This window comes from Oenanthe melanoleuca, chromosome 9 (assembly GCF_029582105.1).
Source record: "Oenanthe melanoleuca isolate GR-GAL-2019-014 chromosome 9, OMel1.0, whole genome shotgun sequence".
Taxonomy (NCBI): Eukaryota; Metazoa; Chordata; class Aves; order Passeriformes; family Muscicapidae; genus Oenanthe; species Oenanthe melanoleuca.
Genome location: NC_079343.1, coordinates 10,000,242 through 10,131,993, shown reverse-complemented (window position 1 = coordinate 10,131,993; position 131,752 = coordinate 10,000,242). Strand labels below are relative to the sequence as shown.

The 131,752-nt window shown below is 36.8% G+C and overlaps 1 protein-coding gene across 1 annotated transcript; it reads left to right on the top strand.

Moving 5' to 3' along the window:
• The first annotated feature begins 11,953 nt into the window (after nt 1-11,953).
• Nucleotides 11,954-125,505, top strand: DNER (delta/notch like EGF repeat containing). Its single transcript, XM_056498954.1, has 13 exons — nt 11,954-12,338; nt 60,018-60,314; nt 69,857-69,951; nt 72,358-72,524; nt 86,357-86,502; nt 93,234-93,387; nt 96,021-96,134; nt 104,022-104,246; nt 110,127-110,249; nt 112,641-112,754; nt 113,793-113,924; nt 119,039-119,285; nt 124,420-125,505. Exons 1-13 carry the CDS (start codon nt 12,096-12,098, stop codon nt 124,529-124,531), a joined length of 2,169 nt encoding a protein of 722 aa, XP_056354929.1. The 5' UTR covers nt 11,954-12,095; the 3' UTR covers nt 124,532-125,505.
• The last annotated feature ends 6,247 nt before the right edge of the window (nt 125,506-131,752 follow it).

The following is a 131,752-nucleotide window of genomic DNA, read 5'->3' as shown; positions in this document are numbered from 1 at the left end:
TAACCTTCCACGCTAAAAGCCAGGGTAGGTTCAGGCTGTGAAGATAGATGTACTGCAGTTTTCCCAACAGCTATTTCCCAAGTTATTTTACTTTTTAGCTGCTATCCAAGGTGTTCTAGGCTAAATATAGGCCTGATGTGACTGCAGCTCGGCTGTTCTTGAGAGTTCCTGCATACAGAAACCTCTTTGGCAGGCAGGGCAATACAAGAACTGATCTAGAAATAGCCAATCTAAGAGGTGGCGTTTTATTTCGCAGTCTCAGCTTCTAGCCCTTTCTGCAGATTATTGCTTCAATGTATCAAAACTGTCAAGACATTGGCTAAACAGTGAAAATTTGCTATCTGATTACTTTTTTCCCATACTCTCTGCTATGCTTCTCAGGGAAAAAAAAACCACCATCAAAAATATTAATCTTTGTCTTCACTTTGTAGCTTGGCGTGTGTAATTTACTGGAAGTACTGATGTTACTAACCATTCAGAAGGACTTCCCACAGAATGCAAAGGACCAGCTCTTGTTCTGAGGCACTAAAACTATAAATGCTATTTGAATGGGGGGGAAGTAGTTTTCCAACTTAATCAAACAGAAAAATTATTCTATCTTTAGTAACACTGGGTTCTGAGAGTGGTAGTTGCCAATATATGGCCAGCAGTACTGGCTACTTCTGCTGAGCCAGAAGTGGGAGGGAAAGGGAGGAACTGGCTGGAGAGCAGCTCTGCTGGAAAGGCTGAGCCCTGCTCAGTGTTGTCCCCTGGCAGCCAGAAGGCAGCATTACCACACACTGCACTGATGGGAGCACAGCTGGTGAATCAAGGGAAGGGATTATTTCCTTTGCTGCATATCCCCAGAGGAGAGATTGTACAGTCCCTGTGGGTTTTTAAAGACCCAATTGGATATATGTTTGTTTTACTAAAACACACCACAGTTCTAAAATGAGCTCTCTTTAGAATTTAAACTCAGAACTGTATGACAGCATCAAAGTAAATTGATATGCATCTTACCCTTGCACTGTTTGTGCTACATCAATCCCATCAATTTAAATAAATTCAATGGGAGAAATTTATATGCAGAGAGACAGGTTTTCTAAATTTTCTGATAAAATATGTGGAAAAAACAAGGGTCTTCGTTTCAGCTGCAGATTATGGATAATCTCCACTTCAGAGCACACCTTTTCAACTGGCTAAAAACTACAGGCCTTATTTACTCCTACTTTTTGAAATAGTTTCAATTCTCAAAAGTTTTTCTGGCTTCCTCTTCTATTTTTTAATATTGAATGAATTGGCACTTATCTGTGATGAGAAATTGTTATGACTCCGTGTTCATCTCTGACCCAGCAAGCATCTGGTCATTTCCAATTTTTTCTGCAGTAAGTAGTTAACATTATTTGACAGCAGTTATGGAGAGATGTCATAATTGCCTATAGAGGCAGTTTTCACAGGTGTTAGCAAAATATGGCATCCTGGACATGGAGAGATAGGAATTAGGAATGTGAAATGGACAAGATAGGAAAAAGTTCTACTTCTGTCCCATATGTGGAGTTTGAAAAATAAGTATGACTAGGTGAGTGACCCGCAGTGCTGTGGATGTCTATGGAAATGCTCGACATTTATGGTCATGTTACATCACTCGCTTCCTGCTTTGCTGTGTTAGTGTAAAGGTTTAGTGATACAGACCTGCAAAATAAATTTTCTACCAAAAGCTCACTGTGCAGTTTACAGATTAATTAAGCCTTGATCCTAAGAAATGTACGGACAAAGGAACAGAGTAAGATGGTGTTTAGCCCAGTGCTAAGACTCTCATGCATTCCAGCTGTCAGTAACATTTGATATTGTTGAAAGCTGTTAACAGAATTCAACAGGAGGCTTGATTTTGAACTGTTAGAGATCCTGCATGCCTTTGACAGGATAAACAGAAAAAGATACATCAAGAAACTACCAATTAGTTCAAATCAAGTAGGGTTTAATTTTGTGTGTCAGTTATTTGGTGAGAGGCATTTATGGATCCACCAAGCAATCTTTGTTAATGAATTTTCATAGAAAAACGTTTGTCTGAAGAACAACAGTGAAAAAGCAGAGATGGGAGTTAAAGCTGTACAGACACCATGTCACAGGAGCAACACGGTGTTTCGTGCCCTGCCAAAGGTGACCCTGTAACTCTGCTCTGCCCTAGCTGCACTCCAGCACATCTCTAACATGCCTCTTCCAAAAGTAAGAGCAGAAGTCATGTACAAATTGTGTTGGGTAGGCAGTGGAAGCTTTACAGGTCCTGAATTGTGGAAGCACTGTTAGAACAGGGCTGGAGACTGTACAATGCCAGCTGTATATTATACAGCTGTATGTCACTTTTATCTTCTCATATCCTTGTTATTTTTGCCACATACATTATATGTTCCAATTACCATCCCCACTCTTGATTTCCTTGTTTTCTTCTCTCATAGTTTATTTTGCAGTAGTCTTACATTACTGAACACATTCAAGTGTTTTCCTTCATACTAAAAATCCAAGCCTTTTGTCCTTCTGTGCTGAAGCAGACTATTTCTAACCAAATTGCAGTTCTGATTTTTTTTTTTTTTTTTTTTTTTTTTTAAATGCACCCATCCTCCCTGTCACCCTGGCTTCAAAAATAGATTCTTGCATCCAAACTGGATCTGAATGTGCTGGTGCTTTGTGCAGGTCCTCTCCTATCCACATACATCATTCAGTGGTTGTATTGGATCCATTATGTAACTGGCATTTTTGTTTAAGTTTTCTTTTTATTTTGCTAGTAAAGACAACAATGCTTGTTGCCATTCAGGGGACAGATACACAGACTGCAGCTTTGCCTGGATTAATTGTTTCTTTTCTCTATGTACATTTCTTAGCTCCCTTTCCTCCACCACATTAAAGTTCTTGTCTTCCAGTGCTCCGAGAAGGAACAGTTCTTCCCTCTCCTTTTCTTCACCTTGGATTTGGATGTATTCTCAAGTTGCCTCAGGCAATTTAAAAATCTCTAAAAAGCTTCTTTGTCATAATATTTGCCCCAAAAATGATCATGATAAATGACAATTGCTGTGGATGCTTGTGGCTTGTTGTGATGGTTGATATTGTCTCATTATTCCCTTCATGATGGGTTGTTTTCCTGTAGTGCCTGACTTTGCCTCCTCTTGTTCTTTAACGGTAAGAAAAGGTGGGGAGGTCTTCTTGACCTTTCTATGCACAGCATCAAGTAGAACGTGGTTACAAGAAGTCTGTCTCAGAACTGTTACCCAGTCTGGAAATGGAAGCAAAAAATTACCAGCTGAGAAAATAATTTAAAATATTAAATTGAATCACAATAATTGTAACTTTTAAATAATTCTCAAATGGAATTAGGCAATTCCAGCTAGTTAGTTATCAAAATAGTACTTATCAAAGATATGGCTTTCTCTGTTATTTCTTTTAGGAGGTCTGAGTATTTGATTTTTAATAATGAAAATGCTTCTCTTTCACACCTGAATTAATGTGAAGATCAGAACAATATATGATATTATATAATAATGTCTTTTACACTTCATGCTATCATCATAGAGTTTTAGAAGGTGTTAAAAAATCTAGACTATATTTTCTTTGTATTATACCATATCAGCGATCAGCTTTCCAAAGGGTGAATCTGCACCTCTCAATCAATTTTTTTAGTAAAACTAATCTCACTTCAATGTAATCTTCCTACTTGGCCAGGGCCATTTATGAAATTTACTGAAAAGTTTAAGTTAAGCACTCCTCCACAGAGCTTGCCTCATTTTTCATTTGTTGGAGCTTTGTTTAAGTGCCTGCATTTCCCCTGCAGAGGCTCAGGGATTAGGTACTCTCCATTTGCTGACAGACTGCATGCAGCCTGGGGATGTGCTGTGCTTCACTGCTGCTTTTCTTGTTCTTTCCCAGAGAGACTGAGCTACAGCACCTCTGCAGGGAGCTATATCAGTAACTCAGTTCCTTTGGATTTTATACGTGTACTTTTTTTCAGACTTGATGATTGCTGAGGAATGGAGCAATTTTAAAATGATCCCGATACTGTGTTCAGCAAAACCAACCAGCCATCCTCCCAAAAGCCAAAGCCTCAACTCTAGAGCTACCACCTAGTGCAGAATTGCCTGATAGAGATCACCTGTAATTCTTGCATACACCAGATGTTGACAGAATCTGATATGTATCTTTGAGATAGCAAAGTTTCTATGACTTAGATTTCTCATTACTTGAGCAAAAATAGGGACTTCAATCTGTGTACCTCTGCAGTGGAGAATCCTGTGAGCATATTCTTTGAGGTTAACAGACACACAAACACTTTCAATCAAAAAAAGCAAGAAGTGGTAAAGTTGAATGTGGAATGTAGATGAATGATTCTGCATTTGATTATTGACTTGCTAAACTGTGTAAGAGCACCCACTCTATAGCCACTTACAAACTAAGCAAGAAGATATTAAGAAAAAATAAACAATGTGCTGTTGCTCTGGTTTTGTAGTAGACAGTGGGATCAGATTAATAGTTGTCACTGCTGTATTAATATGAAAATGTCTGGGCTATAGCCATAGACATGGAAGTGAGCTATTTATTGCTTTTAGTATTGCAGATTTCTATAATTTTGTAGTAATTTCAGAAACATAAAATATTCATATGCAATTTATTAACCCAGAATTAAAATGAAAGGAAGTCATTCCGCTCATTAGTGTGTTATGTAATATCTTCTAGCCTGAAAAACAAACCAGGTTGGCATATTAGTCACTCTCTAAGGTTTTTGATTTGAGGTTTGATTAGTCCTCCATCGCTTTCTGTCTGATGATGTCAAAGGCTGGATGATTTTATTAATAAGGCATGGATTAAGAATCTTTATGTTTTGTGTTTCCGAGTCCCAAGAGCCAGCCTGGGCCCAAGTCATTCAGCCATGTTTGCATAACACCACTGGTGATCCAGTGAACATCTCCCAGATAGTCCCTATGCTCTCCCTATGCTCCTACCATTACCCAAAGCAATTGAAAAGCTTTATATTGATTTGGTAATACATTTTACATCAGATATTTGCCTGTTTATTGTAACTTACATGCATATGACTTTGCACACTCTCTGGCATTTCTTTCTGAAGATTTTTACAGTGTAAGGAAAAGCCCATGTAATTTTTGGCCTATTCCCTATAAAATCTTTACAGGGCTACTAAGCTAAACATACAACCTGTTTCCTCAGAAACCAGTAACTCTTAGTAGGAGATACATTTTCTTCTTGCAGTTATGTGCAGTGGTTGCACAAGGAGAAATGATGAAGGTTCAACTTTTACTGCCATGATATGTCCATGGGAGCTGTAGCACATTAGTCTTAATAAATAGTGACCACAAAATGTTTAGCTCATCTAAAAGTATGTTTAAAAAGGCTAATCTTAATGTCGAATCACCTACACAGTAAAAATGCTATGTTACTTATTTTATTAGCTTGTAGCTCCTTAATCTGTGAGGAAAACCAGTAAAATTAGATCTGGTGACTGAAAACTAGAATAATTCAGATTAAAATTATGATTCTTGAGAAAAATATACCTCAAGTCTTCATCACTTGTGGTCTTCAAATAAAGACTGGATACTGTAATTTATGCATATTTCTAGTTTGAATATAAAGTAAATGAGAGGCCCTTTATGTGTGGGAGGCCTCATGAAACATGGCCCAGAACTGTCTTACAACATTACCATTTTGTTTTGAAAAGGTTTTAAGAAACAGTAGATAGAGTTTCTAACAGGCTGTCATTAACTCTAACTGTGGACTGCTAGCACACATCCACTGCCTCTGCAAACACCACTGATACCATGAATCTGTCAAGTCTACTTTTCCCTAAATTTGGGTTGATGCTAAGACCATGTCATGACAATGAAGTCATACTGGCTTCATTGTTTTCCCATAAACATATAATATTTATTATTAATTTTTATTAAAAAAAAAAAAAATAGCCTGATTGTTTACTCTAGCAAGGTTCAGCATTGTATTAACCAGTTGTTCAGAGGTTTAGGATGAGTTTTGTACTTACCACAGCCTCTCTGTAGCTGTTAGTCAAGAATCCACCTTGTCCGTGAAGTCTTTAAGTTGTTTAGGATCTGAAGCTTGAGCTGTAAAATTGGGGTAAACCACTTCCTCACCTCAGGAGAGGGATGAGGGGTGGTGAGTCACAATCAGCACTCAATTAACTGGGACCCTGAACATCCAGCCTTTAAAGGAGTCAAGATATTTTGTGGATCCACATTTATTAAAACAGATGCAAACACCACTTAATAAGAGCAAGTTCCAGGTGCTGCACCTCGGCCAGGGCAAATCCCAGTATCAGTCCAGGCTGAGGAATTGAGAGCAGCCCTGCTGGGAAGGACTTGGGGATGCTGGTGTGTGAGAGAGAGGCTGGACATGACCCAGCCACGAGCACTAGCAGCCCAGAGAGCCAAGCATGTCCTGGGCTGCATCTAGAGCTCCGTGGGCAGCAGGAGAGGGAGGGGGTTCTGCCATGGACCTGATGGAGCAAGTCCACAGTAGGCCATCAGCTTCTGTTACAAGAAAAGACTGAGAGAATTTGGTTTGTTGAGTATGAAAAGAGAAAGCTTTGGTGTGACCTAATTGTGGCATTCCTGAAGGGAGCCCACAAGAAACGTGGCAAAGGATTTCTTGACATGGACATGTTTGCACAGGACAAGGGCCAATGGATTCAAACTGCAAGAGAGTAGGCTTAGGTAAGATACTAGGCAGAAAGTCTTCTCTCTGAGGGTGGTGAGGTGCAGAACAGGCTGTCCAAAGAAGCTGTGGCTGCCCCACTTCACTGGAAGTGTTCAAGGCTAGGCTGGATGGAGCTCTGGTCTAGTGAAAGGTGTCCCTGCCCATGGCAGAGGTTGGGACTAAAGGATCTTGAAGGTTCCTTCCCACCCAAACCATTTTGTGATTCTATGATCTCTTTTTGAAATAAATGCTAAAGGAGAGAACGAAACTGAAAAGACGAGCCCGGACAGAGCCATAGTCTACTAATTATAAAGACATGTAAAAAAAAACAGATAGCAAAAAAGTGATATTTTATTGTGAATTTCAGCTCTACTGAGGTTGATACTATGGAACACTAATAAATTGAAAAACTTTAAATGAATACCTGAAAAAGGTTTGAAGGATAATTTCATGGAAGAAAAATTGCAACATATAAATTCAGTTTTGTATTTTCTGTGAAATTTTGGGCTAAAATTAAAGCAATAAAAGCAGTTCTTTATTTGGGGTATTTTTTACTGCTGGTGGCCCCTTGTGGTTGGTGTCTACCAACCACACTATAGCATCACCTTTTTGTTTACTGCTCAGAAAGAATAACAAAAGAAGCATTAAGCCTTAAAATTAGTCAGTAAATTATCTTATGATTTTTTTTTTTATTTTTTTTTTTTAGGAGGGAACAAAGAGGTAGGGTCAGGTGTCTATTGGCATTTTATTTTTTTGTTTTGTTTGTACAGCTTGTAATGTGTAAGGTTTCCAGTCAACCAGAACACTGATATCACATCCTCTGCCATACACTCCTTGAAATTCATAGAAATAAAAAGTCATTTAATTGCTGGATATAAATATAGCTCTTCTTCAGATATCTTGCTTCCTTGAGGTTCTTATGCTCAAATATTTCTGATTGCTGCCATATTAAGCACAATTAAATTACTTGAATAACTTGAATTACTGAAACATCTCTATAAATTCTAGGATGAAGATTTAAGGTAATTCTGACATTAATTAATTTTGATCCTGTGCTTTGCACTTGCTCTGTTTCTTTAACTACAAACTACTGTCTGTATGAATGATACCTTATGAATTATTTTCTTTATCTCTACTGAAATTGTAGTTACATCAGATCATTATTTGAAAGTCTAAGTCACAGCTTAAGAATAGAGCAGAAGATTGGAAATGGCAAAGCCATTCTTAATTACTTTGTTGTATCTACATCATAGGATTTAAAGACCTTAAGCTGTACCTGTGTTAGTTGAAACATCTGTTTTGTGAGAGACTTTTGGAAGAAGTTAATTCCAACCTGGTATAAATATGCAGAATTCTACCCAATGCAGTTTGCTTAGAGATAGGTCCAGATCAGTTTTTTCAATGGTAAATTTCTCATTTTATGAAGTACAGTAATATTTGCTGTGGTGTCACACAAAATGATGATGAAAAACACTCTAAGAGTATAACAAACATATCTTGGTTGATGAGTGTCTATCTATGTTCAAAGGATGTGTACTGCTTTTTGGTGAAAGGTGAGATAGCCATTGAGAAAACTTTGTTAACCTTTACAGAAAGATCTTTCTTAGGTTTATGAGAGTTTGTGAAATATTTATACCGTGTATATTTTATGTCATTGCTCTAAAAATATATAAAACCCACACAGGCTGATAAAAGTTGCTATGAACCAAGCAAACAGGTAAAGGTGTGGGAAAAGCTGCCACTCCTTAACTGATAAACACATGTCATGAATTTTCACAGCATGGTGGCTTTGTGCTCCCTGATAGAAGAGCTTAAGTTCTGCTCTATGGATTTTGACTTAAAGTTCAATTTGTGACTCCCAAGAATTTATGATTCCCACAATAAGTATTTGTTGTATTAACACCTCCCTACTTGTACTGCAGCTCCTCTACCCAGCAGACATTAAATAACAACACACAGAGTGGCACACAAATCAGCAGGCTTATCACCATTTCTTATTGCAAAGTCAGCAAACAAAAAGAAAAAACATGCAAGCTTCACACAGCTTAATAAAGGGGAGCAAATTAAAATAAATGTAAATGCAAATGCTAGGTAGAAAAGCAGATAAATCCCTACCCATTGTCAGGGAGCAAGGTGTGTGCCAGCCTGTGCCTAAAGCACTATTTCCCCCTCACCCATCTACAGCAGTAAATTATGTACTTAAAAAATTCTGTCTCTGTTGAGAGCCTTAAACTACCTATGGTTAAAAACTAACCTCACAAACCCAGGAAGGGGAGACAAAAAAAGTTTCAATGTGAAACACCTGAGCATATTCCTTCCAAGGTGAGTATTCTTATTGAATTCTGTGGGTTACTTCTGCATTTAAGTGTGTACTTCAATGCTTTGATAAATTGAAATGTGGGTCATTCACAGTTAAATTAATAGTTTCTATTCCAGTAAACTCTATGTGGTTGGAAAAAGAAAGTTAAAAACATGCAGCAAACATTTTAAATAAATGCATTTAAAGCTTATGGAACACAACATTAAGCAGCAATAATTTCCAGCAATGTGATTCCAGCAATGATTTTCAAGGAGACATAGCTTTAATTTTGCCTGCTATTAAGAATGGGATAGGGAGGACAATGGGCATTTTTTTTGAGATTTGACTTCAGTTGCATGAGTGGGGCACTTCTGAAATTTCCCAAGTGACGTTAAGATCCCAGTCCTTGTGTAATTTGGAACTGGAACTCCTGAGATGTTGTGAAGCAGGCACAAGCTGAGGGAGGCATGAGGAAAATGGCAGTTCATCAATTTCAGCTTGACCCAAAACAAGCAACAAAAGAATCACAGTCCAGACACACTTCAGAAAAGGCTCAACACTGTAACTTTCTTAGCCAAATTAACTTCTATGCTAGTAAAGAAAAATGCAAGCAATAGTCAGTAGTTTTAAAGAAATTAATCAATATTTAGAAAAGAGATCATTGTTGTCATATGAGACATTTAAAGCATGTGGTTTCAGTTTAGCAAATATGAGAGGGTTTGGTTTTTACTAAATATTTAATTAGAACATATAAAATCTCTGCAAAATCTCCTTCAAGCCACTAGAGGATGAGTACTTCTCCATCAAAATAAATAGTTAAGCTGTAATGTAGCTTATCTAAGCCACACTAATAAGCTATTAGACTGGTAATACAATTCAAGTCCTAGCAAGTGTAAATGAAGTAGGCAGCTTGAATCCTTATTGGATACTAAGATCAATAATTTGTTTATAGAAACCTGACTATAAAATTATTTAAACTATGCACATTGGAACATTAATGTGCATAAAAAGAGATAGTATTTCAAAAAATCCCTAGCTAATTAGGTAAGGAAAATATTTTCTGTTGTAAGGTTAAATATTTCCATATGAAAATAATGCAAATATTGCTTTTATATTCTGTTAAAAGCTAAGGAAACGATGATTAACATATGTACAACCTGATTCAGAGCACTGTGTTAAGTCCTGCTTGGTCGGCTGCATTGGTTGACCAGCTTATTTTTAAAGTTGCTCTTTTCTGCAAATACCAGGCTACTCCACCAACAGAATTCATTGTCTAATGTAGCTGTCAATCCTGAAACCATATTTTCCAATGCTTATCTAAAATGTCTTACCCCTAAAAATCTCAGATATAGACCAGAATTATCAAACCCTTTGGGGTTACAGGAGCAACTGGAAAATAGGGTTACTACATAAGTGACTGTTCAGCCGTCTTCTTTGTTAGGAAGATCAGTCAGCGGCTCAACACAATTAGCATGAGCCAGGAGCAGTGCTTGAGCAGAAAGAAAGATGGGTCAGATTCGAGACGAGAACATTTTTTTCAGATTGTCTGTTTTTGATGATTTGTTCTATAAAATTTTTAGAGAACTGACCAAAGCTTTTATTAAAAAATGTCTTCGACAGCCTGTGTGGAAGGGTGAAGTCCTATGAGACTGCAAAAGGACAAACCTCAGTGAGAAGGACAGAGAGAATTACAGCCCAGCTGCTTTAAGAGCAAATCCCAGAGCAACCTGGGATATATTCAAGTTATTTCAGAGCACTTGGAAGATAACAGGGAGACAAGCAGCAACCTCTGTGGACTTATCAAGAACAAATCCTGTCAAATGTAAATGGAGTCGGTTCGAGCGAAGCAGTCACCGCAGCGCCCGGGCCGCAGCCGGCGCGGAGGCAGCAGAGGGAGCCGGAGCGGCACCGAAAGCACTGCGAGGAGGGGATGGAGGAGCAGAGACATTCTGAGCAACGGGGCTGGGGGATGGAGGAGCAGAGACATCCTGAGCAACGGGGCTGGGGGATGGAGGAGCAGAGACATCCTGAGCAACGGGGCTGGGGGATGGAGGAGCAGAGACATCCTGAGCAACGGGGCTGGGGGATGGAGGAGCAGAGACATCCTGAGCAACGGGGCTGGGGGATGGAGGAGCAGAGGCAGGATACGGGGACAGAATATCCAGGTAAAGAGAGCCTGGCGAATTTTCAGTTCAATTAGCAGCATCAGTTACTTCTCTTCGTGGTAGAGCTTTCGGCCATATGTGCAGTGTGAAAGTTTACGAAAAATGTAGCCAGGAATCCTCCTGTAACCTACGATAGGGATGTGAGAAGTCTTTAGTTATGAGAAATTCAAATACTTCGCTTTTGCAGAAGCAAATGAATAGAAGGCCAAAGGGGTATCTTTCTCTCTTATTTACAGATCTCGTACCCTAGTTCTAGTAAGAGGTAGCAAAAAAATCCCCAGAAGACTGGCAAAATATAAATCGATTTTTAAAAATCAGGAGTAGATAACCTCACTTGAGAAAACACACAGGTTCTTTGCACAGGATTAATGTTTATGCTTTTCATCTGACCCTGCTTCGGTCTCAATAGAACTTTAATCATCAGCGAATTACACTTGTGAAACAGTAAATAAGCAACAAACGGTGAGCTGATCTCACGGAGCGTCCCTTCCCGGCTGTGCCTCAGGCAGGGCAGCGCTCGGTCCGGCCGGGCTCCTCCGCATCGGGCACTTCAGCAACGCGCTGCTCCCGCTGTGCGCCAGCGGGCCGGGGCGCCGCCGCCCTGCCCGGGAGATGGGGCTGGTGCGGAGCCCGGGCTCAGCCGGGCCCGGCGGGTCGGTGCGGTCCCGGTCCCGGTCCCGGTCCGGGCCCGGCCGCGCCCGCGGCCCTCAGCCCGTCCCGGAGGGCCCGCGCGCTGCGGGCGGGCGGCGCCCCCTGGCGGTAGCGCGGCGAGGCGGCAGCGGCTCCGCCCCGGCCCGGCCCCGCCCGCCCGTTGCCCGGGGAACGCGGGCCGGGAGCAGCAGGGCGGCCGCTGCCTCCATCCCTCCATCCCTCCATCCCTCCTTCCTTCCCTCCCTGCCGGCGCCAGCAGCGGAGCGGCGCCCGCACCCGCACGCCCCGCCGCCATGCCCCGAGCCGCCCCGCTCCTGCTGCTGCTGCTGCTCGCCCTGGCCCAGCGCCGCGCCTGCCTTCCCGCGCCGGCCAGCGCCGCGCCCCCCGGCCGGGACCCCTGCCTCAGCCAGCCCTGCCGCAACAACGGCACCTGCTCGCCGCTGCCTCCGCCCCGCCGCCTCCAGCTGATCCTGCCCCAGCCCCCGGCCGGCTACAGCTGCACCTGCCCCCCGGGGGTCACCGGCGACTCCTGCCAGGTAAGGGATGCGCCTCAGCGCCGCCCGCCCGCCGCGCGTCCTTGTGCCCGTCCCTGCCCTTGGATGTCCCCGCGCTCTGCGGGGACAGAGCGAATGTTCTCCTCCCGCCTGGCCCCTGCCCCGTCTGCGGGCGGCTCTGCCCGCCCTGCCCCGCTCCGCATGCCGCCCTTCCCGCTGTCCTGCGCCGCCCCGGCCGGTCCCGGTCCCTGGCGGGCGCTGTCGCGTCTCCCCCGCCCCGTGCGGCCGCTCCTCCGCCGGCTCCGATCCCGATCCCCGCGGGCACCCGGGGCTGCGGTGGCCCCGGCTCTGCCCGAGGGGCTGCCAGCCCTGCGGGCTGCGAGCGTCAGAGGAGCGGCTTCGGGCTGCGGGCTCGGCCGGGGTGAGGGAGGATGGGGCTGCGCTCAGCCGGTGCCTCCCGGGTTAATGCCAGTACTTCAGCATCCCCCGCCGCCCAGACCCGCAGGTTATTTAACACTGACTTACTGGAAGGTGACAAGGATGGCCCTTGGAAGCGGATGCTCCATTGCATTGAATACTAATCCTTAAATCGTGTATTCAGTGGTCATTTTCATAGGCTAGGAGTGCTCGCTCCCACGTTTCGGGTGCCTTTTGAATTGATTTTGAATTCTGAAAGATCGGAACGCTCAGAGTAGGGATCATGATCTAAAATGCAGAGAAGCAGTAACAATATCTTTGTATTGTGCTTGGTCATATCGGGACCTAATGTAATAACGCATTTGAATTACATTATTGTAACGTGAAATAGTATTTTTTTCCCCTCTCTTTTCTCTAGCACTAAGGGTCTTTGTTGTCACGTTAAGAAATTCACAAACACTCAGTTTTGTCTATCTCCAGGTAAGGAAAAGCAGGTGCAGATACACAGAGGTTTGTTTCCTGCATGTGCATATGCCGGGGTACTTTGTGTCACAGTGGTGTGAATTGACGACCATTGCTTTTTCAGTGCTCTCGCTTATAAGTGCGTTTGACACAGAAGTAAACGACTTCAAGTAATTTTAGTCAGCTTTTTAGTCTTTAATTTCTCATTCTTTTGTCGTGTAGTGTCTGAACTCTACTGCTGAATAGATGAAAGGGATAATACGTTTACTGAAGACTTAATGTGTAGTCGAGTGTAAGAGTCATTGTAAAGTAGGAGTGCTATTCACAGAGTTCTCTGCTTGCCTTGGAATGCCTCAGCTGGTTCAATGTAACAATGAAAATGAAGATATTTACACTAATGAGATTCTGTAAAATCGGAGAGATGAAAGTGGATTAAATAGATTTCTCTTTGGCTATTTTAGATCTTGTCTTAGGAGTTTACTATGTTTCTATCTCTACAAAGAGAGAAAGAGAGCACTGTGTGTTTGCTTCTGCACGTTGCTATTAGACTTTAGTGTCTGAGATCGATGACTGAAAGATTAATGACCCTTCTGAAGACCTAGTAAAATGTAACACTTGCTGCCATCACACCTCCTGTGAAGTGTTGTGCCTGGGGATCTGGGTTTAATTGTTTTCCTAATAAAAGACATAGCTAATGTTTTCATAGCAGTTATGCATTCTATCAACTAATAACAGGAGCCTTATGGTGTTATACATTTTGTTTCTTTTTATAAAATAGTGACTAATGACCCCTGCAAGGAATACTGCTAAAGAAATGAGTGCCACTTCTGCTATCACATCGGCAGTTAAAGTGTGGATACCAGGTAGTTCTGGAAAGTTAATAGGGTTTTGAAACGAAACTTCGACTGGAGACCAGGCAGGGTTTTTTAGAGGTGTGATATAAGCACACTACACCCATCTTTGAGGTTTTGCTCACTTTATCAAAATAGGGAATAAATAAACATTGTACAAATGCGTTGCTTGTCATTCAGATACCTCAGAGCTTAACAGATGCCTAATGGCTTAAACTGCTACAACGAAAGGTAATGTTTTCTAATCCAGTGACAGTGAATTACCATAATGATTTAAAAACAACTGTAAGGATTTTTTTCATGTACCATTACAGGTTATGAGAAAACTATTGGCTGAATCAGGGTATTACTGAGATGTATCTAGATATGTTATTACTGAACAGTTGGACTCATAGTGGGAAATTACAGGAAGGGACGAAAGGATAGGAATTACTGTATTTAAATACTCAGATTTTGGAAAGTAAATTTGGATTTTTGGAATTTATGGTGGAGCTGGATTTCCCTGGGGACTCCCCGTTCCCTAAAAAGATAGAATTACTCTCATGTTGCTTCTTGTAGTGAAGGCAACATTTCAATGATTCTGCTCAGATGTGTTGAGATTTCAGAATGAAGACAAAATGTTCTCAATGTGCCTGTGAGTCAGCTGGGCATGGTGAAGTTGATAATGCAGAAAGATTGCTGAGAGTCAAACTTGGAGATTGAACATCAGTTTTACCCCTGAAGATTTTACCATAACTGATTTTGATGCATCTGTGGATGCTGGTGCTGGCATGGGAAAAGAATAAAACTGACATCATGTACACATGAGATACTTCTAGAAGTCCAGAACTTTCCTATCACCATGTTTTTTTACTGGGGCAAGCCAATTGCATGATTTCATGTTATAATTGCTTTAGTAACTCATTATTTATTTAACAACAGAAATTACAGGTCCTTCTAGTACATCCATTCCATGAATTATGCATTTGTATATATCTCACATTATTTATGGTTTGAAGATACTTTGGTTTGCAAACTTCAGGCTATTTTTTTGGTCATGGATTGCCTGCTCCTTCTTTCTGGAGCATTGCTCTAATTTACCTCCATTTATTTTCATGGTTCTGAATTTTTTTTTACTGCTCTTTACAATACTTCTTATCTGTAAGTCAGACATAGAATTACTGTGTTGAAGTATCTCAAACTTTGGTCTCAGAAAAAAAATATCTTGTACTCCCAAGGAAATTGTACAAAACTTATGTGAATTCAACTGCCTTTTTTGTAGAATTGGATTGTAGAGTCCAATAAAATAGTTTTTCTTGACCAGGAAAGTTGTATATAAAAATTAATTTGTGTTAGTGCCTCATGAAATAATTCTAGAGATGTAAGGTACAAAGTAAGTAGTTAGGAAATGAAAAACCTTAATGGATCAACTTGGTAATTTGCTTAAAAATACAGAATTGGAACTTAGCTAATTGTATTGAATGGCATGATGTTTATTTGATCCCATGCTAGTGCTAATTTCTTAAAAGGCTATCACATGAAGAAATATTAAATTATTAATGTATTTTCAAATACTGTCCTACATGCTTTATTTCAGTTGCTTGTCCTGTTTTTTTTAATTTATTTTTTTTCTTCTCTCTTTTGGTTGATAATTTTCTGTAATTCTTTTATTTTGCTGCTTTTTTCATATATTTCTAGTTATTTTATAGATTGTCAGTAATCAAAACTAGAAAACAAATAGAGTCCAAGCATACTGAAGTAGCACTCTGACTTTGTAGCAGTTCTCTTCTATCCAGTCTGATTAGTGATGACTGAATGTTCCTCTTCTGAATGTGATGTGGTAGCCACTGATGCAGTGCATTTTTGAATTAGTGTTCAAGTTATTCTTTTAATAGCAAAGAGATCTCTATTGGTTGTATTTCCACACCTAGAACAGAAAACAGTTTTTAGACTTAATTGTGGACATTTTATTTAAAATGGAATTCTAGAAGGATGCAGCCTGAGTTTAAAAAATCAAGGAAGGAACCGATATAATAAAAACTGGGCAATAGATTGTATTTTAAATTTTGTTCTTATAATTATTTTTATAATTTTTGAAGTTATTTTTTATTTCCCCTCCTGAATTTCTGCCTGATTTTTCTTCTTCATTCCCTCCCTTTTGTTATGTATCTTTGAATGCCAGATGAATTTACTCTTGTCTTTGATCACAGTATTTGAATGTTTGTAGACTTCAGTGCAGTGATTTCAGGTTTTTTTGCCCTTTGACTCCTGCTTTTGTATTTTTTTCTGGAGTTCTTTTTTCTTAGTATTTTTTTAATCTCAATAGATTTCTAGTAATGTGTTTAGTGCTGAATGCAGAAATTCAAGCTTAGCAAACTGCTGCAGGAAGGATTGTTGTTTCTTGGCTCAGTCTAATACTTCAGCGTGAGTGGTATGAATTTCATTGGCCAGGTTATTTCAGGTTGCACAGGGCAGTGCTGTGTAAAAGGACATCTTTTAATCTAACTGCTAAATCACCTTGGTGTCAGTATCCTGATTAATTCCTCACATGATCCTGTTTTCTGTTAAGCACTGATATCCCTTCTGAAAGGTCTCTAATCCTAAAATTCATAATGAATTCTCTAATATACTAAAAATGCTGTTTTTCCATTCTGTACTCATTAATGAAGAGTATATACTTAGATCATGTGGTTATTGTGATTCAAATGTTTTGTGATGTGTTTGCTCTTTTGCTTTTAATAACAATAACATGTAGAGCTAGCAGATGCCCTTGAATTTTCCTCTTTCATCTGGATGTCCTTTAGCCTGAATTTTGAGATACCATGTTGTTTCATGCTGACTAGCTCTTCTCACTCTTGCAGTACTTTAAGATGCAGAATTTAAATATTTGCATTGATGAATATACTATGCATGAGAAGAAGCTGTGAGAGCTTGGTTTGTTTTTCTTGGAGGCAACAAAGGGGGATCCAAGTGCCCTTCTCAGCCACCTAATGGGTGGTCATAGAGAACAGGAACAAGATTTTTCCCAGATGTGATCAGTGAAAGGACGAGAGGGGACACACATTTACTGTAGGGAAAATTCTACTTAAATCTAAGGAAAAAATTCCTTGTAATGATGGTGGCCAAACGCTGGAACAGGCATTTAGAACAGTTGTAGGACCTTTGTCCTTGGAGATTCTGGGCTTGAGTGGCCAAAACCCCAAGCACCTTGACCTGAGCATGGCTTAGAGCAGACAACTCCCTCAGGCTCCTTCCAGTCTAAACCATTCTGTATATGCACACCCCTGTATTTTTTTTGCATTTTCCTGTCACTCTTGTCCTGTTCCTCCCTCCCCTTTGCTGGACATCTGAATTATTTCCTTGTTGTTATATATGTCTGTTTTACATCAAGTTTAGACTGTACCCGGATGCTGACAAACCTCCTGCCATGATAGCAAGACTCCTAAGATGGCAATGTAATGTTAGATCTGAGAAATGAATTTCAGGACATTTAGTTTACGTCTCCTTTAGTCACAAATTACTATATTCACATTTCACAGTCATTGTTGAGGTTTTTTCAATTAACAATTGTGTGCCAATGGAACTTATGGGTGTAATTTCTTTCCTGTGAGTTCTTGTGGCCTGCAAGTGCAGTGTTGTTCATGTCCATTGTGAACTCTAATCTCCAGGGCTGCAGTGGAGCTGGTGCAGTTCTGCAATGTGGCAAGGTGTGGTTTCAAACAGCACATAATAAATGAATGTAAAAAGTAGGTTCTCCACTCAATTTATTTTACCTGTTATAACATCTGGTTTCTCTAAGTGTAGTAGAAATGTATTTCCAGTCAGAATTTTAAGTTTTTCAAATTAGCATCTTACCTTGAGGCATATAATGTGAAAATATGTGAGTAAAGAGACTACTCAGCAGTTTCCTAAGCAGTCAGTAAAGAACTGTGTAGTGATTTTTGCCATGGGATCTAAACAAATTTTTTGTAAATATCTGTAGAATAAAACTGGAATAATGTAATAACCCAAACTGTCTCAGTCATATAAGAGGTTATTATTTAGGTATCATCTACACATTGACCTTTGGAATCTTTGTATCATCTTTTCCAGTACCTCAAAATGCTCTCTTTGAATGTGTTGAAAATAGTCCTTTTTAAAGGCTAGTGAGGTCATTACATATAGTGCAAACTATTTGGTTCTGAAAAATTTTGTCATATAAATTTAAGTTTTATGTGTTTACTTTCAATACAATAATTTGTTATGACTAAAAATTACAAAAAGCTCTATGAAGTGTAAAGTAATTGAATAATAGAAGATATGCTATGCTAAGATGCTTCAGCTTTTCATATGTTGTATTTTATTGCAGTTATGGTCTTTGATCTAAGAGAATCAATCCTATCTGCTTAAAAACTGTCATTGTTTTACTTTCCTTTGAAATAATATAACTTGATGTTGTTATGTGTATATTGTGTGGCTCTGGAACTCATCTTCAGTGGAGCAAATTCCCAGTAGAAGTTAAGTTGCCTTGATTTAGTGTTACAGGAGGTAGGATTGCTCCCTTCCTTTTGAGGGCTCTCAGAGTCTTGTACATATTGCTCTTCTGAGAAGTATTTATTTGAGATCAGTAATTTCAGAAGTGGCATTTAGCAGGACCTCACTTGATCACAGGGTCATGAATCTAGAAATTCTAGACAATGATTAATTAAAATTAAAATTCTGTTTTAATAGGCAAATATGGGTCTGCTGAAAACAGTAACCACTTGACCACAAACATAGGTTGATTGGTTTTTGGTTTTGCAGTTGCTTTTGGTGCTCTCAGAGCTCATTCTTCTCTTGTTAAATATCAAACTCTTTGATATTTTGTGTTACATTTGTGTTCTAGTTAATCCCAGATCTTAATGGTGTAGAAAAAAATAATTTTGCTAGTTTTCATTTTCTGTCTTTCTATTTAATTGCATTCCCCTGTTGTATTTTTTCCTTTAAAAATTGAATTATTCCACTCTTCCCTCCATGTGCATAGAGTGAATATTTTTCTTTTTCTAATGCTCTTTCTGAACTGAAGAAATCAGTTAATGGTATTCCTGTTGTTTGTTGGTTAATCTAAAAAGGGGTTTTGTCCAATGCTAAATCCCACTTTTAGGTATGCTTTTTTATGTAAGAGATTACCTGTTCTCTTGACAACTGCACTAGAGGGAAAGCTTCAAAAATATTAATTTTTTTAATGTATACTTTCAGTTGATGTGGTAAGCTGAGCTCAGCTCTCCCTAGTGGTATGAAGATCCCCAAGTGAAAGGATCCAAATTCCCGGTGCACCCACATCAGTTGAAAGCACGTTTTTTTTAGCAAAAGTAGTGCTAATTGCATTGAAATTTCTTAGTGGCATTTAAGTCAAAATCTGAAGGTAAAAGCTGTTTATTATGTGCATTTGATACTGTAGAGCACTGTTTACTGAAAGCCTTGAGTTGGTTTTTAAGGAAAAGAAAAGTAGTTTTATTCAGCTTTTTGTTTCTGTAGAGTTTTTCCAATTTATATGTTACTGGAATAAAGTAACTCCCAAAATAAATGCTCTCTGGAGTGAAAATTTTCATTTGTCAATATGAATTCATAAAAAATACATTTTAATTGTATTATTAGAAAAGAGATCTTAAACTCTGATTCAATTGTAATTCTCCAACAATTTCATAACAACAGAAAGGCACATCAAAATAAACATTGAGGAAGTATTGTTTGTTTGATCAGAAAACTCTTTAATTTTTCCATTGGCTGAGTGTAATCTCTTGCAAAGAAGCACTCAGGCACTCAAAAGCTGGTCTGTGTGCTACATATGGAGCCTGTTTGAGTTCAGCAATACATATCACTGCCCTATATTATTTTTCAAGTTGACCTTGGTTTGCTTTACAATAATACAGGCTGTAAAAATTATTATATATTTTTAGTATTATATTCTGATGTAAACCCTGAAAAACTAGCTGTAAATTCTATAAGAAAGGTCTGGAATTGATGCGTAATGACTAGGAATGGGAATATCAGGATTTGGTGCTTGCAATCCTCACTGCCTTGCTGAGTCACACTGGGTGAAAACTCATAGAACCTTCTTACTTACATTTCTCCTCTATAAATTCAGTTAATCCTGGGTGTTTGAAAGGTTAATTTGTGAATACATATAAAGAATACATATAAAGAATGCTGAGTGAGAAGCACTTTATAAGGAAGCATAGTATTGAAATGCCAGATTCTGAATTACACATCAGTGATCCTATCAGGATATATTTAAATTCTAATGAAAAAAGCCTTCTTAGTAAAGAGAAAAATCAACCACTTGGGCTATTTTTATATCTGGCAAATATTCAGTCTAGCAGTTTACAGATTAATTTAGTTTCATAATGTTCTTTCCCACTGGAAACAGGGCAATATATCAATGACCAGTTTTTCAAAGACTTCAGTAGCAAAAGGTGTTTGTGAACACGGTGCTCTTGAATAAGGTAAGAACAGAATTTAAATTGACAGTGAAAGTAGGGTTGTTTTACTGAGATAAGGTCACTGAATGTTAATGATTTTGAGAACTTTGTTGTACTTCATGTATTAGTTCCAACAGCAACTGTATTGTCAGTTTGAGAAGACTTTGGGGTAGCTGTAGGAACAATAGCTGTATAGAAAGTAACAAGATATGGTTCCTTTCCTTTCCAACAAGCCTGCCTTTCAGCCTAGGTAGCCCTTATCTGGTTCTTTGTGCTGGATCTAATAAAGCTGAAGCTTGTTGATGACAAGTGTACAAGAGGAGGAATAACTTCAGTCAACTTCAACCATGCCTATTCTTAATAAATAAATAGACTCTGATTCTTTGGAAGGAATATCCATAAATTTTGATGGGTATACGTGATATAATCTTCAGTGAGCCTGTGTGTTCAGCATGCCATATAAAGATGTGCAGATAATGTCACAAGAGAACAGAAGCTGTTCTAGAATGTTGTTCTCTTCTATGAGCAAATAATACTTGGTTCTCTGAAATCATCTTGAGGTAACTTTATTTACAAGATAGAGAAGGCAGAAATAGATAGCACCCTCAGAAAGATTAGTAGATGTGGAAAGATTTGAATAATGTGGGATGGACTACTTGTTTGCTTTTGTACAGAGACAAACAGGAAGAGTCTGAAGGTAATCTTGTGACAAGGACAATCCTTTAAAAAACCAACATCAGTGAGACAGTTGAATTCTTCTGGGCATCAGCTATTAATGAAATCATGTGGCTAAAGAAAATAAATGGACAAATTGCATAATTTTCCAGACTTGATTAATTCCTGTGATCTCCCTTTGAAAAATGTATTAGCTCTGTTTGTCCATAAGGACAGTAACTATCACAAAGAACCACATGACAATTCTTAGGTTTCTTATTCAGCCTTAATGACTTGTGCATTCAATTCAGCAAAAAAAAAACATGCAAATTTTATTTTTGTCTTTGCTTTAAAGGTGACGTATGATTTCTTCTGCTGAAGAAATTAGGCGAATTGTTAAATACCTTTACCAAAATCAAATTAGTGCACAAATTTCTGTAATGGCTAACCAAAACAAACTTTTTAGATTTCACACGCACCTAGCAGTCTATTAATAACTTGTTATTGACTATATACTTGTACTTCTATTGTCATCTAATTTTCAGGCAAATTTAACCGTTTTCAGACAAACTGAACATTAAACAGAGGAAGAAGGCTGCGTAAAAGTCTAATAATAGCTTATGAGCTAAATGCCTTTTGTGTTGAGATTTCTAATTCTGCCATCCAGTTGCAAGAGAGTTTTCTGGCATTTATTGTGACTATGGAACACCAAAGTTGTGCTCTTAAATGTGGGGATCTGAGAAACTTCCTCATTTGAGAATGTCTTTGAATTCCGGGGAGTTGGGTTACATGAGGTTTACTGTAGGCAGGGTCTGTAAGATCAGATACCTGATTAATTCTTTTTAAGGCTACTGTGTGATGATGGCATATGTGACAACTGAAGAAAATGGTGTTGAGTCCCCTGGGAAATTAACATGTTTAATTGAAGGAAGGACAATTTACATAACTGTAATAGACTCTAATGTTAAAATTTCTCTAACTATTGCCTTTTAAAAGTAATGGAAAGGTACTGAGTTGATGCTATAGAAATTCTTGATAATCTTTCTGAGGGTTTGTAGGGACCTGACTTGTACAGAGGATTCTATGTGGAACATTTTTAGAAGGCTACTTGGGACTTGACTGATATCACTTAAAGCTGGTGTAAACTCACACTCATTTCTTTGTCTATGAAAACATAAAATATAAGTTTAGAAATTGTTATATCAGTTTGTTATTTCAGTAAATCATTTGAGCTTTGGTTTCTTGGGATGTACCAAAGAAATCCTCTAAGGTGAAAGAATGCAGGAACAAGTCAGCTCTGCCACTTGATTCCAAAACTCCTTTCTCCCCAGTTAAACATCTTCCCCTACAATCATCAAATTTCATAATTTTCTCTTCTGCAGGTGCTTGAGAAAGGATGGATCAATACCTACAGTGGTTCTGCCTTTTCACAAAGGCCTGCTTAAGAACAGCAGGATAGATCTATCAGTTACAGTTTTCTCTCTGATTATCAAGTCCTGATGGTAGCAGTGTGTAGCAAACCAGGGTATGGCCCAAACTTTGCTGGTTTTCATTTAGGAACATGGAGTCTTTTCTGTTGATGTAACATATTTGTGAGTGATTACATGAGATATAATGTAAATCATACTAATCGAATGAAGGATACTCTGGAATGACAGCTGTGCTAAGAAACCTTAGAATGTGACATACAGCAAACAAACAAGAAGTGTAGCATCTTGGTTATTTTTGCATGATGTATGTGCTTTTCACTTTGTAATGAGTACTGCAGCATCTTCCAACTTCAGATTTCTAGTTCTAAGGACATTTTTCTTTATCAAGATACATTTGCATCTAGCTCTATTCTGTATTCTCATATTTTCTAAGCTCCTTGCCTGTGGTGTGGAAGGTCACCCCCCTTGGAGGTGGGGCCTTACCTGCCAGCAGCTGTTCTGGGAGCTGCTGGCTGGCAGAGGCTCTTCCAGGCTTCTTGGCACTGAGCAGGGCAGTTCTGTGAAGTCTTGAGAACTTCAAGTTACCCTTGGCAGTCTTATGGCTTTGAAATTCTCTTCTCTGACTTTGAGAGTGGGGCCGCAGCTGAGGGCTTAAGGGGCAGCATTCCCTGATCTTGGAGCAGAGCATTAGTGCTGCAGGAGGGAGGCAAAGTGTGTGTCAGAAACACAGCTGTGATTTGGCCTCCTTGGATCAGAGGTGCCAGCACAAAACTCATTTTAATCAACGAATTGTCATTTTCTGATAACCCCCATGTTCAGCTAGAAGTTTCTATCACTTGTGGTATCTGGAGAGAAGAGTTCCTGAGTATTTAATGGTGTATTGATTTAGATGTTAACTTTGCCATTACTTAATCTAATTTTGTAGATAACTGTAAAACTATTGAGTACCGGTTGTTGATCTGCACACTTTATTTTTCTCAGTCTTTTTAAAATAACAGAGACGAGGTTTTCTGTTTTTCAAGGGGATTGTAAAGGTGTTAGGTTGATTGCTGATCAGGCTGAGCTGATAAAACTTGTATCCCTCGTTTTAGAAGAATTTACTTTCTTCCTAAAGACAAGCATGTCAAACCCAGAGGAAACCAAAGTGTACGTGGGGATGTTTTAGTGCAGAAACTAATTTGCAGTCATTTTACTGCAGTTATGGATGAGTAGAATAATAAGTCATTCATAGTTACTTTAAACCTCATGAAGTAAGTGGGATGAAGATGAGTATGGAATACATTGTTGTGTGTTTGCATTTCTTTAGTTAAGACATGAAATGCAGGCAGCACTGGGGAAAAGAGAAAGACGAAAATTAAACTTTATGAATGATGACTTTTAAACCTGTGTACCAGATAAGCTGAAATATTTCCCATAGATATTCTTCATAGAATGAGGAAATCAATACATTTAGGCTTAATCACAAAGCACTTGTGTCTGTGCTCTGGAGCTGGACACTTACAGAAGCTTTGATTTCATGTACAAAGTGTGCTCTGAGCAAAGGAAGTTTGCATTGCTGCGTTGGCTGGTTTGGAAAGGGAGAAATGGGCTGGGGCCCTGGCCAGACATCCACATCCACAGCACACTGCTCCTGAACCACAAAGCTTGCCTTTGACCTTCACAAGGTTTAGAATACTTTTGAGGATACTAGATAGATGAATAAATATATACTTCAAATGGCCATTGGAATGCAATCTATTTGAAATATTTTCTAGGTATGTTTTTCTGGTTTTCCTCTACCTTTATCAGAATAACATCTGTTCGATTCCCAGTTTGTTTGATGCTTAGGCATCTGTTCACTGCAGTTGCAGGAATATAATTTCTGTAGCTTCTGGTGTTGTCTTTTAACTGTGAGTTGCATAAATAAAGTTGGCTGCCAAAAATAGTTTTTATTTGCTTCTTAGACAAAGAGGATTTAGATGCTGAAAAAGTCTGATAGCTTATTTTCTTGCTTGACTTGTATTTCAATGGCATTGTGGGATTTTCCTTTCAGTACTGACAGTTCTTTAGGTATAACTAAAAGGATAGCTGGTTTGAATTTTCTGTGTCTCAGCTAGGTGAATTCACATAATATATCAGAGAATTTGACTGTTGGCCTTTCCTTTGGCACCTGCCTATATTCCAGGTCTGAATAAATGCATTAATGATGCTGAATAGTGTTCCAGGTGTCCTTAGCACTCTCACAAGTATGAAAGGATTATGAATTTCTCTGGTCCCATTATAATGTTATATACCATTGTTCATGTGGATACAGCAACCCACATTATTTTTAGCCATCTGTATGGATTTTTGAATTTTGCATCTTCTAAGGCCTGCATTGTTCTTTAGTACAGCAGCAGACATAGTTAGACATCTGCCATAGATTTCACATGAATAGAAATATTAAGAACTAATTTTTGGCATTAAGGTACGAATCAGGATATATGAGAAGCAGATAATTTAGAGAAAAAATAGTCAGTTTTCATTGCTCATGAGTTTCCAAATATATAATATAGTCATATTTATTCTCCTTTCCTCTTTTTTTTTTTTTTTTTCCGCAGCAAATCTGATTTGGATTTCCACAGTGAAGGCTAGAGAATTAACTAGAGTGATTCCAGTTAGTTTTCATTTACTCCTATTAGGCAAATTATGGGCTTACAGGTAAAATAATTTTGCTCAGCAGAAGTAACCTCAGCAGTGACTTACCAGCTAGAAATATTGCCTACCTTTTAGTTCTGAAAAATTGAGTAAAACTTGCTGAAAAACTTGCTACAAATTTAGTAGATTTCCCTGTTTTTGACTATCTTTTTAACCATGACTTTTACTTTTATGACTTTCACTTTTATGACTTTCACTTATGACTGTTAAGGGAATGTATTTAAATCTTTAGCTTTTTTAGGTCTCATTTCCTCTTTGGCCAGTAACTAATGTGGAGGTAACGTGCCTTTTTGCTGAGATAATATTGTATGGTCATTTACATCAACTTGGAAGTATGAATGGATTGCATCTGTTCTTATTCCAGATCGAGTGAGAAGATTCTGCTAAAAAAGAAGTTTGCCTAAAATTCTCTTTTCTGAAATATGTTGAGTCAGTCTTAGTAATTCTTCACTGTCAATAATTTTCAGTTTTATTTATAAGATTGAATTTCTGAGGGACTAAGTAGTTCAATGAGTTTTCCAGTTGTAATTATTTTACTGTTTCTGTTTATTCTAGAAAGGTGTGCCTGGAGCAAGTAGATGGCTCCTATCACCAAAATGGCTGAGAATGGGAATTGTACTTGAAAATCCTATGAAGCACAGAGGCATCATTCTAAACAAATTTGTTTTCAATATTTTACTATAAAATTAAAAATGCTTTGTGGAAAATCAGATGACAAAAGAACTCTTACTAGTGCTACAATTCATCTTCTTGTTTTTTTCAACTAACTAGACTAGGTAGCAAGTTTCTTATTTTTCAACACTTGTGGTAAGTCAGTGCACCTTAAGTAAAATCTGAGATTCCAATTTTTGTATGGGTTTTGGAATAGATTTAGAATAATCTATTGTTGAAGCTGTGTAACAATAACTTCTTTCTAGCAACACTTAAAATAATTATCTACAATTTCATTTTTGAGCTGAACAGTTGAATTGGACTCCTATCATTTATATATATGCACATACACTCAATGGTGTGGCAAATGTGGTTTAATTTTTTCACAGTGCATTGTGGTGCTGCTGACAGTCTTCAAGAAGCTCATTTCCCCAGGTACTCTGAAATGGCTTGAATAGAGCAGTGCAGCTCAGAGGCCTTGCCCTGAAACCTTGAATCATTTGGTGTCCTGTATAGATGTGGTAAGCACAGTTTGTTCTAGGTGCCCTTGGGTTTTATGCTTTTTTTAATTTTTTTTTAATGTTTTTGTTGTGTATTGCTATTGGGTGAGGTCTTTGTTGGATTCTGTGTAAAGATAAAAGATTTTATATGATTCAAGATGAGATGAACGAAGAAATAAAGAAATAAGAATCTGTTTTGCAGACATATTTAAATTTCTAATTAAAGGCTGTTTCCATTGCACTCAGCTGATGGTGGATTAGATCAATAGACTGCAATACTGATTGATATCTGCAAGATCACAATGTTGGTCAATTCAGATAAAATAATTAATAGATGTAAGGAAAAAATCCTGTTCTCACCCTGCTTGTTCTTCCTTGTCTCCGGCCTGATCTGTTAACGTTTTTTGATCTAAAGGTTTAGAAACTTGGTATTGCAAGGCTTGAATTATAATCTGCTCCTAGAAATTTTCTCACAATTTTCTCCAACATCAAAAGTTTCTGTATCTCTATAATAATGGAAAAAGATATGCTCACACTTCACTTTGGAAATCTCTTGATCTTATAAGAAAAATATAGACCTTCAGACCACAAAATGGACTCTGTATTTTTCACTGCAAATATTGCAAACTTTCTTGTACAATTTAACAATATGGTGACCTTTTAGAGCTTATAGAGGTCTCCTTCGGAGCTGATAGGTACTGTAGACTTTTACCTGCTGATACTAATTTACTTACCTTATTGTCCCTATCAGATTTATTCCAGAAGTGTTTTGGTAAATTCTCCAGCAATCTGGTGGATTTTGATGCTATGTTTAGTTGTGCCAAAGTCTTAAATTTGTCTCCCTTTGTATTTAGGTCTTCATTTTGTTCCCCTTTTATGTTTGCTTTTACCAGTTTGCCTTCTCACAGGATGTTGTTCTGCTAAATTGTTTTTTTAGTTTGTCTTAATTTCTGTAGAATGGTTCCGAATCCCTGAAAGTGTTCCTTTGTGTGGACTATAACCTTACAGAATTATCAGTAACGGTTAAAACTCATCTCATTATGATAAAACATTTTCACTCTCTAGTAATATGCACATCAAATGCAAATTCTGTTTTTCACTTTATTGCAGGTTTTTGCGCATCTGTGACAATGCAAAGGTCTGGCTTCTTCTACTAACTTGCTGCTTTCCCTGTACATTTTTGGGAAGTTTTTTACAGGAAGGCTGAAACTGGAGCGGAACAGCTCTGGACAAAATCTTTCTCCTGCTAGAAGTCACTTTCCATTATCTGTTATTGGGGAAATAGCATACTCCACATGGAAGAAAGCTCCAGGGTACTGATGAGGATCATGTGGAGTCACCTACATTTGTCTGCGTAGAGCTGAGCTTTATTTAGAATGGTTAATGCTGATCAGGAGCTAACAAAGCTCCTGACTCCCTGCCAGCTCCATGCACAATTACCCCAGTCCCTGGAGTGTGGTGCTGAGGCACTGCAGCTGACTGGTAATGCAGCATCATGCCAGAATTAACCCTGCTGAGCCAGCTCCAGTTTTCCCCATCTGTAGTCTGCTTATTTTCCACCCTAAAAAATCTGCTAACAAATGAAAGCTGAATGTAGTCATCAAATTGTCCACATGAAATTCTCTTATTTTATATGAATAAAATGAGCCAGTTCTGATTTTGTGTCTTAGGAAATTTCACAGAATGCTCTTTACTAATTACAGTAACCAACAGATGCAGAAATCTTTTTCTGCTCGTTTTCCCTGGCTGCCAGGTCAGCTCTCTATAGAGGCTGATGCACATCCTGCTTTCTCCCAGTTGTTTGCCTACAAATTGCAAGTCAATATTTGATTGTCAGCCAATTGCCTTTTCTGAACTTGGTTGAAGTAAAGAAATTTTTCTTTTAAAAATAACATATTTATAAATTATTATTTATTTACAAATAATAAATGGAATTTCTTGGAAGTAAGAAATTCCATTTATTATTTGTAATAATAATGGCTTTCTCCTTGCCACTCTATCTCCTGTGCCAACACAGACTTCTGTAACTTGGTCTGATGCAGCCTTCTCCAGGAGAATCTCCTTACACAAGTGTGCATTGTCTGAAAGAAGCCAGGCTTGGTGCATGGTGGCTCTAACGGCTTCATAGTTTCTACATCAGAGACACAGTGTCTGTGGAAAAGGTAGATCTTGCTCATTTCTCCATTCCTCTCCAATTTAATTTCAGGTCTGGGTTACTGAAGGAAAAAATCAAACAGTTAATTTAAAAAAAAAGGAGCTATCATATAGATTCACAAAGTTTATCCTAGCATCTGTTTTTTAATTAACAGTGAGAAATGCCTCATAACTTATAAACAAAATATGTGAAATTTAGGAACCAGAATGTATATGTAAGATGCCACTATTTAAAGAAATTTGTATAAGGGGTTGGCATTTGTAACAAAAGGTTTTAAACTTGATGGAAAAGCTGAAGTAATAAAAAAATATTCCAATAGTTATCAGAATGTCATCTAAATGTCACCTCTTCTTTAGGAAAGCATATGAAAACTAGAAGTTAAAGTACATTTTTAAAATCAGGGTTTTCGAAACTGTAGAGTTTTGCAATGGATGTGTTTTGATTTATACACCAGTCACTGTCAGGTTCTTTAGCAGGAACTCCTGTTTGCCTTTTCCTGTCAGCTCAGGTCAGCTGGTAAGACCAGTAAAAGCCTTCAGTGATACCAGTTTTGAGGGTGGTGCCTGAGAGTGTCTTAGATGTTTATCTAGCAAAATTGCCCTCACATTTCAGTAACTTTAAGTGCCTATGGGATTGTGCTGAAATATGCCCTAATTCAAGGTCTTTGTCTCCTTAGAATTAACATTAAAAGATCATGCTTCATTCTGAATATGAGTAACTAATTTTATTTGGCTTCTAAATTTTTTTTCATATTATATATAATTTATATAATAATACTGTTGTAATACAGTGAAAATGACTGAATGATAAGCATTGTTCTGTTTATCTTGAACCATAATTCAACTCTGTTTTTTAGAAATTCAGAACTATCTTACTCCTGTAAAAAGCATTATGTTTTATCTATATTTGTATTTTGAGTGTGTGTGTAATTCTGAAAGTAAAAGTATTTTTTTGGTTGTTAGAAATAGATCCATGTGATGATAAAAAGTGACAAAACCAATTTGACTTCTCAAAAGAAATGCTTCTTCACTAGACACATAAATGGACACTGTACATTCTTATCTAAGTTTATTTGGGGAAATTAGTGGTGCTGTCTTAACTGAATGGTTGAATGCTTAGTTGATTATTTAAAGAATGAAATAAACTTTCTCAGTTGTTATCTGTCATTTGGAAGAATTGCCTGTAAATGCTCTGGTTCTATAGACATCCACAAAGTAATTGTTGTTACTTTGCTGTTTTAAAATATGCTTGAAAAAGCATTAATGTCATATTGACAGTCCAAAAGTATAAAAGTGATACCTGTTGAACCCTAGTATCATAGGCATGTTTTACCATGCTTTCCTTTTTCAGAAGACATATTGGATGGTTTCAGACTGCATGAGTCCAGTTGAGAATCATTGCTTTATTTCACTAGATTTTCCTGGGTTCTAAAAGGATGGAAACTAAGCAGCACCTCTGGCTCTTAATTGCTCAAATCATTCGTGCATTAAACAATGCAGATGCAAAGCAATTAAATGCTATCAGTGTGAAGTCTGTTTATACAGTTTTGTTGTAAGACCTAAAGAAGAACTTAAAATAACAATATCTAATAATAGAGAGTGTATAATAGAAAGACTTAATAGTGTGGAACAATTCTTTCTGCAGAGGGTTTTGCAGAAGGCACAGGGACTGTCTCCAAGTGCCCAAGATACTCATGTTGCCAAACACCAGTATTGACTGGCTGCCGTCACTTTTTGTAGCCACACCTTTATTCCAGGCTTAGCCAGGCTTGGTCCTTGCTGCTCCAGGAGCACCTGAGATCTCTGAAGTGCAGCTGTTCCCAGCTGTGGCCATGTACTGCTCCAACAAGGATGTGATGCCCAGGGCAGAGGGCAGGTGCCAGGTGAGCTCCCAGCCAAGCTGCCCTCCAGCCCAGGCAGGGCTGGACAGTGCTTGGTGACACCAGGACTGTCCCTGGGCTTGGCCCTTGGTGACACCAGGGCTGTCCTTGTGTTTGACCATTAGATACATCAGGGCTGTCCCTGAGCTTGGGCCACTGCTGATGCTCGGCTGCTGTCCCAGGGGAGCCTGGGGATGAAAACACCGTGCTCAGGGGCACAATTCAGTGATTAACAAAAGCTTTCAGTCTGGGAAATGCTTCCATCTCTAGCAAAAATTCTCACTGCAATGCCATCTGCATCCTTTGTTTCTTACTCCTGCAGAATCCTCACCTCATTGCTTGTGTTTTATATCTGTTTGACACGTGCACAGTCAGTAAAGCAAATTTATTGTCACCTCTTATGTTAAAATTACACTGAAAAAGGTTTATAAAATTAGGAAATACAGAGTTAGGCCTGGAGGTTTTCTAACTTGTTTATGAGTTAGGAGGAAACAAGTGTATTTTGCCAAGTGTCTTTAATTGTAAAAATGCGAACAGTAGGTCATTCTGATATTGTATGCAAGGAAAGAATGAAGGTATTATTTTCCTGTTACAAATGGGTTAAACATTGGGATTTAAAATGTTTAACCACTTAATTTTCAATCTGCTGATTTTAACAACAGAAATTTTTGCCATATGCTTGACTCTGTGCAGAGATAGCTTATTTCAGTCTTCTATTTACATGATGATCTCTTGCAGTAAAGAAAGGGAGGGGAAATGAAAAAGGAGAAAGGAGGATGGAAGTTCATTTAGAGAAAGGACTTGCTTTGCTTACTGTGTTACTGCAAGGATGGTAGCACTCAGGTTAGATGAGGAAGAAATTTTAGTTTAAGAAATTACATTGTCAGCTAGAACTCAAATAATTGATTAATTTCTGCAACATAGCTTGCACATGTCTGCATCTGTGTTCAAAATGAGTAAAAAATATTTATGACTTTATATTCAGGCTTACTTTGAAATACAAAATTTCTGCTTTGGGCTGGAATGCTGACCAGCCTCCTTGTCACACTATCTGAATTCTGTGCTGCCACTAAGGGTGAGATTTTTTGCTGGATTGAACAATTTCAGGTAATAGTGATAGTTTCTCTTCAAAACCATCAACCATTTCAGATTATAGTGTCCATTATCAGGAAAATAAGCTTTCTAGCTTTCACTTCTTTCATGAATGCTTAGTCTTGTCCAGACGCAGGAATGTCAGTGAACTGGTTCTTTGATGCAAAAAAACAGGCATATATTCCTAGACACTTCTAAAAATATGAAATCTTTTGAAGTTTTGTGACAGTTGTAAGCAAAAGTTTTTGGCCTGAAAGCTGCAGTGCTTAATGACTTGTGTGCTTGAAATTAGAGTATTGTAAGGTAAAAAAAGAATAACTGATATTACCAGCAGCATACGCAGTATATTCTTAATACAGGAATGCAATATGCATTCCTATTCCATTGCATTTCATATGAGAAAGATTTATATATAAGAAATAAAATCTAAAGAATTTACATCTTTTATGTTACAGGATTATGATAAAAACAACAAACAGGATTTCTTTTTTCCTAAATTACAGGAAGGCAAAGTTTCTGACTTTGAAACCTTGTGTCAGGGTTTTTCTAATTCTGAAATGTGTTCTTTTATTTTGATGTCTCTTTTGTGCCAGTGGGGTAGCATAGTATAATGTCACTTCTAATTTCTTCTAATTTGAATGATTTTTGAGATTTTTTTTCTTCCATATCAACGATGGTGTTTGGTGGCAATTCTTCATTAGTCTCAGTTTAAGGGTTTGCTTATCCCCTTTAATAATACTTCTCAATCTTGCTCCATGTTATATAGAAATTAAAATATAATAAGATCCATTCTTTGCTTAGTATTAGAGAAATAATATTTCTAATAACTCTAGAAGTATATTATTTTACTCATCTCTTTCTGTCCCCAAAAGTATCTGACTCTTTGTATAACATGCCTCAATGTTCTTGAGGTGGTAAAATTTGCTATCACTATCACTGCCTTGATTGCTTCGGGCTTTTAGTAATAATGTGTTGTTCTTTCATTTCTCTCTTTTCTTTCTGCTTTTTAATAGGTAGACATAAGATTAAATTTTAACATTCTCTAATGGACATGTTTGACAAGCACAGAAGTTAATGAGGTAGTAACGAATAATTTTAATAACTTTTTACCAAAGTATTTACTTAGGGTTTTAGATCTAACAAGTTACATTAGACCTGACATTAATATAATATTTTTAATTAAAAAAGGAGGTTTAATGAAGGTATGTTTTTAAGCTAGGGAACTTTTTCTGCTATGCTGTTTTGGTTTGGTTTCATTAAAAACTAAATGGTCCTACACATAAGATTCAATAGATAATGAGTTCTCAGTTGTGGCTTGTAATTTGAATAGAAATGGGGAAGCCTGGGATTATGGAGAAATTGGATCCAAAGGTATGACAGTCAGGACTAGTCTGTACTTGGTTCAGTAAAATGTAAGTAGATACCCTTAATTATTTTGTAGTTAACAGAAAAATCCCCACAACCAACCAACAAACCAAACAAAAAACCTACTTTTGCATCATAATCTACTTGGGAACTTATTATTGAACAAAACCTTTCTGCTGATAAAAATACTGTGTTTTAGATGTGAGCATTGTTTCACATCAAAATAGGGAGAATTTCAATGGCATACTTTTTTCATACTCTTAAGAAAGCAATGAACATTTGCTTTGAATAAAATAGCAACAGCTAGATAGACAAAACTCTATGATATAGTGAAAGGAGAAATAATTTTATAATCAGGTTGCAAATAATAAAATTTATATTTATTTTTTGTTCTTTGATTTGACCATTATCATACAGATGATGCATGGGTTGTACTGGTGGGAGAATTCAACTTTAGGTCTATTGGAGAATTTGTAAGAAAAATGCATTAACACAATTTTTATAGTTTTTTAGAATGTTTAGTGTTGAGTCTTTTTATTTCTAGGAGAAACTCATGGAAGGGATGCTGATTTTAATAAAGTATTCAAAAAAGTTACCTTCAAACTTGGTTTGTTTAATAGAAAATCTGTTTGACAGAGAGTGTAAACAAATGCATATATTTCTCTAACATTTTTATTCTGTAAGGCTTTTCCTTCCAACAAGAAAGTAACCCCACTTTTTACTCAGTGATTTTTATGTTGCTGTTACGCTTTTTGCTCCTAGTTCCACAATTGCTAAACCAATTTTTAAAGTCAATTTTGTTACTGTCCTTTACCACAGCCTTTTTTTTCGGTTGAATATTAAGTAGTGTCCTGGTCTCAATTAAAACAAAAGTCACTGAAAAGACTTATTTGGTTTAATGGATAAACCTTGTAAACCAGCAAACAGCTTATAAATAATGTACTAATATTGGGCTGGTGAAAATTTAATTGCAGAAATTAGTCTAATCAGCATTGCTCTGTCTAAAAATGTGGAATGTTTCATAAACAGTCCAGCATAGTATTGATATTGCAGAAGATTATATGGGACAGGACTGAAGAAGTTGCCAGAAATTATTAGAAAAACCTTCAGAAGAAACTGTTTACCAGAATCTTGTTATGTGCTGTCATAACCAATAATTTTTATTGTTTAAGGTGCATGCAAATTTTAATTGTTTTGAAATTGAATGGAGAAGGGACTTGTCAGTGTATTTTCTGAAAAACTAAGTTCTACCACAGGGAAAAAGTAAATGGGAAGCTTCTGAAGCTGGTAAGCTCATGACCAGAGGCTGTTAAATGCAGTTTTGCCTTGTTCTTGCTCCTGGAGCATGCAGATTCTATCAGGAAAAGTGTGTCTTCAGTTACCCCTTCTATCAGACTATCAGGATTTGATTTCTCCTACATATATGGGTTCACGTATCAGGATCAATTAACTGAATGATCAAATAGTGGTAAACCTCCCCCCAGAATTCACCACCATTGCCTAATGTTGACTAGAGCTGTGGTGGTTACCACATATTAGTTAAAAAGCAGTAAAAAGGGAATTATTTTGTCAATTTTCAGCCCACAAAATGAAGGAATATGTTTTTATATGTAAGAATGTTATGCTACAGCAAAGCTTTTGGACTTTTTTTTCCCCAACATGCATTAATATTCATCTCTGTCACTTTCTGACAGCTGGCTGTTCATTGTGAATATCCATTTAAGAGTGAAACAATGCTAAATGACAATGAACCCCCAACTTAATTAGGTAAACTACTGGCTGTGATGAAATGTGCTTCAAAATCCTTGTTTACTTCTACATTTTCATATAGGCTGCAGATTTAAAAAGAGGATTTATTTTTATTTTTCCTGCTAGAGCCACTGACCCCCCAATAGATTTTTTTAATGGGTTACCTGAGGTAATTCTTGAGACATTCAAGCTCCAAATATAGAATGGCCACAATAGAATTCCAAATGAAAGCTTTGAGTGTGTTCCTATATGTTTAATTTAACAGCTTCTCAATTTAGAGTCACATGTTTTGGATTCCAGCTAGTTAAATTTTTAGCAGTCTTAAAGGATGTAATATAACATACAAAGCTCTTGCATTTAGGCATTCTCATGGTAGATATTCTCCAATATGATAACTGAAAAGCAAAATGTGTTTTTTCCTAAGCTACCTTCAGATAGAACTTCTGAGTTATAAGCCTGTTTCCCTTGGATGCAGACTCCCTTCCAGATAACAATGATCAGTGAGGTGTATCCTTCCTGGGTCAGATAGTTTTAGGCAGACAGTGTAAAACACACTTGAGAGCTCTTATACTCCTGTTGAGAGCTGTTCACATTGATTTAGCTTGGGAAGGGCTGCAGCTTGCATAGCCTGTCAAATTTGGGTCATTAGAGCTGACTGCTATAACCTTCCATGTAAGATTCTGACCTTGCAGTTGTGGAAATCAACCAAGACCATTATTTTCCTGTAACTTTGCATATAACAGTTCATGTATGTTTGTAGTATCTATACAATTACCAGTGAATGAGAATCCTGCTGTACTTTCATAAACAGAGGGAAGGAATAATTCCAATATGAAAGAGCTTCCAGTTTGTCACAAGGAGAATGTGTGGTGGGACATGGAGACCTAGCAGTGTTTGCTCCATGGTTGGTTTGTTGTGATAGTGAAGAAAGAGTAAAAGAAATATTTGTGGCTTTCTTTGGAAGTAAATGGGAAAGCTGCCTGTTTCCAGTTTAATAATCCTTCTGCCCTATCTACCCTCTCCATGTCTGCCTGCAGCAATGGAAGTGTACAAGTTTGAAGGAAGAGTTCTCTTTAGCAGGATTATATGAAATTCTGCTAAAATGAGAACTACACAGTTTCACAGACACAATCTAAGTTGAAATAACTATTTGAAAACCTATTACAGAAGAGTCCCTGAACAAAGAATGTATCAGTTTAACAAAACCTATTTCAGTTAACCTGGCTTGACTTCAGTAACCAGATTCCATGGGAATTGCCTACATTGTACTAACCCTGTATCAGTGGTTCTTGGTTGCTGTATAAACCTATAATTTTCTAGATATAGAAGATTTTATATAAATGTAATTCTTGGAATTACCATCCAGTTTTGACTAACACATGTTTTGCAAAGTGCAAAGTAGCTACTGTGAATGGGCATCCTCTTCCATTATTTATATATTCAAATCATTGCTTCCTCCAGTGTGTACCTTAAACGAAGCCTCATGAAAGTATCTGATGAAAAACTCCAGCTAAAATACCTGTTTTATTTAAAAATACCCATACTTTTTCTTTCTTTGCTTTTATGAAGTTTTGAGGTGTGACTTCTTTGGTGAGTTAAGGCAATTCAGAGATATCTAAAGTGTTATGTGGCATAAGATGAAGAACCAAAAGACATTGTAATATGACATGGCAGACTTTTTTCTACTGTAATAAGGTAGATTTTAAAAATAAAATCTCCCAGAACACAATAATTTTGTTCTTACCCAAGAGAGATTGTATTATTAACTTTTTTGTTTGTGTTTTTTTTTTTTTTTACTTAAAAGTTTAGTAAACAGCCTGAGCTTTCGTATGGTACTGAAAATTGGCTGCTTGATGAAGAGGTCAGCTGTAGTTTGTGAGTTTTTCCTAGAGCATGCTTTTTTAACTTGAGTGCTTTTATCTCCTCTTCCTTACTTGCACACATATATAGTGAAAATTATCCCCATTTTTGGATCATGATGGCATCTTTGTTTTGGCCACTGTTCTGGACCTGATGTAGGTCTTTTTTGGGAAGTCTGACACGGCTCTCTCCATGTGAAATACACTTCTGCTGCTTTGGAGACATGACAGAGTTCAATCAAGATTGCTAATGATTTCTGTTCCAGTGCTACATGAGAGTATGTTGAGACAAGAGATCTCCAAAATGTGCCATGAATGCAAAGAAACTAGAGGAAAAAAAGATAAATAAAAAAATTTCTGAAATATGGTAGAGAAAATAAACTTTATTCAAATCCACATACCTCTAAAGGAATAGAGGAGCAATCAATCTTCATAGTGTCAGGAAGGCAGGGATATAATGCAGAGCTGATAGTAGTGAACTGAACTCACAGCATCTGTCTTCTCATATCCATTTCCCACTGCAGTTAAAAGATGAGAAGCCCTAAAATAACTAATTTAAAACCACAGTTTTTAATTCTGAGCTGTGGTTTTTTTTTGCTTTTCATATGAGAACCTAATGAACCACAGCATGCAGATCACAGTTTTGCTCATTAAATTTTAGGAATGTTCATTTCTTATATGTATTTATAATAAGTAGTTCCTGCTCATAATAAGATACAGCACGATGCTCAATATAATTTTATAAGGCAAGATGGAAATGAAGTTGTTTATATATTGAAAATACAAAAATATGTTTGAATGTCTTCTAAGGATGCAACAGCCTTGTTAGGAAAATGTACTTCTGTTGAATCAGTGGAATTGGAGCACGAACCAAAAAGGTCTGCATACTTTTAATTTAAAAGAAAAGAAAAAGGTGGTGTTAGTGGTCCAAGCTTCAGTCCTGAAAAATTCTTTCTACATTACACTGAAGTATTGTCCTCTTATGTCTGTGGATGTATTTGGAGGCATTGGCATATAAATATACTGGTTAATATCTTTCTTTCAGAAGGGATGTACTTCTGAGGATTATACATCTGCAGGAAGATTGCAGCTGTAACTACATTTATTTATAAAATATGTGTATTATTCCTTATAATTACCTTTGATAGTGTATAAATGCACTTATTTGAAGGAACAAGGAAAAACTTCTTTCCCATGTGTTTTTTTCTTTTTATTTACTTCAACTTACAAGAATTATGAAGGGTGCTTTGGTGGTGATTGGAGCAAAAGTAAGGAACAACAGATACTTGGATCAAATTAGTGGGTTAGCTGAGATTAATTGCTGAAATCTAAATGCTGACAAAGTGGATTCTGGTAGGGCTTTTCAAAATATTTATGGCAATTATAAATGTCAGTGTGAGGTGCAGAAAGGCCACTGTCTTATTTAAGCCTTCTTTTATACAAAGGAACTTTGAAATTGTCGTAGTCCACATTTTTTGAGAGTTTTCATACTTCTTAGAATATTATTAGGGAAAAATTACTTCTTGGTCACAGAGAGGAATAATTTAGTTGTTTTAGTTGTTTAGTTGTTTAAAATAAAAGTTTTGAAAGGCCATTTATCTGACAATGTTTTTATACCTGTCAGTTATAAGCAGTAGCCATATCTAAAACAATCAGTCTATGACTATTTCTATAACAAAATTCACTATAGAACATGTTATAAAACCTTTGCTTCTGTATGACACATTCAATTTGAACTGAATTATGTTTTTTTAGTCCCACTTAATAAGCAAAATAACTTGTATGTGGAAAAATATGAAATAAAGCTGATTAAATTGATCTAATTTGATATCATTTTGAGGCACAAAAGTTTGGTTTTCTATGTTTTATGACAGCACACATGCAGATGATATTTGTATTACATGGTATAAGGCTATGAAGCAAAATCCACATTGTGCCTGTTTTGGCTGGAGTTGGATGCTTTTAGGTTGTTGCTGTCAGTACTGTTTTGTTCTGAAACAATGAACATATTAAAATATCCTTAAATAATTTTTTATTCTTTTAATCACAGTTATGATCCTTAAGCATAGATTATAGAAAGAGCTAAGAGTTCTATCTAAGTCAATATTAGAAGACAAAAATATTGCTATTTTACTTTATTTACTGAAAACCCCAAGTGTTTTGACATGGGTGAACTTTGTGATGGCTTCTGAATGGAAGGGAATCTAACTGGAGATTTTATTGTCAGGTGTAGCCAAGATACATTCATGCACAAATAAGCTCAAGCTCAAGTTTATAGACACTTAAATGTTGGAGGAAATCTAAGAAATTCTGACAAATTGTTTGCTGCTGTCAAAACCCTGGAGATCCATTAGAATTGCAAGTACTGAGAGTTCATAAAAATTGAAACAGTAATACTTAATTCTAAGCCTAAAGAACAAACCTCTTATAGCTAAAACAAAAGTATTTTTAAATCAGAACTGAAAGAGTTTGGAGAGGTTTTATCGGAAGTTTCCTTCACTTAGAGGAAGTTTCTTTCACACAGGGAGGAAAGTCATCTTTGGAGTGGCTGATAATAGAGCTCCTCATATTAAAGTTCAGTCACGATGGAGAGAAAGGGTAGGCAGCAAGACTGGATGGCTTTGGCATTGTAAACACTTGGAGATCAGCATGGTTGATGCATCTAAGAAAGTAATTCATGCACAATGCAGGTCCCAGGAGTACTCCAGATTTCAAGAGAATTAGGTAGGATGATGGAACTGTTGTCTTCCCACTTTGCTTTCAGTTAATAAGATGAAAGTAATGCTCACAGTAATTTTATGTGCTCTCAAAGACTCAAAATGTTCTGTGGTGTGCTCTGCTTGTTCAGCTGAACTATGCTGGCTCACTTGTTAGAGGACAGGTGAAGTGGTAATTTAAGATAACTCATGAGCTATTTTTTGGATGATTTTTCTAGAGTTCTAGGAATTCCATGCCTTTTCCATGACTAGACTTACTCATTAATTTTTATGTGGGTATGTGAAGTGTCCCCTTCTGTACTCACAATGTCAACAGAAGTTATGTTTGTCTTTTCTTCCTTTGTAAGCACATGGAGTCTGTGAGGGATGGTGCTCCTGAATGGCTGCCTGGATGGACAGAAAGAGATTAGGAGGATAAAAGTGTCAAGATTTTTTTTCCCCTAAATTTTCCTCATTTTTATATAATAGAACTTCACATTTTTACCAACCCCAGTTTTCAAAGCTCTGGTGAGAACAGCCCATTTCTGTCTTATTTCAAAGGAACACCTTCCTGCCTGACTTTAAATCTACAGGCTCTTGCTCCAGCTGTGGCTTCAGTTCAGCAATTACAGTCAGTTCTGGGTGCTGCAGAATTCTGATAATGAGACTTTGTCAATTTATATAGGTCACCACAAGGACCCAAGGATAGAAATCAGATAAGAGGAAGCAATTGGAAAGGAAATGTGAAAATTCAGTGACCATATCTTTTAATAGGGAGCTAATTGGGTAAAACTTTTAATCCAGAAGTTTGATTAGCAAAGCCTCCGTAAGGGTTTAAGACATGATACTTTATGGCCTTTCCTTTCTGGGTGGAAGACTTTTTGTGATGTCCATGGATTCAGATGCTTTAAAATGCAGAGGCTTACTGTGTCTGCCAGGTTTTTCCATAGGATCCAGGTAGAACAAGTGTTAATGAATATTTAAACATTTTGCAGGTTTAACACTGTGCAGAGGACTGAATATTAGAAAGGTTCTCTTCTCCTCTCCCTCATTTTAAGAACTTTCTTGTTGGCTTAGAGATGTAGTATTTAGAAGCCAAGATATCTTGGAGCGTATGAAAAAAATCTCTGTAGAACTAAGGGGATTTTGCCCAGCAAGTGGATTAACAGTATAATTAATTTGTACGTTTTTCTTTGATCTTTGAGAGATTCCAAAATTATGATGATCCATGTAGCAGAGGATCCAAATAAAATTCAACAGATCATTAGTAAAATAAGTATTGATGGTAGCACTCAAAGGCCAAGTCAGGCTTGGGTTAAACTATTATTTAGCATTATATGAATCAAATAAAAGATTTTAAACAGTCCAGAAACTTAGTCTTTTGTAATTATAAGCATCTGATACACCAAAAATAAGAGATGAATTCTGATACGTGTGTGCTTGTGTTACTAAAACTCACAATTAAATGTTGGTCTTCATTCACTGAAGAAAGTGCAAGATTTCAACAAAGGAAATTATGGGGATGTTTGCCAATGAATATAAGTTTTGGATATAAATGTTGGATGCAGAGTCCACTATCAAGGCTTTATTTTACTTTGTTTTAACCCATAATTTAAGATTATGTTGTAGCCTACAACACTTATGTATGACTTGTGGCTTATCCTCAAAAATTTACTGTATCTTCAAATAAGTAGAACAAAATATAAATCCCTTTCTGTTTATAAAGAGGTAAATATAAAAAGTCTTCCATAATTTTCCGTGTCGTGTAAGATTCAAGGGCTCTGAGTAAAAAAAAATATAGGAATTGAAATTATTTTAAGCTGGAATACTTTTGGGACAGATACAAAGAGGTGTACTTTTTTTTTATTTCCTTATGTATAAAACTCTCTTAACCAGCATGGAATTTGCTATCGTTGCATCTTATCTATAGGAAATGCTTAGAGAAGTTAGGCTGCATTTTCTTTAAAGGAAAATTAATAAATGTAAGCTTTTACATTTCAAGGAAAAAATTAAAATTGTGCCTAAATATTGCAATACACAATCAAAGTTTGTCGATATGTAATTGTACAGTATAGCAAGTGTTTAGAAAGGGAGTATTTCCAAAAATATGTACTTTAAGAGCTTGGCTTTGAGTAATAGAGGAGTGGGGAGAGGAGAGATTTTTTGTCTTTGGCTAAAATAGGACAAAATCTGTGACCTGCAGCGGACACAGTCTGAAATTTGTGAACTCAAGAAACTCAAGAATGGGTTTGAGAGTAACACATCTCCTAATAACCAAGACTCACTGTAATGTATTCTCTGGATCTGGGATGATTGTGAAAAGAGTAAATTCCTACTTATTTCAACAAGCACTGCAGTGAAATGAAATATTCTTTCATTTTGTCAATGTGGGAAAGGAGGGTGAATGCAACAAGGTAAGAAAGGGAACAATGGATGGAGCTGATACAGTAAAGGTCAATTGTAAGATAGAAATATCTTATCCTGAAGATAAGTCTCAATCACTCTTGCATATTTCACATGTGTGTAATTTTTCCTTCCTTCTCTTGCATAAAGCCACATTTCTAAAACAGTTAAACAGATTTCCACTGTAAGACTACAAGAGCCTTTATAGGATGGACCAACAATAAATCACAGAAATGTGGCCCATTTCTAGCCATCTCAGGCTGAGGTGATCTTTTTTGAATGCCAAAGAGAAGAAATTTTATTTTGTATTAAGTAAAAGTAGATGGGCTACTGCTCCATGAATCTTACATGGGATATTTTTCTCTACACCAGCCTCTACCTCCCAACTTGCAATGTACTGTGTCATTATTTTGGAAATTATCACTGATAAGAAACAGCATAACCAGGAAAATTTGTGATGCATTTTTGAAAACACAATTTTTAAGGCAGATGACATTAATACACACTGAACTAAGTAATCTATGGGACATATTTTTGGTTCTAAATAGGCCGTTCATGTGTTTGGTATATATTAAATAATTTATATTTTAACTGTTTCTTCTTCAAATTTTGCTTTCCCTCTCAAATAGTTTTTGACAACAACCTTAGTTGTTGTCTTTCAGTTTATTTACTCCTAGCCCTTCCATCCCTAATGCAATTTCATGATGCCAATGAACACTATCTGGTGCTTGGCGTTTGACCTGTGGGTAAATATTGATTGTAAGAAAAATTAAGGTCGATGTCCTGTTTGGTTCAGTTTTTTTGCTGCAGAAATCAGAGAGTCTGTAGTATTAAGGAGTGTGCAAACATATATTTAAAATTCCTGTGTTTTGACTTTATCATATCAATTTTGGGAGACTATATTTAAAGAATGTGAGATGTATTTTTACCAGTATTTCTTTCCCCAGCCTCAGGGGTGTTGTTTGCATTGTTAGGTCATTTCTTACTGCTGGCTGCTGTGGGGTGTAACTTGTCATATTTTGACAGGCTATAGAGAAAAGACTTGATGGTAAATCAAGAGAATTTCTCTCATCTAGCAGTGCAAGTACTTGAATATTAACAATGTAGGTGTCATGCACTGCTTCAGTTGTAGGGTTTCAGTATTTCTTATTGAATATAAACTGCTGTCTTGTCATGTCACTAAGTATCTTACTACTTGCTTTGTCAATAAGTAGCTTGTTCTGTCTCAGGGCTTGATTGTTTTTATAGTAACTACCAACTTAAGCTCAATTTTCCTTCAGTATAAACATATTTTACACTAGTTGGGTGGGGTTTGTAAATAGAACTGACACATTTTAGTAGGTGAGTTTGATATAGTTGTAATATGCTGACAAGTTAATAATTGTGTCTATTAGGAATTCAAAGGAAAAATTGCATAGTTTATGGGTGTAGTCATATGTAATATAGTCAGATGCATTTTTTCATAAGAGCTCTTTATGGGAAATAAAAATTACAAGGGGAAAAGGTTGAAGTATTCTCTGAAAGCAGAAAATGAGTTAGTTAAGATTAGTGTAAAAAAAAAATGTTGAGTGTGTTTTTTTGTGTTGGGTAATAACTCCTGGCCACAGAAAGGCTGATACAGGATGTGTCTACTGGGATGGAGATAAAAAGGTAGTTTTAATTTTGGAAATATTTCAATATTTCTATAATAAGCAGAGCAGGTAAATAGGTGAAATAGAAATGTTGGCTTTTATCTATAAAAAAAAAAAAAAAAAGAGGGAGAGAAAAAGAAAGAATGCATGATAGTGCTTTGTTTTGCAAGATCATTGCAATTTGAAATCTAATAAGGATTGGTGATGAAGGACCATATTAAAATGCAGACATAATTTTCTACTTAAAGAATAAGTACAGTTGCAGTAGGGTATATCCCAGACTGTGAATGTAAGTCCAATTTCTGCACTCTAGAGCACATTTTTTACAGCTCCAAGCTGATTATATTGTGGGACAAGAAAATATGACTAGTTAACAACATATGGAAAGTTATTGTAAAGGAAACAGAGTAATTATTGTAGGCATTTTACCAGATGGTTTGTTATCTAAGAACAGCATTGCTTTGCTTTGCTTTTATTTTTCTGTCTTTGCAATCAAAGAGTGAGCAGAAGGAACATACCCTAAAGAAATTTAGGATGGGATGGTGCCATGCTTCAATCTGCTTGTAATACCAGCCTTTCAGATTCCAAATATTTACCTGGCAGATCTCTACATGTTTGTGATGGAAAATGGCTTTATTTTTTATGTGCTAGGTACCACAGCATGGGGTTACAGGCACACCAACAGAGCTACTTGCTGCCAATCTACTGGCTTATGGGGGAGCGGTTTCTGTGGTTGGCTGTTCAGTTAGTGTAGCCAATTTTTTAAAGTTGCATTTCAGACATAAATAACATTGACTGTGTTCCACAGAAGACTAAAATTGCAATGCAAGGAAGTAATATTTCAAGTGTTCCTTCGCTTTTTATCAAGATTCAAGTTCTATTTGAGATCATAAATTAAAATGAAATTGCTCATTATTTTGTTCTTGACATTTTTGTGTGCAAGAAAATTATTCCTGAACGTCTTCATCAAGTATGCAGTCTGTTTGAGTAATGGATAATAGAAAGGTAACAGAAGTGTGACAAACCAAGCTGGAAATATATTGGCAAAGCAATGTCACAAAGCTTGCGCATGAGCCACCTGCTTTTATCTTACCTTTCAATCTGTTTCCAAATGCAATACTAATTCACAAGACCAAGAAGACCCCTTAAAACTTTTCTGGCTTGCAGGCTTCACTTCACTCTCTTAATCTATTGAGGGCCAGAGCATGACTGCTGGATCTGGACTGACATTTAACCTGAATGTACCTAGTCACTAAATTACAGTAAAATTGTCTCGGAAATAATTCATTCCTGATAAGCTGTTTTTTGAACTTAAAATAAATAGAAGTGAAGCCATTGGCAAAAGGACAGCTTTGTATATAATTATGTTTATAATTTGTTTATATTTTGTCTCTACTTATGTTTTAAATGCATGTGTTCTGGCTAATTAATTGTGCAGAAATTGACACTAGGACTATGGAAATTCCATTTTACTGCATGTGTTGTGGTTTTCTAGAGGTCTGTCTCTTTGTTCCACTTGATGTGGCAAAAGCCAATAGTGAAATAGAATTCAGTCTTGCTGAAAGCCTTAGTGAGCAAAATTTTAATCTCATTATCTGATTTAAATGGGAATTTAATGTTTCATTTACTCTTCTTTCTTTTTGGTGTCACAGGAAGTCAGTGATTTGGCAGAGGAGACCAGAAGAATAGAAGTCACTTTTTATGTACTGTATCTCTCTGCCCTTTAGGCTTCAAACGTAATTTCAGTAGTGTTTCACAAATCTGGACTTATTTCTTTCAGGGATTAAGACCATGAGGATTTAGTATGTATCTGATTGTAGAAGTTTTTTTCTTTTGAGACCACAAATGTATTGTGCTTCTGTCTCTTTTATTTTTTTTCCCCCAGTGTGTATTTGGCCCTGGAATTGAAGGAGGTATTGATAGAGGGTGCATATGGAGACTGATTATCAAAAATTGACTGGAGTTTCTCTGAATCAAATGCAGGAATGTTAGGGTAATGAGTTGTTTACTGCCAAGCGGTATTGATTCTTCCACATGAGGAGCAACAGATCATTTGAGCAGGGAGGGGAAGTTGTATGGATTTGGTAAACTAGCAAAGCAGACTCCAAGGTTGTAAAGAGGAGTCCTTTTTTTTTTAGTGATTTTTGGAAAGGAGAGTGGATTTTGCAAGCCTGAGTGTAAGAAAGCTTTTGGACTGACTTGTAACCCAAGTATCCTAGTGTAGCCAGCACAATGGAAAAGGGATTTGTTCACATGCTATTGACTTTCCACCCGCTGTACTCCTTTTCTCTCCTTTTCACCCATTAAAGTGGGTTCATGTCTGAAATCTCGGTGTCTGAGTGTTGGTTGACTTCATTGTCAGAGGTAAGTGATGAGTTAACATAGTCCCCAATGAAATCCCCTTTGAGGACACATCACAGACCATTCTGAGCTGGAAGAGACCCACTATGAGAGGGTTTCCCCTGAAGCAAGTGCACAGATGTTTGCATAATGATGTCCTTCAAACAGGAGATTATAGAGATGTTGGGGTGTCTGTGAAAGGACTTGAACCCAGAGAGACCAGAGTAAAATTGGAGTGAGCAAATGAAATGCTACAGAAACCCCGACTTGGTAAGAAGTTCAGTCTGTTTATGAGTATCCATCACAGAACTCACAGAAGGTATTAAGAGTTGTTCACATCTTAATTCCTAACACCTGTTAGGCAGGGTAATGGTATTTTCTAGGATATTTATTGATTCTCTAATTCTGAATCGTATTTTGAATTTGCAACTTATACCTCTTTACTCAAGAATGCAACTATGCATGAATGTCCATTGCTCATCAGAAGCTGATTTCCAACATATGTTTGATCATCAAGACCAGTCTCTGAGGGAACAGTTACAGTAGATTTCCTGTGATGGTACTTAAATTATATTATATTTTAGCATTTACAGAGAACTTACAGAAAATTTGATCAAGAAGCAGTAGCATTGAGATGAAGAATTTCACAAGAATGTTTTTTTTAAAGGTGAGCAGCAGCCTGGTTTTTCCTGAAGAACAGAGAAATGGGACTATATCATTTTCAGAGTGTTTCTGTTCCAAAATGTAGGTCTCAGTAGTTTTAAAAATTCTTTCTGCTGTTCCCTGCAATAGATTAATTGTTGTATTCCTCCTACATATTTACTTTTTAACTAAAAGCAATAATGGAATATATGTGCATAAATAACATTTTTGTCTTTAACACTTCAGAATTTAATTTTTTATATCTCTTTCTCCTTAGACTATAATTTCAGAAAGTTGTGCTTTAGTATTCTAAGTATTTTGCAGCTAAATGCTTCAAGAATGCATCTGCAGGGGGAGATTTCAGCTTAAAGATACAGTACCAAATCTAGCAAGTATAGCTGACTTGTTTTTTAAATGTTTGCATATTGACATGTAAAATACTTGTGTTCTTCTGTCCTTGCAAGACAAATCTATTTTTGGGGACAAAAAACTGTAGCACTAGCCATATGTCTCCCTTTATTTCATCTTAACTCTGCATCTTGTTGCAATTGAGAAAATGATGTTGAGCCCATGATTCACCATCTTATAATATTAGAAAATCAAGCTGATTCTGTGACTAGACTTTTTGATTAATTAATGCTTCTTTCTCTTGTATTGGCAAAATAAGTTTATGTCTGTCCTGGTCAACTTCTCTTAGCTTTTTTTGCTCTTGCTCTAGACTCTTTGCCAGTATTTATTTCCTAATGTATTTCAGAGTTGGCTCCTTTCTATATTAAGCAAGAAATTACTCAATAAAAGAACTTTTTATTTTCATTTAGAAAACCCACTCCTTTTTCCCAGAAAAATATTTTTATTGGGTCTTTAAATAAAAAATAATTTTTGTAATGCAAAAAGTAAGTCAGTGGGAAGAGATTTGCCAGGTTTGATATTTAATCATGTCATGGTTTATCTCCTGTCTATAAAGAAACAAACCAGAAAAAAGGTGAATAAAGAGAAACTAAATTTTTTTTTTTTTTTACTTTTCTTTTTGTTCTCCTTACCTTTGTTACCCTTGTAACTACTTATGTAAAACAAGTTTTGAATCAACAAACAGTGAAAAACAAGGACTAATGACAAAATTTTTACCTCAGTGAGATTGTGTTCTTCCATTTTGCAAGTACAGCATTAAGAATCTACTCCATTGCACTTTCTATCCTCAGAGGGAAAGGCAGTGGTGTAGTGCCTTAAAATATCATGTAACCTGACAGAAAAAGATGTGTAGAATATGGTGCAGCAGGGATTTAGTGAGCCATTTTTTTGTCCATCACCAGAAGCTTCCTGCAAGGCATGCCCATAGGAATGGTTTAAAATTGTTACTATTATTTTTTTTCCTATTTTTACTAACTTTTAAAAGAAGTTTGTTGTAGTATAAATGTGTTTGCTGAAGGTCAAGGACTAAATGTTGATGCAAGATGTGTGTGTGTAATTTTCTATCATTTATAAAAAGCCTGGCATTTGTCAAAATATTCCATCTCATCCCATGACGTAAATACATGGAATGGACAACTTGAATTCTGTGTTGGGCTGGGTGCACCCCCAGTGACAGAGATACTGTGCAAAAGGTATTTGACTGTTTTGCTATTTGTAGACTTGCTGTTTGGCTGCCTGTTCAAATGTTTCCTGAATCACCATCTTTCAGTGTAGTTACAATAGGAGAAGTGGCATTTTTAATATCGTGACTAACACTTGTATCAGAACTAAGCATTCTGAGCGACAGTGTCCAAGTGCTCACTAATGCATGATGTGGAGGCAATATGCTGGGTGATAGCCCCAGAAATAACCTAGAATTATTTTACACTGCCAGGAAATACTCACTTGAATTCTTGTAGCTGTTTCAAAAAGAGATAAGTGCTTTGACCCCTAAAAACCTGATAATCTGGGGGAAAATAACATCAATAAACACTTCTTTCCTCTGGAGTGCTCTCAGACACTCTTATGTGTCTTGCTATCTATTATATCATGAATCGATATAGAAGAGTGCCTTTCAAAAGCCCTGATATTTGCCACCAAAAATGAATGTTTTGTTATAGGAACTAATGGAAACTTGAAAAAAAAAAGTACACAGAAAACTATTAATAATGTAAGCATACATGTAGGACTCTAACTGATGAAAGGCTGCTGGGGTGATCTGCAGGAAACACAATTCTGCTGCTGTTGCCTTTGTGTTCCATCCAAAGCTTGCCAGCATGGCTGTGATCACAGCTGAAGTCTTTGCCCTTACAGTTCCTGTGGGTCATCACTGTGGGTATTGTACAGGTGTGCAGGGCAATGGGGACATGCAGAACCTCAGAGGGGCTGTGTCCAAACCAGCCAGGACAACCTGGGCCTGAATGGACTAAGTAGAGGGCCATGGGTCGTACATATAGGAAATGATATATAGTGTCAAAACAAATGAGAATTGGTCTAAAAATTGCTTTTAATATTTTGATTACTGTGATGAAAGGGGCAGAGAGAAGAGCTGAAGAATATTGCAATTCCAGTGTATAAATCCAAGATGTACCCACATGTCTGGTACTCTCTTTCCACACCCTAAAATGATACTGAAGGAAAACAAGGTGTGTGAAACAACTTGTAAATATCTCTCTATATCTCTGTTCATCTCTTTCTCAAACACAGTTGTGATAGAAGTCTCTTAAAACCATAAGTGATTTGAAGAAGAGCAATGCATTTGCTAGGTATCACAAGATAAGGCATAGGGACATATAATAATATATATTAATCAGACAGAAGATGTACATTAGTTATTACCTTTAAGATTTTTTAGATGCTATGAAATATTGCATTGGAAAACTATAAGTAATTCATAGCATCAAATCATGAAGGGATAAATTAATATTGGTATTACTAGCTAAAACGGAAGATTTGAAGTCATTCAAATGGAGTAATAATGGATTTGGAGAAGAAAATAATATGGGCAATGACATGAGACATAAGTTTCAACTTGTCTGAATACAGATTAACTCATGAAGGTAGACCATCAAAAGAGAAATTTAAGTGACATAAGTTGTGGAATGGTATTGTTTAAAACCCACTCTTGTTTCTAGAGCTTCTGGTAGACAGCAAAATGACAGGGTACACACAATGTAGTTTGATGATAGACATAGAGTCTTTTGATATATGACCTCAAAACAAAATTCATGGGAGAGCTTATTTGGGTCATGCCCTGCTTTCTACTGTGCTAGAAAAACGGACTGTACAGTATTGTGTCTGATTTCATAGACTCCAGTGTTTAGACCAACTAAAGAGAGATTTGTGCAGCAGCAGCCCTATAAGGATTTATGCCCTATAGGGACAGGCCCCCTTCATTTGTGCCCTTTTATCTAGAAGGGTCCCAAATCCTGTCCTTCCTTTCAGGAACTGTTCATTAATATTGTAATGCATTTAGTAAAAGCTGGGGTTTTAAGCATAGGTTTAAAATGATGGCTGATGAGTTTGCTGCTGGGCTGAATTTTTGACTCAATTTACTATTTCTGCCACGTGTCTTTCATCATGTTGAACAATGAGTATGCATGGCCTCTTGGAGACACCAGTAAGAACATCTTATAACAAACAAGTTTCCTCTTGACATCTCTGATGTGACAGTGAGCACACTGAGAGTCAGATCCCCTATTTATAATGACAAGCTCCCTGCAACTTGCTTCAGGAGTCCTGAGATTGCACACAACTATCCCAGAGCGGGAGGCTATGCACCACATTTTTACTTCCCTAGACCTACAGATTTTTTAATTCTTCTATTAGGAAGCACATTCCTCTGTACTAAAGAAAAGTCAGAAGGCCTGAGAGTGGTTGAGTAGTTGAAATTAAAAGAAAATTGTCAAAACCTATCATGAGAATTGTGCTGGCATAGACTAGCAAGACAAAACCCTGAGCAACTGTTACTGGATGGCATGGGAAAAATGGTAATCCATTTTATTTGAATACAATTTTGGAAGGTCTTTTGGACTTCAAGATAAATTTGTTTAAAAAAAAAAAAACTCCAGAAAGGATGTTCTACTGAATGTGCAAAACTATTGTTTCAGGTGAGGTTAAAAGAAGGACTGCTTCTCGCCACTGAATATAAAGACCTATTTTATGGATCTGCAGACTGGCTTATTCTCAAGGTTCAGGCATATGCTGCTGTTTTCATACCTTAACAAGTTAATGTGTGTTAGGTGCTGTGAAGTAACTGAGTTCACCCAGGCTGTCATAAAATGTGAGATGCAACAACGTTGTAGTTGAAAGTGCTTTCACAGAGAGGGATGGTGACAATGGCAGTGAGTGCCAACATGAGTGAGTGATGGTATTTAGCAAACAGGATCAGAAAAATTTGGGGTTTATCTCCATCCCAACATTGTTCAAATATTTAATCCAATTCCTTTTTGCAGTAAAATGGTAAGTTGTTCAGGGATGAAGAAGTGGATGTTGATTTGAAACTCTTTGGACATCACTCTTTATCTGTGGGCAGGTGCTTTGTTACAAGATAAAGATGCCTTCAGCCCTGTCTTAAAATTAAAAATCACTTTTGACCAGAAAACTGTTAGGTTCCTACTCCAGAAAGGAAGGCTTTGAATCCTTGTGTGCTGTAACAACGAGAGGACTGAAGTCAGCTTCTTCACACTGGCATCTCTTTTCACCTGCTCTCTGTTGATATCAGATCTGACATTCCTGCAAATGTCAGATGCACAGTGGTGTTCAGGTGTATTAAGTATATTAATTAAATGTATTTAGTAGTTGATTTAGGCCCCAATAACCATATAAAAATGTAGCTGGGTCATGGAATTCTAATCATGAGTCCAGAGGATTCAAATCATGGATATATTATATAAAGGAAAGAGTTTTTGAAATAGAAATTATGGGGAGTAATATAACCCAACACAGAAAACCACAAGTGTGTACTGAAAGTGTGTACTGAGAGAATGCATTCATGGGTTTGCAATTTTTTAAATCTTTCTTTCAGTATTTCTCCAACTAGACTATTTTAACTTTGGATCTGATAGGATGTTTAAGTATGAGAAATAAGGAAAAAAAAACAGTAGACCACATAGCTGTGATTTACTGTGCTGTCAGTAGTACTGGATTCAGTGCAGGAATGTTGGTTGTTTGAAAGTGCTGGAATCTCATACTCTTCTATTTGACTCAGTGCATAAGCATTTGCTGTTTTATCGATTGCCAGTGCCTCAGCTGCCAAAATGCCTTCTTTTTGATGTGTTGTGGCTTGAAACAATAGCAACTGCTTCATTTCAAACTCCCCAAATTTTAATTGTCTTTTTCATACTTGATTTGGAAAGTGTGACATCAATGAACCTCTGGTGATGTCACATCTCCTAGGTACCTTATGGATGTGTTTATTATCTTTTCCTGTTTTCAGACCCTTTTGTGGGCAAAAAGCTATGAGAGTAGCCAATTGTCACATCTGCTCAGTTTTTCAGGATTTCAGGATGGTTCAACTGCAGTTTTATGCACAACTCACTGTGTTATTTAGTCCTTCTCTTGTTTTTACAAGAACTGCATGTCTATTTTGCTGTATCTCACCTAGAAAAGTGTGAATCCTCAGACTTGGAAATTGAGAAATACCCTGAGTACTTGAACTAATGAAGTCTCTTTTGTATAAATTTGTGTCTTGAGGTTGATTGATGCTGATGGTAAAGAAAATGAGAACATGGTTGCTGTTCTGCTGCTGAACTTTGGAAGGGTGCTGTGTTCTGTAGATAATTAAGTGTGAGCTTACACTGTGCACCTTTTGTCACTTACAGCACCTACATAGGCTTCATGCTTTACCTGGGTGCTCGTTCAGGCAATGAAAGTAAAATTTTAAACTATTTTTTACATTTCTAGAAAATTCTCTAATCTGTTTTGTTCAATATTTTTAAGGGCGGACAAACATGTAAAACTCAGTATTCCTGTAGAGACATTATAGCATGCTACTGGTTTTAAAACAGCTAAAATTTTAGGAATTTAAGATCATCTTACATTGAATAGGATAAGTAATTTTCTTAGGCAGTTTTGAAAATTCAAGTTGCAGATCGTTTGGGATTTCTTTTTAAAAAAAGATAGTTAGACTGTATTTCTCCCTGTGCTAATCCTGGTCTCATTATAACTCAAAATATTCATGGAAGAACTTTAGGATTTTGAAATTATATTAGTAACATTATATTAGCCTGTGACCCATATGGTTCATCCCAAACTTTTATTTATTTGAATTAATAAATCTTTTCTTCAAAAATTTTAAAAAAGTCTTTTGCATGTAAGCTGAAAACTTGCTTGTGTGTTTTTTTATAGAATTCTACTCATCCTTGTTTTAGGTCAATTAAAGTATTTTAGAATAATATTATATGGGAGCATAATTATTTAATTTCAGCTTTGCACTAGTCCAGTGTAGGAATAAAAAATCTTATGAATTCTCATATCATTGCATATTTTAATGTCCTATCATAAAAATATTTTGTGTACCCTACTGTTGCTCAAGACAGATTTCTTCTATAAAGGGAAAACAATATTGAGAATAAAGTTACAATTGAGAATTCTTTCACTTTCATATTTTAAAAATGAAATAATATCATAAGATCTAAACAAACTAGTGTATTGTGCCACCATGACAAATGTAATGTTTTGCCTTCACAATTGCCCCCTAGTTTTGCCACCAGTAATGAGAGAACCACTGGGGTCCCAACTAACAATAGAACAGTGTGCCAGCTCTTACTGAGCGTAAAAACCACCAATGCTGATCTTCAGAGACCTATTGGTACTTCCTAGATCCTTTGTCTTAAGTAGTCAACCTATCTTTGTGATAGATATCCTGACTTCATTTTGGTTTTTATGAAAAAGTGTCTTTGCTGAGTATGGGCATTGCGAAAAAAATCAGGAAACTTGATTAGCTTGTCTGCTTGGAATCTAACATTAAATCTGCTGTATTTATAAAAATCTCAAACAACTTGAATGTCCTTTCACTACAGAAGAAAGGCAAATATATATTTTTAAAAAAGGATTGAAAGTAATCCAATGAGAAGCAGAGAAAAAAAACTAAAGTTCTTGTCAATAATTGTTTATGTACATGCTGACATCTTACAATTCTCAGTGGTTAGTGTGAAGCAGGTATTTTCCTTTCACTAAGGGAGAGGGAAAGTGATCTCAATTTACTTTGCAGTTATTTCAGGATACCTTGAGGTAAGAATGTGCCTGAGGATAGGTAGAGCAAAGCAGTTTGTGTCTGGTAACTTATTACACAAGGGTAAACCAGACATTTGCTGGAGCTCTGTTTTTAAAATCTATCATGCTGTTCAAATTCTGCTGTGCTATGTTTGCTGGTTTTCAAATAGATTTGGGCACCCATGCTTTGGTTTGCAATTAAACAGACAATTTCTTTAGGCATTTTTTTTCTGCTTCACTGAAGTAAAAAAAAAATGTTTTATATCCATTTATTACATTCACTGGCAGTTTCATTACTCTGAATATTCAAAACTCATGGAATGAGAATTGCAGCTTGGAAGAAATCCAAAGTTCTCATTGTTAATGGTGTTTCAAAGAATCATATTCTGAATTATCTGATAAAGGTTACACTTTATTAGATTTATTGATAGCTTTCCTCACGGGTTGGACATGGAGTTGAATTGCTAAATGAAAAGAGTAAATGTTTACTTCTAGAAAGAAGTTGCTTATATTCTATTTTCAGTATGATACAGCTTTTAGCTTTGGCCTTCTAAACCTTGATTAATCCCAATTTTGTCACATGGCTTGTAGTTAGTTCATAATGATGGTAGCTGACATAACTGCCAAAGTCTTGTTTTATGTAATAGAGAAATGTGTCGTTCTGCTTACACTTTTTAAGGGGTGGGGAAGAAAACCCTGATTGCTCTGGCTTCCAGGACCTCTGTAAAAAGCACTTTTTATTACTTTGTTGCTGCCCATTCTCTTAAATCCCTGATGCTCAGGTCCCAGACTGGTGTAATTCATTGCCATGGGCAGCTCGTTGTGTGAAACACCATGATGGCACCTCCTTCCTCCTACAGCCTGTGACATTCCAATTGCTGTAGGGACTGGCTGTGTCAGAGTGCCCTGCCAGGCAGTGTGTCACTGTGGCTGCTGCATGGGGGAGAAGGATTATGAGGAGCATCCGTAAATTCACACATCACAGGCAGCTTTTAGGGACCAGCCATTTAAGGTGGTGGTACCTGTGTGATCATGGTGCTGATTGTGTTCTTCTATTTTTACATCCTTTTGTGACAAAAAGCTCTCATTCATCCTCACTTTCCTAATCAGCGTGTTTTAGCCCCTTTTATTTCTGTTGTGCTCGGTCACAGCTGGAAAATGAATGTATTCTTCAGTGCATCTGTTTTGAAGCAAATTTTGTTTTGAAGAAGAATAGTGTCTAATGATGCAATATTAAGATGGTTATCCTGTCTATTATGGGTTAATTAGAAGAGTTAATATAACTTATGATTTTTTCTTAACTTTAAAGTTTGCTGAATAATCCTGTAAACACTTCTTTCCATTGGAGCAAAGAAGTGTTCAGAAGAAACCAGAATCACCACTGAAAGTAGCAAAAGAGAAAGACTATGAAACAAACCTGAATAACCACAGGTTACAGATTTAGCCTTGCTCAACAGGGATGTATTTCTTGATTGTATTTGTTTGTATTTCAGTGCTGCTTGAAAGTTCCTATTGCCTCTGTCTCTGTGGTTCCCATCCTCAAAAGAATTGCTTTCTAACCAGCCAACACAGGCAGTGGGAGAAAGGAAGAGAAGAGAGAAGGGATGTATAATCCTCATTTTACAGTTGGAAAGAGGAAGAAATGGAGTCTGACTGTTCTCAGCTCACACAGGATGTCTCTGGGAGAGCCAGAAATTGAACCTAGATATGTTGCTTGAGTCCTACTGAGTTTCAAGACAGTCTTTTCTCAAAAGAGAAGAAAATGCATTTATTTGATATACTCATCTCAATGCTTTCCCTGTGGATACTATTTGGAACATTAGAGGTTTTTAAAATTTAAATTAATCTTTTTTTCTTGCTTTTTATTTCATAGTTAGCACTAATATTTAATGTGAGATGGAATGAAATTTACAGCTTCACTGTGTGAATGATTGAATTAGAATAAATTTTAATAATAGTTTGAACATAATTAAACAACTTTTTTCAAAGAGATTACATTTTTAGATAATCTTTATTGTCATTGCTATGTGAAAGATTTAAATCTGTTTCCATCTCTTTTTCATAAATTGATGCATATGCAAAAATAGATGATATTTCAGATGTGCTTAAAAGGAAAAATATTTTTCCTGCCTATTTTATTAAAAGTATATAATGGCTTAGACTGTAGGTTATAATTATTTTCTTTCTAATGTATTCTGAAGTTGATAATTTTTAATGTACCATGCAAATCTTGAAAATGATGTGTCTGATCCTGGGGATATGTGGTGGATCTTCCCATGATCTCATCTGGGATAGAAGCTGTTTGCTTTTGTATTGGAGAATCTCTTCAGCAATGTAGGTGCAAAACCAGTTTTACTTTTATTGATTTAGACTTCTCCTAAGATCCCTTTTTACCAGAGCACATGAAGAAGCTACCTGTCTAAGTCCCAGCCACTTGAATAACTCTTTATCCACAACAATTTACATTGTAACTGGAAAAATTGTCTCAGGGAGCCATGGAAAGTTGAAAACTTTGGACATGCTAGTTTTCAATGTCTGCAGGCTGTTTCAGAGGCAGTGAATGCTCCTGGACATATGCAAAGTATCAGCCTTTGACATCATTGTGGCAGCTTGGCTTTGTTAACAGGTTAACATCCACTATGTAGGATGGATTTAAACTGTCTGCTGAATTCTTAATGTGAGGACTGCATTTACTGGGGAGTTTTTCCCCATATTTTAGTGAAGTTGCAAGCTGGTGCTATATTGTCTGTGGCTGTAGGCAACAGCAATAAAAACTGATCCAAACGTTAATTTTGTGCTAACACATCTAAGAGGGGAGTTGCAGGTGGAAGACAGGTTTGGCACAGTGTTCAGGAGTTCATCTGTAGCCTTGGCTTTAGACTTACCATTCTATTTTTTGAAGCTCTCTGGAGGATCTACCTGGACTGTCTCCAGGTGGAACAAGCAGAACCACTTTGAAGAGAAGGTGAATGAGCATCGACTGACAAATTGGTGTCATCACAAGTAGTACTGGCAGAAAGATCTTGCAGATTTACATCCTGCAGTGTTTTATCTTGAACTGAAACCTTAGGAAACAATTGGACTGGCTGGCAAACCATCCATGTTTGTGAGTGTGATTCTTAAACAAGCCCAGTTTATATTATACCATATTCAGTCTGCCTTTGGAAAATTAACTGTGATATGAAGGGCACCTTGGAATATATCTGTCTTAGGATTCTATTGGAAAAATGTTTCAGGCATTACAATTGTCCAGGCATATGGAATAGTAATTGCTTGCAAATACATTTTATGCTTTTTAGCTTGGCTCTGTCAGCTGCAACGGCTGGCTGTGCCTGTTTGGGCAAGGGATGTATTATAGAAACAGACAGACTTTTAAATGAAAAAATGGGGATGAAAACAAGAGGCCTAAATACAAAATATACATTTTTAATAGTGACTATGGAAATGCCTAAAACCACCCTGGATTTTTTAGTAGTGATCATGCTGATTTAGTATTTATTCATGTGCTATATGGATTCGTGTTATTTTCTGCCTTCTTTTCTCTGTGCAACAGTCTCTGAATATACAGTGAACTGCACAAGGAGTGGCTAAAAAGGGAGCTTGTAATTGTGTACTTGCAGTATACTGACATTCATCTCCTACTTTTGAGACCAAGGTTTTCGTTTTTCCTTTTGTTTTGGTTTTGTTTTGTTTTCGTTGGGTTTTGTTTGTTTGTTTATTCATTTGTTTGTTTGTTTGTTTTTTGTGAGCTTCAATAGATTGTTGAAGGTTAAGCCTCGAAATTTTGCTAGCTTTAGTTCTGATGTAGCCGTGCTGTTCACTGTGTCAAATCACAGATCACTTGGCTAACCATTGCTGCCACCTTGGTGAGGACCAGAGAAACCACAGAAAGTCACAACCAACACAAATTAATCAATTTTATTTGCTTATCTCTTTTTATCTGATAATTAAAATGGACTCTTTAGTTCAACAGAAAACCTAAGCACAAAGGATATTGATTTGTTTTGATAGGCTTATTGAAAAACAAATGAGCTTTTGAATTACTAGTAACTAAGTAATGAGAATGATGATAAAATACTGTGAAGTGCTTCATAAAACTAAGTTCTAAGTCCATGACTGAAGTTCAACATCTATTCATCTTTTTAAAATTTTTCATCTAATCTAAACAATTTTAATTTTCACTTCCACTATACTTGAAAGGGTAGGGGTGGTTCCTAAAGCATAAGGTGTTCTTCAGTGCATGGCATGGACAACACTGAGAAGGACTTAATAATTAATCAAACACATCTGTTTCAAGTCAAACAAACTCAAATCAGTTTGCAGCATTTTTTGTTATTGTGCTTGTAAAGTTAATGGATGCATTCAATAATGGGGGAAGTGCCCTTTGTGGTTGAAAACGTGATTTTTTCTTTCTTGTTGCTAGGTTTGCAGATAATAACCTTAGGTGTGGCAAGAACAATTGAATTACTAACACAAAATAGACTTATTTTGAATTTGGATTGATTGTGAAAGCATGAGTAAAGAGCTTATCCAACAGTAGGAAATCTGCAGTTCTTTGAAACACAGATCTACGCCAAGAAACTAGAATATGAAAAAACAGTTGCACGCAATTTTTGAACTGGGCTTTGTTCACATGTCAACACATTTTATCTTCAATACTCTTAAAGGAAAACTTCTATGAATATCTCTGGCACTCGGCAGTGGAGCAAGCTTAAAATGTAACTGACAAGCCATAGAACAGAACTAGTTCCTTCCTGAAAATTGTTGTTTTCTGTCACTTAAATATTATCTCGTGGAGAAGAAATGTAGAAATTGTTCTCTGATAACTTAGGTATTCTTTTGATTTGCAGGGGAAAGAGACTTTAAGGAGATAAGCCCTTCTGAACATAAAAATCCATACTTTCTTGATATGTAAAGTATATATATAAACTTGCCATATAGTTGAGTATTAAAAATTAAGAAGAGTCAGAGCTTGATGCCTGATATATAATGTGCCACCTTATATGTATTAGATGTGTCCTCAAGCAAAGTAAATAACATCCTGAACTGTGACCAAACTAGGAGATAAATTAATAGACCCTGTATTTTGAACTGTCCTCTGTGGTCTCTAAGACTTCTAGAACAAAATCTGACATTGACCATTGACTAACTCCAAAATTAATTTTATGGTAATCTTTTCCTCTGTTTTCTGTCCAGAAATGCTATAAAGCCTGGGGTATATAAAAATTTGAGCCAAAAAAAGAATCCCAGCTGAAGTCAATAATAGTATTTTTTTGTATAAGGAGTTTTCATATTAAAATTTGGTGTCCCTGACACCAGACCTTTGGATTAATGGGAAGATAAAATTCCTAGTGCTGACCCAATACTTGTTTTTTACATTAATGATAGTAAAGTTTTTTGTAATTCTTGAGATAATTATAAAAAAAAAAATATTTAATAAAAAATAACCGTGCTGCTTTACTGAGAAATATAATACAAAGCATTGCTTATTCAGAGATGAGCAGAAATATTGTACAGGAAAGAATGGAGTAACCTTTAGAACTGGAGCACTTGGGTGAAATTTGCATTTAAAGATGAGGAAATGCCTGATTTCAGTGGTGTGTTTTCCCTTTGATGTGAAGACAAGTGAAGGGAGAGGCCTGATGGTCTTGTCGATGACAGTGAGCCAGCATCATGATTTAGCTCTCCTTGAGGCAAGCACTTATTCTGTATTATATAGGAAGCTGTTTCCAGGACAAGCAAAAGTATTGATGCTCTTGCAAAAGGCAGTGCTAAACTTTGGAGTCCCAGGTGCAAAAATAAACATCTGTCTGGAGGGAAGGGCCTGTCCTTTCCAAGGAAATGGGGGAAGTACAGCTAATTTTTCCAGGAGATGAAACTTGAAGAGTTTATAGATATGTTCTGTAAATGCATTATGGATGTAAAATTCAACATAGAAAAGCGAAGACGTTTAAGCTTAAAGTTAGTGATAACATAAGAAACTACAAAATAGTTGTAGGTAAATTCAAGATAGAAATTAAAGGTGTGAAAGCTCCCGGCAGCATTTTTTGCCGAGCTTAGTCTTGTCCTATTGTATTACAAATTCTGTTTTAAAAACAGACATGGTTTTCCCCCTGCTTTCTAACTCCTGTTAGAAAGCTTCCAGCACCCAAATGAATTGGACTGTGAAACTGCTGTCCACAAAATGAAGTGTAGGTAAAAGACCCAACTCTTTTACAAAGGAAGTTGTGTTCACAAATAGGATTGTGTGATGTGGTTAGCTCTGACCACACAGAGCTGCTTTGTAACCTGCTGATCTGTATGAGTACTATGCCCTTTCCTATTCCTGTCACTCCAATATATCTGATGTTTTCCCTGAATAGGTTACTCTTTTAAGTCTGTTTTTGAAAATTCTTGATAATGAATTGTGGCCACATTCCTTTTTTGTGTTTATCTCTTTGCTTGAATGTGACAACAGTGAATTAGCATAAATGGTCTGAGGAAAGTAGTTAATATAGATTAATTTGTATTCTTCTTTAATCCTTTGAATTTACCTCCTTGAAGATACATCAAAGATGAGTTTGGTTCATAAATATGTTCAGAAGATAAATACAGTAGGGGGAAAGAATCCTGTTTTATGGTATTTTTAAAACCAGAAATAAATCCTTTATAATCAGTAATTGACCTATATGATATGTTTTTTCCAGTTTGTTTCAGATCCTTGTGCCAGCAACCCCTGTCACCATGGTAACTGCAGCAGCAGCGGGGATGGCTACCTCTGTCTGTGCAGCCAGGGCTTCGAGGGACCAAACTGTGAGCGCTCCCTGCCCAGCCTCGCTGCCCCACAAGGGACAGAGGCCACCCCAGCCCGGCACAGCAGCCCAGCCTCGCCCACCCTGGAGCCTGACATTGCTCTGCCCCGCTCCAGAGCCACGGTGACGTTACCCACGTGGCAGCCAAAGGCGGGACAGAGGGTTGTGGATCTCAAATGGGATGAAATAGAGGTGAGAGTATTCTGGCAAAGTGAAAATTCACTGACAAAAAATCTTTAAAGCCTTACTTTCAGGTTGTCATTTTTGCATGGTTTTATGTTGTCCTCGTGAGAAGACTGAAGATATGATCTCTGCCCTGAGTTAATATCCTGGTAAAATTAAAACAAAACTCCATTTGATCTATGTTACGAGTAATGGACATAAGTTGGCTCATGTGTTGTATTAGATACTTCTTTGAAATGGGATAATATTGTTTCTTCCAGTCAATTGTGTGACACCATGTCTCTAAAAATCAAATACATTTAGGAAATTCTAAAAGTTAAAGCAATATCTTTAATATATTTTTTGGTATTTTCCATTATAATCACATTTTATTACATGTTCCTGCATTATTAAGAAAACATAGTTACTTAAGGATTAAAAGTGGTTGTTAATACATTACACAGGGCACAACTCTAGGGATGCAATGACAGTGCTGGAAACTTTTAGATGTTTAAATTTTAAACATTTGTTGTAACTCTTACGAACAAATCTCTGTCAAAACAATATCTAGTAAAACTACAGCTGGTAAGCACACAACATATGATCCTTAAGAAATGTGATCTTTGCTTTCCACTGTGTTATACTACACCCTATTTGTAATGCCAAGTTTTTTTAGATGGACTCAAGTATCTGCAAAAATTAAAAAAAAAAAACCTATCAAACTTAACCCAGTTATTGTTAAAGTAATAATCAGCTTAGTACCAAGTGCTAGAATAATGAAAATTGTTGCTGAAAAAATATTTTAATTTCTAACCTTAGGAGAAGAATTATAGTTTTTGTGACATCTTTTTCTTATGAGACAGGCCTTGTAATTTTATTTCAGTTTATTCAGGAATAAATATGTAAAATGTCAGTTGTAGCTTTTTTTTTAAATGTTTCAATGAGTTTGATTCTCCTGAGATGTTTTAACATACTACATAATGAGAAAGTGAGCAGGCAGGAGTTTAATCCTGGAACAAATTATTTTTCATCACTCTTTGCTAGCCCAAACAAATTTGTTGATGTTTCCACTGTAAAATTTATTTAATCAATTATCTGAAAGTAGAATCAGCCTATGTAAAATATATGTTTGGTATGTTATGACCCTCTGATTTTAACTGAGGTGTAAATATTTATAGGGCTGTAATCCATTTCAGTGGGAATACTGGTGGGCAGTGTCTGGAGCATAAAGCTTTATTTCCTGGAATTCCATCATCCCTATCTATTTATTTACAGTAGAACATATGCCAGGCACCAAGGATGGAGTTTGGAGAGAGCATTGAAGCAGAAACAAACAATGATCTTCTCTTATTACTTAGTTTAAATGCAGTCTCATCTCTGCATGAGTGGTCCATGTGTCCTGATCAATTAAGGGCATACTCTTCCCTGTACCAGATTTCCCTGGTGTGTCTTCTTCAATCTGTGGTATGGTACTGTATAAGGAACATTTCTGCCTGGTTTGCATTTTAGGAAGATTCAGTAAGAATTTCAGTCAAACAGATAATTGACAAGTGGGTATTTCAGTAGCTGAAATTCACCCTTCTGCATGTCGTCTGTTACCTGAGAAATACAGATAGAAATATCAATTACTATTGCATGACTAACACTAGCATGGAAATTACTTGCTATACTATTACAAAATTGCTTGTGTTGATATGTTTTTAATAAACTGTGATGAGTCTTGTATTTTTGACAAGCCCTCCAGTGTGGCATAATGACCTTCTACCTTGTTCTTTGGAAATCACAGCAAGAGAGATGATTATCTGAAACAAAGAGATTTCACTTGCTGATTCAAGACATCGTATCTGATCTATATTAGCTAGGGAGAGTTCATTTGCCTGAAGGTCTGTGTTCCAAAGCCTCTTAGGTGGAGGTTTTAAAAGTAAAATGTGTTAATAACGAAAACACTACCTTTCCTCATAGCTGTAAGAATTTTGCAAAACTTGATCCTTCTTTGCTCTCTTAAAAGGAAGAGAATAAAGTAGCTGTAGGTTTTAAATTGCAAAAAATGTACTGTTTTGATCTTTGCTGAGATTCAGAGAACAACAAATACTGGAATTATACTGTTGTTTGTTTTTTATAAATTTTCCAAGACAGTCTGTTTTCCAAATTATTCTATACTGATACTGGAAGTGATTTAATGTTCTTTGGACCCTTTTGTCTCAGAGAGAAATTTTGCCAGACTCTTTCCAAGTAAACGCTTTCATTATCTTTCAAGGATGAAGTTTCCATGAAAGCTTTTGTGGGAAGTTTTGGGAACACAAAGAATGAACACCTGAGAGAAGTAAGCTGTTTAGGAGAAGCATGATGTGTACCTACAGTTGGGCAGGTTTTCTGTATTTCTGGGGTACCAGGGATACATTTAGCGCTGCTTGCTGGAATTAATTGTCTCAGTAGTGTCTGGACCAGTAGGTAACACACAGATGTCTTTGGATGCAGTTCCATTTCTTAGAGTGATCTTCATATTAAAAATTAATCTTTTATTGATATGCAGATTTAGGAATAAAATCATAGATTGTAAGCAAGAATATTTTCTCTCAGTTGATTTTCTTTAGCATAATACAAATTTCTTTGTGCTCATCCATTGAAAGATAATTCTTTTTCCTACTTGGGGCAGCTGGTTCCCCTTGCAAGAGAGATCCAACTAATAAACCACGTTTCCCGAGTTCAATCACCTTTTGTGTTACTGGGTATAAGAGGTATTGATTAGACAGTAATGGAGGGAAAAAGAAACCGTCTCATTAATCCCACTCAATTAATGAATTTAATAAAGGTTTCAGTGTACAAAATCAACCATAAGAATAGCAGTACCGTACTCTTATATACAGCTTTTAATAATAGACCTGAAATTCTTTTTCAAAAGAAATCAGCTGTATTATTCCCATTTTACAGACTGAGATGCTGAAGCACAGAGCAGTGAAGCGATTTGCCAGGTGCACAGCCAGAAATTAGAATGCTGAGCATGTGAGTCCTAGTCTAACCTTCTATTTATACTGCAATTTTGTGCTCAGATTCAAGGGTTTGGAACTAATGATTAGAGGCTACAATAAACTTCTAATTCCCCTTGCAGTGGGGACAGCATTCATTTTACGTATGTCCTTAGTCAGTAAATTGCAAGGCTTTACAAAGAGTGTGGCTGAATCAGGTGTAAAATCCTAGAAGAGAGTATGCCTGCTCTGTAGCAATAGCAGAATTATTCCTCAAGCATATTCTTGAAACAGGAACCTTTAAGTCTTGACTACTTTGTGTTGCTAAACGTTTGTGCATGTTTTTGTCTAAGTATGGTATGGGTGCACAAGGAGAACAGAATCTGAACAAAAGCGAAGGAGAGATTCATCTGAGATTGGTAAATACAGAATAGAAACTTGCTCCTTAGAAATGACACCTTAGGAATATCTTTGACATGGAAATGGGTGAAGGTTAGAGTATATATGCTTGCTTTTTTCTTACCCTGTTTTCTTGGCATTCCCTCTTAGGACTGCTGTCAAAGTGCTGGAATGTGTATAGTTTTGGTTTGGCTTACAACAGCTCTTCTAACTGTATATAAGATTTGTTTTGGAAATCTCTATAATTTTTCTTTTGCTCTGACAAAAAGATATTCTACTAACACATAAGGAGAATGAAGGCAGCACAGATTTTGGTAGAATAATATTAGCTTTCTTCTAGGATAAATCTGTAACTTCAACCTCTCCTCTACAATATTAGTTTATGGGACTTTTTGTTTATATACAAACACCATTTTCATAGACAGCTTAATGTAGGCATCTCTGGATAGGTGCTATTCTTTATTATATTTATTTTCTAAATAAAACACTAAATGTCTCTAAATGCTCAATATGCTTAAACAAAACTTATGTAAAGTTTATACAAACCTCAGTTTCTTATGTTCCATTATTAAATCATGTTTAGTAGATAATAGTAAATACTCAGTTCCTAAAAGCAAAGCTCTTTAAGAAAGAAATTCTAGTGAGTACAATTATATCAAGATATTGAAGGTCTTCTCTTCTGAAGCTATATTGGTGAGTGGGCTCAGGATTTTTGGTTACTCAGAGCTGTTTCTTAAAAGTATCTGGATTCATTTAACTACTGCAGGAATCATCCTGTTTTTAAGTCCTAGAGAGTATGAGGGGAAAAAGAGGGGGAAAAAAAAAAAAAAAAGCCTGATGTGTTTACTCCCTTTCTGTGTTTTGGTGTAGAAATATCTATAGCTGACTTGACAGTCTTAGGTTGAAGTTTATGTCCCAGCTTATCCTCCAGCGACCTGAGCTCATACACCGCATGCAAAGATCTGACTATGTGGAATTTTTGCTCAATGAACTTGTTTGTGCAGTGTTTACCTTTTTTTGTGAGAACAGCTCCATACACTGTGGACTATAAATGACTATTAATTGTTCATGGAAGCAATCTTTATTGAATGACTGGGTTGTGATCTAAGCAGAGGATAGGCAGCTAAGCCTCACACAGCCACTTGCTCACTGCCCCATCCAGTGAGACTGGGGAGAGAATTAGAAGGGTAAAAGTGGGAAAACTCATGGGGAGATGAAGACAGTTAAATAACTTAAAAAAGGAGAAATAGAAAACAACAAAGGAAAAACCTGAACAAAAGTAATGCAAAAATCCCCAATTACTCCCAACCAAATAACTGACGCCCAGCCAGTCTCTGAGCAACAGCAGCTCTGGCCAACTTCCAGCTCAGTTTTACTGCTGAGCATGAGCTCCTGTGGTGTGGGATGTCTCTTTGGTCAGCTGGGATCAGCTGTCCCACTGTGCTCCCTCTGCACCCCCAGCCTACTTGCTGGTGGGGCACTCTGAGAAAGAGAACAGGCCTCCATGCTGTGTGAACACTTTAGTGATAACTAAAATATCCCTGTTATCAATCCTGTGCTCATCACAAGTTCAAAACACAGCACCATGGAAGCTATTGTGAAGAAAATTAACTCCCACCCAGCCAAAACCAGTACAGACTGGTACAGACTGACTGAATGTCAGATTTTATGAAGCTGACAGTGAATCTGGTGGATGGTTTGAGACAAGAAGGCAGCTTGCTAGTATGATCATTTAGGTAATCTATCTGTCATTGTGTAAGAGAGCCTCCTGTGCCTGCTGATGCATCTGTCTCTTGGAATTGATAGTCTGTGACAGAAAAACAAAGCTTTATTAATGTTATCTGGAGAATTGCCGTGCACTGGAATGTGCTGGATCCTCTTGGTGCTGTGGTTGCTGACTCTACAAAGTGACTCTTGCTCAGATGAGCAAAGAAACAAAGACTGCCAGCAACAGAATTCACTGGGTGGATGTGCAGCCTTCCTTACACCAGGTTTCAGTGCTACAGTGACTGGTAAGCTTTCTCATCTGACACTGCTTTTGTATGCAGTCTGTCAGTCTCCCCCTGGTGTTCTCCAGAGGGGCACTACTCCTACTCTAAACTTTTGCTTTCCCTTCCTGTCATAAGTAAACCTTGATTTTCTTTCTGTTTCTGTTTTTTTTTCCAAGCATTGTCCCATCTGAAAAGAAATAACTGCAGAGATGTGGAGGTTAAGCTAAATGACACTAGACTATTCAGAAGCAGTAGTTTTTCTACAGAGCAAGGGTACTGGAGCTGCTTTTTTCTTTTCTTTTTTTTTTTTTTTTTAGATTTTTTTTCTGTGTTCAATTTCTGTGCTAGAAATGAACCTGCTTTGTTGCTTGACATCCTGACAATAAGTAAATAGTACTAGATCCCTCTCTTATAGTTCTATGCTTTTACCTTTTGTTTTCTTCCTTCTCTTTTCATTTTTTATTTGCCAAGATCTATAGTTAGAATCAAACATGTTTTATTTCTTTCATATATTATTTTCCCTTGCTTAAGGAAGACTGCCAAGCATGTTATATTTCTTAGAAAATAAGGGATACCTCTTGCCACACTTACAGGGTCAGAAGATAATAAACCCTGCAGTCCTTATTCTGATAGAAATGTAGTTACCTGTTCAGAAAAACAAAAATTGCACATTATTAAATTTGCTTTATTGAACCAAAATTTACTATGATATCCCTTGGAAAAAAAATCTGAAAGAACTAGCATTTACAAGATCATTCCTCATACTGCATTTTCATAACAGTTTCTGTCCTATTGAAGAACTGAAAGGTTTTCTTTCTTAATGACCATGCCAGTTTTCATGGAGCACCACCCCAGAACACAGCCTAGCTTTTCTCAAAAAAATAATTTTCTCAATCCATAATATAATGTCTTTTCTAGTACTTTTAAAATTGTAGTTTTTTACTTTTAAGCACTGATCTTTGTTGTAGAATGAGCTTGTATCCATCTTTTATTTAGTTCAAGAATTATGTGTGGGTTTATATATTCTGTTTAATTCCTGACTAATTTGCCCCAGTTTGCTCTGGTTGCAATACCATGCAGAACTCTCTGTTGCCCCACGAGGAGGTAAAAACAAGAGAACAACTTTTTGAGATGGAGAAACAAGAGATTAACCAAAGAGAACATTCTCAGAGCAGGAAGAAAGTACCTGAGTGACAGGTATATGTGTGTGCCTGAGTGTGTACATGTGCACACATAATTATTTGTGCTACATTTGGGGATATTTTCAAAAGAAGCACTTTCACTGTGTGCTGTGGTGGGGTTTAGTGAAAGCTGTGGTGTCACTGAAGTTACAGTGGCAATTAACAGGAAAGACTTAAAAGGCAACTGGCTCATGAGGTGAGTTTTCACTGACAGCATCACAGAGTGGGTGAGGTTCAAGGCACCTTTGGATTTTTTCTTGGTCCAAGCAGGGTCAGCTAGAGCAGGTTGCTCCAGACTTTATTCACCTGAAACTTAAATAAGTGCAAGGATGGAAAGTCCACTAGGTACCTGGGCAGCCTCCTCCACTGCTTGGATCTATCTGTTGGTTTTGAGAAATATTCATTAATACCCTGTTAATAAGGTAGTGAGGACTTTCTAAGTCTCATATGAATTTGGCCATTCCACTTACAGACCACTTTTAAATTTGAGGAAAGTGTGGCATATTTTGCAAGAAGTAAAAGCCTTCTGCCTTTCTATGAACTTGGGGTTGAAATACAAAAGAAATGCAAGCATATCATGGCAGCAGAACGGCTGGAATTTGCACTGTCAGGATTAGTCTGCCCATATTGATAAGGCCTTGTAGAATTACAAATGTCTGCTCAACTTTTCAAGAAATCTACAATGAAATTTCATACACAATAGCTGTCTTCAGAGAACTAATTTCAGCCCTGAGAGGCTGCATAGATGCAGACTTATAATCTGTATGCTCCTCTTCTTAGCCTTATTGAATTAAAGTCTAGTACACTTAGAAAAGTAATAAAGGCACTCAATCATGTAAAAATATTGCCTTGGGATTTATGTATGTATTTCAGCACTTGTTGAATTAAGTGTATAACTCATTATTCTGGTTTTGTAAGGCAGGAGAGTATCTGTCTAACTCATGCTATTTAATTTCTTCTGGAAAGTTGTAATATGGAAGAACAGTCTGTTGCTCTTTTAGGTAGCAGCCCTGATTTTCTTTGCAATCTCTTCTATACCACTGCCATGGCCTGGTAAGGGCATCTAACAAAATCACTGCTGTCTTGTTAAGGTCCAGGTAGAGATTATAGGAGTAAGAACTCAAGATTTCACTCTTGCTTTCTCAAATGATGCTGCCCTTTTACCTATGTAAAGTCTAAATGCATTTGAAGCAGAAATAGTTTTTGTATATTATGTTACATTTTAAGAAAAATGTCATGATTTAGGTGCAAACTTATGGAAAATTCATGTAAAGAGGAATTCTGTATTTACTGTCAACAATTTGATATTTAATGATTTTAAACTCATTGAAGAGCAGTCTTGGATGTTGACACAGGAGCTTATCTTTGCAATCAGCTCCTAAACATACTTTAGACTCTGGAGGGTGCATGAAGATTTTGTTTTCTTTGGTGACTATTTTTAAAGTAGCTGCATCATTTGTGTAAATGTTTATAAGTCTATTCCCCAGAACCTTCTCACTGTCCTGACATTTCTGTACTGTTAAATACTTCAGGAGAATTGTTGGATGTCATTGCAGTTATGTTATGGGTTTTCTTTTTAATTGTCTTTAAATGGCATTAGATACCTTCTCTATTTGTGTTTGTACTTTAGACTAGGAATGATTTTTATTTTTACCTCTGAAAATCATTAAAGTATATTTCCCAGTGACTTCAGTTTAAATTATCTCCAACAAGTTCTAGCAGCCTTTTTTTTTTTTTTTTTTTGAGTGAAAATTGCAGATTGTTTACATCTTGAGTGTCCTTTTTTGCTGTAATGTATTGGTTGTCTTTGCCCTCATTCTTCAGTAGTCCAATTTTGCAGAGCGCTCTGTTAAGACATGAAAGAGATACACTTAAAATTCTTTATAAAAATTTCTCACAGCTGTGAAAAAACTGCAATTTGTTTCTTAATTCAGGTGTCAAAGCTGTCATTTTTTGTCTCCACAGTACTTGACTGAAATAGGACACTGCTGAGACAATTTTTTTCCTTATAAGAGTTACTGCTTTTTCCAATGTTATTTGTCTGATCCAAATATCAGGGTCATTAATAAATAAAAATTTCAAATTTAAGCTGTTGCAAAATCCTGGGTTTAGCATCCCACTGGTTTAGATGGTTATTTTACCAAATTCTTAGAGCAGGAAGTCAGGGCCAATTACAAATAGAGTTCCTAGAGAAATACATTGAACATTACAGATCTCTGTTGCTTCTTTTTCCAGTGTGACATTTCAAAGGCAAGTTGATGAAGATACATGAAAAGTTATTTAAAACTTCTGATCATATTTGGTGATAGAATCAATTATGCCACATAAAGTATTACTTATTTTGAAATAAATGTACCCTTGGAAACAAGAACAATTTTCAAACTGTCTTTAGGAAATTACTACTTCCGAAGATCTCAGTAATTAAGGAATCTCTGTGATTCCTGTGTTGTGTGGTGTCTGGATCTAGTTAATGTAGTAACTGATTTCTGTGCCAGTAGGCATCACTAGATTTGGCAAACGCATCCTTTCGCTCTCACTGTGATCATCATTTTTCTTCCATCTGAAAGCACTGTTTGTCCAAGCATTTTTCACTTGGAAAGAATAATAATGGGCAAGTGTGAGAGTGTTTTTTAAAGGAAACCTGTGTTTGGAAAAAGCATATTTCAATATAGTAGAAAAGCAAGGTATTTATTACTATAAATCCTCAGTATTGCATAAATGAATGATGCACTATTTCTTGTATGTAAAAAATATTAGAGCATTTATTGTTCTAAAAGACCAGAAAATTATTCATTTTTTTCTAAATATATTCACTTTTAAAGGAAGATGCCTTTAGAAGTTCACACTTTTGTGCAGGAGTTTTCAGTTTTGTGAATTTTGAACACTTTTGCAGGTAGCATAGAGGTTTCAGTGAATTCCTGAAGACTTTTAGAAGATGGCTGTGGACTATTAGTGTTATTTGTAAAAAAATCTTTCATGTTTTATTCAGTCAGATTTTATGGTTTATTGTTAAATAAAGCTATTTTTATTTTCAGATTACCCCAGATATGGCTTGTGGAAATGCCAGTTCCAATACTTCTGCTGGAGGCCGGCTTATCTCCTTTGAAGTTCCACAGAATACATCAATAAAGTGAGAATATTCTTATGTGTTATGAAGTACAAAAGCACTTTTATTTTCATTTGACTGAATATTTTAGACAACAGTTTTTGAGATAGGCAAATTTGTCAAATGACTAAAAGACTATGAGAGAATTCATGCAGACTTCAAGCATGTAGCAGAGCCATGACAGGTCTTTGCTTGGCATAATTTCTCCACATATTTAATGTTTTAGAAGATGTAAGCGTGTAAGCTGTCTCTGGGCTATCATAATACATTAGGAATTAGGGCAGGTGTGTTGAAGATGTCAGTTTGAAAAAGATATGGCATTTCCTTTCTACTTTGTACAGTGAACAATTTTCCCCCTTTAATCTCATAATGAACTTGCTGATAGAAAGTGTTATTGTTGAATAAGTGCATGTATATTGTGCATTTTTATTTGATTTCTGGGTTATTGCTTTGGGTGTCATCATCAGCTGTAAAATCTTTGTGTATGTCCCAAAAACAACGTTTCTCAAAAAATTTGAACTTATTCTGTTACTCACTTTTCAAAATCATGCTTTTTGGATCAAATACTTGTTTTGTTACATTTAATTAACAGAACCTGACTTCCTAGAAAGATCTGATTCTGTCAGCTGGGCTGAAGCATTTTCCTATTGGAAATTTTCTTTAAAAAAAAAATCTGCCAACGTAGTTCTCTGGCTCATAGCTTTGCTGCAGTTTTAGACTTACATTTTCCCAAAATAGCCTACTTTTCTCATACTGTCATCTTATCTTTCAGAATCCTATGTTTCTGTTAAAAAAGGCCATGCTCACAGGAAAAAACAAAGTGATGCAAGCAGACAAGCTGCAGACAGTTTGGAGCAGTAACTGTTAAACGTGGGGGCCATCCCACCCTTCCCACGGGGTTTGAATTGTGCTCATTCATGAGCCTTAAGCCTAAGTCAGGAGCAGATCTGGGAGTGTGGATGCCCTGGCTGGCTGGAATCTGAAAGAAAACAAGTGGCTTTTCTTGGCATCAGGACCCTGAAGTTCTATTTAAGAGCCTTGATGGAGGAACCCCATTTTAAAGGAGGTTACAGAGTACACAGCCAGTTTTGACCATTTTTACACCATATATTTAGTAGAGTTTTATACCTGGGTAGATTAGTGCAAGTCAAGATCGATTTTTATTTAATTTCATTTACTATCTTAAGTGCCCATGTAACTTACCTGATTCAATGGCTATCTGTGAAAGGAAAATAATTTCAATTTAATAAGTTGACTTTGTTTTGATTGTCATGTGAGACCTAAACAGTGAAACTAGTTGCTTTCTGTTCTAAAAGTGAGACAGTCAGTTTTTAGAGTAGAAATTGGGGTTGCTCTTAAAAAGGGTGCAAATACTGTAAAAAATTTGCTTCTTATGATCCCTAGTTGCAATCTTTTTTCAACTTCTGTCACGCAGGATTACAAAACTTTGCTTCCCTTGTTTTGAAATCAAGTGAAAAATGACCAGGCATAAACTGCCTTGTGTTTTTAGCAGGATTGAAACAATTTCAGTACAGGAAATTGTGGAACACAGCTTAATCTCTAGGTATTTGGAGGTTTGTTTTCAGCAGGATAGAATTATCAGTATGTAGCTGTTGGATGAGGTAGAGTTTGTATTTTTGGAGGATGGTTCAAACTCATTTGGGATTCCTTCATAGGAAATTAATGCAAATACTTGGGACCTTACCAGAAGTATGACAGATTTTTATTGTTTCTTTATGGAGGTGAGTAGGAAAAAAAGTGCCCTATGAGTAAAAGGCTGGCATAATGTAGCTCCCTAATGGAGCCAACAGTGTGGACACAGTAGTAGACTTTATATCCAATCTGTCAATATTCAGGAAGGCACCATGGGCTCAGTGACCTTGGGAGCATTACATGACTCATTTGATTTACAAGAATAAACTGTCCTGAATCTTCAATCTGGTGTGTCAAACAAATGAGGATTTCTACCAGGATCTGTCTCTCAGTATTGAGTGAACATTGAATGTTCTTCAGTAAACAACAGGGCTGGAGGTACTTCAGGTGCAGAAAATGATGGCACTGTAGGATAGAGGTAATACTAAAAAAGGCATAAATACAAAGACTGAATAAGGATTATTTATAAGGGTATACTTTACTGTGATGGGATAGTTATCTGAAACTCCTCTTGGGCATTAAGATGGTGACCTTCAAGTATTGGAAATTGGGACTCTGTATGATTTAGTCTGCTATTACATAAACTGTTATGCAAATCTTAAAATTGGTGCAATTTTAAGTTTTGCAGACATGCTGAAGACATTCAGGATTTTTCCTAATTCCATACTTGCTAGATTTAAGTTTCCCACCTTTGTTAAGGTTCAGTTTTACAGTGATGTACTTCCTAATTACACTAATTTCCCTCAGTGTAAATATTCTCACAATTTCTTTTCTCAGAATAAGGCAAGATGCTACTGCTTCTCTCATCCTGCTATGGAAGGTCACAAGCACTGGATTTAAACAGTGTTCACTTATTGATGGCAGAAGTGTCACTCTTCTCCAGGCACTGGGTGGACTTGTGCTTTCTGAAGAAATGCTTGCATTAGGAAACAACTACTTTATTGGTGAGTAACGTGCTGTTTTTCTGTCCATCACCTCTAGGTGACAGCTGATGGTTTACTCAGCATTTAGAGGAACAAAGGACTAATTCCTTTAAGTGCTGAGAGATCCTGATAGGATAATAGGATGGTGTTTCAGACACTGGTTCGTTCAAACTGGACAAGAACTGCACTAAATTCTTACACAGTTGGCACCATTCACTGTAAAATCTACATGGTCATTTTTGTCTGATAGCTTGAGATGATGCAAGTTATTTTATATATTCTGTTTTAATAAGCTTTGGGCAAATGCTGCAGTATATAATTAAATGCTTGAGGTGTTTCTTTGTCAGGTATTGTGTCATGGGATGCTTTGTGAAGAAGCTTAAGCCTGTAGACAAGAAAATTGAAAAAAATATATTACAAGATCAGATTTCCAATTATATTTTAACAGTGTTTAATTGCACTACTTTTTATCTTCTAGTGTTGTCTTTGTGAATATGGAACCTTAGAAATATACTATTTGTTTCACTTGGCAATTAAATGTTAAGCATCTTTGTGGAAGGAGTATAATGAAAATAGCCTGATATATTATTTTTAAGGGTATGGGAAATAACACAGATTTAATGCTATATTTATGCATAGACACAATAGACTTAATTAAATTGAGATTTCTGGGCAGATGTTGTATTATACCAATGACATGAAACCAAAGTCTTTGTAATAACAGCACTTATTGTTATCTGCTTGAAATGCTGTATATTTTTAAAGGAACTATAAGCTGCCACAACTGTTATTTGAAAACTTACCATGTTAATAAATGTAAAATTAAGAACATTCTGATGTAGAAACACTGGGAAAAATTCCAAGTGCATATCTAATACAGAAAATCCCCAAATACAGGAACAGTACCTTGTTCTCTCCTTTTTCAGCTATTACTTTCCAAAGATACTGCTCGAAGGTTGTTAGTAGAATAATTTAATTCTTATCATCATTGGTTTCTTTTAGTGATGTTTATTTCCTTCAAATCATTTTCCACTTTCTTTCTTTTAATATTATTATTCCTTCTACAATACTTAGTTTTAGGCTCTTTTACTCCTTTTAATCTTGTTTTGCATTTAATTTGTCAGAGTTAAAGGCATGTCTCTGAAATAAATTTTAGCATTTGCTTTTTGGTAGTTAATGTGTGATAAAAGTGTCCTGAAGACAGGATAATTGGTAGCTTTTATGCAGTGGTGAAAATGCCTAAAGGCACAGCTTGGTCTAAGCTGCTAAGCAGAGGGCCCAGGTTTCTCTATGAAGGCTCCACTTTACTGTACAAGCCATATAGCACAGGTTATTAATTTAGATAACTGAAATATGTATTGTGTTACTCTTTCATAGTTTGTCTTGTCCTACTCATCTCTATAGCTCAATTTCTGTCCCTGGGATTCTTTGAATTTTTTATTGTGTGCTGAGTAACATGAGGTGAAAATGGGACTTTCCTAGATGAATATAACATGAGGTTGATTCCATAAAAATTGTTTATTTCAAGCATTCTGAAACCTGTTGCTTTATTTCCATGTGGTTTTAGATATTTTGGCCTTCCTTATCAATTTCCTGATGTTGAAATTCTTTGTGAAATTTTCCAGCTGCTGAAACTAAGGCACGATTTTTTTTTAATTTAAGAAAGTGCCTCTGAATTTCCTTCTCAGTTGTATGGAAATATTCTGTTTACTTCCCATCAACAGTTTTTGTCCAATGAACTGTAAGTCTTGGGTGTAAAACTTAAAAAGTAACTCAGTTATTTGGTGTAAAAATGAATTTTATCTTCACTCAACTGAAATCCACAATTATGCCAAGGCTTATAGAAAAATAACTTGATCTTCACTTCAGATTTGATCCAGATGTGTGGAAGAGGTCTGTCAATTTGGTGTGTCTCGCAAGTTTTTTAATATTTAACTTTTAATAGGTCACTTCAATAACGTTTTTCTTATAGACAAATTTCCATGTTTCTTGATAGACATGAAAAAGTACAATAAATTAAAGTGGGTGATTTTATATGAAAAAACCAATAATGCTGCCAGTGCTTTTATTGATGATATCTAAGACAGAATGATATGAGAATGCTGTAGGCTTCTTTAAGCAGTCACACAGTAAGACTGAGGACCATGTCAGTCAATACATTTACTTTATATAATTTCCTCCTCCTTCCCCCACGTTTTTTCTGTTTATTCAAATGTGATTTTAAAGGTTTCTTCTTTTAATTGGTGAACTTTGTACAAGGGCATTTTTTAATCTTGTAAAAACTTTCTAATTAGAACTGTAAAAGAAAAATTAGGAAGATCTGAGTGGGTTTTTTTTAACTTTTTTTTGTGTGTCTCTTTTTGATCTGCATCCTTTTTGAGTCATTTCTCACTGTGTTCCTTCCAAGTTTAGTTACTCAGCAAGGTACTTTAATTGCCTCTTTCAAATCTTTCTGAACAAGTTATTTATGTAAAAGATAAAACATTTTGGGAAATATTATTTGTTTTGTGTTACCTTGTGGTGACACAAGTTTAAAGTTGTTTATACAAGATTGAAAAGACTCAGAAGTCAGCAGTAATGTGCTGATTTGCTGATCATGTGGTTCAGGGCACAGTGTCTAGAGGTTGGGAAGAATGCTGTTTCTGAGACCTAAAAATAGCCCCTGTCAGCACAGAGCTGTTCACCCCAGAGACAGTACCTGCACTGTGTGAGAATGAAGGAGAGACTGTAGCACAACTCAGCCAAAAAGAGCACTCTGTTCCGTGATAGGATTTATAAAATGGCTGCTGCATCTGCAAACAGTTTCTTGCAGTGCAGGGACAGTGATGGTGCTGTGCTCATGCAGCATGATTGTGTGGTTTAATTACAGCATTTACCTGGCTGTGGCCAGCAGAACACTGGCTGGGACATTCTGCAACATGTTCCTTCCATGCTTTGCTCAGAGGATATTTAGAGTTTCTCTGTAGGATTTATTACTACACTTGTGCCAGTCTTCTAAAATAATTTATGTTTTTATTAGAGAGTGTACCTATTAGTCAGTGGGAAGAAACCTAAATATGGTTCAGGCTTTAAAGTGAGCTGTGTGGGTTAGGAGTAGGATGGAGCACATGACCCATGCCAAGGTGCTGGTGGCTTTCAATGCCAGGTTACTGCTGGACAGATGTGGTTGGCCTGTAGGATAAGCCAGCTGAGCTGTTCCTCTCTGCTCACAGTTTGCAGCAAAACTGCATCTTTTGAAATCAAGATTTAAAAAAAGGTGTTTAATCAAGGGCATTTCTGAACAGGAAATGTTTTTGCTATCTATTCTGTGGAGTGCTATGGTTGGGCATCAAGATTGGCCAAAGAGACAGTGAGAAAGGGAAGCAGGAGGGATTTAATAGTGTCTTTAAATAAGAGATGGAAATTAAGGGTTCAGCATTGAAAACATTATTGAAGTAAAAGGCAGGCTTTCCATTAATTAGACTTATAGATTTGTACACTGTCCCAATGTTCTTTGAAGTTAATGAGTGATTCCTGCATAAACTATTTATGATATTTATAAAATCAAAAATCTCATCAATATTTGTTTTATTTCTGGATGTTCATATATTCCTGCTAGCAGTAATGGTACTAGAACATTTGAAAATGAGTTAACTGCAAAATTTACATTGTTAGAGTCACTTACCTATTCTTCATTGCAATATATCTCGAAAAATTGAAATCAGATGAAATATATTTTACAAGTCTGAAAAGTGAGATAAGAGTTCCCTGATGCACTGTCAGTTGGTGGAGGAATCTTTCAGAAGTTCTCATGAATTCTAATAGGTACAGCTAAGGATCTCTGGGGTGAGTTGAAAGTGCTGCTTGCTATGTGTTTTGGGGGAAATCTAATCTACCCAGCATTGTGCACTTCTCTCTTTCAGGAAATAATATACTGGATTCTGGAATGTGTCTGTATTTTTCTATACCAGATTGTTGCAAATGTAGAAGATTTACTGGATTGATTAAATAATAGCTGTCTTGAGAAAAAATGCTGCATTAAAAAAATGAATAAAGGCCTTTGAAGGGCTTTGAAGGACATTCTCAGTTTGTATGGCATCTCCCACAAAAATCATTTATGATTTGTTGCATGCATCTCTTTTATCCAAGCGTGCGATCACGCTCTGACTGAGAACTGGAACGTTAATTTTGAGAACACAGGTTGCTGTCAAAATACTGAAAAAACAAAACCCAATGTAGAATAAAAGCATTAAAATATTTCTTTTTTTAATGCTCACATTTTAGAAGTTTGACAGTGATTATACACCATCTGCTTCTGCACGAATCAGGTAATTCACCCTGGTGGTAAATTAATATATGTGTTTACTAAGGCAACAGTTCTGTGCTTCAGGGGTATCCAAAGTTGCACCAGTGGCTGGCAGACTTGCAGTCAGACAGGTCTAATTTCACACAGTTTCCAGTCTGCTTGGAAAACTGGTATATGTACACCTGTGTGGCTGTACAGATAGCAGATCATATTTAACAGTCCAGTTAACAGCTAGGACACAAAACAACCATAGCTTCTTTTTAATGAATTTGGAAATTGAGTAATAAGTGATGGAATCATAGAATATGCTGAGTTGGAAGGGACTCATCAGCATCATCCAACTCCTGGCGCCCTGCACAGGCACCCCAAGAACCCCACCCTGTGCCTGAGAGCGTTGTCCAAACACTTTTTGAACTCTGTCAGCCTTGGTGCTGTGAGCACTGCCCTGGGGAGCCTGTTCCGTGCCCAAACACCCTCTGGATGATAAATCTTTTCCTGATATCCCACCTAAACCTCCCTGACACAGCTTCATACCATTTTCCTTTTCGTACCAATACAAGACTGCATATTATATGATTATTGAATGATTATTACTTAGTTTTAAGAAATGTTTATTTGGAGGTTTTGGGCATAATGCAGAAGGTGGAGCTGGCAGTACTGACTCTATGTGCACGCAACCTATTTCCTTTCCTTCTCCTAATGACATAAAAAAATGAAATTATGTTTTCAGGTTTTTATCATGGCTGTTAGGATATTATTTCTGTTGAAAAAAGATCTTCTTATCAGCTTTCATGATAAAATGTTGGAAAAATTGCTTTTCTGCCCCGGTGTGCCCAGAGCTGAAGCATTAATGATGGGAGCACTTTCAGAAAAATAGTAAACCAAACAGTTGGGCATTTGTATGCTGCCTCCATTTCCCCATAGGTAATATGATAGAAAATGTGTATAGAATTGTAAAAGAATGCTTGTAAATAGCTTGAAACTACTTGCTTTTAGACTTTGTGCTTTATTTAGCAGTTCCACGGTGCTGCTTAAAAGGAAAGATGCTGCTTAAAAAGCAGGTTTCAAGACATACTGCTACATTAGCTTTTTCAGCTTATTGTCTGCTTATAAAATCAAAGGAAGACATTTATAAGGAAAACTGCTATTTCTCAGATGAGATCTTCCAGATAATAAAGTAGAAAGTTTAACATTTAATACGAATTACTATTTTTATCTGAACAGAAAATAAATCCTGTAGCACAACCTTTAAATTATAATGCTTATTTTCATCACAGCAGACAAAAACTGACGTAGACTTGTCGGTTGACATTACTTGGCATGTCATCTGGTTTTCTCCAAGATGCCCAGCCTTTTAGATCAATACAATATAATTAGCTGCTTTAAACTATAATTATCAAGTATTTCAAAAATATTTCCTTAAATAAAATTGGTAGCTGTACAAATGCACTTGAAAATAGGTGCTCTAGCATCTTTGTGGTGAGATGAAGAATACTGATGCCATTCAAATGCCAACACCTCTAAGGCAGCTTGCTTGAATTCCATAAAACTTCTTGATATTTGGCTTAAAAAGGAAAATTAATGCATGGCTTCTGAAGCACAAGATATCTGCTGCTTTTTAATAAGTGTGGGAGCCATATGGTTCTGTGTCAGGAAGGGTAATATTTTCCAATCCAAAATGCTGTCCTTCCTTCCAAATGCAGCAAAGTATTTTATTTTCTAACTCTGCCGTGAGCAGTTATTTACTCGTCTGTTGTTCTTTGATTATTCAATGAGTCTCCCTGCAAGACCTCATTATGCATTAATGAGTAGTCACCACCAATACTAGTGCAGCTATATTGAATAGGCAAAATTAAACAGTGTAAAAAATACTATCTGGAAAAAAAAAATAATACAGAGAGATATTTTGAAACAAGTTGGTCTTTTCTAACTCTTTTTGTCTGGCAATAGGATTTCAGATTAGGAGCAAAACCTAGCTGAGGCTTTGAGATGTTGTGTTTTGTGTTGTTACAGGTCTCTAAAACATGCACACATTTGTCTAAAGAAAGCAGTTTACTGCATCTCAAAATTGCTTAAAAAAGCAATTTTACTACTCAAGCAAAAAATTAAATAGGACAATTTTATTTCATAATAGTAGATGTGTGAATTGAGTTCACTAAAAACCACGTAATTGAGTTACGGTAACTTTAACAAATTGCCATGTGTCAGCTGAGCATGTGTGTGAGCTCCCAGTCCATGGCATATTGTAGTCATTTGACTCAACCCCTTTCACTCTGGGCCAAATGAAATCTCTGTGCCTTGCACATGCTGTGGTTGGGGTGTTCAGCTGTGCTTGTGCCCAGCTGATGTGCAGAACCTCTGTCCGTGTGCGTGACCGTTCTGCTCCTTTTGTGCAAGGCGGCCTCGCTGGGGGGAGCTGGTGACAACTGCTCCACTTAGTGGGGCTCTCATTTGAAAGTGTGTAATTTGCCTGGAAGGGCCCTATTGTCTGCAGATTTGAGCATTGTGCTCAACTGAACATTTCCCTGGGGTTCTGGGCACAAGAGCTAACCTTGCAGAAAATGGCCTTTTGGTAAACAATAGCAGCAGCAGCAAAGTGCGAACAGCAAGAAAAGCTCAGTGAGGTGTTAATTTCAATGATTTCTGTTATAAAATGGCTTGGTTAGGCAAAGAAATGAAGCATTCAGCTGAAATCCAAACCATTCTGAAGAATGCTGTTGGCCTATATAAGAAAGGGTATCTTTATAAGTATGATAAAATAAATATCCTGTATCTCGTCTCACATGGAAGTAGATGTAAACATCAGATGAGTTACTATTTTAATACATTGTATTATGTTTTAAGTTATCATTTAAATAATTTCTACTCTTTAGAGTAATCTTTAATTAATCAGTAAATTATTCAAAATTAATTTTTATTCATTACTATTTCTAGCAAATAACAATGGGAAATTATTTTTCTAATCTTTGGAGGTTCATCTACTCAAATTTTTAATGTTTGGTGAAACACCTTTTGTTTGTTTCTTTAAGATTCCTCTTTCTTCAAATAGGACTTCTGTGACCAATTCACAATCAAGATATTTATTTTAAGTTCATCACATGGTTGTTTGCATGATAAGATCTTGGACAGAATGTTTAACCTGATCTGTGGAATACAGATACCAGTGCATACTGGTAGTATGCACAGTACCTCTGTGAGAGACATTTTAATAATGCTTGTAAAATGCTTTGAGAACTTCAGCTAGTAGTGTAGCACACTGTAATGTGAATTTAAAAGTAGGGTAGCCACTCACAGAGCCTCTCAGTTGAACCAGTCACTACAGATATATCCTAGCCAAACTTGCCATCCCATCTTCTGCAGCTCCTCTTAGTGCAGTCCCAGCTATGCCACTTGTATTCCACCACACTTACCTGCATTTGCAAACTATGGAATCGAGAGATTCTAGCTGTCTACATTTCAGCCCGAAATAGTTCTTTGCCAGCTTGGCAACTTGGCTGAAATGCTGACAAATAAAGATATATTGGGAAATTGTGATACACGAAATCTTTTAGAAGAAAGTCTTGTCACCCTTTGCTGGGCTTTTGCCATTACTTTGGACCGTAAGCAGAGTCCTTGAAGCTCTAGGAGAAGGTCACACATTAAGCTATTGCCACAGCTCCTTAATAAGGTGAGTGCAAGTGGCTTTGCAAGAGTAAGGGTGCTCCTGCTAGCTGACTGTTTCATAATTCTGTCATGAGGCTTGACCTAGTCAACCTATTAAGTCAGATAATTCTTTAAGTAACAGTGAAATTCAGAAATTGACATTTGTTATAGAGGAAGTGTAGTGGAATGTGGGACTTGGCTATGCTAAATGAATTCAACTGGTTTGCTCAGTTCATAAATATATTTTTACTACCAGTCCTGCAAAATTGGCCTCCAGCTTGAAAGGCAAGCTGTGTGCTGTTTCTTCCCAAAGTTTTGGTAATAATTTTCTGACACCTAAATTTTGCTTTCTCTTACAGCAGTGTAACACTATCATTGTCAATCTGTGGATGTAACTTGAGCAGCAACACTCTTACCTTTCAGTGGTTATACCTGAAAAGAAAGTATGTGCTTAATTTTAGGAGCCCAGGCTATTTTCATTGTTGGTAGCAAAGGAAGAAAGCATATCCATCTAAAAACTGACTATGACTATGAACACAATTTGGAGAATACAGTGAATGTGATGAGAAGTGTTTCAGTCACTCCCAGGAAAAATTCTTTAAATTGCTGTTTCATGTGAGTTTGTGGGGAAAAAAAAAAAAAAAAAAAAAAAAAAAGAGAGAGAGAGATTTGAAACAGTTATTGAACTGAATTAGAATAGAGAATTTCAAAATATACTTTCAAAAGCAGTATCTGACCAAGGTTTCTGTGAATAAAGCAGAGTAAGCACGTTGATCTGTATAGAATTTTGGAGAGTTGTGCCACCTATAAATAGTGCTATTTGTGGATAAAATAGCAATTTTGCTATTGCAGCTGTATTTTTGTGTCCCCAGATGCTATGTTGCCTAGCAGCATCGTTAGAGGGTGATCTCAGATGTTCTGTACAGTGCTGATGGCATTGATGTACTGCATCAAAGATTGCAAATGGCACTGATTACCTGTTTCTCACTTCTCGTTTTCTTATGTGTGATAATCATCCTGAGGCAAACCAGGAAAGGATTCCTGACCCATTTTTCATATTCTGTAGAACAGGATTGGTGTCAGGGTCCTGAGGGGATTGCTAGGCCTTAATGACCCTCAGTATTAGTGTCCTGGAAAGGGAGGTGAATGCTTGTCCATTTGTAAATCAGAAACAGGCCTCTACTACTTCAACATGTAAAGATAAATTTTCAGAATTACGTGCATCAAGAGAACATCTTGTTATGCCTTTTCATTTCTTAGGTCTCTAAAATGAGTTGAATATGACTTGTATGAACAAGAGAAGGATTGACCTTGCTTAGATTTGCTAGATGGAAAACTATTTGAGATTCTGATATGCAGTGATATAACAGAGGGAAATTGGTCCATATTGTTAATTTCCAACTTCATGCTTAGATCCAAAAAGGCACTGAAGCATGGTGGTGATTAATATACACCTCTGTTTTCATAGTAATTTTCATGGTATTGAATTTTAGCTATATCACATGATACATGGACATGAAATAATCTTTGGATAAAATTTGGATATCAAACATTTTACGAGGAAGAACTAAAATTCAGGTATTCCTTTTTCTTTTTCCTTTTTTTTTTGATAAATTCTGATGGCTGCTGTAATAAAAATGCAGTTCTCTTTCTTTCCTGGTTTCCTTTCTTTGAAGTATTCTTATGTCTGCAAAGTTCAATGGCTATAAAAGAAGAGGTTGAGCATTTTGACCACTCTTGTTTAGCTTGCTGGATAATGTTTTCTCTTGTGGTGGGAGATGTGGTCAAACAGAAAATTCCTCTGTACTCTTTTACACTTCAGGTTAATTCTATGACTTTCCATAATCTGTGCATGAATTATCACATCTACTTACAAAGCTTCTATCCTGGACCAGTAAGGTTCATAAAGGATGCTCAGTATGCTCTGATAACAGCAGTGGTTTTTTAGAAGCTGAAATGTGATCTGGAAGTATTGTAGCTCCACTGTTACTGCATGACAAGAACTGGAGATACTGTGCAGGCACGTCAAGTACTGCTGCTTTGATCCTGAAGGAAAGATATGAGCTGTTTTTCTTCCATTTAACTATATCTCAGTTACCCATTTTCCAAATAATGAATAGCTGGCTGTACTGTACATGGGAAATAGGGTAAAGAATTTACATCACCTTATTCTGGGGCCCTTTTTAGTTTCCCTACCATCTTGACTTACCAATGCCCTTCTGCCAGGGCTGCTTACTGTGCAGGGGAGCTGTAGGCACTTAGTGTCTTTGAGAACTTCACTGCTTTGCAAAATGTTGAAGTTGGCTACTGACCCCAAAAGCTTTTGGTGTGGGAAAGTGTTGAGAGAGAAAAAGAGAACAGATGGAAACTGATAGACATCCCACTGCTGTCTCATTTCCTTGGGAAACCAGGCTAAAAATAAGTTGAAAACTTGAGGACTGGTACTTTGTTGTGAGTGCCCAATCCCCTTGGCAGTCATTCTCACTCATCCAAGAAACCTTTAGGTGAACTTAAAGATCTACACTTCTGTGAACTGGAACTAGAAAGATAATCTACTGTTTCAACCAAAGGTGAATATCTTTGTGTCACATGTATTCACTGTGTAGAATACAGAGAAATACAGTTGAGCCAAATGCAAAAGGCCTTGATGTGTGTCAGAGCATGTTGGGCGCATACCAAGTGTTAGTGAATGATTTCTAGTGAAGTGTTTTGCCTTTCACTAACATTATGTACAGTATGACAACCTTCTTGGTGGTCTGTTAGCTTCAGTCTTCCCTATTTTGACTGCCCTCTGTGGACCAGCTCGCTGACCTTGGACTGCTGTGCTTAGAAGGAAGGTATTGCTCAGAAATGGGGCTTGTGAGGAAAGCAAATCAGTTTGTGTGGTCTAGAAAGCATAGACTTAATTAATGTTTGGGTACTGGTAATCTGAATGGCATGATATGATCATCTGAAAGTATTTGGACATAATGATGACACCTGTCATCTTTTAGTTTGACTTTATTCCTTATTCTTCATTGTTAACTTTCTTGATGTGAGCGAAACAGATGCACCCATACTTTGTGCTCCCAGATATATGTGTGTGAACTGCCAGGGTGGAATGATCTGTAGTGTATTTTACCATGCATTCTGCCAGGGAAATTGTGCAAGCATTTCCAAGACTATAAAATATGTGTGCAAAAAGCTTGAAAATGCCTCCTCTGCAAGCTAAATGACTATTCACATCACATAATCATTTATTAAGCTTGAGAATTGTTTCTGTAATATTACTGCAAATAACTCAACCCTGAATTCTGCAACTAAAAATGCTTTGATGCCATTATGTTTTAACTGGCTTTAGAAAACCAGCAAGGTTGAACTAAACAAAATTACCTTTTGGTATAAACTGCTGTAATATTTTTCTCCAGACCAGAGATGAAAGTAGCTGTAAATATGGTTCTGAAATTATTCTCCCATCTAGAAGTTAAAAATAGAACATAAAACTCACTCTAGTTCAGTTGCTGTTATGGGAATTGGGGAAGGAATTAATTGAAGTGCTATGACCTGAGTTAGGCAGGGTGTTATATTTAGATGGTCAGACAAGCTTCTTTTAGCCTTAAAACCTAGAGATCTCACAAAGTTATATGCAACTTCTATACAGTAAAAATAAATACCCATGTTTGTATTTTTCTAGTATTTACAAATTAGATGAGATAATTAGAAATTGCAAGAAAATGTGTGACATTGCAGAGAGAATAATTATTTTTTTCAGTGGTTTGCCTAAGGGCTTTTGATACCAAAATAGTAACAAGATTCAAACTGCAAAGAAGGTTGATTTAATATTTCTTTAGGGACCTGTCCTGAAGAATATGTAACAATCTGCTTCAGAAAGGAAATGTGAACCCAAAGACATTTTCTAAATACCACATTCCAAGCATTCACATATAATTGCATGACTGCCAGTGACAATTGCATTCAATTGTTAAAGAAAAATTCTGGCTGCATCTTTGAACAGATGGGTAAAAATGGGGTATGTATTGAGGCCAGAATAAATTGGCTTGCTTTGAAGAGGTCATCAGATTACAATAATCTTCACTAGCCAAAACAGACCATTAGGCATTTGGAACTATACCAAATACATGTATGGGTTTTTTTGTTTTTTTGTTTTTCTTTTTTTTTTTTTTTTTTTTTAATCTGATCCTTTAGACTATTCAGCTAACTCGTAGAGGCTGTACTCAAGCCAATGACATCTATGTAGGACATGAGATTTTCTTGTTTGAAGGTAGGGTTTAGGGATCATAGACAACTAATAGCTGAAAGAATGCAGCATTTTAAAAAGTGAAATCTGAAAATGAAGAACAAAGGATGGAAGCCTTCCACATGATTTTGTGTGGAATTTGTAGAGTTAGTCATGCTTGACACTTTCATATGCAAAATGTAAGTAATGCTTAGCAGCTGCTCTGAAAGAAAACTCACTTGAAGTTCTGTTTCATGAAACTTTTATTTGTTCCTGTTCATGAAAATTATTTTGTTTTACTATTTTTTTCTCTTGACTAAATGTTGTGCAATCTACAGTCTATAATGCAAGAAGCTGAACTGCATCTTTGAAGCTCCTTAGAGGTTTAGGCTGTAAATGGATTTTGCAATTTGAAGTGGAAAATCTCAGAAAAAACATTTAATGTCACACACTGCATCTATTTAGTATTGTTCTTTTTAAAATTAACAATATTAGCTTTTAAAAAAACTACAATCAATTTTTGCTTAAATTTGTTTAAATTCTCTCTATATTTTCTGTGGGTTCTGTGCCTGCAACATTCCATTCTGGTACTACAGTCTTGGATCCTTTGGAGTCTGCCTACATGGAGGATAGTGAAGTCAAGGTTTGACAGTCTATGGAAGGATCTCTGGAGGTTTTTTATGCATAAATTCTGCTTACAGTATGTACACCATACCAAACCCACATTTTTGTGTCAGTGCACATTTATTTTCCCCAAACCAAGCAGTTAATTGATGCCACACATGGAAGGGCTGTGGTCCAGGAGTCTGATCAGTGTTCTGGAGCAAGGCAGTTCAAGCATGAGTGAAGTACAGGAGCTGGGGCTCTTTATTTTGACATGAACTCTGATTTTATCCCATATGACATGGGATGAGTATGTGCCCCATTTCATCTTTCCTGTTGTCCTTCTTTTATTTTTCAGGTAAATCTGTTAGGAATATGTGTGATAGTGATGTTGGTATGCTCCAGTGTGTTTTAATAGCTGCCAACCACAATCTTTTTCATTCCATGCAATACAGATGCTAGCCAGAGATTCATGAATCTTTCTGTTCCTTGTCCAGTGTTCCTATTTCCATGTTTAGTTAATCTCTACCTCCTATATCAGTTTGTAGAGAGATCAGATCAGACATTCACGGATGCTTGTGTTGCAAATACACAAAGAAATGCTGTCAAGTCGTATAGGTATATTCTTGCAAACTTCATAAAAAACAGAGCCAAAGGGATTCTCCATTTTTTACCAATGTAATAAATCTGGGTGCTTTTTAGCTCTGAAAGTAACTCTTGTGAATTAATTTAAACATATTTCTCCACAAAATTTGATTTTAATGTTCATTGTCATTAAAAAATGAAAAAAATATATTTTTTAACTTTTCAAAAAGTAGCAGGCAAAAGCATTTAATTTTGAAACCTAAAAATATAAGTTTAAGCTCTGGAAGTAGATGTTACCATCTTGCCTTCCTTTTTTTAATCAATATAATGAAGTTTGTCTCAAAACTGTATTTTAATTTGTATTTACATGCTTTGCATTCAGAGAGGTGTGTATGAGCAATTTTGTTCTTAGTTGACAATTTATTTCAAATAATTATTATTTGTTTGTCCAGCTGGAGAGCATTAACAGCATCAGCCTATTTTGTCATATAACAAGAATGTTTTCTTTTTTTTTTTCCTAAGGTTTTTTGAATGATTCCGTTACCAAGTGCATTGTGGCTCTACGCTTGACTGTGGTGGTGAAAGTGAGTACCTGCATGCCTGTGGGAAGCCATTCAGACGACTTCCCATGTTCAGGGAAAGGGAAATGCATCACCAAGCCAGATGAGGTAAGGTCAACTTACCAAGTAATTCCTGTAACATGGCAATTCCATGATAATTTAAACAGAGGGCAAATTGTCCTTGGTGTTTATACCTTGCAGCTGTGTAACAGCTTCAAAAGCTCACAGGTGTTACTAAATAACAACAATATTTATCTGCTGTACCAGAAAATCAAGCCCTTGAAGTAAGAAAATAATAGAAACGAGATGCAAAGATTCACACCGTGCCTGGCAATAAAAACAATTGTTCAAGTCAGGTATAAGGGAATTTGTACTGCATCTTACAGTCACTGTGGAAGGAAGTTTCTCTAAAGGAGAACCACAGCATGGGCACCTGGGATCTCCAGTCTCCAGACCAATGTGCTCATATTTCTTAAATTCTCAACCTTGTTAGGGGTTTTAAGCCAGCTTTAATCTAGTGCTTCTCTCTCCACATCTTAATAATTGCTTACTCAGAATAGATTGACCAGTGCAATGGAATTACCTGGCTATAATTATGAGAAGAAACAGAGTGGAGTGATTTGGTAGTGGTTGTAAGGTTTCCTGTACAGCTTTGTCCTTTATGTAATACTGCCTTGGGGGATTACCATGGCAATTGCACTGGACACTGGGGATTTTGTGTAATCTAGCAACGTAAGAAAATAAGAACTGAATCTGACAAATTTGTAATCTCTATTCTGCTTTTACAAAACAAGACTGGGCTTTTGATTTGGACACTGTTACCTTCTATACATGTTATTTTTTATTTCATGGATTAAAAGTCATTTACAGCACAAATATGCACAGTTAATCTTTGGTTTTATTAATATTCATTTGGGAGATAAAGGCAGTAGTAACTGTTGAGTAAATATTAACAGCTGTGAGCCTGCTGTGAGCACAAAAAATTTGGCACGTTGAGTGAATTCACTTTTAGTTCATCTGCTACCATTTTCTGATTTAAATTCTCAATAAACATGTTTGATAGAAAATGGTGTTTTGAATTGTAGCAACAATAATTGAATTGCCACAATAATCTATACATACATGGCAGTACTAACATCTGGAATAATTATCTGTTTTATTTCTCAAAAATGAACTTTGCAAAATGCTTGAGGTAATGTGCAAACATAATTATTGAAAGATGAATTTAGCAATAAATGCTGCTTTATTACTATACCAGCTGGCTGGTATCCAAATAAATTATTCATTCAGATACAGTGTTCAATTCTGTAGTCCAGTTTAGTTTTTGTGCTTTACTGTATTTATCACTTTTATTTTATAAATTCAGTATTTTGAATCTGAATGACATAAATAATGGTGTTCCTCAGGGGTTTGTGCTGGGGCCAGTTCTGTTCAATATTTTTACTGATGACATGGATGAGGGTGTTGAGTCTTTCAAGTTTGCAGATAACACTAAGCTGGGAGCATGTGTTGATCTATTGGAAGGTAGAGGGGCTCTGCAGAGAGACCTGGAATGGTTGGATGGGTGGGCAGAGTCCAATAGTTCTGATTCTGAGTCCTTTATTTTGACCACAATAACCCCTGCAGTGTTACAGGCTGGGGACAGTGTGGCTGGACAGTGCCCAGGCAGAAAGGGAGCTGGGGCACTGATGGACAGCAGCTGGGCATGAGCCAGCAGTGTCCCTGGTGGCCAGAAGGGCAATGGCCCCTGGCCTGGATCAGGAATGGTGTGGCCAGCAGGAGCAGGGAGGTCATTCTTCTCCTGTACCCAGCACTGGTGAGGCCACACCTTGAGTGCTGTGTCCAGTTCTGTCCCCTCAGTTTAGGAAGGACATTGAGACGCTTGAGCATGTCCAGAGGAGGGAACAAGGTGAGGAACACAAACCCTGTGAGGAATGGCTGAGGGAGCTGGGGGTGTTCAGCCTGGAGAAAAGGAGACTCAGGGGTGACCTCATCACTCTCTACAATTCCCTGAAAGGTGGCTGTAGTCAGGTGGGGGTTGGTCTCCTCCTCCAGGCAGCACTGACAGAACCAGAGGACACAGTCTTCAGCTCTGCCAAGGGAAATACAGGTTGGATATCAGGAAAAAGTTTTTTACAGAAAGAATAATAAAGTACTGGAATGGTCTGGCTGGGGAGATGGTGGAGTCACCATCCCTGAATGTGTTTAAAAAAGACTGGATGTGGCACTCAGTGCCATGGTCTAGTTGAGGTGTTAGGGCATGGGTTGGACTCAATGATCTTATAGGTCTCTTCCAACCTAGTCATTCTGTGATTGTGTAGTATGTTCAAGTTTACTATGCATAACAGCAAATATTATCTTTTTCCATTTTTTTTGAGAGTTAAATCTTGATAATTTGAGAGTTAACTCTCATAATTTGAGAGTTAAATCTTTTGATAGATTGCCTCATTTAGTATATTTTCATGTTGTTTGTCCAATTTTATGACTCTAATTTCTTTATCTTGTTGCATGTCATGTTACAAAATAAAAATAAATTGCTTCCTATATCCATGCAGAAGAATTAGTGCTTTTCTGTATTAAGGGAAAAGCATATATAGCCTCTAATAATTATCCACATCTGATTAATCTTTAAGATGTAGTAAATAAAGTAAAATTTTCTTCAAAAAAACCCAGACAGATTGGCTTCACAGCAAGAAAGAGAAGCAATTATTTAACTCAAAAAAGGATAAACCAGTATCTGAAGTTTTATGTTAAAGCCAGAGCAGTGAGTGATGAGAGAGTCCTGCCTTGTGCACATGCAGGCTGCTGTTTTCCCTGGCAAATGAATAGAAAAAATTGTGATTGTTCATATCTTTCCACTATTCTTTTTCTGAAACTAATAACAGGAAAATTTATTAAGGCAGTGTTTTTGGTATAGCATGCACTAGGCTGTAGTTGACCAAAACCTTGTGGCTGAAGCTGTGGGACACAGAAACCATATCAAAATCCACTTCTGATGAGTATCTATTGATTAATGGCAGTCAGAGATCAAGAATTAGCAGGATTCTCAATATGTCTAAATATTAAAAAAAAAAAAAAAATTTCTATGACCATAAAATATATTTAACTTTCTTAAAATAAAATTTTAACTTCAGAAATGTGATTGCTTCTATTTTTGCTGTCGCAAACTGCTTCTGAGTTTTCTAGAACGTGAACAAATGAGGAATTCTTCCAGGGATCCTCTCAAATGCCTCCAACCTGTGCCAAGTGCCTGCTGGGCTGGGGCAGCTGCTAGAACATCAAATACAGCGACCAAAATGAAGTTAATTTATATCCAGCCTCCTACTCCAGGGGGGAATCAAAATGCCATGTTATCTTTTTGTCCGTACTGTATTTCTAAATCTGTGATCTCTCCCTGCTCTTTAGCCTATTAGGTGCATCAGAGAACTGCAGACAGGAAACTGCTTCATGCCCAGCATAAGATAAAAATAGCAGGTGCATATTTCATTAAGTAGAATGTTCTTGCCATTGTTTAACTCAAATTATGTGAGATGTGCTCTAAAATATCTTGACGATTTCCCTAATGATGGAGCAAGCGGCTGCCAAGATTACATACTCGACATGACAACCATTGTGTCTGTTTCCCACCACGCACTTCTTTTTGCAGAACACAAACTTTAATTTTCTTTAAATTTAAAACGTGTCCTTTGTGATTTGCTGTTTGTTTTTATCCATAATTCATTCTGTTTTGCACAACCTAGTCTTGCAGGATGCAAAGCAACTTCTTAGAAGAATGCATAAAAGGCCCGGTGCTGTGAGCAAGCTCAGAGCTCTGCTGGCTGTAGCTATTGCTTCCAGTGCCAAGAAGATTAATGGCTGTCTTTGGGGTTTTATGTACTTCACAGTTTTATTTCAAATCTAGTAGAATGTAAAAGAATGTAGGAACACATCTGCTTATTGGGAAATTTAAAAGTAGTGAACAATCTGCAGTGATATAAGCACAGGAGGTTACTGTTATGTTTAGAGTGCATGTAACTATAAACAAAAATGAATTCTGGTCTAACCTGGGAGTCTTGGCCAGTTCTTACTCATCTTCTTTGCTAATCTATAACTTGACTTCTACTCAGCTAGATGCATTTTATAGAGTGCGGTTATGGAAAGCAAAGTTCTAATGCAAAATTTTCTTTCTGATTATTGTTGCTTTTGAATGGAGCATAAATTTCATCACTTTGTGAAGTGAGGTGGTGCTGACCTCAAGTGATGCCTTTTCCTTCTTTTGTATGAGCTTTGTACCTGTTTTGCTGCCATGCTTGCCACTTGCCCACAAGGGAAACAGGGATGTGTCAGAAGTAAATCACTGCTCTTGGCATCATCACAATGTAAATACCTCTCACATTCAAATACTCGGCTTTACAGCCAGATGAGTTAGCAGTTCATGGAGGAGAAGTTTTGACGTCAGCCCAAAGGGGAGAGATTTGTCTGGTGTGAATTTCTGATTTCATGTGAGATTTTGAAGTGAACTTGGGCTATTGATTGTGAGTGCCACAATTTTGCTTACATAAGTGTGTGTTTCTCTCATAGATTTCTCTGTTCAATAACTTTGGCTCTCCCGTATAAAATACGGATGGGCTGACTGTATACATGTGAAATTTTATTGCTAGATTTTGAACCCATGATATTTACACAAAAGTATCTGGCCTCTGCTTGCACTGAGAAATATATTGAATTGAATAGCAATGGTTTCCATGCCTTCTATGTGGGCTGTAAGCCTTGAGATAGATCCATTTGATAATAATCTATAAAAAGTTAGATAATAAGACCCCTCCTGTATACCTGAAGGTATGCTGTCCTGCATTTGGACTTATTTTCCTAAGTACAGTATGCTCTGAAGTATGTAATTATCATGTAACATTTCTCAAATACTATAGTAACTCACTGTGAGTTGTACTAAATATTGAAAGAGAGAGTAGACATTAGTTTTGTTCTGGTCATCTTAACAACTTCTTTGCTATGGTAAAAAAAAGGATTTATTACTCTTCTAATTAGAACAGCAAAGAAGTACTATATTCCAGCTATATTTATAGTACGGTAGAGGTTGGATAATAGCAAATTATTAAAAAAAAATTTATTGCAATCCAAAATTATACAATAGATTTGCACTTAATCAAGTAAAATACACAGTTGATCTCTTAATTGATAGTAGATAATTTTTGAGTTCGTAGTACAGGAATTCTAGCATAGTGGCAGTTGGAGCTGCTTCTTGACTCAGTTTTCCTCAAATATATTAGTACATGTTATTTATGCAGAAAAAGGAGTAGTATCAATTGGGGTAAGTGATGATAACCTGATTTTCTCCACAGAATAACTTGTCAGCATCTTAGAACTGTTACCTGTCATTAGATATTACAGATTGAAGTGCTACAATGCTTTTCTTTTGCAGTTTTCAAACTCCATTTTGTTAAATACTCTTTATGGTAAATTGATCCCTACATCAAACTCTTGGAGAGATATATTATCTGAGTCTTTTCTAACTTCCTATTTCACCATCATTGTTGAAGCAATGACTGATGGTTGCCTTGTTTAAATGTATTAATACCTACATTGTAATGATGAGCTTTCAGTGCAGGCAGAGCCGTGCTGCTTGTGTCTCTGTAGACAGCTCACATGAATTATCTTTAAAGATAGTTACTGTGCTATGTGAGTAAAATAATTTTGTCTCTGTTTGACTTGTCTGCCTTTCTGTTGAACTACAGCCTTGTTTGGAAACCTGTCATTGATGATGTGTGAGATATTCAGAACTGTTTTGTGAAGAGGCTGGGGTGAATTCCAGAACATGTGTAGACTGTACAATTAAGAAAGTCTTCTGTCACTCCTGATAAATATCACACTCTTGGTTTTGAGTTTTGAAGCTGTATAATATTTATTCTTTTATAACTCTACCAGAGTGATATTTGTAAGGAAGAGTGAAATCTGGAGTTGACTGAGTGAAGTTTTCTATTTATGTGAAGATGATTATTTTCTACTTAAGTCACAGCTGTTCATTCATATGAAGCAAAACCAAGCAAAATTAGAAGCCCACATCTCTGTTTCTGGTTCCATGCATGTTCTGCACTTTGCATTCCAATGTTTGTAAATGGGACAGCTGCATTCCAGCACTTGAAAATAGAGAGTGAGTGATGTTGCCATCTAGTGTTTAATGAACAAAGATTCAAATGCCACCTAAATGCATAGCACAGAGGAGAGAGCTTTCCTTGCTGCTTTTCTTTGACTTTAATCTTAGTCATGTAAAGAGTTTTTAAATCTGATTTTAATATTTTATTACCAACAAAAATGTGCCATATCATGTCTCCTGTAGGCGCTTTAAACCTCTAAGAGGTGTAGTAGTCTTGATTTCTATTAAACAGCAAAGTTTGGAAAAGTTAATGAACACACTCAGAAGAAGACATATTTTAACAGAGTTGAAATGGGCTGAAGTACCATTCTGGGAGCCTGTCATGTAAAGAGTGCATATCTGTAGTAGGATTTTGTTGCAGTAAATCTGCACATTATTCATTCTGACAGTTATTTCAGCCTGTATCTAATTTCTGAAATGGCAGAAAAAATGTATAATGATTTAGATATTATGGATATGATCCCAGACTCCTTGTCTAGATGAAATGACCCAACATCATTAAAAATTTGAGCTGAAGAATTGGTGCAGGTTTAGTATTTCAAAGAGTAACTTTGTTCAGTTGATGTATTTATGGCAACTACTGCTGCTATGAACAGGAAAAACAAACCACCTTTGCTCAGACATGTATGAAAACATAATTTTTGACAATTTATTGTGAAATAGAAGTACATACCCTCTTTGTTTTTAGGCAACATTTTTTTGTGAATGTGAAGATGCATATAAGGGCTCGTTGTGTGAAGAATTTGATGCCTGTCAGAGCCAACCTTGCCAGAACAATGCAACCTGCACTGATGTAGCACAGAAACACGACAGGAACAATTTCACCTGCAGCTGCCTGCCTGGTAGGTTTTGAATTCTTGAATAATGCAGCTTAGCTTGACATCTGGTGCATATCTTTTTGCAGAGCAGTGAACTGTGCAACTTCTGATACCAGAACAGACAGAAAATGCAACAACAACATAAGGGCAGTGGAAGGTTCTTCGTTGGGGAAAAATGCCATTGAAAGTACATGTCCAAACCTTAATCCTATGAGGGAATTAATCATAACTAGTGGAACTTTACCTACTAAAAACATAGGAGCAAAATTTAGTTTACATCAGTTTTTTCTTTATCTTTTTTTTTTTTTTTTTCCCAGAAGTGTTCTGTGACCACCACACATAAGATTAGGTTTAGCTTTTTGGTTTTTTTAAATAATTCTTCTTGATTTTTTAAAGTATTGAATATCTAATGTCATTCAAATGGCTTAACCGTTGTCAACTTCAGTGGTTTGTGTTTCTGCCCATAATTATTTTATACACCAGAATTTGTGTCCACACACTGAAAAACAGTCTGGAAAACTAAGTGCTTTCATTTAACTTTGAATTTCTAAAAAAATATTAATTCCATATGAAAAATTTTAAAGAAAATTTTGGGTAAGAGTTTAATTATCTCATCTGTCTCCATATGCAAGTTTCAGAAACATTTATATGTGAACATGATCATGTTTCCCAAATTCTAATAGAAGGAAATATTATGAAGTTAAATATCAGCACAAAATGCAGAGGTGTTACAATTCTCAGTGTGTATCTCACCAAAAAGCTGTTTTTTCCCCTCTTCTCTGGTGATTGTTAAGTACCTCTGCATTTCTAGTCCCTGCAATGTATTTAGGATGCTATTCCTGAATCATATTCTCTTTCAGATTGACAAAACCTGCACTATAATGGTAATAAGTTAGGGCATATTTATTTTTATAAATGTGTCATAAAATATTATCTCTTGTGACTTTTCCTGCAAGCTGTAATGACAAGTGCAGGAAGTCCAATTCTTGTAGCAATATTTAGAGCAGCACAATCATTTTGGCCTTTGTGCCACATTCTTTCAGATACATGTTGAATTCCAGGGTAATTTTGAACCTTCACAAACTTGGTAACAGTTCAAAGATGGAAGAATATTTAAATGACTTAAGCACATTCAATACTGTGTTGTAATTAATAAAATAATCAGCTGAATGTGCAAACTAAAAAAGATGTGAATTCTATATATGAAAGAAGTCAGTGGATGCAATCTTCTGTAATACTTCATTGTTGCTTTTGTAAAATTTATGGGAATTTGAGATCAGTTAGCATTACAGAAAATCACTAGTTTTCCCAAGTGAAGCTGAGATCCCTCCCTGTGCTTCATCCCAGTCAAGAGGACCTGCCATATGTTCTGTGTCAACTTCATTTTTTTCCTCCAGTTTAGGTGATTTAATCAAAAATCATTTTACAATATACAGCAGTTTCTTTTTCCAGGTTTTGCATTGCAGATTGCAGAGAATACTTTTATAACTTAGCTCTCTAATGCATGTAGAAGTGCAAGGTACACAGAGAGTCTTATAGATGTTTTTCTGTAGTAGTCCTGTAGTAACTCTAATAATCTGTGTTGACAGCTATTTTATGGTGACATCATAAATTTAAACAGGTATGAGTTTATTGCACACAAAAACCATACTAATTTTGATTTTGACTGCATTAAAAATAATTAGTTAATAAAACCGTGGGTGTTTCTCCCCCATTGTTTGATTTGGGAGGATTTTCCCCTTCATCCTTTTTCTCCCCTGCATCAGCTAAATCCTATCCATGTAGTGTTCATCTGGTCATAGCTTCCTAGTCTTTAACACCAGCCATTCAGTTAAATATGCTCATTATGGAAGATATTCATAATAAACCTTTTTTTGTAAGGTTCTCTTAAAACAAAAGTGTCTGTCTGTAGCATGTGGTTTTTTCTTCAGTCATGCATCCAAGATACTTTCTTGGAGGTAATTCAAAATTAGAAAAGGGGAATGTGTGGTATTTGTTATGAAATTTAGCTATGGAGTGTAGAATAATTTAGATTGTATTTTAAGTTTGTTCATTTTTGGGAGATGTGTTACAGACATCAGACATATGGAGGAAAGCAAACTTATGGTCAAGTAGTATAATACACACAATCTGTAGCTTGTGAACTTATAGAAGCTTATTTGGAAGAATTTGCAACTGTGCTGAGCAGTTCTTCACAGCTCCCACTTAAAATAAACACTTTTTGAAGCCCAGAAGTAGGAGCAAATGACAGTCATTCAGCATATGCACAAATAATTCATAGTGTTAAGTTCTGTTTAAAGCCTTGCTAACGATTATTGACTTGAGATTCAAGTTGCATTTGAAAATCATTCCAAAATGACTTTATTTTTTTGGTTATATGAGTACCAATGAGGACCCAATATCTGTCACCAATTCACCAGTGATGTCAGAATATTGTGGTTGGTAAAATACAATGGATGCAGTATGCTTCTCCTGTGAAGTATATGTTTTAATTAGAAACCTCATTTTATAAGAAATAAGACTGTCTTGGATTCTTTTGCTTATACTGGTCAATTTGATTCAAGAGAAGTAATGGTACTATTCAGGTGGCCGAGCAATGTTTAGTGGTAAACCCTTGTTTTTGCTCCATCTTCTGAATATTGTGAGCTGTTTTGTAGGTTACACTGGAGAGCTGTGCCAGTCAGAGATTGATCACTGCATCCAGCAGCCATGCCAGAATGGAGGGACCTGCTCATCCCACCTGAATGGATTCAGCTGTCAGTGCCCAGAAGGTAACCAGCAAACACCTCTCTCGTACCTTGTACAAAGTGCTCCTTCTTGGGGTGTCCTTACTCTAAATTTTCAGCTATATTGACATGTAGATATGTATATTTAAATGTTTTTAAAATTGTGCCTTAGCTTCTAATTGTTCACAGAAAAAAAACGAGATGAGAAACCTTGGTATCATCAGTAACAGGATATGAAGTGTTGTAGGAATTGAGTGTTTTGGTGTATATGTGGTGTAGAAATGTTCTTTCATTTTACAATAGAAATCAGGCTCCAGCACTGATAGGAAAGGTGAATTTGAGGACACTCGGGTGTGATCCGATTTTTATGTTGTCCAGTAAATGTGTGAGAAAAAGATGCCTCCCTTGTACATTTTGCACATTTCTGCACATGGGCCAGTTGGCTAAAATGTGTGTAAAAGTAATAACTAAAGAAATTATTTCAATCCCCAAAGTTTTAATTAATTCTCCTTTCCATTTGGACATATTCCTTTCTCGACAGGAAAGCTTCTCCCTGATTCTCACTGGTAAACCTTTTAAATGTGAAACAAGGACACCCCAATGCCAGAGTGTTCTTTCATAACTCTGACTGCAATGACAGATCCCTAAATTGCACATGAAAAAATTATCATGAGTGGAAGCTTTCAATTATGAAGCCTCCTATTAGTTATTTATAATTAAGATTAGAACTTTGAACTAATTATACTTCTGTCCTTCCTTGATCTGTGGATGTTGGTTTTGTTCTGCCAGCACTTTAATGCTTGCTCTAAGGGTGCAAGTCTTTAATAACTGCTCTGGTAATATCTACTTGCTTAATAATGAAAATAATTTGTAATTTGTTCAGAGTGCTATGCTTTAACACTTAACTGTTGTATTGAAACACAGACTGACATATTGACAGCCATGCAGATCCTGCATGTGGAAAATTATTAGAAATGTTTTCTCATATAAATAGTAGTGAAATTCAGGAGAAAAATATTAGATGTTAGACTTTGTCAATAATTTACTTGCGGTTTTCATAAGAAATCTGTTCAACAACCTTTAAGGATGCAGTGCAGGAAATTATCTTTCTAATGATGTTGGGAAGAGCAGCTACTAGGGATGTTTGGCTATCTCTGTGGTGAGATTCTTGATTCCTCAGTCTTGTTGCCTGCTTTGCTGCCTGAATATTTATCTTTTCTCCTTTATTTTCCATAACTGTGTTTGATAATTTTCCAATTGTTTAAGTTTAATGTTGGCACTGTTATTGTACTATCTTCGTGTTTAGGCAGTATACATTGCTCTTTTCCCTTCTGGGCATGTTTTTATCATCTTCTTAGTATTCTGGTCTTTTTGTTTGTTAGCATATCTGTTTTTCTTATGTGTTACAAGCTTGTGCCTCTTTTCTGCTTGGACACTTGAGGTTTTCTGTGGTTTCTGGACTTGCCTTAAAGACACAATGTGATTTTTGACCCTCCCAGAGGAAATAAAAAGCCAAACCAGTTTCTTAGTGACTTCAAGAAGAACCTTTCTGCTCCTAAGCTTTGTTGATAGGCAAACATGCTTTTTGGGTCATCTTCTTGATACTTTCCATGCAGAGTTATCAGTTCTGGTCTCCAGTATTACTTCTGTATTTCTGACAACAGCTGTGTTGTAGAGCAAAGATGGAATTGGAATTGTTACTTTGGTTATTCTTTTATATGTCTGATATGCTCACATGGTATAAATGTTTTCAAAAACACTGGAGCAACAAAAGAAAAAAGGCTTTCCTGAAATACACTTACAACTCCTGTTAAAATCAGGTGTTGTACATTGACCTGCATTATTTCCAATGTAGAAAAAGCCTTTGAAGGGGATAGAATATTTCATAAATCACTTTCTGGACTAGCCAGAATTATTTCTTTTAGAAAGACTAGTTTTATATTAGTTCCTTGGACAGAAGAAAATCATTCTTAGGTTTGTAGGAACAAATGGCATCTTGTGTGCATGGCTGCTCTTGTATCAGTCTGTGATAACTCAAGAGCAATCCTAAAGCTTCTCCCTGGCTCCCTAATAGTTGCTGGTGGTTCAAAGAGTGTTTCCCATGAATTACATGGCTGTAGCTGTGATGAGGGCACACAAGTGGCACATCCATTGGTCTGGAGTGGCCTCGGGCGTGCCGAGTAATAAGGTGTTCTTCTTCATTTTGTTCTGGAAGCTCAAATGCCAGTGAGCTGAAGAATTCAGATATCTTGTGGAAGGAAAGAGAGAGCTGATTTAACAAAATGTATTGTCTAAGTTTACTAATGACTGTCCCCTGATCGTTCTTGCATCTTTTGAGGTGTTATCCTTTCACAGAGGCATGATTTGGGAGCTTTTGTTTGGGTTTTAATCTCTGAAGAGATTCAGTAATTTTTATAAATACAACAAAGAGTAGTTAATTGAAAACTGCAGATGCAGTAACTTGCAAAATTGCCTAATTTCTAATTTAAGTGAGGTCTCTTGCTCTGCTGCTATTCTGCTGTGCTTAATAGTAATCACTTGTTGAGAAAAGGTTTTTCTTTCTGCAGTGCTAATTCAGCACAGTGGGGAAAGGTAACTGAGGAGCTCATGTTTGTATAGGAGCTATAGACTGCAGATATAATGTGGCTTGAAAAAGGATAAGAAAATGTGACAAGTATTACATGAGAAAAAGAAAAAGATGGCAGATAAAGGAATGAGATGGAAAAAAATGAAGAATGATCTTGAGATTGTGGATTTCTTTTACAACATCTGTGGTTCATGAAAAAGCACATGATAACTGACAGAAGGCCAGATCTGAGGCAGTGAAAAAGCAGCCTATCTCAGATGTGAACAATTCATGATGATTCTTTAGACAATTTTACTGTCTTAAGAGTCCTTTAGTAAAGAAAATTTCATTATGCTTACAGAATCCATTTTCTATGGGATGCACTTAGGTTTTAATATCCAAAATATGTCAGAAAATAAACTCTAATCTGAAATTGTTGAATCACATGTACTAAAGAGAAAATTGGATTTTATACTTGAATTTATAGTGAAGAAGCATAAGCAATACTAAAGACCAAAGGATTTGTTTAAAATTTTGACATTGTTACTGTGAAAATAATGTTTGGATCTTGTGCTTGCTTACAATTGGGTAGGGATCTTTGATTGTTTTATTAATTTAATGTCAATAAATGTACATTTAGTATATATTAGGTTCAAATGATTGTGTAAAGGAACTTCTAGACATTTTAAGACCCTACACATAGTGAACAGATCAATCTGAAAATGGATATTTGAAATTTATATTCAGAATAATTCCATCTTTATCATTCTTAAATATCTTCTCTCATTTTCTTCCACTTCTTGTAGTGTGTAACAGACTATTCCATTGACAGTAACATTAATGGATTTTATTTAAACTGATTGGGGTACTAGTCATCAATTTACAAATTTGGTTACTCCACTTTCTTTAGGCTTCTGAGAAGTTATGTGTATTTCCAAAATACCCTGAAGTGGAATCAAATATAAAAATGATAAGTGGAAATATAACAAACCCCTAGTTGAAATAAATAAATGCCAATACATTAAATTAATAAACAGATATTATTAAATAAGTCAACATAAGTTTTAGAGATGTTGAAGCTATTTATCCTTATTTATGTAGGTATTGAATTCACAGAAATCTTTGATAAAAGTTAAAATTAAAAAAAAAAAACAACTATATGGAAATAGCTTGATTGTGTGGTGAGGAAATGTGTTCCTTCTGGACAAAAGTTTTGTAAAATTAGATAGAATTAAAGACATTGTATATATATATACTTGTACATATATTTGTTTTACATATTGTAAAGATCAGGAAGCCTTTTGTTAATTTTGCTAATATGATGATATTAAAATAATTTAGTAGTGGATTATGGTTTAGAACAAAGTCAGACAGTAATGAACAAAATGCAGATCAGCTATAATAAAGAAATAAACTTCTGTTGCAAGATGTTTCTGAAGTTCTGTTACATGCAAGTTTAATGTCCTGATGATAAGTACAGATTAACTGACTTCAGTGTTATAGGAAAACATTAATCTTTGATAAAAATAGCTTGCATTCAGCTGGCCTGGGTTCTTGAGCTGTTCCTGCATGCTCTATGTGGAGGTCACCAGCTTGGACAGAAGGGGCAGAAAAATTTCAATTTGAGTTAATATATTTTTATAAAATGGTCATCAGCAGCAATGGATGTCAGCCATCCACTAGAACAAAAGAAGACAGAAGGCAATACTAGGATAAACCGTTCAACATATATAGATTACTTGAAATTCACATTTTAGCATTGATTTTGTTTTACTTTTGACAGTTTGATTTGAGTAGCTGCAGGTAACTACTGCTGACAACACATTGAGCAAAGTGTCCTGAAATATCTGCAAGTATTTTTGAAAATACTGGAAAACAATAAATTTATGAATGCTCTTATTATGGTTTCTGTGGTTTAGAAAATAGAGTTTGACAGCTATAGAAGATGCTAAGTTGTGATTCATATGTGTTGATTAGCAATAGCAGCTAGAAAATGCACACTGTCACCATGAATCTTAATTGGCTGGGAGAACAGAAGTTATTTACCGAGACTTGGAATAGTTTAAGTTCCAAGGTTTTCACTATTTTCTCTCCTTCATTGTTCATGTAAAAGCCTTTTTCTCTATTACATCTTGCAGATGTCATTCTAACTTCTTTAGATTTATATAGAACAAACCTATCTACAATCTTGATTGTAGGAAACTGGGTCACACAGCTGTTGCATATGGAAAATTTCCCAAGGTTACTGGTGATCAGAGTGCAGAATTCTTAGTGTTACCATAAGAGAGTTTAATTTACCTGAAGAACATTTTGTTGTTAATTAAATTTTTTTATGGCTGTTTAGTTTCTGGTACTTTCCACTAATCTAATGTTTTTACCTGGCACCTTCCCAAATTGCTCTTATTTTTAACAGACTTCTTCTTAATGCTTGAATGGATTTAGCCTCTATTCATCGTCATCCAGAAAGACTTAGCTGGAGTGAATTTCAATCAAAATCTTAAAGCAATTTAATGATTTCTTGATCCTTCTGATTAGTAACTTCATTTTCTTTACAGAATTCTGATGAAATGTCATTTATTTCTATTTTCTCACAAGACAAATTTGTATAGCAAAAATAATAAATTGCTTGCATTTGTTTTAGTACTTATCCCTGCATTTCAAAGTTAAAGATTTTGTAATCCTGAGCCCTAGCAAATCACAGACTTAATTTTTCACATACTTGTAATTCTTGGAATTGGGTCTAATGTAACATTCAGACAAGTTAGTTGTTCTACAAGCTGTATAAAAGGCAGTTCTGTGGAGTCTTCAGAAAATTACTTCCTTGACTTGCACATAGCTCTTTTGCTTTCAGTAGCCAAGTAATTAAAATCCCACTGTGATGAGAAATTTGGCTTTTATTCAGAGCTTTTCTGTCTCTGAAAACATATTTCTGATCTAGTTTCCATCACTGCCCTGGAGGTCTGTAGCAATTTATAAAGAATATCACCTAACTTAAGGCTGTTATTCTTCCTGACAACTAGCCAAATGACCTGACGCATGTAAGCTCAGACATTGTACTGTGGGTTTTACCAGTATAAATATTTTCTATTCCAGCCTTTCCCCTTAACCTTCTGTGTTATTCCTTGGTAAATTTTGTATTCAGATCTTTCAGATTACCACTAGACTTTGCATTTCAGTCATGTTCCTTTTATATCAGCAATAACTTGCATGCAGTGTTGAGTCCATGTTAGCTGGTGGAAGAGCAGTTCAGGGATATTTTTCTGCAGATAAACAATGATGATATTTTTCATCTGGACTTTGATTCAGTTTTCAGTCAGTACACCTCTGAATTTGATTTTTATAGTTATTACTTGCATTATTTTCAACAATTGGACAGGTATGGATTTAAATATACATTCAGAAATGGCAAATAATAGATTTCCATATTTTCTGCCTTGAGTACTCTCAGATATTTGACTCGTGCTTGAGATCTGAACTTCCAGAATCACCTAAATGCATTTCACAGTGCAGTCAAAGATAGCACAAGGGCAACATGTTTTGGTGTATTTTAAACCTGCATATGTTCTTGAAGTGCTTTGTCACTTGAAACATTAGCCATCTGCCAGTAACCCCCTCTTTGGAGGGAAGATTACTGCAAAGGTTGTAGTGAAGTGGCATTAGTGTCATCGTGTGACCTCAGATCTCCTTGATCCTTTCTAATCTGGTTTCAGAGTTACTTGAGAGATTTCACTGGACTCACTGCCTGATCTCCTCCTGCTAATAGCTAAAAGTCCTTGCAGATTCTTTTAAAAAAAAAGATTCTTTTTAAATCTGACCAAGATTTTATTACAGCAGTACAGGCTTTCTTAATTTGTCAGTGAACCATTGCTGGAATTACAACCTTGCTTCTGGGGTTTCTGTTCTTTGCAGTTTCTGATGGTTAGTTATCATCTACAGGAGGGTCCTTTAGTATAGGATTCCACAGTATTTGCTTTTAGGCTCTCTCAGTTCAGCATGGGTGAGCAGGTGGTCCTGACAAAGCCTATGAAGCAATTGGAACCATAGAATAGCAAAACGGGGAGAACAGAAGGCTTCTGCCTGTTCTTCATCTGCACCCTGTCAGACCTGATTTTCTCTCCTGGTCTGTTGCAGAGATTGTATGACAAAACTTAAAGTCCAATCTGTATGTTATTTATTTTCTTTCCATCTTTTGAGTTTTTTGGTGTGTTTTTTTTGTTTTGTTTTGTTTTGTTTTGTTTTGTTTTTGGTTAATGAGATTATTTTTTCCATGTTTTTTGTGCCATAATTCTGATGTAAGACTTATGGACATCTAAGGGAGATGTGGTGTGGAAAGTCATTTGTCCAGCACCCAATATTTTGAAGATGCTCCTAAAATCCTGCTGTAGTTCACAGAGCAATTGTGGCCTCCCCGTATTTTCTTAGTTCCATTAATATAAGTTTTGTTAATTCTGTGAGTAAATCTCTGTAGTATGCCCTGTGTGGGTTACTCACATTTGTTTATTCTTCTACTATAATATTAAGAGCTTTTTTACAATGTAAGATATTCTAGGGAATTTTAAGCCTGAAAAGTGATGGTCTGTACACATGGAGCAAATAATTATTAACAAATAAATATAATTGAGTGGAAAGGACAGTTGTCCCTTTTATTTGGAAGGATTCTAGAATTTGAATATGCTTTTCTGACTTGTTTTAGACAATAACCATGCATTGTGTTACTACATACATGATGTATGTGTATGCATAGATATAAGCTGCAGTTACTGCAATTTATTAAAACATTGTATTTCCCTATGTCTGATTAAAAGTTCCCTTGCAAGAATATCCTTTTCCTTATGTCTATTTTTGGCATGGTGTTGCTTCAATAAATCATTGTCTCTCCTGCTAAATGAGAATTCTGTCTGTTCTTGTAAAAGATATTATTTGAATTATTGAAACTCAATAAACCCATGTTCTGTTTAAGAGGTTGTTATATTTAACATACATGTTAACACTTAGGGAAAATAGGTCAGTTCGGGATTTTTTCTTTTTTTCTAGGCTAGCCAGCTCTCCTGATCTTTAGAAAATCTCTTCTGCTTTTCAAGCCAGATTCACTCAGAAAGCAGATAAGCACTGTCAGTTTCAGCAAATATTTTTGAAATTCACTGCCTTAATCATTTATACTATGATTTTAGCTGAAGCATCTCTTTTTATAGAATGTTAATGGGCAAAATGAGAGTTTATTATGTAAGAAGTCTGTATTTTTATAATATTTATAGAAAAAAAGAAGGGAATATCGATCTCTCAATGGCTTACTTTAACATGCTTTAGTTATTAAAATTGTATGCATATCAGGATGCTTACTTATCAAAGCCATTTATTTCTTTCAGGGTTTTTAGGAAACACTTGCGAGGACAAAATAGACCCTTGTGCGTCATCTCCCTGCCAGAACAATGGAACCTGCTATGCAGACAGACTTGCCTTCTCCTGCAGCTGTAGTCCTGGATTTACAGGACCTACATGTGCTCAGCTGATTGACTTCTGTGCTCTGAATCCGTGTGCACACGGCATTTGTCGCAGCGTTGGAACCAGCTACAGATGCCTCTGTATCCCTGGTTTGTACCAACAGTTACATCTGTAAATCTTCCAATATTTTATATGTAGGTTCCATATATAGCTTAAAATGACTTCCTTTTCTTCTTTTCAGTCTATAAAACAGATTGAGCAGATGTTCTATCTGTTTAGAGTAATGATAGGAATCTACACATCACACTTGGAAAACCAAAAATTGCAGCGTGAGCACTGAAATACCCACTGAGATCCATATGGTTTGAGTGAGCTCTACAGCTGTAGTACAAAACTGTAGTCTGCAGGATAAATCTTTTTAAGGCAAGGCATCAGCACTGCTGGAATTAGAAAATTTGGTAGATAGAATGGAAAATGTGACACTGATCATTAGGGAAAGAGAAAAACAGACAAGGTGACTGAACAAAGGTAGGGAAGAAAAAATATTTGTTGCTCCAAAGGGTTTAGTTCTGCTATCCATGTTTACATAAATTGTTTCTCTAGAGAAAATGCAGCAGGGCTGCTCAGGTGAGTTGAGTGAGGAGACTCAGCTGAGATCTGTTTGACAGCACAGTCTGACAGTCATGGGGTCTGTGTAGCAACAGGTTTAGCTCTGGATTTTTTTCATCCTTGTACCAATATAACAGAATATTGGGGTTGCTTATAGCTCCCTTTATCCATTTTAGCAATGATAATTGGTAGGTGAAGTAGCAGCTAAAATTTCTGATAACCAGTGCTACACGTCCGCTGCTGCTTAAGCACTTACAAAGTGAGCACCAATCTCTGTTTTCACTTGAATAAGTTTTTAAACTTGAGGACTCCTAGGTTGCAATTCCTAAGAAAAACCCAAACTAAAGTAATGACTACAAATCATAGCCTAATACATTTTTGGTATCTCTGTCAGAAAGCAGTTTGCTAGAATAGGTGTGTAATGCAGTTATGTCTCTGGGGTATTAAGAAACTGGATTTTATTAACAATTTTGCCTGAAGAGACCTTGACTGTATCTGTTATGTTACTTGCAAAGTGAAGGGATAAAATTTGTGTACAGTTTTAGTAGCAGTATCTAGGGTTAATAATGAGGCTATTACCAGGAAAGAAATGGTCTCTGCCTTGTGACCTTGAGGCTTTCTGTCTTGCAGGCTCTCAGAATCAGTGTGCCAGCTCCTAGACCAGTGACTTCTTTGTACAGGAGGCTTTCAGATATATCCCTGAATTCCTACACTTTTTTTTTTTTAGGTATTTTAATGGAAAGGTTGTTAAATGGCATTTTATAATTCTCTTCTGTATTGATTATCTGACATGATTGAAAAACAGTTTTAAAAACTTTGGAATCTGTCACTTAAATTTTGTGTTCAGATCTCGGAAGTAATTTTTTTTTAAAGTATTTTGCAGAGGATATAATTTTCTAATACAGAAAGAAAGTGCCTAAGAGTTTTGCTTATATGTGTGACCTGAATGCCATCCTTCCTTTACGCTCCGTTTTACAGTGTCAGTTGGATTTTGGATTTTCATCTGTGTTACTTCTGCCTCAAAAATTAAACAAGAGAGGAATTTTAAATTGTTCCAATTAGTCCAAGGTCTGTGCAAATCTCCTTGCTTGGTAGGCAGTTTGGCTTCCTTGGATTTTTGGCCAGTGTACAGATCTGAAGAATGATAAATGGTAGTAGTTATACTTGCATAGCTGCACAATTTGCAGAACATGAACAACCAGACATTTGCTACTAATTTTTTTGACTGTGTGCTGGCTTTCATCTAATAGCTTGTAGAGGAAAGCTAATTTGTATAAACTAACTTGGAAAGCAGTCTAATACTTTTGAATGTTCCTATTCCCAGAGTGGAAGGAAAAGTGTGTAAGTTATTTCCAAGCTGAATATACTTCACATGTCTGCTGAGGGGCTCTGTGGGATTGATTTTCCAGTTGCACATAAATCTTTACCTTAAATCTTTATTTATATGCTTACACATCCTAATTATTAATACTTATCACCTCACCCTTTACAGGTAACAAAGAAATACTTAATGCTTGGTCATTGGATTCAGAGTTTGTGTTGCTTTTTACTTTTTATCTCATATTAAAGAACTAAGTCTAATAAAATTATTATGCTCATTTGTTGGATTTCTCATCTAAAGTCGGTTTGGTGAAACTAGTGGGAACCCTTTGTGCCTGTTTGTAGAATGTTTATTTAGTCTCTGGATCCCAAAACAGTTTCTTCCTCCTCTAAACCTTTTTACCCTTTAAACGCAATTGTTTTCATACAGCTACCATTATAAATTTCAAGTGCAAATATTTAATATAGTATTTTTAATTTTAAGATAGTATTTTTAATTTTGTCTGTTCCAAACTGGAAAAAGGTAAATAGAAACTTCATGGCTTAATATCACAGCAAAGTCCTGGATTTGGTTTTTTCTAAAGATATAGATTTTGTAACTGAAAAGAACGTGTACAGACATTAACACCTGCCCTCTATATAAATATATATGATGGCATATATAGAACATTTGGGAAAAAAAAGAAAAGAGGAGTTTCAGAAAAAGTGCTGCAAGGTATAAAAAGTGTCTGAACTTCAGAAGTAGCACCATGGAGTATGTTCCCTTGATTTTACTGCTCATGCAGCTTAATAGATAGTTCTAGGAGGCTGGGTTTATTTTAGTGCCTTAGCAGAGGCCAGAGCAACATTTGTCTGCAGCACTTGCAATTTTTCTTTTCTCTGTCTTTTCCCTTCTCACATTTTGTAACTGGGGCAGGATATGTGAGCTCTGGAAGAAGTGACTTTAGGTTAATTCCAGTTCCTGACTGTCTCTGAGCCTGTTATTGCTTCTGTTTCCTCATCTTGTTTCCACTTCTACATTAAGACAACCTTCCATGCAATGCTTCCTACCTTCCTGCCATCTGGAGCATTCTTCTCTCTTTCTCTTATTTAGTTGCTCTATAAGCTCAGGCTTTAACTGAACACATTTATTTCCTGACTGTATAACGTGCAACTGTGTTAGTGAACAGCCATATATATGAACTGCTGCTGTTCCCTGCAAAATGAAGTTGTTTTGCATTGTACCCCATTAGGCCTTCTCATAAAGATGGGATTTATGTTCTGCTGCCTTGATTGGGTGAAATGTTAAGTATGGATAAACCTAGGAAATCACTGCTGAGGAGTTAGTGTCTAAAAAGGCTAAAAAGATTTCAGCTTTTTTCTTTATTGATTTCTAAAGGGAGAGTAAGTTTTGCCTCTTTCTTTTGTTAACCTGATAATGCAGATATTCTTGAGAGATTATTCTGCTGTACCTTTTGCTCTTGAAGGCTTTGACAAAGCCCATGTCTTCTCCTCATCAGCCCATGTGACACAGATTGTGGGCTCCCTTTCCCATTTTCTTCTTCTGCAGTTTTTAACAGCCATGTGCAAAGACAGTGCAGTTCAGCATGTAACTGAAGGCCATGCCAAAAAGCATCAGGAAAATAACCTGCTCTCTTGCAGGCATCCTTCCTGTTGTTTAAGAAAGAGGAAGAAGAATTTGAGGATCAAGAGCAGGATGGCAACAGATGTGTTTCTGCTTTTGTAAAGATTGGTAGCAGAGGAGATGGTCACATAGAGAGAAAAGGGGTTACATAGGGACATCTCTATTTTTGGGGTTTTTTAAGTTCCCTGTCCATTCCTCAGCCTGTGAAGAGAGCACATCAAAATTGAACCTTCATTTTCAGGTTCTGCTTGAGTTCATGAAGATTCTGTTACTGAAGGCTTTTCCAATTTCATGTAACCCAGAAAAGTTGCCCTTTTTTGAAGCTGCAATGCCTCCTGTGTTTTTTTGTCCTGTTCAGGACATAGTAGCTGGAGAAGTGTTGTTGTTAATGTAGGTATTTTTTCTTTCCTCCTGAATATGTCCACAGAAATGTTGCACACCACAAAAGATGCAAAGAGCTGCATTTGACAACGCCTGTAAACATAAAAGCAGAAGAATCATAACACGACTAGGAAAAGAGGAAGCAACTACACTAGAATCCATTACTCTGAAGTTATTTATGAAAAATGCTCCTGTTTCAATCTAAATTCTTCAACAAAAAAGTAGAAAGTATTTATGTAGTATTTTGAAGATATATGTATGAATTCAGTGTACTACATGGTTTATAAATCAGTATAGTTTAAAAGCATTAATACAAGGAGAAATGCTCATTAAGAATGACAAGGTACCTCTTATCTCCCTGAGGAGAAGCATGCCATTTCCACAGCAGAACTTTCTCCATCCCAGCAGTTCCAGCAGAGGAAACTGCTGGCCCCAGGGTGAGGACAATGAGGGTGAATTGTGTGTGGGTGAGACCTGCCCTCTCGTGGAGAGAGGAAACATCTTTCCCTGCCTGTGTGCAGTGTCTGGCAGCATGGGCTGCCTGCAGCCTGAGGAGGTGATACCATAGTTCATAGTGATTTTGGAAACTAAACAACTATTTAATCACAAATTCCCTTCATTCTCTTGGAAGGGAGAGACGTGGAAAACATTTTTTCTGAGAATATCGAATTACATCAGTGTCAAACACTGGGAATTCCTGTCTGTTTTTCTTTCTGATTCTTCCATCTGATTTTGGTGGTTTGTATGTTGGCTATAGATTTCACTACATAAGGGTATTTCATATACTCATAAGCTAGATAAGCTTCATTGTAGGCTAGCAAGAAAACCCATAACATTTAGCATAATTAATTCCCTACTGCCTGTTTGACAGCTATGGAGAAAGTAGTTCAGAAATGTTTCTAAATACCTTACTAGTCCAACTATTTACTATGAAAGGACAATTTTTTGAGAATCTTAATGGATGGCATTGTTTATATATCTTGAGTAGTACTAGCAGTTGTATCTTTATAAAATTTTGTTTTGAATTATCCGTAATAGGAAGGGAGAGGGTGAATGCAAATGATATCTGAAGGCAGCATTTGTCCTATTTGCTGATTCTATGAGAATTTTGGGGAAAATTTAGACCAGGATACTGAATATTGATTGCCACTTACTAAGATAAGAATATGCCCCTCTCTTTGGTTCTTTGCCCATGAAAGATACCCTCCTTTCATATCTATGAGTTTTGCTACTAGCTAGAGATTACTTAGAGAAGTAAAATCGCATTGCAGAATCTACACTTTGTATTTCAGGCCTTTTTCCTAGCATCTGTATCCATGCCCATTGCATATTTATTCATTGTAGTTTCAATCATCTAATGTTTTTTTATGTAATGAGGAACTTTTATAAGCACATGAATGCTGTTCCAGTGCATGGCAATATATCATAAACTACACTACATCTGTAATTTCAACTGCTGTTAATATTGATGGGTATGTGGCACACTAAGTATGAAAAGGTGCTGTTTTCAAGTGGATTAACTCCTTTCTTATCTCATAATACAAATTTCTCAGTGGCTGTTAACAGGCCATATAGCTTTTCTCTACTTTGGCTTTCTATGTTTACCTAATCAGCCCATAGTACCTGCCTGTGGCTTGGGGATGCTGTAAAGATGGAAGTACCTTAATGCTTCTGGAGTGCTTTGTACAGCATTAATGCTAAAACATGTAATCATTCTAGCTACTGTTATACAGTTATCACCTCTTTGGCTTTGAGGCAAGGATCCAAAGGAGCTGGGAAATAGTCAATATTCCTGAATTTCTTTTCACAATCAGAGTGTGGGTATTCACATTGCTGCTTTTGGCCTCTGTCATCAGCCTCCATCCTTACAGCTCATTGTGGTTTATCACAGGAGCTGGGAATTCTCTCAGAACACCGTGCTGCCAATATTTTCTGGGTAATTTTCACCTGGGGAACAGATGCCTTTAAAATCAGTGTCTTAACATATATCAGTTTAAATTAGCAAGCATCTGCCCATGGTCTGTTGTTGCCTAATTGTTAATTTTTACTGCAAAGTGTTTCATAACTATTTTTGTTTCCTCTTCATGTGAGTTAGGTTACCATGGCCTTTACTGTGAGGAGGAATACAATGAATGCCTCTCTGCACCCTGCCAGAATGGAGCCACCTGCAGAGACCTTGTCAACAGCTACGAGTGTGTGTGCCTTGCTGAATACGAAGGTAGGCTGGGGTTTGCAATTGTTCTCTGCATTTTTGCTGGTGGGTTCTGTTACAAACAGAGAGATGCCATGTCCTGTGCAGAAATATATCCCTCACGCTAAATTAGCAGAGAAAAACTTCACTATTGATCCTGATCCCTTAATCTTTATTGGAATTAATAGTTAAGCTTTAGCTCCTCTGTGAGGAATGCATGTCCTGGTCTGGGCACAAATGGATTTTCTCTGTTCATCTCAGGTGTAGTTTTTTCTGCTGTTTTTAAGATTCATTAGAAAAGATGATGTTTTATAAAAAACATAACTGTTAAATGGACATTTTTATCAGTTGTTGTTGGAGCCTTTACACAGAGAGCTTTCAAGTTTTTTTTTATTTTCTCCAGTGAAGTGAGCTAAAAACATAATAATAAAAGATCAGTATTTGAAATAGATTAGTACAAAGGAGTAGAAATAGAAATTTTATCTTGACTGTTCATTTAGAAAACTGTAAAGCCTAGAGAGAGTAGTAGGTCTGTGACTGCTTTTCCAAGTTAACTGCAGCTATTCTTAGATGTGTTCAAATGGAATCCGTCTTTTGCATTTCTTAAATAATTTATAAAGTAGATGAGAAGAGTGTTTGTTTGGCTATACAAAATCTCTTCTCTTACAGTAGATTTCAGCTGTAAACAAATTAACACGTATCAGTGGTCTGTGACAAGTCCTTCTGGGGAAGGCTAAAGTGATACTTTTTAGTGTATTCTGTGTTGAATCATGCTGTGAGAACACTTTGAATGTAATTTTATATGCTATTAGAATTACAAATAAATAAATAAATAAATAAATATTCTACACAGGATGACTATGTTTTAAGGAACATTGCTCCAGCATTTTCTCATTAAGCATATCAATCCTTATCTCTGCTGATAACTAATGCTCACTTAACAGCTGTTAGAGGCTAAATATGTGTTTCATGCTGGTGATTGCCCTGCTCTTTGACTATAGATACAGAATTCATTACTTTAGAGGCCTGGTGAGGAAATGACCCTCAGCTTTTCATGACAGTTTAAGCAGAACTTAACCATAATGTTCACCATAATGTTCATCTTCTCTTCTCACCCGACCTGTGGGTGCAGCTGGAAGCACTGTGTGCACAGCACGCTGTACTGCCAATGGAAGCACCTGGTCCTGTAAGCAGCTCTTGCTGGTCACTGAGCTGCCATTACTGCCTTTACAGTACAGGAGCTGTTGAGTGGCACCAATGAACAGACCCGAGGTACCAGCTCAGGGTATGATGTGAGCCATCAGAGGCCTCAGTCTTGGCACCACCACCCCAGCCCTGCCCATCTGCAGTGCCCCTTCTGTGCCTCCACACCCCAGGGCTGGCAGATGGACAAGAGCTCTCAGGGCTGGGCAGGGCTGGAGCTTGTGCCAGCAGGTGCCCTGGGCTGCTGCCTCTGCTGCTCCTCACCCACAGGATGCTCAGCCAGAGTGCTCTGCCTTTTTGCTGCTAACACTGCAAATGTCAGCAAAATGATTCTGGCAGGGCTGTAGTGAGCATGTGTGTGTGTATAAAAATAATAAATATAAAAAAATAACAATAAAAATAACAATAAAAATAACAATAAAAATAACAATAAAAATAACAATAAAAATAACAATATAAATATAAATATAAATATAAATATAAATATAAATATAAATATAAATATAAATATAAATATAAATATAAATATAAATAAGTTTTATCTGAACAGTAGACCCCAAGAAAACAATGCTTGTAGCAGTGGCATTGGAGTCTCTCTCCCGGTCCCTTGGTGGGAATATGTTGTGTTATATATTTTGTATGCCAGGTAAAGCTTGCACTGTCTTCTGCAGGACAGACTTGCTGGATTCACAAGGCCTACATTGGACATGAAAGAGTGAAGGTAGTGGCATGAAGCAGAGCCATCCAGTTATCGATTTTTAACTATACATTTAAATAAATTTTTTTTATCACCTTAGTAATATCCCTCATTTCCAGCAACAGGTAATGAGAGGCATCAGAATGCTTATGTATGTTATTAAGTAAGTTATTACATAAAATTCTTAGTCAAGACAATTATTGACATGTTACTGAAGAATTTTAGATAACTGGTCAATTTATGCTTCATTATATGTTTCTTTATAGACATTTACTACTTCTAAGCAGAAATTGCTCTGCCTCTCCTAGCCCACAGCCTGTGGGAAGAGCAGAGGGAGGCACAAGTGTAAAAAGTTCAGCCAGCATGAGCCACATGGCTTTAATGTTATGGCATCATTAGCCCAGGACAGGTTTGGAGTCTGCACACTCATCCAGGTGTAGTCAAGTGATCACATGTATTTATTCCATGCTGCCAGTATCAGTCATGTCAATGGCAATTACTGATTTTTTCCTTTTCAGGAAGGCATTGTGAATTATACAAAGATCCTTGTGTTAACATCAACTGCCAGAATGGTGGCACTTGTGACAGCGAAGGTCTAAATGCTACATGTATTTGTGCACCTGGATATGCAGGCAAGTGATTTGTGTGTTACACAGAATATCTAGTTGTCATTGTTCACCCTGTCTAGGGGAAGGCAAATACCAAGACTGTGTTTCTTCAAGAAGGGAATTAATTTGGGCTCTGCTGTGTTGTGAGCAGTCTAGTGAGAATGAAATTTTTTTGATATTACTTTGAACATTGTAACGAAAAAAGCCTGTTACTAAAGTGACCTCATAAAGCTAATAGCTATTTAGCACACCTTATGACCTTTCTACTTGAGAATAGATTTCATTTTAAAAATGTTATTTTGAAGATTTCCAGGTAACCCAGTATACTAATTGGACAGTGTTGAAACTGGAAATTGTTTTAACGGTGACCTTAGTTACTATGTGCTCAAGAAACAGCTTATTCCATTATCTTAATATGCATTTGCTAAAAGCCCTAAAGTACTTCTTATGAGTCAAATTAGAATTTCAGAGTACTGGTAAGAAACTCATTTAATATTTTGGCCTTGTACTTACATTGACGTGATTGGTTTAATCCAAATATCTTTAGTCAGGATAATTTACAATCTGATGTTCTGTTAGTCATGTAAGGTAACATCCAATGTGAGAATTATAGATAACCCATTCATAGCTGATTTATAGATCAAATTGTGGTTTTTGATCTGTTCTAATTAAAGGGCATTTTTTGGAAAAGAATTAGCTTTCCATTGTACAGTGTCAGTTTCTCAGGCACCGATTATCTACATTATTGTATAGCATATCAGAATATTCATGATTGTCTGTTTTACCACATTATCTTGGGATGGAAATTATATCTAGAGCAATGAGACAGAGTCTGTGTGATGTTAGTCAAGTCCCTTAGTCCACAGGCTTTATTTTCACCTAGTTGAATAAGGATAATACTTCCTCCTTAGAATCCTTTTGATGTTCTGAGAATAAAGATGTATTGCTCTATAAGGTATTTTGCAGCAAGAGAGAAGTTAAATGACTGAAGATGTACTTGTTACATCAGGCACTTGCCTCACATAATTGTAGTTTTGTTTTTGTTTTTTTCCCCTTCGTAAGGTGAAGAATGTGAACTTGATGTAAATGACTGTGACAGCAACCCATGTCACCATGCTGGAACTTGCATAGACCAGCCTGGTGGTTACACCTGCCATTGTCCCCACGGATGGGTTGGTGCAAACTGTGAAATACGTAAGTTTTGTAGTTCTCTAAACATTTCTGAAAACTATAAGTTATATTAAAGAAGTTTTTATTTATCCCTAAATACCTATCTGCACAAATACTCTGAATTATATGTAAATGAACAAAATCATGATAAATTAATTTTATTTTTGGCCATTGCATTTCAAAAGTGGTTGTGAAAGTTAAAAACTTCTGTTTCTGGGCACTCTACTTTGAGATGTGTCAGACTAGACTGTCAGGGATGCTGTCTCAGAGCTGGACACTCAGTTTGCCTTTTAATTGTGCTTCACAGTTTCCCTGCACACTTTGGGTCAAGTGTGTTCCCTAGCAGTATAAGCATGGTTCTAACAGGCTTGTATTGACTTCTGAGCAACTGCAGCTCTAGTGATGTTTCAGCAAAACAGCTTGGAACTTGCTTACCTGAGGAAACTGGTTCTTGTGTGTGTAGGCATTTATCAACTTTTTCAGGAATAACTTTCCTAGCCATGGGCTAATTTCCACCAAATTTGTTAGAAGTTTTTAGCGAGAAGCTTCACTGTAAGGGCACCCTTATGGTACAGTGGAGAGTCCAGGAGAGGCAGAAGGTATGAAGTCCAACTGTGGAAGAGTGAAAATGGAAATTAGGCTTCATTAGGTCTGCTGTTCACAGACCTGCTTTGTATTTCCTTGACGTTTTGCTCTTGAGCTACAGATGTTGTCTTTGCTAGAGAATTCAGCTGTGTATTTAACTGCTTGAATGCTTGGGTACTGTGGTCAGAGATCCCTTCAAGTCATTATACAGATACACAGGTTTGTTAGCACAGTTAAAGTTGCAGGGATAGGTGATAGATTAATAAAACAAACACAAAGGATGGATTAAAAATATTTTCTATATCTCATTTACACAAGCATGTGAACTTTCTATTTTTTACTTTTACTTAAACTTCACTTAAACATATTGACTGATTTTTTCAAATTGATTCTACTCTTTATGTTCTTGATGTCCTTACTTTAACGCAGTACATTCAGTTTCAGAGCTTTCTGGTGTAAGCAAAGACAGCAGAAGACCATTGCCTGCTAGCCCAGAGATGGTGACAGCCCTGCCTTTTTTGTTGTCTCTGTGGATGTCTCACATACTCCTCTGGGCGGTGCAGAGCCAGCAGACATTGGGAGCAGAACACTGTCTGCTGTCTGTGTGCCATATTGCTGATCCTAAAATATGCTCAGATGAGCTTTTTCCTGACAAGGCTGATGTTGGTGACACCTGCAAGATGCATGTCCAAGCTGATCAGCAAGGCAGTGTAATTCTGCCTGCCCTTGCTATTAAGTAGTTGGCTGACAAACAGATGGGTTTAGTTCTCAGAGAAAGCAACAATTATCCTGGAAATGCATTTCCTGGAGTCCCTTGATGAAGTAACAATTGCATTTCTATTATGTTATGGAATGATATAGGGACACAAAGGCTTGCATGCTTTCTGAGCCTACAGATGTGCTACAGGAATTCTTTGGTGCATGTTCTGGAGTGCTCTGGCTGTCATGCTCTAGTCACTCAGAGTTTGGCTGTTTGCACCACAGATACACAGTGAAGTGCATGTAAGCATATGGGAAAAGGAAAGAAGCAGAAGAGAGGGTGAAAGGAGCCTCTCCTACTGTCCAGCTACTCAATTATTTATTCTTTCTCTGTTAGAGAGGAGGCAAGTTCTTTTATCTTGTGACTGCTATGGTAGAAAACAGGGAATTATCTGAATGTTAACTGGCATTAGTAACACTGCAAGGCTGATTCTCAACCAGAAATATTTAAATTTCCCTTGTTCATGGCAATTGTTTTCAACTGAAGAGGTTGAAATTACTGAGTTTTTAATCCAACACATGACAGTAGCTAACAGAATGTATGTATAAAATAACACAAATAATAGAGGAGATATAAATATACAGTGTAAAAAATTCTGGTTTGGACTGGTCTTGAATGAAAATGAGAAAAAAAAATCTTCTTATAGCCACAAAAAAAATTACATTTTAAATAACAAACATTTCTTTAAAAAGAGAGAAAAAGAAAAAGAGAAAAAATTTGAGGGTTACCAGTCTTTTTTTCAATAAGCTTCATTTCAGCAAATGTCTGATGTTCCCTTGCTATTCAAGTCACTTTGCCACAGCATCAGAGTAAAAGCATTGTGGTTATGGGACACCATAACAGATAATGCTACCCCAAAACAGATAACCATGGACATGAGCCTCTCTAACCAGTGCAGTGCCTTATGTGCAAAGCTGGGGAAGCTTTCCTAAAGAACTCAGATTTTAACATGTATGTAAAGGATTATGCAAACAAGAGGGATTGAATTTTGAAGAAATCTCTTTGCGGAAAGAATTTTAAAGTATTTTGATCTGCAGATTTTTCTTCTACAGGTCCATGTAGCCATGTGAAGATCTTTGTACTCAGTCTTTCCCTAAGCTGTGAATTAGCAAGCTGAAGGGAACTTAATTCTTGTCATATCTAGAAAGGCCATATCATGCTCTTTTATAAACAGGTACAGCACTTCTGAACTCACTGGAGCTGAGAAAATAGTGCAGTGGATTTCTTTGAGCTCTGAAATATGAATCTATTAGTGGATGTGCTTCTGTTCATCTTTCCAGCTCTCTTTGTCATATTTATTATATTCTTTTAGCAGTTTATACATAATGGTTAATAATGTGATGGAAATTAAATTTAAACACTGCATGCTGAGTTTGTATTGGACCATCCTTCTAAATGCTAGAAAGAGGCACAAAGCCAGGCTTATCAAGAAACTGGTGTTTGGGTGTTATTGTGGTTTTCTGTTGCTGGCCATGAAGGAGGCTATTGGTATTTAATCTTTTTTGTAGAACTACCCTATTTATAGTTTCCCACTTTTCACCAGCTGGTTTAGCTGCTTGAAGTGACTACCTTAACAGGATTTCAGGGTTATGTTCTTGTCAGACTGTTATTTTTAATTTCTAAGTGCTGTATATACAACAAACTAGACAAGATGTACATTGCCTTGATGAATTGTGATATTTTTAAATGTCATCTTATGGTCCTTACCAGAATTAGCAATTCCAATTAAATAGAATTAAATTTGTCTTATTCTAAAGAGGATAGTCTTTCTTTCAAAATGAAATACATTTGACTAAAAAGTTAATAGAGCATTCATTGTAAAAATGCTTACAAATGTCTCATATGAATTCTCTAATGCCTGCTGGTTATTTGTTAATATTATTACCTTTGCCACTTTTGTAATTATTAATGTAGTTACTGAGGTATGCCAAACCATGTGGTTACTTGAAAACTAACATTATGAAGAATTTCTAGTACAGACCATGGTGTGCATTGAAACATTAATTATTCTATGAACATTAGTATAACAATGGAAAATACTGTGATTTCAAGCTGCCATATGCTATTTCTAATCTCTGGAGTATAAACTGTTAATCTTTATATTTTGATATGGTGAGGAAAAAGGGAAGAAATTTTTCTCATCTTTGTCATCCAGAGATGGAAGACATGGAATCTAAATTAGAAGTGTCTTGCCATATATCTGCACACATTAGATCTGAATTCAGCCTAGTCTGACAGCCTGACAGAAACCACTGTTTGATAAATGTGCTGCAGAACAGACACAGAAACCCATCCCAAGCTGCACAGAGCACAGCTGTATTCCCTCCCTCATATCCTGACTGGGCAAACTGCAGTAACAGCGCTTTAGGAACATTAAATCATGGCATGATTCAGGCTGATCAAAACTTTACTGACTTCTGAAGAAGATAAGAGAAAGAACCAGCCAGTCCTTAAGCTCAGCTCACATTTGTGGACAAAGTCTGAGCACCCCTAAGCTGGGAGGTGCTCCAGGACAACCTCCCCTCTTGTGACAAAGAGCAGCCATTTCTCCAAACTCTGCCCAGCTGAATCCCACGTTACAGCTTTGGGCCTTCTCACCACCTCCCTCTAAAATGGATTTCTTTTTCTCCCCATCCTTGTACATTCCCTGCATTTCTACTAAAGATCAAGATTTTATCCACAGATGCCACTAAACTGGAGATTTCAACTCAGGTGCTTGAATTATCTGCCATCATCAGCATTCTTGAGAGGTGGCTTCTCAGAATACCTTAACCTCCCAAAGCATATGCTTGGAAGCCCTGTTCCCAGACTGTTTGTGATTGAGTAGAGTTTCTAAATCAGTGCAAAGCAGAAGTACATTTGAAAAAGGAACAGGCACCTACTAGAAATAACTTTTGCAGAGTGCTACATTTCTGTAGTCAGGATGATTCAAGTCTGTTCCTGTTTTGAAATAATACAAGACCATAGGCTTAGAAGACTGCCAAAAATCAACCCTGGAGGGAAGCACAGGTTAATTAGAAATACTCTGGCCCATGCTAGAGAGAAACAGATCTGAGGACATAGGCAATTGATAGAAAATTTGTTTGGCATAGATATAGTTTGAGGATGAACAATATTTATATTCCAGAAGATCTGGAATACATAAATATGAGAATCTTCTCCAGATTGGCTTTACTTTAAGGTCTGCTTTGAGAATCTCAGGGAAATTATGCTTGGGAAGAGACTCCAGTGGGTTCCCTGCTAAAGGACCTTATGAGGTGTCCTTTTCATCCTTGAGATGCTGAAGTCTCTGCAGACTGGTGGAGATAAGCATAAGAAAGTCTGTGTTTCAAATTAAAAGCCAAGTGTGTTTAGCACATGTTAAATAACACATTTTAGTGGACAGCTTCACTATTAGAACAAACTGCACAAGAGGACTGGTTGGTTCCTAGAAGCTTTTGCATAAAACCTGCCTGACTTTAGAAAGCCTGTAGTATAAAATAATATAATACAAAAATAACTCGATGAATTTCTATTACTTGGGTTATACAGGAGATCAGACAAGATAGGTGTTCCTATATGAACTTAAAAATCAATAGAAAAAAGTGGGTGAAGGTTCAACTGAGCCCTATTCAAATTTGTAGCATGTTAGGCCTGGTGGTGTATTGGTAACAGAGCCTGCGAAAGTTCAAATTGCCTATCTCCATAACTTCAAACATGAGAAATATTGAAAATTAAGGTCATAAAGTAGTTTTATCCAGCAGGATGGATATAAATTATTAATTAATAATAACCTTTTACTTCTTACTGACAGATCTGCAGTGGAAGTCTGGCCATATGGCAGAGAGTCTCACAAATATGCCTCGACACTCCCTGTACATCATCATCGGGGCCCTGTGCGTGGCCTTTGTGCTGATGCTGATCATCCTGATCGTGGGCATCTGCCGCATCAGCCGCATCGAGTACCAGGGCTCCTCCAGGCCAGCCTACGAGGAGTTCTACAACTGCAGGAGCATCGACAGCGAATTCAGCAGCGCAATCGCTTCCATCCGGCACGCCAGGTTTGTGCTGGGCTGGGTGATGCCCTAGGAGTCTGTTCTGATGCCACTGCAGGCCATGCACAGCGCACCAAAGCGCCATGGCAGAGTGAACGGGCTGCTCTGCTGGGGAAGCACCAGCACTGCTCACTGTTCTCAGCTGAAGTGTGACAATACAGCAAAAGTCCTTGAAAACAGGTGGAGTTTTTCTGACTTTATTTGGTGTAACTGGTGAAGTGGGGCAGATGCAAAGTTCTTAGCCTTTTAGATCTTCTGTTAGGGATGTAAAGATTCCTTAGCTGCTACACACAAGAGGTATGATCAGATAGGAAAGGCACATTGATTTTTGTGACTAATTTACCAGATTATTCAATGAGAATCTCTTAATTCATTTTTGTGCTCCTATTTGCCTTTCTTACTTGCTTTCCTAGAGACAGTAATTTTTTCTTTACTTTGAAACTTAATGGAACACTTGCAAGGCAGAGCATCAAGTATCAGAATAATACAAAAGTAGTAGTGGAAGGGATTTGAGAGCTCAAGTGTAAGCCATGGCACTACTATGGCATTAAATATACCTAGCTCCCTGCCAACAATTGTCTTAAAAAACTTCCAAAGGAGTTGAGTAGATTTAGAAAGGGTTTTCCTAAAATCTAGCCTGGATTTTCTTTGCTATTAACCTGGCTGTTCCTTCTCATGGCTCTTCAGGCTGTCACAAAGGGCAATTTATCACTGTTCATATCACTTGTATATCAGGTGCTGAGCCCTCTAAAAACAAACAAAGCAAAGCAACTGTTTTCTTTCCTAGGTTTAACTAACCCATTCTTTCAGTATCTCCTCTCAGATCATATCAGCTTCCTTATTGTCTTCCTGGGACTCACTCCAGATTGTCTTTTTTTTTTTTTTTTTTAAGGGAGGCCCCTAAAGCTGGAAGTAGTCCTCTGTCTCAACACTTATGTGCACCAAATAAACTGAGTAATCACCTCCTGCATCTTATTTATGGCATTCCTCTTCATACATCTGAAAGAGAAATTTGCTTAGTTTTTTTCTTTTTTTTCCCTTCTTTCTAGTGACCAATGACATGCTTTTGTGACCTGTTAGACCTTTTTCTCATCCTAAGATCCTCTGTGTCATTTTGCTTCCTAGCCAGTATAATTTCTTCTTGTTTGACTTCTCTCTTAATAGGGTAGAACTTTAATTTTTGGTGTTTCTTTTTCCCATTTCTTCAATTTGTCAAGATCTCTTCAAATTCCAACATAATATTAATGTGTGTTACCATTAAAATGCTCTTAAAACAACTGAGGGAGACATGTTCCTGTGCAATGACCTGCAGATGTGTGCATATTGGTTGGTGATTGCTGATAATTAATTTTCTGAATGCTCCAGTTCTGTTTCAGTGAAGATGAAATAGGTTAAATTGTACCACTGCTGAAGTCATCAAAATTATCTGAAATGTGTGAGGTGTTCCCCCAGGCTCAGTTAATCACATCACAGCTTTGGGTAGTAGCCTTCAAAGTGCTCCAACTTCAAAAAAGTTCTTAGATTGGGATAGATTAATCATGATTTTTCAAATCCATATTATGTAGTTAGAAATTATTGTCCATTGAGGGTTTCTCTATCTTGGAAAAGATATTTCTACTTAATGCCAATGAAAATAAATGTTTTCATTCCAAACAATTTTCAATGCCTCCAAGAATATGATGCCTTTTAAAATCCAGGTAATTCATGGAGGTTTATTGTGGAGATTGTTGTGTATAATTTGGGTTCAGAAAGATATAAACCACTGTTTTGGTCATTTCAATCCAGGAAAAGGAGCAAAACTTTTAGTTATTTTTGCATAAATTCTTAAACCTACATATATAAAGGTCTGAATTTTTAGAATTGCTGAATCTAAGAAATCTACTTTCAAATAGCAGAAAGTTCAGCATTTTCTAAAAATAATTCCCTTTCACAGTTAGATACCAAAACTTGCTAGTAATTTTGGAAAATGGAGGTCAAGGGAAAAGTTAGAAGATTATTTTCTTTAAAGGGAAGGTTTCTGGTAAAGTCAGCAGGTGTCTGGGGGTGTGGATGCCTGTTACATATTTAGTAAATTATTTTAAAATTACTTGTTCATGTTTCTCAGCATTTTTTCTGGATTTTTTTTTTTTTTTAATAATTTGATCTTTACTAATCAAGGTACTTGCTGTAAGACAGAACCAATGTGCTGGAGGATCATTACTAATAAATGTCTACTTCTGCTGAATGTTCCTAGGATTAGCAGATCACAACTAGGTAGTTTTCTGAGCAGATGAAGTACAGTTGTCTTTAGGATTCATTATGCAGACAGTAAGGAAATATTCCTTTTATGTTAAAATTTATACCATTTAAAGCTGGAAGAGAACAGTATAATGAAATAGTTGACTGCTGGCTATGGCAGCCATAAGTTCCATTCATTGAAATGGATCCAAGATCTGTTATTGAAACAGAACTGTTCACTTTAGAAAAGCATTCAGACTGAGCTAATGGATTATCTGGTGACAGATTACACTGCAGTTAGTTCTGTGTGTGCCCAGATATCAGTAGCCTTCATGCACCACTTACAGTGTAGTTTATTTAGTTTTTATTTTCACACGCTGATCTGTCCTGCCTCTGTGTCAGTTGAAGAATCTGGTTCTCCTGTCACAGCAGGGTCAGCTTCTCTCTGCTGCGTGCTCTCCCTGTTCCTGTGGAGTTGCCTGTTCAGACTGTGGTGCCCTAAGCTTTCTGAATCAGATGAGCATCAGCACACACTCATTTCATACCATTTCCTGGCACAGATGTCTGTCAGCTGCTTTTTTGTAGAAGTGTGATCATATACTCTGGTCTCCACATCACCTACCAATTGCTTAATATACATCCTCTGCCAGGGTTAATTTTCTGGGAACTCTGGGATTATAGCTCAATTATTCTAAGCAAGGAACAATACCACTTGCACACCTGACCTTTTCTCTGAATAATGCAGAGGAAATAAATCTCATTCTCCTCCTCTGGAAGCCAAAAGAATCCCTTCCTCCTCTCTAAATGTTTTATCCTTTTTTAAACTTCTAGTGTCTCTCTTTTACTTCTCTTGTTTAAATTTTATTTGTGGACTCCTTTTGCCAGTTGCTGGTTTGGAGCAGAGTAGCAACACGTAGTTGGTTTCTTTATTCTGTTTCTCAGTAACTCTGAACTTCTGCCCATCCCACAGAAGTTGGAAGATACCATTTCCTCAGGTTTCAGCTGTCCAATGTTCTCAAAAATCTACTTGATGGAGTTGAGGTTAAAAACTCTCCATAGGTAGCCATCTCTTGAAATGTTGTTCTAAGGAAGTGAAGGAGCAGGATCATTCCAAATGTGAAGGTGATTTGCAGCGTCTGACACACACTCACACACACACACTCACTCACACACACACACTCACACAGAGCTGCCTTTGCCAAGAATTGCTACAATGAACGTGTACTGTCCTCAGAATTGTCACAGTTTCTCTCAAGCCTCACAGGTCTCTCTTGTTCAATGCTTCATTGCAAAATATATTTTCTGTTATTTCATGTACTTTGCTTTGTGATTATCTTTGTGATATGTATAATTGTCATACACTGGTTAGCCTGTCTGATGTACACATTGGAACATCACCATCATCACCCATGAATGATCATGCCAAAGATAAATGTTGAGCCTGAAGAACTTCCCCAGTGCTACTGCTATACTGTTTACCAACCCAAACACATAATTGTTCACAGTATGGCATTGAAACTGTTAAAATGATTATGCATCATGTCCCTCCAGTCTTTTTCCACACTCAGTGCTTCCCAGGATGGAGATTTCCCCACACACTGTATACTCTTTGTTAGATGAGTAATCTTGTATTTGATTGCTCTGGGAAAAAAAACTTTATTCACTTGTTTATATGTGCTATTGTTGTAAGCAGGCAGTTAATTGATCCAGCACACTCTGTAGCAGGAATATGCATATTTTCACTATTGATTAGCCCTTGAGTCATTACCTCTTGCACATTGTATTGATAATTGCTTTGTGAGTTCCTATGCACAGTCATTGAACAGAATTCCCATTTAACACTTCTGTCTTTAACATAAACCTCTGAGGTTGGTGATAATTGTGTGTGTTTGCTGCTTTGGGCAGTGGCTGGCTTCTGAGCCACCTGATCAAAGCAATGTGGTTGAGCAGCTCCGTGGCTCAACCAGACCATAAACAACTTGCACATGTGCTGTGCTCTTTTCTCAGCCTTTTCTAATTAGGGGCACATGTCAACCCTGACCTAAAGGAGAAAACAGATTCTGTCCTGCTTCACTGTGTGCAACAAGCCATGTGCTCTCTACTGTCAGAAAGGGCAGGCAGACTTTGACTGAAATCTTTGGAGAATGTTCACCATCATTTGTATCTCTGCAAAGCTCTATTTCCTTTAAACCCTTGAAAGTGATGGTGGAAAAGGGTGATTCAGAATTCAATGCTGCCTCTCATTTAGTAAGATGCCATGACTTGATTCCTTCATTCAGTTCTTGAAATTTTATTTCATTTGTAGAAAATCAGGTTTATCCATCATGATAGGGATGAGCAAATGTGACCTGTCTGTATTTATTAAAATAACCTATAGAAGAAGGCAGACATTCATGCATGGGAACAAATCTAGTGTAGCCTTATGGACAGCTGAAGTACTTTGAAAAATGAAATTTTCACCATATATATCATAACGCTTTCAGCCATTTCAGTTTTGTCTGCAACTCTAAATCACTGAAAACAGGCAAGAATGAAATTGGAAATCATGAATCTGCATAAAAGTCTTGGAGGAAAATCAAGTTAATTTTGGTTTGGGCTAAATATTATCCTCAAAATCTGAATTTCCTCGCTTTCACTTTCCAGTGTGCAAAATCTAAATTAATATAGGCTTAATATAGTACCTAAGTGCATAAAAATCCTTAGTGTGTATGACTACATAAATAATTTTGTTTTCTGTGCATCAGGTCAAAAAGAAAAAATACTTGACCATTTTTTGCCTCAGTCTCCTGTGATTTCTTTTGTTATATAAAGTTTGTCTAAGCTCTCTGACTTTGTTTCTGATCAAAGGCCATAACTCACTGCATTGTTGCTTTGAACTTACTCATATTTCTGTTTGTCACCAAAAGTTTTCTTTTATTTCCAGGTTTGGCAAGAAATCCCGACCTGCAATGTATGATGCAACCCCCATTGCTTATGAAGATTACAGCCCAGATGACAAACCTTTGGTTACACTGATTAAGACAAAAGATTTGTAATCTAGTGTATCTTTTTTGGATTATTTTTCAAAAGGATGGGCTACTAACCTAATTTAAATATTTTTAAGAAGAAAGCATAAGTAATTTAAAACATTAGATGCTTCAGAATTTTCTGTAGAATATTTAAGAACCAATTTTCTGCAGCTTTTAGTTTGGAAAAATATTTTAAAACAGAATTTGTGAACTTCATGATTTACATTTTAATGTACCTTGAGCTCTATAAACTATAAGCTTATGATAGTGTGTGCTTTTTTCTTGGTAGACACTATTACTAAACCCAGATGAGTTTCTTGTGGTTGTTACAGAACAGAAAACAATAATTAATGAGGAGTTCTTTATGAAATGTCAGTGCCAGCTTTCTCAGTAGAGGTAGGAAAAATGTGAAGCATAATATGATATATAATATATCCATTAATTAAAAAAGTCTAAAATGTTTGTGTTGTGAAAAAGAAACTAGTAAAAATTATTATTCCTAATCTGAATGAATTAGCTTTTGCCTTATTCCATGCATGGATAGATAACCTATTCCTCCATTATTTCCTGAAAGTTGCTAAAACATACTCTTGAGTTGATGTTTGACATTTTTGTAATAGTTATTCAGGCTAGGCCTTGTATAATAATTAAAGTGCCTCTTGAGGCAAAGTAAGGGCATGATCCTTTAAACATTGAAATCAATGAGAGAACTTCCATTGACTTCACTGGGTATGGGATTGGATCCTACAATTGGACTGAATCTATATTTTTCTTTAAAGGTTAAAGTTTTTTATATTGTGAGTAAACTAAGCATATGGTTTGAGTTGTTTGTTTCCTAAAGGTTGTTGATGTACAGTATTGTTTCATGAAATATTGTGTATTTCTCATAGTGCTTCTTATTTAGGATCAGTATGGGGTTTTTGTGGCTGTATTTGATTGCTTATGGGCGTCTTAAATTCTTGCTTATTTCGGAAAATACTGAATAAAAGTTAACCAGTGAAGATTGCAGCTGTTTCTTTGTTTTTCTTCATTTCAAACTGAAGTGTTGTCTATAAATTTGAAAGGACATGAGCATATGATGCACTATAAATAATGCCAAAAGATTATATTCCAGTTGTTAATCTGAAAAGGGAAAAATGGTTTGTATTATCAAGGTCATCTCTGAAAAGTGAGATAAATGCAGCTCCAGAGTAAAAGGTGGATGGTGGATGTGCAGGTTAGTAACACCCTTCTGTGTCTGAATTACAGAAATGCCAAATGCTCCTCAGAAATCCAGAGTACCTTTCCTGACATCCTGTATCTGCTGCCACAGGCTTGCAACAATGGTGGTCCAAGACAGTAATTACTAAAAGGAGGACTGAAGAACTCAGATCCAGGTTTAAATTAGATCCATTCTTCAGGCATGATTTTCTATGACAGGGGTTGTAAATTTGCATCTGGTGGCTGTCAGATTATTTTTTTTATTGGTACAGTTTTTACTCTACCAATATATTGAAACTTTTGTTTGCTGTGACTTCTAAGAGGGTTTTGAAACTGTTGAGAAAGAAAAATCAAGAGCAAGCTGTACCCTGTACCATTTTTGGTAACTAGAGCAGAAAAGGGGCACTGTTGTTGTAATTGATTTGTTAATCAAAGGAAAGGAAATACTGATTCTTCAGAATTTTTGGCCTTTTCATTCAGTAAAATATTGGCTTGCAAATCTATATAAAGTAGGGAAACAAGCAGCTCTGTTGTTCTAGCTAGCATACATATTCATGGTCCATATTTTACAAGAGAGATGTTGCATCGAGCAGCAGCCTTTCTGCATGCAAATTATACCTTGGTAGCAACCTATATTTCTCTCAATTGACTGACCTGAACGATAAGGAATTTGTGAGGAGCTATTTTCCTGTCAGCTTGAAGCCTCTAGCTTCTGTAAATCATCCTGTGCATCCTGTGAATTGTATTCTGAAAATTACTTTGTGTCCTTCCAATTTATTTTATTGAGCTCTGATGGCATGTTATGCATGCACTTGTGAGATATTTGTGAGGCACTGCACTGCCTGCCAGATGGAGCTTCCCTAAGACCTGGAGGGAACAAACCCATCTTGTGTTTGTATCCCAACTGAATCTGCAAGAGCAGGTTGGTTACTATCTTTATACACCAGATCATGTCCTGAGGACAGACATGAATGTGGACAAGGGACACTGGTTATTTCATATCCTTTTCCCCAATCATATGAGGTTTGTTCTGTACAGGAAGCAAATACAGATGTATAGCAAATTCCTCTTGCTGTTAATACACTTTTTTTTTCTTTTTCTTTTTAGTTTTTTTTTTTTTTTTTTTTTGTAAGTTATCCAGTTGCAGAAAGGGCTGATTGTATATAGTCTTCCCCTAGCAATGGGCTAACAGCCTCCAGCTCCTCCTGGACAAGACAGAGACAAGTCTCTGGGCTTTTCATTAACCTCTAGTACTTGTGCACTCTCCAAGTTTTTCATCCTCTTCCATCTGGAAGTAGGAAAACTTGAGTGTTTTTTCCCCAGAAGCATGCACATGTATTCTTACTTGTTTCTTGGGGTGGTGTGAAACTTGCCTTTACAGCTCAGAGTTGTGATAGACGTGCTAACAGGAAAATGTCATCATTTACATGGATTCTGGAGAGAGTCAGTCCAAAATGATGAAGACAGTGACCCTATCCATGTGGTTGGGCTAATTGCAGTATGGCACAGATACAAGGCCTGAGGGAGCAACAGTTGAGTACAACAGCTAGAAAACACATGTTGGCTAAAACCATACTAATTATCCCCATTAAAGCCTGCAGGTGTAAACCTAACTTTAGCTGAGAAAAATTAGACCATTGCCACAGCTTCATCCTCACTTTGTGTCTTGTTTCTGGCAGATGCTTTGGGAATCTGCATTCCTCCTGTGTGGGCTCCAGAAGCGACATCCTGCCAAACCCTCAGGTGAGAACATGAATGAAGAAGAAAGTGAAGAAGAAGGACAAAACCTTTGCCCTAAAACTTTTATTTTATTAGATATATAACGAGTTATATATAAGTTTTTCATCATGTGATATTACACACTTTTACTTAAACTTATACTTTTCCACGGCCTCAGGTCAAAAGTAGTGTTTTCTTGGGGGTGAGTGCTTGTCAGCACAGAAAGTCTAAAATTCTCAGTTGCCAGGGATCCAACACATTGTCAGTCAGGGTTGGGTAACACCCTGTCCCAAACCCATCAACCTGATCTTGCTACTCTCTCTCTGCTGCAGCTGTGGCCAAATGCTATACTGGTGTGAGGGGAATGAGAGCTGGAAAGAGACTTCAGCTCATTAAAGTGCATCCTCTAACACTGAAAGTCTCTGTGTAGTTAATCCCTTTGAAAACAATGGGATTTTAAAGACAATGTGTGTGATATTTTGGGGAAAAGCAGCTTGGTGTCCCTGCGCATCTAAAAATATAAAAGATGTGACCATAGGAATAAATATTGCTTGTTCTAGTGAAGTTTTTTGTAGTGACACTTCAGTCACAGAACTGATGTTTTCATCTTGTCTCAGCCTCATTTCTGGAAACAGCATGGCTTTTCTCCAGCAGGGCTTTGTTGAGAAATGCCTGAGCAGTTATGATATTCCTGAAGATGTGTAGTTTCTTCTTTGATAGCCAGAAACACCTGATGAGGAATAAACTCAACACCTCTGAAAATTATTCTCTGTGTGAATGGCTAAGAGGAATCGAAGAGCCACTCCTCACTTGTGTTGCCAGAGGAACTTCTTTTCCCCTTCATGTGGCTAAATCCTTCTGTGTCCAGAATTTCTCTGAAATTCTGAAATTCCCTTCTCATGTTGCACACAACCACCCAGCTTTTGCAGAGCAGACAGGCACATTACATCAGACAGATGCAAATCCAGCCTGTCCTCCCCTTGGGTGCCTCTAGCCTGGTTTCTGTGGGAAGTATTTGCTGTGTGACCAGCTTTGGGAACCTTTGTTTTTTTCAGTAGTGCCATGGTTTTTGAGGTTCATGTGCTGCTCAGTGCAGCTGGGCTGAAATTGCAGTTTGTATGGTCCTCTGCTCTCGTATCCCTGACCTCACAGGGGGTGCAGAAGTACAGTCCTCCCATGGATCACGAAGGGCAGCTGGACGCCAGATTAATTCAGAGAAGAGTTTAGTCTCTCATGCTATGCTCTGCTATGAATAGTTAAAATAATGAGTGTATTATCAAGAGCTAATGAGTTCAGACATCTTCCCAAAATAAAAAATGGGAGTTGGGGCAGTCCAGAGTGTGCTTAAATCTTCTCTTTAAACCTGCTGAGAGAGATGTGCTCTGGCTTACAGCTTTCAGGCACCCTTTATTTTAGAACAAAATATAAACAAAATTCTTGTTTAAAATTTCTTTTCTCTCTCAACATCCATTACCCTTAGGAAATACTCTGCATGTGCAGGGGAGCAGTGAGAGAAGGGCAAAGCACAGAGCTGGTGCCAAACAAGACACATGGAGCTGATCTGCTCTATCCCCTCTCTGCAAGTTTGTCTTTTGTCCCTTGAGACTTTGGCTGAGCATCTGCCAAAACAGTGTAGTTGTGTGGGATCAGAAGGGGAGGCATATGGCAGATTTGAGACTTTTATGTCTATCTTAAAAATCTCATCAGGGAGATGAGAGCAGCCAGAGTCTGGTATCCAAGCAATCAGATACTGCTGCTACCTGAGAATGCTGGAGATTGCTGCCAAGACGAGCAGAGTGTGATGTGCTTTCAGCTCCTGTTCAGTCTGATGTGCTGGTCACTGGAGAGGTGTCCCTCAGAAATCATCTTTGCACCTCTTGACTCTGCTGTTTCCACTAGAGCTGATCCCTCTGGTGCAACTTTTGTGCTGCTCAATCCCCTCTGTAGGACCCAGCATCTGAATCCTTTATAACTTCCCCCACCTCGTATTTTGGAATGGCTCCAAATAGGTGAAGGTGGATTTCTTCCAACAGGATGTGGGTCAACCAGTGAAAACAAATAAAATTTCAAAGCAGTTATCCCACATCCAGCTTCATCTGGGCTCAGCTGGCTTCTTTTCTTCTGCAGTGCAAAATGGATAACAAATATGACCTCTCTGGAAAAGTCAGATTTCTCTGTTATTATGAATTCCAGTTTCAAATCCTCCTTTTAAGACGTTTATGATAAGATGATTATTGTAAATAAGCTTCCCCTTTAGCAAAGAATAAATCATCAAATAGGCTTTGTTTGGTGAGATCTTTGGCAAAGGAATGTAAATAAATAAGCTAACTGAATAAACTTCTTTATCTGATGTGCTGAGCAGAAAAGGCAGCAAAGTTAATCATTTAAGAAAATAAGCTGGACTGCTGTGCTTTCTTCAATAACAGACCAGTCTAAGGGAAACAATCTGCTCTGTCTCGCTGACCCTGGACTTTTTGCTAGCATCCCACAGACCATGAGAGATCGTGTTTATCACTCTAGCAGCAATGCTGGCTTGTCAAGGAGATGTCCTTCGGCCTAAATCTTTGATCTGTTTCTTTCCCTGTGGACTGATCTACTTCCTGGTAGCTCCTTGCAACAGAACAGAGATCTCTTATGAGGTCAGCTGTGGCTTCTCTTCCATCTCCTGGGAGTAGAACATACATGGACAACAATCTGAATCTGCAGGGTCTTAAACTTTGGACTCCATTCATGTTTCCATATGAGAAAGTTTGCATGTGACTCTGCATGGATCTCAATCCAATACCACTCAAGGAAATGAGTGTGACTGTTCCAATGTTCACCATGTTTTTTTTATTGACTTATGGATTTGAACTAATCTGAAGTAAATCTGCCTGGAATCTGAGCCTATAAACCAGACACAAGATGCACAAGGTAACAAAAATGTATGTAGCTTCTGTGAAAAAGCAAACAGCCTAATGCAATGGAGGTTATTTTTGGCATGTAGGAGCTGCATTAGCAATTAGTTTGTCTGCAGAATACTTTGTTCTTACCCCCATTTATAATTGTTGGGTATGTGATCACTGCTGGTGCAATTTGGTCTCCTAGAAGCTGATTTTCTATATCGTATTGGGACAGAGAGAACACAAACAACAGGTTCCAGTTATGGTTCTTTCTCGCTGAGAACAGAGAAATGTATGGGTATGTTGCAGAGAGCAGAAAGCAGCACCAGCTTGCTGAAAAGGGTGTTTGTAGATCCCAGTGTATGGCATTGTTTTTTATTCTACAGATCAGTCTGTGGTTGTTTGATTTGCTATGTTGCATCTGTCATGTGGAGTAGACAATCAGCTAGTAATATGTCATGATGCAGAATAATTTATTTCAAGGATTTTGCACCTAAAATGTGATGCCCACAACGCCTTATTTGTGGTCTGTGCATGACACTAGTTCCTCCTATTAATTTAATTTGAATATTTATTTCAGTTGTTTTGCCTTTGTATGGCATTTGCTAGAAAGGTCTGTCAAAACAAAGCTGACAGAATGTCATGTAATAAGGACAGATCTGCTTTCACATATGCCTATTATTCCATTTCACTTTCTTCTTGCCATGAATTTGGACTTGAGATGGTTCTACATATAAATGATGACCAGTTATTTTTATCTCCAGTACTCATCATGTTGCTCCCCTCTTTCCCAGTGCCCTGTCCTGTCTGTGTACAATAAGGACAAAGAGAGGAGGAGATTTTTAGAGTGCTGAATTAGGTGTAGAGTTTATCTGTTTTCCTCAGACATTTTATTTCCATGGAGAGAATATTTTACAATTCCATGGAGATACCTTAATCCCTGAGCGCTTTGAAGGGTAATTTTACTTTAATGCATGCAAGATTTAAAATAAGGTAGGAAGCTAACAGTATTGACAGACATGTCAGGTTTAAATCAAAATGTCTCACAGGTCTGATTTACTTAGTGATATATGTTGCTGAACTTTGGAAGATTTCATTTGGAATACATTATTCAATAGTTTAGATTATTGAATGGTAAATATGGTGATGCTTTGATAACATTTTGGAGTTTTATGCAAGAAATTACAAAATTTCTGTAAAAACTGGTTAATACTATCTAATTTTTCCTCACTTTAGGGGACCGCCATCTGCAGAGAAAACCAAAATTCCCAACAAAACTACTACCCTGCCCTGGCATTAGGTCTGACACTAGCCATGTTTTTCCAATTGTTTTTCAAGAAGCCCTGATTTTGCATAAGAAATAAAGTCATCTTCTCTTTCCCCATAAGGCAGTACCTCTCAAAGAGGGCAGAAATTGTGGATAGAGAATTATCAGACTTCAAATTAA

Coding starts and splice junctions, on each gene's coding strand:
- DNER (XM_056498954.1), top strand. CDS start 12,096: ATGCCCCGAGCCGCCCCGCTCCTGCTGCTGCTGCTGCTCGCCCTGGCC. Junction 60,315..69,856: donor TCAAATGGGATGAAATAGAG/GTGAGAGTATTC, acceptor TTTTATTTTCAG/ATTACCCCAGATATGGCTTG. Junction 112,755..113,792: donor TTGTGCACCTGGATATGCAG/GCAAGTGATTTG, acceptor CCCCTTCGTAAG/GTGAAGAATGTGAACTTGAT.